At 45.1% G+C, this 144,179-nt stretch overlaps 1 protein-coding gene across 1 annotated transcript; it reads right to left on the bottom strand.

Annotated features, from left to right (window-relative positions):
• Positions 1-33,744: 33,744 nt before the first annotated feature.
• LOC146855831 (acrosin-like) lies at positions 33,745-138,674 on the bottom strand. The gene is made up of 5 exons (XM_085651178.1): positions 138,602-138,674; positions 137,397-137,592; positions 69,968-70,233; positions 48,846-48,991; positions 33,745-34,176 (listed from the first exon to the last, which is right to left on the bottom strand). The coding sequence occupies exons 1-5, from the start codon at positions 138,672-138,674 to the stop codon at positions 33,745-33,747; spliced, it is 1,113 nt and encodes a 370-aa protein (XP_085507304.1).
• Positions 138,675-144,179: the final 5,505 nt, after the last annotated feature.

Here is a 144,179-nt window from a genome sequence, read left to right as displayed (position 1 = left end):
GTGCAGACCACAGGAAAACATGACCAGTGTCACGGAGGTGACAGAACACTACCAGCAACTGACCCACAAGCAGACCACCTGGATTGCAGGCGAAGTGCTGAGGATGCCCATCCAGGAGGCCAATAGGTGCCGGCATTACGTGACAACCTAAACCAGGCACAAACCCGCTGCCAACAGGAAGGCAGCAACGGCATAGGATGTGGCAGTTCAGTGCCAGCGGAGGAGCTGAAGGAAACCCAGGCCAAAGTCATCAGTGTGGAGACGGTGCAAGGAGTAGGGAGTACGGACACAGCTCAAGAGAACCTGACACAACATCAACAGGGAGTGCAACAAACAGGGACTGGGGGACGGGGGAATGGGCACAAAGGCATACATGCACAACAAGGTGTACCACACTGCACACCCACAATCACCCAGGTCCATGGCCCAGATCCCCTTGGCACAGTGCAGCACACACACATAGCATGAACAGCACACCCACATTGATGACAACAAAGAACAAAGTCCATAGCTGGCACTGCAGAACGGAGGACACAACTGGCTCCACACATGCACAGAAACATGCCTACTACATCTGACTGAGCCGGAAACTGTGAAATGGAAATGTACGCGTACGACCTCATATCTGTCATGTAGACCAAATGTACACTGTCCCACAGAAGAATTCTGCACCCCCCCAAACAGTCACAATGTACATTGCCTACCTGCACAATGCGCCAATATATATGTCAACACAAAGTCAATACGCACCTCCCCTTCACATCGCAGAGGGGCACACAACACATTCAGCAAAGCACATAATACAACACATCAGTGATGCCTGAGAGGACCACCACACCGTTGACACCGACGCCCTACAACAACACATGGATATCCCCCTGCAACCCCCCACCAGGACCCGGGCAGCAAAGCTACTCAGAGGAGAACACCCAGCCTGCAACAGACCACACAGCAGGAAGCACACGCAAGCACAGCTGGCTCACAACACTTCACCCACCCACACATCAAAGCCCAATGCCATGTGTCTGCACGCCAAAAGGAGATAGCCCAACAGGCGTCGGTGGGGGCCGAAACCATGGACTGCGAACCAGGACTCATACGTAGGTGTCTATCACCCTTCAGGGGCCACCAACACTCCACTAAGGAGACCCACACTGCCATAGAGACACATGCAGATGCACATTCACAGTACAGAACTACAGGCAGAGGAACTCAAATAGCAGTCACACACCCATGTTGGCTCTGCATACGATGGCCCTGGACACTCCCCTTACGAATTGAGTGGGTGACGACAAAGCTACATGTCCAAGCTACAACCCGCTGCCTGCAGTGACACGTCTGTATCCGATGTACACAGTACAATGTAGTGTCGTGGGGCCCAGGGCCCTCATGCATACAACAAGACCACAGGGACACACGCCAATATCATGTCGAACTGGCTACATGCACGTGTGCCTTTACCCTTTATTGGCAGGGCCACATATACAGTGACGCCTGTGCTGGATGTGTGTGGGGTGAGTGTAAGCCAGCCCACACGGAATGCTTGGTACTGGCAACAACTTGAACATTGAACACCCGTGCAACGGAAACAGCAAACACATGCATAACAGAGTCAACTGCACAACAACATGGAGGAAGCCGGAGTAAGGACAGAGGTCACCCGAAATTCAGTCAGGAGGTTCTGTGATTTGCAGTGCACTGAGGTAGGGGCACTAGACATGAGCGCGCTCATGTGAAGGAAATTCTAGGATTGTGTCCCTTCGTGTTAGTCCTGATGCAGATGCAGTGGGGTGTATTACACCTGCATGAACTTCCTCATCAACGTCCCAGGTCTCCCACACTGTCTGAGGTGACAGTTGCATGCGCAGTCCACAGCGCAAGACCCAGTAATGGTTCCGGGTTTGTGGCTCGACTACCTCCTCCAGTCTGCATTCCTGCTTTGGGGATGTGGCCTCCTGCCCCCCCATTGTCTGTGCCATCTCCCGTCTGCACACTTGACACATCTTCCTCATCATATTCCCAGCTCTTCCCCACTGCATGAGGTGACATTGCTGCGCAACATCTCCACAGCACTAATGTCAATCAGTAACGGACAATGGCTTGCGGTGCACTGAGTCACTGGCACCTGGAGTGCTGAGCAGGGTATCAGGCCGATGATAGCATCCACGACAGGTTTGAGCAACTCCGTAAGTCTGTCAGGACCACCGTGTCGACTGTGGCAGAATGCTGTTGGAGGTGGTCCTGGCGGTGGTGGCGTGTGCCTCCTGAGGTGATGCCACATCCGGGCCAGTCAGGACTCGATTTGCTATGTGAGCCCTGCTGGGACGCTTTTGGGCCCGGAGGCTGCGTACAGCGCAGGGCCACAGAGAAATGGCATTGGTGACCCCAAGGCCAACGTTTCAGGGGCCATCCAATTTCTCAGAAGAAGGGGTCCCGGACCTGACTAGTACAAAGTTAGTGGCCCCAGATGCACAGCGGCCGGCACAGTCACCCAGTCACGGGACGGTGACTTGCGGTGCAGTCAGAAGGACCATGCGAACTGACCGGGTCACCATCAATGTCCGAGTTGTATGTTGCGGAGGGTTTCAGGGGACAGTGGAAGGTGTCCTCCAGGGTATGACACTGAAAGGTTTGATTTTATCTGGAAGCAGCAAATGGAGGAGTGGAATGCGACAGCCTCGTTGCCACCACCAATTCGGTATCAGCTACATGAGGATGAAAACTGCCCCTGGTCCATAGACTCAGACGCCACCAAAGGTAGACCAGAGAGTGTCCATTATTGTCAGGGAACAGTCTTAGTGGCACCGGGGCTGAGAGGGGATGTAGTCTGCGATGATGCTGGTACGCTGATATGAACTCAGCCAATACAAAATGAAGAGTCTGTGACCTACTGGACCGCAATGTAGGCCGGAGGCAGCGGTCAGCATGGGCCTTTCACGAGTGTTGCTGGCATAGGTTGGATGGCCCCACCATCCTGCGTAGTTCAGTTTCAGTGGCACCACGTGTTCGCTCACCTCCGTGACTTTGACCCGGCTTTCGTCCGGACTGAGCCGTATCTTCCTCTTACTCCTCTCCGTGCGACCATTGGTGTGGACTCTGCCATTCATGATTTGCACCAAGATGCTGGATGTGGGTCCTACTGGTCCGCAGGGTAGTCCTGGTCCCTCATCCACATGTCGCAGGCTGGCGTTGAACAGGGTTAGTGGCACCACGTGTCGCAGGCTGGCGTTGAACAGGGTTATTGGCACCACGTGTTGCAGGCTGGCGTTGAACAGGGTTAGTGGCACCACGTGTCGCAAATAACCCATATGGAACTATGCCTCACTGATCGCGGTGGTCTGGTGCTGTGGCCGCAGACCTGGAATTGAGGTCACTGCCATTAATGAATCTGGACACATTTTCGCACATGTGACCAACTGGGCCGAAGAATAGTCCGAAGGCGGCAGTAGAGTACGTCAACGAGAAAGGAGTAAAGCAGGCCTGTGTCATGGAGGCCGTGATAGTCTGACGAGGCTGCCAAGGTCGCGGCCCTCGGTCTTGGAGCTTGCGCCAGCACGTGGTTGGCCCACCTTGACACACACCAGTGTTGGCAGGTGATCAGTGTGGCCTGGCTGTGCAGGGGCGGGCCTGACGGGTTTGTGGTCCAGCGTGCCGGGGTCCGTCAGGCGCACGGCATCACAGGCAACTCCGCTCACGAGGACAGCCTCGGCCTCGTGGCGGGGTGAGTGGTGCCGCCCTGGCAGAGACGTTGTGCTTACCAGAAGAGGACCACGCCCAGGGATACGTGCTTTTTATTCATACCCCTACGCTGGCGTACGCTGGGCCATCCCACTCCGGTCCCCCTTGGGGGGGCATAACAGCAACATTTCCACAAGGTCCCCCACTGGCTGGGGTGAAATGTATGTGTCCACTGTCTACTAGACTCTATACACCAGAGGTGTGTGTCGCCATGGATGTGGGTGTGTTCTTCATACTGTGGTCTGTCCAGCACATCTCTGCCACTCTTGGCATTGTGTACTTTCCCAATCATGGTTCTACTGCACCCTTCACACATGCCTGGTTGCCACCTCTCCCCACATGCGGATGTTGTGTGGCCGAGGTGCCATGCCGTTGATGGCTCATGTTCACGGCTTGGCCAGGTAACCATTGTGAGTTGTTCTGTCGTGTCTGGTGGGTGGTCATGTTGTTGTGCATGTTGGTAGTGATTTTGTGACATGTGCATTGCCAGAGTTGTGAGTTGCATGGTTGTGGAGTTGAGGTGAGTTGGGTGTCCATTTGAAACTTGCCATGGGGCTGTGCATTTCCACTGTTGCCATCCTGGGTAGGCTGGTTGCTAATGGACTGTTGGAGGGTGAAGGAATCGTGCACAGTGGCTGGGTATTTGGAGGCGACATTGTTGGAGGTTCCACGGTGTTCTGTTGTTGCCTGCACATTGATGTGAGACGTGTGCTTCCTGTTGCATTGATTGTGTGCTGTGTCACCAGGGGGCACAGGTGGGACATGTGTGCTGTGGATTGCCCCCAACACGTGCGTGCATCCTGCTATGGCGTATGGTCCTTGCTTGGACTCCAGGGGATCCTGCGCATTGTGTTGGACGTATGGGGACTGGGATATCAGTCTGATGGTGAGGTCCAGGACAGGTGTGTGGGACTTGGATGTGGTTGGCTTTGAGACTCCTCCGACTCTGGCGGGTGTTGTTTGGGGGGTTTCAGGGGCCAACAGGTGCAGCCAATCCAGCAGCTTGGTGTGAGGTGGGATGTTGGTTGTCTGCTACGTTGGTGCCATAGGCCTGTTAGGCTATGATGATCAGGATGCGTAGGATGGTTGTCCCTTTCAGCCTGTAGTGGACGGTGACATTATCAGATGTTGGGGGTGTGAGACTGGTGTGTTTCCTGGGGGTCCGCTGTCTTTGTCTGCGCTGCCTCTGTGGTTGTCCGGGGGTGGGGGTTCCGGGTGTGGGGTGGGGTCCTGGGGTGGTGTTGTGGGTGTTGTGGCCCTCTTGGGTGTCCGTGCCGCATGATGAGTGGCTCCTTGACATCTATTGCACTTCCGATGTGGTCCTGGGCTGTGCACCCTTTTGTGGTGCTGGCTGCCGTCCGACTTAACACCAGGTCAGAGCAGGTGTAGATTTCCTGCTGCTAACGCGCCTTATCGCCTGTTTTGTGTTTTTATTGCGATCTGTCTGATCGTTGAGAATGGTGAGGAGTGGTGTGCTCGCGGCTTTTGGCACGGGAACGCCCACTCTGCATCTCATTAGCGATAGTTGCGGGGGTCCTCTGTGGCGATATTTTTTGCGGCTGCTATCGGGGGTAAACTGGTGCAGTGGGCTGTTAGCACCAGTTTGTGAATGGGGAGGAAAATTTATCACAACTGGCTGCGATAAAGTGCTGTCAATTCGGCGATAGCGCCTTGTGAATATGGCCCTAAATCTTGTCTGGGAGGTGGTCACACCTCCCTGTGACAGGATGCCTATTGTGCTGCCTTCCTCTGCTCGAGCTTGGATCAGCACCAGGAGGGCAGAAATGTGTCTCTGGTCGGCAGTATCCATTTGGAGCTGTTCGAGTCGAGAAGGCTTGTACCGGGAAGACCAGGGACCCACGAAGCTTGCTTCAAAGGGGTGGAATCATACCTCCGGTGTGGAGGTATGATTCCAAGGTGTTTGATACCAAACACGACATGGTTTGTTTCAGCCGTTTTCGAGATAGCATTTTATGTGAGAATATAATGCACTTCTACCTATATGTCAGGCTGCATCACCGACAACCCCGGAGAATAGTCTCCGAAGGCTGCATGGGTGGTCTGCTCATGCAGGCGCACCCTCTCACGTAAAACCCAGCACCCTGCCTTCAGGATTGTCAAGGCCTGCTACAGGGGTGACTTATAGGTTTTAAGTGTAGTGACCTATAGATATAGTAAACCTATATCTAAAGTAAGTGGTGCATGCACCATCTTACACAGACTGCAACGACAGGCTTGTAGTTCCATTTTGCATGGCCTCTCATGGGTGGCATAATACATACTTCAGCCCATGTGAGGCGTCTGGGATACCCATTCCCTGGGTACATGTGTACCATATACTAGGGACTTATAAGGGTACCCAAGTATCTAATCTGAAATGTACCTAAGTACATGACATAACATTTTTAGGGAGAAAGCAGATAGACTAGGGTCCTGATTGGCAGGATTCTAGTCAGACTAGTCAAAAACCAGCAAAACGCCAGGCAAAATGTGGGGGCAACTATGCAGTCAGATCCTACCTTCCTACAAATAGTAAGCTTCAGCACATAAGAGGTAAATTATTCTTATTGTTACAATCTAAGCCGAGTAGCACATGATTGCTATGGAACTCCTAAAAAAGTTCTCACAACAAATATAAAGGAATTTTTCTCAAAACAATCTGTTCCTACTGTAAGCTGTTAGGTACAGGACCTCCCAGAGGTCAGCATTCCATAGGTGCAAGTCTCTCTTGCAATAAGTCAGGTGGATGAGGGAAAATGCACTTGCCCTAATCTATCCCTATCTACCTGTCAAATTCTTCAAGCGACTCGAGGGACACATTGGAAAAATATGTGGGCAATATTTAATGGTGTTAAGGATAATTCAGGTCTTTCAGTCGGGCGTAGCTTAGTCAGTGAGATTCTGGGGGAGGTGACTCGCATATTTCCCAACTAAACAACAGTATGTCGAAGAGAATAGGGATGACCAAGTTTTGGGATACACTGTTCCATTGAAGAACATGTTCAATACTTATTTACATTAGGTGGGCCTTTGTGTAAGCTCCTTTATAAGAAAAAATAACAAGTTAAAAACTTTTAGTCAAACGAGGGCGGTGAGAAAAACCAACAAGGCATAGAAGACCCCAGATCCGACTCTCAAGCCAAGAGTGCATTTATTTGGGGGAGTTCACACTCCAACAACCCCTGGCACCCCGAAGCCACACCTCTGCTTTCAGTGTATTTGAGACTCACTGCAATGGAACTTATTCATGAGGATGGGAAGCTGCGAGATGCATGTGTATCATACCTCTCTATTTTTTAACTGAATGTTGAAGGCAATGTCAGAACCAATCATCCCTGCAGAAGCTGATTGGACCCATCCAGATCAAAGTAGTGTTATGCCCAATTGGTCCATAAGACTCAACCTCTGACACTTTCATCAGTTTTAAAAGGTCCTCCACGTTGCTAGAGTCCTCTGTCACCCTGTAACCTCCACTGACTGCTGCTCGCTGTATTGGTCACCACATAGTTTCCATCTGTGCCCCTTCAAGAGGTTGAAAATCTATTAAAGAGAACTATATTAAAACGAAATCAATACAAGAGTACTGAAACACAGAACTTGCATAGCTGCAGTGCAGCTCCAAGAAATAGCTTTGAAAGGCCTGTGTTCTGTCGAAGTAACGATCAAGTGAATGAACAAATGAAGTCTCGGGGTGTCAAAGCCTCAAGAGCTTCACTCCAAAGTATGCCTTCTAAACCCCTAAGGAGTGTAAAGAACACTAAAGCAGCAATTTCTATCAAAGGCACTCTATAGAGCCACTGCAGGTAGGAGATGGCCTTAGGTGGGGTGTATACTTTGTAGAAGGTAATATGGAAAGTTTGAAAGAAGATGTACTGCGTTTGTTAGGTGAGATAATACCAATTAATCCATTGTCATGCCTGCACAAGGTTCTAAGATGAAGGCTCTGGATAACCATAATAAGTTTGCTGTATCTCTTCTTCAAAAGTAGAGTCATCGAAAAAGTCAGGGGCATCCGCCAAAGAGATAGAATATTCAAATTTCTACCTTTTAGATTTAAATCTGCAGAACATTAGCTCCCCTGAAAGCCCTAATGCAGCAATACATCCACTTAAAGAAACGACTTGTGGTCTAAACATTATTTCAAAACCCTGCCAAAATAAGAAGACCGCTGAGCTATTCCCCTTATTTCTAAATAATTGAACCACTAGTAACTCCGCAGGAACTGCGGAAAGTATTGGATTTCATGAAAAGGATAGTGCAGATTAAGCCCTTGTAGGTTCTGGGAGGGTGTCCCAAAATGCTGGATTAACTTTACACTATGCAGTCTCTGATGCAGTGTCTACAGAGCCCATCTCAGCAACAGAAGGTTTAGCTGCGATAGGCAGACTGGAAGGTGCAATGGATATTGTAACACAGCAATACAAGCCTAAGGACAGAAAATTGCCCACTATGCTGAGAGGAATATTGATAGACATCAATCTGGTCAAGCAATGCCAAATAGACACCAGTAAGCAGCTCTCTGAACATATGGTGAGGATAGACAAAAAGATCTCACAGATCTTGAACAGAGTGGAAGAATTGAAAGTAACAAATTTCAAATTGCGAAGATAACCTGTCCAAAACATCTGGGTTGGTGGATCTCAATGCGTGAGAAATTATGTCACTCCAGTATAAACAGGAGGAGCTTGAAAATCATTCAAGGTGATCAGACCTGAGATTAACAGGGATCCCTGAAAACATGGACAATGCAATGGGGCATATATCTTATGTGGAGGCGCTGATTGGAAGCCATATAGTCCCAGATTTTTCACAAGATTTAACAATTATGCAGAGGTGCCTTCTAGCATTAGGCATAATGTCAAATATTCCCAAACAATGCTAATCAATTTCACTGACTTCAAGGTTAAGGAAAAGATACTGAGTGAAGTGGGTTGTGATAAGGCCTTTGAAGTTAATAACAACTATTCTTTCAGGATCTACTCTGCCATGACTATTGACTCAGCTCGCAGACAAAGGGACATTAAATTCTGCTAACAACCCTTCACGCAGCATAGGCAAAGGCTACCAGGGTCAGCCTGCCAACCTGAAATGCTATACAAAGGCCGATTTCATATATTCAGCTCTTGAAAGAAGCACAATATTTGTTGAAAAAATCAAAGAAGGATTCAAGTAATTTTAAGAATATGTTTGCCAGGCTGTGGCGAGATTTGCATTTTAAGAGTAAGGGAACAGGGAATTTTCGGGACAACAATATGTTGACAATATGAAAGCTCAGCAGGACTGCTCAGGGGTTAGAGCAGGAGAGACCCAGTAGAGCAGGCAGTTGGGGGAGGGGGGGGGGGGGGGGAGTTTATTGGAACAGGTAGGTGCAAATTAAAATATGGGAGAATACACAGGCGCAGTAGCAGGCAACCAAATGATCAATTTGTCAGAGCACTGTCATTCCCTCAATTACCAAATGGTATATGCATTGTGCACTTTACACCCTTTATGCACTTTAGGTATATTGTTTACATATACTTAGTTTGGGTAGGTAAAGGCCAAAGGTATAGTTGTCATATCTGTAATAAGGTTGGAATATAAAGTAGGCCAGCATTGCAATATTTCTATGCATTTTATGCATGTTTTGCACGAGGTTTAATGTATCTCTCCTGGTTAGTGCAGAATTGCACATATTTGCACATACTTGCAGTTTCCACATTGTTTATGAACACATTACACTTTCGCACATTGGCACTTTATATATCTTTTATTTTTTAATTGCTGCTCTAGATTAGTTTTACTTTTGTTATATACATGGTGGAGTCTCCTAGACACAAAGTATGACAGGGCTACTCTTTACATGTATGTGGTTTTCATGGAGTATAATAAACTGTATATGGTTGATTGTAGATTTGAGAAGATAAGCTGCTAGAAGATGAAGATGGATACCAACAATTTGAAGTTAGTACAGTTTAATGTAAAAGGTTTGAAAAATAGGCATATAACGAAAGCTATCAAAAAATGGATTGTAGCCCACTATCCAGATATAATTTTCATTTATATAATAATACATAAGAATATATAAATATCTAATTTTATGTATATAAATGACACTACATTTGGAGATTTTTCAATGTTACACTAATGGGCAGGTTTTCAATGTGTCCCTTCATCAGGAGGAGCTCATGGAGAGGTAGCTCTATATATTAATTAGGAAATGCAGATGAATATCTTTGCTTTCCAAACAGTTAAAGAGGGTAGATGGGCCTGGATTAAAGGCTTACGCTTCATGGTGGCTACGATATATGCCCCCATCGAGGATCACCCACAACTGCCTATTAATCTATTCTAGTCAATTAAGGTTATGCCAGGTAAGGTGACTTTAATCTCCTTCAGTGTCTGATCCTAGATTCATCATCGATTAATTGCAGACAGAAAAAAAGTAGAATGGCTAAGGCGCTATTGGACTACCAGAAGAGCTTAAACCTGGCTTAAATTTAGTGGATCCTTGAAGAAATAAATTCCCAAACCACCAAGTGTTTACTTGTGTGTCCGCAAGATATAAGTCAGCAATGAGGCTGGATTTCTTTCATATATCCCTTCACTAATCACCATTCCAATGGTTTCTCAGACCACTAAGGGGCCGACTCCGATTCCGGCCGCTAAACGTACCGACCAACACGGACCCGGAACGGAGACCCACCGACACGGACCGGCGCTGTACGACTCGTGCAGTACGATGCAACGCGTGTGAATTACAACCGACATGTACGGAATACAAGCCGTACGACCGAGCCGTATGGAAAACAGTGATTTGCCCGGAAAACGGAATGAACCCGACCGACAAGTACCTGCAATGTCCGATCCGTGCAGTACGATGCAATGTGGGCAAAACCATACCGACTCGCACAGAGCCCAAGCCGCATGACCGACACTCACAGGAAACAGGGACCTGAAGCAATAGAGATCTCCGCGACCGATGCGTATGAAACACAGAAGAAAATCAGCGTGAAAGACCCGGAGAAGCCCGCACGAGCCAACATCAGCGTCCGTCTCGGTCAGAAGAACGTCTCCTTCATGCCTAGAAAACCCAAAGGAAAAAATACAAAAAAAGGACTAAACAAGCAATGACAAAGTCAATAAATATCCCCCCAAAAACTTTGAACAAAGACACACCCACAACTGCACCTATATAAAGGACACCAATCACTACCATGATCCTTTGCAAATTGAATACAACAGCCAGCAGAGAACACCATCACACAGCAACCACAGACACACTCACAACTCACCCATCACACAACTTTCACACCATTAGCACCTCTCCAAAAGCACTCACACATACACCTAGCAAAACCGACACCCACCCACCCTTACTTGCACCCTCACACACATATCACTCACCACCACCACCCATCACCATGCCCTCAAAGAAGAAACCAAAGTTCACAGATAGTGAGTTAGAAGTGCTGGTAGATGAGATCATCAGAGTAGAGCCACATTTGTTTGGCACATTGTTCCAAAGGACCCCCATGTCACAGAAAACAAAGATGTGGGCGAGGATTGTGGAGAAGGAGAATGCACCAGCACCAACGTTGCGCACAAAGGGTGATATCCAGAACAGGTGGTATGACGTGCGCAGGAGGGTCAAGAAACTCATTGAGAAAGATCACGCCTTGAATCAGCACACTGGTGGTGGCCCTCCTGCCAAACCAGTATACTTCAGGTCCTGGGAGGAGAAAGTGCGGGACATCCTACCACCAGAGAGCATCCATGGTCTAGCAGACATACCAGAGCCTGGTGAGTACACAACCAACATACTCAATATTGTGTGGCAAGGGGACAGTGAAACCATGCACCGTTAGCAAAGCCACAGTAACCAATAGCTAATCATCCCAAGACGTGTATGCTAGTCAAACAAACACAATACCTGCCATCTCATAGTGACATGTAACTGTGTCATGACATGTTCAAACCTACCAACAAATAGAGCAAGGCAGTGGCACAAAGCTAAATAAACACTGTCAGATAGTTTGCCACCACAAACACACTACCTTACAGTGCAGCTGACTGACAGGAAGGAATAGTGGGTATGCAGGTGAAGTGAGTGTATCCAAAATCATGATGGGGTTTGTAGTAATAGATAATGCTCCCCCTCTCAATTGTCCCATCCAGACCTCTCTGAACCGTGCCCACATCGCAGGGAGTGGAAAATGACTGACAAGATGGCTGACACTGGGTCCTGCTGTGGGGAGCACAAGGCCCTGGCAGGGGTTGTGTGCAAATCAGAAGCAGGACACCACTGCCTGACATCCTGAAAGACAACTTGCACGCCCTCCAATGGAAGCACGTTTCATGGTGGGATGTCTGGCCGGGTGGGAAGAAGGTCTGACAGCTCTGACCATACCTACGAGCATGTGGAGACACACACACCCCTCAACACAAACTCCACACAACTCACCGGGTAGAATGCATTGACTCTGTAGTGAAATATCCCCCAAAGATACACCGCACCTGGTGCTGCTGTGTGAAGCACAGGGGCTCTCTTTGGACCTGTAGCCAAACAAACACCAGGACTTCACAGTCAGTCATCTTGCCATTGCTGTCACACTCCCTCACAGGGAAGCAGAGTCAAAAGGAAGGAAGTATGGGCATGCTAGGAAGGGGGTGTAGCCAAAAGCATGATGGGAGTTGCAGTCACAGATATTCCCCACCCACCCACATGGCCCAGCAAGCTCACACTGAACCATGTTCGCCCCACAGGGAGTGGGAATGGACTGACAAGATGTCTGACACTGGGCTCTGTTGTGGGGAGCACAAGGCCATGCTGGGAACTAGGCAACAAAAAACACCAGGATTGCACTGACTGACATCCTGAAAGTTAACCTGCACCCACTGCAATGGTGGCACGCTTCATGATGGGATAACTGGCCTGGGGGAGAAGGAGGTCCTGACTTGAAAACAAATAACACAGATGCCGGCCATATACACACCTTCTATGCTAAAACACATTGCACATGTGGTACCAGTTACTCACAAAGATAATGCCTGGGCAAGATGTCTGACACATGGGCCTGATAAATGATGTGGCTGAAAATCACACATATGCAGTGGCCAACCCAAACACGGTCGCACACACAGCCATTGCAACCATATGTTCAAAGTCACTGTCTGGGGATGCAGTGTCCAGGGGTGCCCCCTGGCCTGGCTGTGGAGGTGTGTCTTGCAGATGACAAGTGTTGAGAGCCATATATAGTACATTGCACAAAACACACAGGAACTCACATATACATCATTGACAGGGGACATCTGACAGTGAATGGAATGGACACACCAATATAGCCGACACCGTAGCATAATCTCATTCACACTCGGTGCTGTTGTGAGCTGCATTCCACTCCTACATCGTGCTGCAACATATGCATCCTTCACACAACACACCACTCACTGACATGGACACTGTAGACCCAAGGTCTAACCTGAACTGCATTGGAGGAGACATGCATCTCACAGCAGCCAAACCACAACACCACCACCACCGGCTCTCACTGTCAAGAGCATTGAAAAGCCAGAGTGCATCCTTGCCCAATCCATGTCACCATGGAGAACATTGAAAAGTCAAATCACATATGCACGTACAAAACTCAGCACCAGACTCATTAATGACGGTGACATCATCACTTGTATGAAATGAGATGGGAACTAGGAACACTGTAAAAAAACACTTTCTCCCAAGAGATCACAGGCATACCGGACTGTGACCATGTCGTACCAATACACCAATGTGACACACAAAGACTCGCAAAATTTGCTACCACACATGCCCCAATCTTACAACATATCCTCAGTGGAATTGCACGTATGTCCTTGTTAGAGGTCAAATGTGTACAGGGATGACACACCTGTGTCAGCAACGTGATGGCCCTTGAGTAGTAATGGCCATGTACAGCCAAATCTATACATGAGCTGGGCATGCACACACTTCGACATGCACATTGAAATGTTTCATTTTGGCTGGGCAATGTGCCACAACAATATCAATCTCTGTCCGTGACAACTTTGGACAAAGCTGTGTACAGGCACGCATCCTGACATACAGTAGAAAATGTCATTTATGTGAACCACAGCAGCAAATGAAGAGGAGTCCATGTCTCAGACTCTGGTGGACCCTGAGCTCTCTGGTGAGGATCCGTCTCTGTCCTCTTCGGATGACGACGAACAACCTGGCACCTCCGGTGTGAGTCATCATGCAGCACCAGCAGTACTAACATCTGCACCCCCTGTACCCACATCTCCAGCATCTGGCAACAGACAGGGCACCCCCGCCAACACGGACAGACCAAGGCCACAGAATACCGACAGAACAGGGACACAGGACCCCCAGGAAGTTACGGACAACACCACCAGCAACAACACCCAAGGGGGCCTAGTGTCACCTGTGCGTGCCGCCGCAAGTCCTGCCCGTGTGGATAGGGGTGCTGGGAGGGGTGGTAGGCAGAGGACGCGCCTTGCAGAGGGGTCTGGACTGCATGATGACCCCCAACTGGCACGCATCATAGATTCATTCCAGGATAGCACCGGAGGATTCGACTAGGTAGTGGGGATCCTCAAGGACATTCAACAGGAGCAGGCTGCCCATCATGCCCGCATGGAGGCAAAGTGGGATGCACTTACTGCGCACGGTCTGCCAGTGATACAGGGAGGGAGGATGACTCTGGCAGAGAGTCCTCTGCAACGCAGATGCCTGCATCTGAGTATCCCCCCCCCCCGAAGAAAAAGAGGGGTCGTCCGAAGAAATACAAGTGAGATGCAGATGTCCATGCACATCCCCCAGGGCCTCTAAACCTGTTCTGGACAATGTTCTTTGTGCACAACCCGATCACCTTGTCGGATCTAGCACAACTCGCCTACACGACATGGAGGGTTCATGTTGGTCCAATGTAGCAGATGACTGTTCTACTGTGAACTTTGGATTCAAAACCCAATGTACAGCACCCACCATCCTGTGCACTATCCTCACACATGTTTGTAAATAAACTCACCAGTACACTATACTTGCCTCTGTTGTGATTCCAACTTGTCATGTGTCATGGAGATGTTGATCTGCTAAACAACACAGTGCATGCCAAATACTACAACAATATGATCACCGTTATGTGAGTCGTGGTGATGTGACACATGTGAGGGAAACAGACCACTATGGCACCACAACACATACTCACCATGGCCATGTAACTCATCCCACACCATGATGTTGACCTGAAATACATTGGAATGCACAGACACCACACCTATCCACAGTCAGTGGTAACAAGCCCACAGGTAAGGTAAGCAAATGTCAGTCAGATGTGGGAAGACAGACAACGCACATAACAAAGCATAGCACAGGTTCATTACACATCAGCAACATGTTTATTTCACAATAGCTGCAAGGTAATTCTACGTTACAGTGGACACACGGTCACAATGTGTCGGAGAATTGAAGTCCAGGGGTGTGTGGTACATCATTTGATGGGAATTGACAACTTCCACACTGGTGTTGGATTCTGGGTGTTGGGGGTCAGTGTTGACCAAACAACAGGCAAAGTACCCTGGGAAGGACAGACACAAGATACAGTCAAAAGCACAGCAGAACAGGAGAGAAATGCAATACACATGCACAAAACATGTCAAAATAAACCTACACAGAAACAAGTTAGCAGTTCGACACTATTGTGGAGTCAAGACCACCTGAAAGGACACATCACTGCACGCATCCAGTCAAGTGACACACTCAAACAGCAACAGAGCAGCCCCAACACATTTCAGGCTAACTCAATACATTGACATAACCCTGTAAACTCACATTCAGGTGAAGAAGTTGTTAATGAGCTGTGTGCGGACGTCACCCTCATCATCATCATCACTGGCATCGTGACCCAAGCCTGGATCCTCCACAGGTGGCAGAGGTAGGTCATCGTCATCCTGCATGAGAGGTAACTTCTTCCGCACTGCCATGTTGTGTAGCATGCAGCATACAAGGATAATTTTGCACACCTTTGCAGGGTCATATGGGAGGGCCTCTCCGGTCTTGTCCAGGCAGCGGAAGCGGCTTTTCATGAGACCAAATGTCTGCTTAATCACCCTCTTGGTCCGACCATGTGCCTCATTGTAGCGCATCTCGGCTGGTGTCACAGGGTTCCTGAGGGGTGTCAGCAACCACGGCATGTTGGGGTATCCGAAGTCACCTACACACAAACAATTGAACAATTAGCTGCGTTTTGAAAGAGGGTGGAATACAACATTGCCAAACACACACAATGGTAAACAGTCAGTACACACTGACAAGCCAGGCACGCTGTTCTGGCATCTGTGACATCAGCGTTGCAATGCGACTACTCCTCATGATGTAGGCATCGTGCGCAGAAACGGGGAAACGTGCACACACATGTGTGATACACATGTCTGCAAGACATACCACCAGAGCATTGATGGAGTGGAAATGTTTCTTGTTCCGGTATGCCTGCTCATGTGCCCATGGTGGTACCAGGGCCACAAGTGTACCATCAATAGATCCGATGACGTTCGGCATCCTCCCCAGTGTATTAAAAAAAAGCATCCTTTATTTCAGTGAGTTGACCTGGGCTAGGAAACTTGATATACAGGTCAAGGAAATGCAATATCCCCTCCAAGACATCGCGTAGCACACGACTGAACATAGTTTGCGACATACCACCAGCAGTAGCCACAGTGTACTGGAAGGTACCAGTAGCAAAGAAGTGCAGGGCTGACATCACCTTCACCTCTGGGGTCAGTGCTGTAGGGTATGTCTGCCCAGGTAGCAGATGTGGCGCCAACTGCTCCGCCAAATCCTCAATCAGTGGCCTGGTGAAGCGGTACCGTCAGATACAGTCGCGTTCCTGCATGGTTTCAATGTCTGGGAACGGTCTATGGACAGCTGGTGCCCTGCAGTACAGAGATGAACAAAGGAAGATTGTCGATTCATCCACCCCTGTGGCTATGACCAAGCAAAATATCACATGATACATCATGACAATACACAATGTACTGAGGTGTGCGCTGTTGGGTATGGACACATATGTCACCTACATGCACATCACCTCACATCTCGATTCCACATGTCTACATAAGTTCCATGTAGTGCAATGGCCAATCATTGGGCTGTGTGTCACAGTACCTATGTACTGCTGTCATGTTGCAAACACACACCACAGTGACAAGTGAGGCCTGATGTCTCTCAGGCATCACAGCTCTTTGACATGCAGATACCCAGGGTCCCTGTATTGCCACATGGACACTGGCATGACATGGCGTATCATGTACATGCCACAAAACAACCGTGAGTCCCACAGGTAGTGGCCACTGTTGTCTCTGCAGGCCCTACATGGATGTCTCGTAGACACACACACAGCATTAATGTAGATGCACAAACCACATGGATGTGGAGACTGTCTCCCATTGGGCACATTTGATCAGCCACATCTGAGACACAACATGCACATAGACTGTGGGTGTACATCAGAATTGGGGCTATAGGTCTCACTGTGATGTACATACCATCACACCCAGGTCTCAGGGTGTATGTAACATGTCCTAAACATATCCAACCTGCAACTGTGTCCCTGACTCAAAATCATAATTGTACAGTTGCACATCACAGTGGTAATGTGCACAACACACAAAGGATCCTGTCCCCATGAACACGTGCACAGCCTGGGTGTGGCTACACAAAAGTGCCACACAACAAAACGAATGTTGCCCCCCCCAAAACACAGGTAATGCAGCCTTACATGCCATCGGACACAGTGTGGCACATGCTGTAGTGTGGTAGGGGTGCACCTGAGTCCCTGGCAAGTAATTGTGTTTGGAAGCCGTCAAAAAGTCACATCAATGTCAACCGACGCGGGTGACTTCTACAGGGACGCATTGCACAGTTCAGGACTGAGCCGTTCGTACCCTTAGCCATTGACTGCAATGCGAACCAAAGCGGGTGACGATCATGCGTACGCATTGCACAGTTCAGAACCGAGCCATGCGTACGCTTAGCCATTGACTGCAATGAGAGCCGATGCGGGTGACTCTCATGCATACGTGTTGTGCAGGCATGGACCGAGCCGTGCGTACGCTTAGCCATTGACTGCAATGAGAACCGATGCTGGAAACTATCATACGTACGCATTGCACAGTTCAGGACCGAGCCGTGCGTACGCTTAGCCATTGACTGCAATGAGAACCAATGCGGGTGACTATCATGCATACGAGTCGTGCAGGCATGGACCGAGACCTGCGCATGCCTTGGCCATTGAATCGTATGGCGACGGGTGCCTGTGTATTTTCAAACTACGCGTTGTACAGTCAGTTGACCGAGCCGTGCGCACCCATTGGCTCTGGACTGTCATGGAGACGGATGCGGATTCAAAACTTGTACGAGTTGTGCGCTGGAAATTCAGTTGGATGCCTACAACAATGTTGCAATTACTAGGGTTTCATGAAGGTGAATATTTGAACGATGCGGAAGACCTGTACGAGTCATAGAATGCAACCGTGTTTGACCTATCGCTTGGGACACATGGCACAGATTCTGCCTCTGCAGCACAGATATAAGGCTGGCTGGCCCCCAGGGAGCTCACTTGCCTGCACTACATGCTACTGGACCACATGTCTGCTACCACTGCTGCTGTCTCTGCATCCTCTGGCTGCTGCTATGGCACGTACTCTGGAGAGGGCCCCAGCCTTCACTGAGGAGGAGAACCAGGCCCTGCTGGATGGGCTCCTTCCACGGTACAGCAAGCTGTATGGGAAACCAGGGGAGCAGGTGAGTGTACAGTCCACTGCCTTCCTAATTGTGCATGTTGTCTGACTAGCAGTACTAGCAGTGTGTACACCAGTGGCAAGCGTACTCACTGAGTACTTTCATTCCCCAAAGTGTGTAGGTACATGTAATGAACAGGTGTTCTGCAGCTAAAGTGCATTTGTGCAAGCTTAAACTTCCCAGGCAATGTTAACATTTTAGACATGCAGGGCATTTGTCCTTTTCCATGAGTGCACTACCTGTGTACCTCATTTTCCTTTGTGATGACGACATGTATATCCAACTGTGTGCAGCACAAATATGGGGCATGTGTGTTAATGGACTTTTAACTTTGTCATCCTCACAGGTTGATGCCCACCAGAAGCAGGAGATATGGCTGACCATCGCCCGGGCAGTTCGATCAGTGGGGGTCTACAAGCGCTGGATCCGCAACTGCCAGAAGAGGTGGCAGGACCTTCAGGGCTGGACCCGGAGGATCGCAAGGGTCCAGCTGAAGCTGTCGCCTCCTTGCAGGAAGTGTGGTGTGTGCGGTCAGTGCAGGTGACTGATGATGTTCTTTGTTTCCTAATTCTATCCAGATACATCCACGGCCACAGGAGGGGACAGCTCCACGGGCCAGGAGGAGCCACAGAGCCTGACTGGGACAGAAGGCGAGGAGTCGGAGGGACCCAGTGGCACGGAGGGCGAGTGGAGCCACACCGAGGAGTCCTCAGCACCATCCACCCCAGCTGAGGGCCACGGCAGCTCAGAGGATGACTCCCTTGTGGAGGGGGCTGTCAGCAGCCACCAAACCCCAGCTAGTGAGGCTGTCCCCGCCACCACCACCGCCATCACCACCCTCCCATCGGATCCCATCCCAGAGGTCCGTGGAGGCTCCTGTGTTTGGGAGCATGTCTCCTTTGTGCCAGGCACCGCACCCACTGCCCCAGTGTCCCCTGGTGCCCCGAGTGTGGAGTCTGTAGACTTGCTTCGACAGATCCATGTAGGGCAGACATCAATGCTGAGTGTCTGCCATGCACACACCAGTCTGTTGACACAACTGGGGTCATTCATGGAGGGCATTTCATTGGGCATGTCTGCCCTACAGAGGACCAATCAGTCCTTTACCTCCTCCCTGACGGCAGCAGTGTCCCTCCTCCAACAGTCCCTCACCCCTCCTACCCCTGCCCCATCCACGATTCCTAGCACCCTACCTGTCCCAAGCACACAAAAACACCATGACACATTCACCCAAACCCACAGACACGGGCAGCACGCAAACACCCACACCAAGGTCTAGAAGTGCACACAAGCAAACTCAGATGACTGATACCACACTCACAGGGGATGGTTTGCAAACACACACACAGGCATCCACAACCACTCCGCAGTCCTCCGATACCTCTCCCTCCAAGACCCCTTCCCTTGCCTCACCTGCAACCCCATATCCACAGAAGCTTCCTCTGTGACCTTGGCCTCTTTCCCACCGATCCAGCAGATCCAGCTTACAATGGAAAGAGGTAGTCCCCACACACAGAGGGGAGTGCCCCTCACACCCGGACACCCTCCCCCAGGCGCATTCAGACTGAGGCCCCCACCCGCAAGTCCCCCCGGAGCCGGAAGAGCAAGACCCCACCCCCGCCCGCAGCTCCACGACACAGTCTCCGTCCTCCATCCCCCAGGCCACCACTCCAGAGGTTCCCCCACCACACCCTGCCCCAGGTTCCCCCACCCATAGATACACCATCCCCAAAATGCTCCGGCCCTCCCCCCCACCACTTGCTCTTCCACCCCCCGGTCAGACTGTTTGTGCCACTGATATGGGGACCGTGGCCTCCCCTCTGTTCTGCTGACCTCACCTGAACCCCATTCCGCTCCCATGGAGTTGGGCACTGCAGTGGAGTCCACGACCACCCCGTCTGACTTGGGCACTGCAGTGGGGACCCAGTCCACTCCATCTGACCTGCCCACTGCAGTTGTGCCGGCACCCACCCCATCTGACTGCACCCACTATGTCAGACACCTCCACTGCAGTTGCCAGTGACTCTCCTGCATCCACCACTCCTTCACTGCCTCCTTCTGCTGATCCCTGATCCTGTCCCTGCGGTGCCTGGCCTGCCCCCATGTATGCCCCTCCGAGTGGATGTCCCCTGTCCTCAACAGTGCAGGCAAGCAACGTGTGACATTTGTCACTCAAATCACATTGTTGACATTTGGATATGGACTGGCCATTGGCCTTTGTTTTGAAATGACATTTGCTTTTGCATTGAAATTTGGCTGAATGAAGCATTTTTATTTATCCTTGTGAATTTGATTTAGCTGTACATTATGTTGATGATGTTTACCATGACCTTGCAGTTATAATGCTGGATTTTCAATGTTGAATACTGAGGTGTTGATGTGAGGTACTCTATGTGGTTCATGAGATATGTATCCTATTCTGGTCGGTCTCCATGTCATCCTTTGCAGCTAACTGGGTGTATCATGATTAACAATTTGTGAACATCTCTGTAAGCATTTCATTTGCATGGTCACATCTGTGGCTTGCACACATGCACATATGATGTGCTTCCCATTGTCCAATTTATCTATTTCCCTAACTGTGGGCGCATCTCCACTGGACCTGCAGGAGTGGGCATCATTGGTGTAGGAGCAACCGGGTCCTCTGTGCAACTTGCTGGACATATGTATTGAGTATGTGCAGATTACTTAAAGGACAATCCCGTACCCACGCTGTTGTGACCAGAGCCTTCATTGGGTGGTAACTGATGGCTGACTGACCAAGTGTTCTTCTGACATGATTGAGACCTGCTGGGACTATGTTTGGCACAGCTGAGCTTCCACAGGAGTTGAGTCCCCTCAAGTAAGTGTGTTGTTCCGTGACATTGCCTGGGCCTATGGTGTGTGTTGTGTGAGCATGTGTGTTTGTGTCCACATCCCTTTTCCTACACAGGCAGTGTTCCCTTGATATGTTCCTGTTGTTGATGCTTGCTGAGTCGTACTGTGTTCATCCCACATCTTTGTCCTGGGCTACCAGATGTGTGGGTGCATGACACACTACTGTTAATTAGTGTTTCATCATTGGGATTTGTCAGTTCTGAGTGGTGATGATGTGGTCAGACGCAGATGGGACACAGTCAGGGGTCCCCAAGGCACTTCTTTGTTTGCAATATCATGTAGTTGTCCCTAGGTGGTAGCTTTCAGTGATTGAGACATGTGTATGTGTGTGTGACTGCTCCCACTCGTCCGGTTCAGGGCTGCAATGTTGGCAGGTGTCAGCATGTGTGCCTTGTGGTTCTTCTCAGCTTCTGCATTGTCCTGGGACTGTGGCAGGGATTCCGGAGGTTACGGGAGCTTTGACGTCATGACCATGTACCGCATACTGTGCAGTATGTCTGTCATTCACCAGGGTTGTAGACTGTCCTTGTGTGATGAGTCTGTGCACCTTAGTTCCTCCCAACATTACTGTGTTTGTCATGGGTGCATGTGCAATGTCACCTGTCCATGTGGGCTTCACAGATGCACATTTGTACAGTTCAGGGTGTGTGGTGTTGAGGGTGGACAGATGTGAATGTTTGCATGGATGGGCCCCTAGCTTCCGTTTGTCCATGGATGCCGAGCCATGCTGAGTGATTTGTGTTTGTGTAGGTGTGATGTACGTTTGTGGCACAGGACACATGTCTGGGTTTCACAGTTTTTACGACATCTACCTTTGTCATCACAGTGGATGTATCATGCATACTTGTGTTACCCCAATGTATGGTCCCTTGGGGTAGTGCTGTTGTGTGTCAGTCTCTTGCTGTGTTATTTGCTGTTCATTCCATCTTGTGTCACATGTGTCTGTTGTGCTCCCTCTCATCTCACAATGCCTGATTACCCACTAAGGGGGACCCAAGGAAGGGTTACTTTTGTATGGCACTGTGTCCACATCTGTGTCACTGTGGTTCAGCCCCCCTCATGTGTTGGGTAGTTGCCTGGGGATACTGACACACACACACATGTTGTGTCAGATGTGCAGTGTGAGGTTGCCTGTTTGTGTTTGTGCATCTGCACCAGTGCATTGGTATTGCTGTTGTGGGTCATTGTCTGGATGTTGTTTTTGTGATTTTCCCTGCTGTCCCTGTGAGTCATATCACATCATTCTGCACATTCATCCTGGTTGTTAGGTACCATTGCTGCCATGGAATGGGAGTTTGTGATCTGACACCTACAGTCTACACAGGATGTTTTGATTTGTGTGTCTATTTTCGAGATGTGTGTATGCTTTGTGATGGTCACTTCTGCTTTTGTGTCATTGTACACTGTATGCAATGTCAGCCCCCATGGGTGGTGCTTGTCTGCACATAGCCGAGAGTATGTTAGGTTTTTCATAGCACTGTTAGCCTCACCACATCTATGTGGGTATGGGACATAACCACCACTTTGCCACAAAAGCGTTTCATGTGTTGGGACCAGGAATCATACATGCTGTTTAGCATTTGCAGCTTTGACCATGATGACACTTACCTTTTGGTCACTGTGATGAGGGGGGTTTTAGACCCCATCACCACAGTGCTCAACATTTGCTGCAGTTTGGAACCCCACACTTAACTTTTGTTCTACACAGTGAGGGGGTGTTATTGCACATTGACACAGTGCTATTGTGATGCTTGCCTTGTGTAGGCCACACTCAGTTTTTGGTCACACATATGATGGTAGTTACATTGTATATTCGAAGTCATATTCACTGTTGTGGGAATTTGTCACAGACTACACACTGTTGTCATGATGTTAGGGGGGATGTATTTTGCTAACATACCTAATGTTGGTGTATGATGGATGTGTGGCGCATCACCCATCCTATGGGTGGGGGTGGCAGGAGTGCTGGGCAACATAGTCCCTATGTGTGGGGGTGGCAGGAGTGATGGGCAACAGTTCCCCTATGGGTGGGGGTGGCAGTAGTGATGGGCAGCATGAACCCCTATGGGTGGGGGTGGCAGGAGTGATGGGCAACATAAGCCCTATGGGTGGGGGTGACAGGAGTGATGGGTAACATAAGCCCTATGAGTGGGGGTGGCAGAGGGGATGGGCAACATAGGCCCTATGGGTGGGGTGGCAGGAGTGATGGGCAACAGGTCCCCTATGGGTGGGGGTGGCAGTAGTGATGGGCAACATGAACCCCTGGATGGGGTGGCAGGAGTGATGGGTAACATAAGCCCTATGAGTGGGGGTGGCAGAGGGGATGGGCAACATAGGCCCTATGGGTGGGGTGGCAGGAGTGATGGGCAATATGAACCCCTATGGGTGGGGTGGCAGGAGTGATGGGCAACATAAGCCCTATGGGTGGGGAGTGTCAGGAGTGATGGGCAACAGGTCCACTATGGGTGGGGGTGACAGTAGTGATGGCCAACATGAACCCCTATGGGTGGGGGTGGCAGGAGTGATGGGCAACATAAGGTCCATGGGTGGGGGTGGCAGTAGTGATGGGCAACAGGTCCCCTATGGGTGGGGGTGGCAGTAGTGATGGGCAGCATGAACCCCTATGGGTGGGGGTGGCATGAGTAATGGGCAACATAAGCCCTATGGGTGGGGGTGGCAGGAGTGATGGGCAACATAAGCCCTATGAGTGGCGGTGGCAGTAGTGATGGGCAACATAAGCCCTAAGAGTGGGGGTGGCAGTAGTGATGGGCAACATGAACCCCTATGGGTGGGGGTGGCAGGAGTGATGGGCAACATAAGCCCTATGGGTGGGGGTGGCAGGAGTGATGGGCAAAGGGTCCCCTATGGGTGGGGGTGGCAGTAGTGATGGGCAGCATGAACCCCTATGGTTGGGGGTGGCAGGAGTGATGGACAACAGGTCCCCTATGGGTGGGGGTGGCAGTAGTGATGGGCAGCATGAACACCTATGGGTGGGGGGTGGCAGGAGTGATGGGTAACAGGTCCCCTATGGGTGGGGGTGACAGTAGTGATGGGCAACATGAACCCCTATGGGTGGGGGTGGCAGGAGTGATGGGCAACATAAGGTCCATGGGTGGGGGTGGCAGTAGTGATGGACAACAGGTCCCCTATCGGTGGGGGTGGCAGTAGTGATGGGCAGCATGAACCCCTATGGGTGGGGGTGGCAGGAGTGATGGGCAACATAAGCCCTATGGGTGGGGGTGGCAGGGGTCATGGGCAACATAAGCCCTATGAGGGGGGGTCCGCAGTAGTGATGGGCAACGTTAGCCCTATGGGTGGGGGTGGCAGTAGTGATGGGCAACAGGTCCCCTATGGGTGGGGGTGGCAGTAGTGATGGGCCGCATGAACCCCTATGGGTGGGGGTGGCAGGAGTGATGGGCAACATAGACCCCTATGGCTGAGGGTGGCAGGAGTGATGTGCAACATAAGCCCTATGGGTGGGGGTGGCAGGAGTGATGGACAACATAAGCCCTATGAGTGGGGGTGACAGGAGTGATGGGCGACATAAGCCCTATGGGTGGGGGTGGCAGTATTGATGGGCAACAAGTCCCCTATGGGTGGGGGTGGCAGTAGTGATGGGCAGCATGAACCCCTATGGGTGGGGGTGGCAGGATTGATGAGCAACATAAGCCCTATGAGTGGGGGTGGCAGGAGTGATGGGCAACAGGTCCCCTATGGGTGGGGGTGGCAGTAGTGATGGGCAGCATGAACCCCTATGGGTGGGGTGGCAGGAGTGATGGGCAACATAAGCCCTATGAGTGGGGGTGGCAGGAGTGATGGGCAACAGGTCCCCTATGGGTGGGGGTGGCAGTGGTGATGGCCATGCAACGCCTATGGTGGCCTGTTGCTAGTGGCCAGGATATGGATGTGTGTGACATTTTGCGGGTAGGTGTCGTTTGTTTGTGTGGTGGGTGTCTGATTTACCGTCTGCGCCGTCCGTGTCTGTTCCTGATCCGGTCATAGATGTACAGTACTAGTATGACCTGCGCGATAGGATTCATGATGTGTTTGTCTTGTACACGCTGCTTGTTGCTCCGTCTCGTACCCATTGCTAGCTGGTCCGTCTCGTAGCTGTGGATTGTGTTCTGGCACGAATCGTACCTGATATGCTTCTTTTCCGGATGCTGAGACGTGCTGTATGTGGCGATCCGTCCGGCGCGTATGATTTGCGTATCGTACTTGTCCGGCCGGAAACTGCTGTGGATACTGCTTCCGGGCGACTCGGTTCGGCGTTCGGAGGTACGGCTCGTACGGAAAATGAAGCTTGAATCACAGCCTACGTGTCGGTCGGATTTGTGTCAGTTATGCGCATCGTACTTCTTCGCCAGGACGGACCCGCTCCGGGTACGAGTCGGTCGCAAGGTAAGGCTACGAACAGCTCTCAGAGAGCTGTCCGACCCGCATCGGAATCTACCCCTAAATGGTAGAAATGCATATAACGGGACACCTGAAGCACCAGTCTACCTATGGATGGCTGTTTAAAAAGTTGAATCTGGAAGAAGAACATTGAGTTTCAGAAATTGAAATAGAATTTCCTCAATTTTTTCTGCCCAAAGAGCATTCAGCAAATATTGAGATGGTAAGATGGTGTGGGGTGCATTTACGGCCATTATTAGGGCCTTTATAATGACCAAAGATATAGCAGAAAGAAGTAAATCTAAACAGATAAGAACAACTTGGAATATATCAGTTGAAACAACCCCAAGATAGTTATCTATGGCGTGAGAGTAGTACAAATCATAACATTTTCGACCGAGCGAAGCACAAGATGCTATTACAAGTAGTTCTATTGGACCAGGAAAGCCTATATGCAAAAGGTATAGCAGGTGACTGAATGTTTGGGTTGCTTTTTAACATGGCCGACACTGGATAAATCACCTAAAAATTTGATTAGGTCACTTTTCAATGCTGAAACAAATAGCCGCATAACAGATTGTGAAATCATTCAGGATTGGGTTTTCAGCATTATTAAAAAATCTATGACTTCCGACAAGAATTGGACTCCCTTACATTGCAGCCCTTTCTAGAAAGCCTTTCAATCCTTTCTAGAAAGTCTTTCAATCCCAACACTGGTTCGGAGCTCCTGGCAAGCTGTGGCAAAACCATTCACACTGGAAGAAGTTGATGTACTGTTTAAATTTATAGCGAACCGGAAATCGAGTAGAGAAGATGGGTTTCCTGCTGAGTTTAAAAAAAATCAAAAATGTTAAGCCAACATATTTTGAAATTGGGAAACCACATGATGCTGTGAGGGAGATCTCAACCATCTTTTGATATTGCCTTGGTGGTAAGCTTGCTTACAAAATATAAAAATCCTGGAACTATAAATTCTTATAGGCCAATCATTCTCTTGAATACAGATTACAAAATAATAACCAAACTGTTTGCCAATAGAATAAATCAGGTTGCGGGACAGTTAATCAATAGAGATCAAAGAGAAGGAGAGGGTAAAAAAAAAAAATCGAAAAAGCAATATATTATAATACATGAAAAAACATGTTCATATGAGTCAAGAAACATGTATCAAAGGTATCGAAGTGGAGAGTGTAATAATACAGGCATAACTTAGTTGTGCAGTTAGGCAGGGATTGAACACCTCAATGGATAGAGTGGAACATGAAACGGATTCAGATAAACAAAAAAAGTAATATGCTAGTGTAAGGGAAAACTAATTGAGAAAGCAAATAGGTAGTTGACAGGAGTTCAAAATGACTACATATTGGGTATGGTTATGGGATCTTTCTATGTATTATACGTTTTTCCTCCCCTCCTCACCATTCTCTAAAATGTATAAATATTAACGTGCCAAAATGTCCTTTTACTCTTCTCCACTTTGTCGTTTACTGTCCGACTTATTTCCTTCAACCATGTTGTCTCAACCAACTTTATTTCAAACCTTGCTCTCCCTTTCCGTCACTGTTTCCTTTCCGCTTGGACTGGCCCCTTCAACCTTATGTCCTGATCCTGGCCTGTCATCCACGCACAGGGGCACCGTCATGACGCAATACCGATGGCCCACTATTTCCTGGTTACGCCTGGGGACTCCCTCACCTCTCCGGACTCACGCCGATGAGGTACACCCTCCTACCTAGGATCCCCCCAGACTAATATCCCTGACATATTCATTATCTAGGTGAGTGCCTGATCTCCGTTTTTTTCTCCCCAACCATTCGGATTGCGCTCACTTCCTGATTACGAGTTTTCTCATTGGCATCTTCACTGCTCCTGGACGTTCTTCACAACACGCCGGCCCTCCACCTTACAGGTCCACCCTAACCAGATGCCGGGTGCTTCTGCCGGAGGCCTTCCATCTCCTCTGTGCACCACGCTCCTCTGATCTCTTGGTAAGTCGCTCTCCATAATGTCTGACTCGTCACGGACCATGCCGGCTCTGCCCTTGCAACCTCCTTCTCTCAATCAATGTTGGCCTGTTCCCTAATACCCTTTCCCCACAGCATTGTTCCAGTGCACCGCGGTTGATTGTGTCTCCCTTGTTCTCCTCACTTTTGACACTGCCCATCCTTTTCTGGGACACGTGATTGCCTCCTACCCTGGACCCCCATTCCGGTCAGGTACTTATCCTCTCCTTCTTCCACATGACCTCGTTGCTGGTCCAAAACTTTCCTTACCCTTTCCTCTCTTACTCCCTCATGTACAGCAGGGATAAAACTGTAACCTGGTGCTGAAGATAACCTGAACTAATAACAGGTTGAAACCTAGTTGACAGCCCAGCACAACTTTTGGCGCAACTCCATGGTTCACCTAAATTGTCAAACTTTCTTTAATGTTTAATGCTTAATGATTGTGAACCACAAAATCTTTTGTACATATTGACACTACTGTTTGTCCTGCTCCGCTTTCTGCTGTGTCAGTTGTCACTTGCGCCGTTCACCTTTTCCATGAGCACATATGTGCACAGGTGTTTTCGGTTTAAGCTCATACTTAATGTAAATAGGGCTGATACTGTTCTTTTTTCCAAAATTGGCTCTAATTATAGACAACTCGTTACATTATTCATACTACCCCTTCAGTCTCCCTGTCTCTTCTTTTTTGCAACAAATGTGCATGTTTTATTAACAGTCTTCCTAATTTCCTGTTGAGACATTGTTACCTGTTACATACACTGATCACCCAGGTCTCAACTGGGTATACAGAGTGTCTCCTGTTTGTTTCAAGTTTTTTAACCCCTTCAGTGCCACGCCCTTTCCCCCTCCTGTGCCGGGCGTTGTATTAGTGGGTGGGGTTCATGACGAGATAGTCTCGTCATGGGCACAGCGCAACCGTGCTCCATGACGAGACTATCTCGTCATGGGCACTGAAGAGGTTAAGACCCAAGCAGGATATTCAGCACAGAGTTTTTAACATATTTTCTTAATTTCAGGAGAGTGGAGGATATAGAATACATATCTTGAAAACAGAGATGATGATATGTTACTGCACTATAGAAACTTCAGTTCCAAAGCTGCGGTCATTGATTAACTCAAGGCAAAAGAGAATTTAGGAATAAATATACAACCGCAAATGTAGAAGATATGTTTGAGATAAATTTACTGCAAAAACCAACAAATGGAGGGGGGTTGGCCTTGCTAGATACGAAACAATGTTATTTTGTGAACTTTGTGTTTTTAACATACATCCAATACACAATATATTAGACCACAATTTTAAGAGCCAGATGCTCACGGAATATAAAATTGTAGACTTCTCTTTTTAAGTAACTTGCTGAAAAAGCTCACCATAAAAACCTGTTATGGGTGATAAAAAAAAGAGCAAATGTTTAGATATTGTTCTATTCCTTGTTTCAATGTGTCCACCTGGCTAGAAGATATTTCACTAGAGCAATAGCCACTCTTATAAAGGGAATATATTGCAAATATGGAAAGTGAATGGATACTCTAATTTGATAGACTTTCTAAATAAGGATACTTGGAAAAAATGGGCTATTTCTGGGCCACAAATTAGGATTTTTAAAGGTTCTATGTTATGGTCTTATGATCAAATTTCACACTATTTAAAGAACATAGGGCATCATTATGATGTCGGTCGTTCGGACTGCCGGCTGCTATTGCAGCAGTAACCATGCGAGTAACCCGACTGCCAAATCCCAATGAGAATGCTAGGCTGGCAGTTGGAAACTCATCAGTGCATGCTGCAGAAATTGAAAAGGGCCTCAGCACATGCCAATGCCGTACAGTCCCTCTCTGCACTGTGTGTCATGCACCATGTCATGCATGGCACATGGTGCATGGAGGAAAGTGTTTGCACTACATGTACCCCCAGAGCCACTTTTCAGTGGCCTACGATGGCAGGGGGCTCTGTTTGGCACCCATTATATCCTTTTCAGGCAACCTGTTCATGGCAGGATTCCCACCATGAAAAGTCTGTCAGAAAGGGATATTGTAATCCTGACGGCGATACCTGCCTCCGCACCGCTGCCGTTCAGGAACACCGCTGTAACTGCTGTCCCATCGGGATCTAAGATCCTGGTGGATCCAGCGATCTTGAGCCTTACAGCTTAGGGTCTGACCCACCAGTATCAGAATATAGTGGTCAGACCAAAGGGCTGTCGGCGGTCAGGAGCTCCACGACAGCCTGTTGGCGGTCTGACCATCACCGTTGTAATCAGGCCCATAGACCAGAAATTAGTAAGGGCGAGATTGGATTTGGTACAACGTCTTACAGAGACAACTATACTTAGATCAGTAAGATTCTGGAAAATGACTTAAAACAGATAGCTGTATTTCTAACAATAGCTCAGATATGTCAGGCAGCTCAGAGTCTGATCAATTTGACTTATACATGGAACATAATGTAGTGAGGTAACATAGGCCCCAGGCACAAACACTTCCATTTTGCTGGCTCACGTTTAAAATGTACATCTTTTTAAACGATTACTTTTAACACAGTTTGTTTGCATGGCCTCAGGAGATAATGTACTCAGAAATGGTTTGCTTACAGTTACATCTCTTTGTAGGCATATTATCTGGCCTTATAACATTCTTGACATGGACTTAGTACACTGCGCAAAATATCGTTGTTATTTTGTTGTCCATTCAGGGACAGCTCTGGGTGGATAGAATCAACAATGATAACAGGAGTATGACTCAAGCAGGGAACAAATGGGTCCAGTTTATTATATAAACAGTACTATATCTCTGTTTAGACAGAGGGGCATCTCGATGGATTATCGAAGGTTGCTCATGACTGAACTCTAGCCCCACTGAATTCCAACACCATCCTGAAGAGGACGGCGGCCTGTTCTACGCCAAGGCTGTCTGTCAGATGACACATGCCCGCAAGTAAATGTGGAGTTAGACCACTCTATGGTATTCTGGCAGACCAGCACACTCTATGCTTTATAGGATAGGCAGCGCCAGATGGGAGTGCAATTACATATATTCATATAAACCAATGCAAATGCACAATAGTTAAATTATTCATTCTGTTCACCATCCTTGTAATGCTGGGATGTTTTGCTCCATTCTATTAATCATTGCAGTGCACGTATTTTACACAAAAGTACAATTGCTTCAATATGTGTTTGAAATGCCAATTTACGTACTTTTTGTGTCTCCCTTTGGGCATGCGTGAGCTATTAACGAAAGGGTAAGATCTGTTTTCATGATTTGCTTGGGGTAACTAGGGTTGTCATGTTCTGAGGTTGTAGACACCATCCGGTGCCCAGTCAGTTTAGGGGCCCAGATGGCGCACTATGAGTTAGCCAGGAATTAAGTCACCATATTCTGATGGTATGAGTGGACTCAGTCCCACATAGTTTTGAAGCACATGTTGCCGAAACACACAGTCTTACTGAGAAATTAGGAATCATACGACAATAATAAACCACAACAATTTTTCTGTTCTTAAAGGAGCGAATTGTTGTAGAATGTAATTCTATACTAAGTGGTTATTGTAAAGAACACCGGTATTTTTAAATAAAATAAACCTTCCCATTTCAACAAATTGATTTAGAAGTCCACTGCAGATCGAGGACAATTTGTGCCCAAAATTGGATAGCCACTAGACAAATATATTACACAATTGTCAGACTATAAACCTGGAAGAAAATCCCAAATTAATTTTATTAAGTTACCCCTCATGTGCAGGCCTAACTAATTTTAAGTCATTGCAAAAAGTTATACAAAGCAGTGTTTTCAGCACGGTATTTCAATATTGCAAAATTGGAGAACAATTTCAGTACCCACGTTAAATTGATTAAACAAATTAAATAATGTGAAAAGCATTATGCATTAAGAACTGGATCATTAATGACGTTTGTGGCTCTTTGGGAACTTTTTGTGTAAGAATGTAGAAATTATTGAATTATAGGAGGGAGATTTTGGTAGCTTTATGGGCTCCTGCCTTTCCCCACCCACCCCATCCCCTCAACTTTATGATGTATGATATTATTACGGGTTTGTGAAATTGTGGTAAATCTGATGCTTGGAGAGAAATCTTTACGCATTTGTATTATTTGGTCGATGCTCTGTGAAATGGGGTTATTGGAGTCTTTTAGCTTATGTGTATAATTGATGTAATACTGTAATTAATGTAATGTCTGTGATTTCTCCAGATAAAAAATAAAAATGGAATCAACATACAAAATAAACGAATAGCACTTGTTACATCGCATAGAAATACCACGCATGCCATGCAAATTTTACCACGACTATACCTTTACCACACATGCCATTTCAACGCCAAGGCATGCGTGGTAAAAGTATACTCATGGTAAACGTTTGCTAGCTAAATTACTCCAACCTACCCTACCCTAATCCCTAATGTAGTTCCACTGCACGAGCCTCCCGACCCCCAGTCCTCTCCCTAAAATAACACTACACCACCCTGCACAACCCCCTGACACTACACTAATTCCCTGACCTTCCCCGACCCCCAGTCCTCTCCCTACAATAACACTACGCTAGCCTGCACAACCCCCGACACTGCACTAATTCCTAAAACACTACCCTACAGTACACAAAAACCACAACACTACCCTAAACCCTAACACGCTACCCTCAGCACGACCCTCCCCCTTCCCCTAGTCCTGTCCCTACACTCTAACACTACCCTGCACGACCACCCTACACTACCCTAAACCCTAAACACTACCCTACACTACACAAATACATTACTACCCGAAACCCTAAAATACTACCCCGCACGCCCCTCCCCCTTCCCCCAGTCTTGTCCCTACACTCTAACACTACCCTGCATGGCCCTCCCCGTACCCCTTGTCCGGTCCCTACACTCTAACACTACCTTGCACGACCCCCGACTCTACCCTTAACCCTAAAACACTACCTTACACTACAAAAACACCACAACACTACCCTAAACCCTAACACGCTACCCTCAGCACAACCCTTCCCTCAGTCCTGTCCCTACACTCTAACACTACCCTGCACGACCCCCCTACACTACCCTAAACCCTAAAACACTATCCTACACTACACAAATACAATTCTACCCTAAAATAGTACCCAACACGCCCCTCCTCCTTCCCCCAGTCCTGTCCCTACACCCTAACACTATCCTGCACGACCACCCTACACTACCCTAAACCCTAAACCACTACCCTACACTATGCAAACACCACAACACTACCCTAAAACACTACCCTACACTACACAAACACCACAACACTACCCTAAACACTAAAACACTACCCCTGCACGACCCCCAGTCCGGCCCCTACACTCTAACGCTACCCTGCATGTCCCCCTCGACACTACCCTAAACCCAAAAACACTTCCCTACACTACACAAACACAACACTACCCTAAAACACTACCCCAGAACGGCCCTCCCCTACACACAACCCTACACTACACAAACATTACTATCCTACTTCGACACAACCCTAAACCTTTAAAAAGAAACCCCCACCCCAAGCACAATCCCCCTTACCTCTCTCTCCTCGTGGTTCCTCTCTCCTGGTTCCAGCATCGACAGAGGGGCGGTGCACGTCGTTGTGAGGAAACGGAACAGCCCAGTTTTCTCACAACGATGTGGATAACCATTACATCGCATGCGTTTCAAAAGCACATGCGATATAATGGTTTGCGTTGTAATGGTAGTTGTTGTTACATCGCATGCGTTGTTGCGTGGTAACAGCCTCTTTGTAATAGCTGCTTACCAAAATAAACACCCGGTAAAACACAAGACTAAACAAATAAAACACATTTAATTGGAAATGACCTAACTTGCAATAGGTGGCAGTACTTTATGTCCCTGTTTCATCATCTCAGCAAGATTGCAAGCAGCTTTGCTCGTAAGAATTCAAGCATGCTAAATCACCCTCTCTGAGGTCTTTGCAAACGAGGTAGAGTCTTTCGGATTTTCGGAAGGCCATGTTTTTTTGTCTTTCCATATTCATAAAACCAATCATAATAATCATCAACTAAGGCTGCACTCTCTGTGCTGGATGTTGTGTAAGCGGTTGTTTCTTCCTTGTTCCACTTCTCATCAGAGGAATCATTTATATTGTTTTCATAGGATTCTGAAGATTCTGTGTCATTGCTCACTGGAGCGGCTGGAACTGATGGTGGGAAGTAGATGGTAGATCCTTGAGCAGTCTTTATGATCCAACTCCGGAAAAACTGGGTGGAGCTGTACACCCCAGGGCTCTGGGCCTGGGCACAGCCCCTCCCCCAGCTTGTGACACCCACCACATAGTAAATTGAAGAGTCTGTGTCTTTACACATGAGAGGGCCTCCACTGTCTCCCTACAAAAGTAAAAGAAACAGTTGCTAGAACAAGCTATGTAAGTCAGCAAATGTGCCTAAATCATACCCTGTTGTGTGTTTTCGTATTCCTGCATTGCAACTCACATATTGCTCTGCCACCACACCTCAACCTTAACTGCTACAGAGACCTTTACATGCACTTGTATCTTTGCATTTCCATCCTTACCCTCCTGACCTGCAGTAACTTCTGTCATACCACTGCACAGACTTACCACACAGATCTGCTAAGGCACTCCAACCCTTTATCAGAGGACATCTGCTACCTCAGCATCAGGGTGAGCAATGCAGCTGATTCCTGGCCTACAATACCCTCTCCAATTGCTGAATTTATACCCGTGCACCATTTTCACATTGTATCTCAACCCTGCCCTGAAATACCTCCGGGAGGGGGGGGGGGGCACCAGCAACCTAATGGATCCCCCAGTTGAGCACCAGTAGCCTAGAACTTTCACTTTGGAGGCTAGGACGATGTTAGACACCCTATCACTTTCCAGAAAGGCCTCTATTTCGAAGCACAAGCTACCTCATTCTAATGAAACTGTCCTATAAGGAGTCATTGTAATCATTTTCTACACTGTGCTGTCCTATGTTCAAATACTAAGCCTTAGATCTCTTTCATACGTCCCTTAAAAAGATTACAATGCATCATCTTACATATATACTTCATATACATAAAACTAAGACATCTTTATAATGAAGGCCTATCTCCATACCATTCAGGCTTCTAAGTGGGTCACCCTTCTCCTGCTCCTAGGTGAACTCCCCAGAATCGCAATAGGAACCTCCCCTTTCACTCTTTAAGTGAACTCTCTTTCTTTTGCTACTGGGTGGACTTCATAGAGTCCTGCATGGGAGGTCCACTCCTCACAACTGAGAGTATTCCAGAGAGTCCCGAATGGGTTTCCGACCTTTGGATTCTGTGTGAACTGTATAGAGCCCTCAGTGGAAGGTCGCCTCTGTGGATTCTCGCCTTTCACCTAAGTGAACTATTCACTCCTTGGTGGACCCATAGAGTTGTCAGTAAATTTCCCCCATTTGCTCAATAGAGATTATACCAGAGTTTCTCTTCCTCTTAGTTTCTCCTTCAACAGCATAGGCACCACATCTCCAGGTTGCATCCATATACCTTGCCAAAATGTCCTAATACAAAAAACAACCAGCTTATTTCATATCAACATTCTTGCATCGGCAAAATTCTTTCTTTCAGAAGTCTCATCCCTACTGAATATCTTCCCTACACTTCTTTTTCCCACCATACCTATCTCTACCCACCTTCCCCAATACCAAGTTTCTTCTGCTTACCTTATATCTGATAGAGACTTCTAGCTACAGATTCCTTACCTTAAAATTATCCCCAGATGGCAGACTGGATCTGGGTCCTTAGCACTCAAAGTCATCCGGGTGTTTGAGTAAGTCCCACAAGTATCAGAAGACTAAGAAGTTAACTTTGTCCTGTCCGTTGAATTCATCCGATGAGATGAAGGAGCATCGACATTCAAGGCCTGGCTTTATGGTTGAGCCTGCACCTGGACCGTCCCCATTCCTGCCCAAGTTTCCAGGAGCCGGAGCGCCCCCCTCCCAACTCCATGAATTTTATGAGGCCATGCACCTCATATTCACATCATCGCTGGAGTGCCATCATGGCCCATGGGCTCGGAGTGGCCCCTACTGGTCTTCTGCCGGTGAGTTTCCCTCGGAACCATTAGGGCCCCTGGATCCAAGTTGGGTACCTTGGATCTTTGGACAGATCTGGACCTGCCCTGGTTGAGCAACCTCGTTCTTCCCTAGCTCCAGCCCCACTGCCGGTACCCTTCAGCACCATGACGCCCACCGGCGGCCCCATCCCTGGATGCCGGCTCCTGAGCCGACTGGAAACTTTCCTTCATGGATGGAGCCTGTGTCCAATTCCTATAGGACAGGACTTGTAGAGGACAGGGTGGGGTCACTGGATCCTCATGAACACCAACCCCTTGATGTCACTGAGAACACATGGTGAAATGAAATGAAATGAAAAAGGCTCTTTTATAGCGCATGGCTACCCGTGAGCATCCCAGCGCTTAGGACCAACGGTGAGTTGAAGCGGAGAGCATGAGGCCTCTGCGTGGCAGATAGTTAAGTCCGAGGGAACAACCAGGTCTTTAGTCTTTTACGAAATGCGAGGAGATTGGGTTCCTGGCGAAAGGGCGGGGGCAAAGAGTTCCAGAGTCTGGAGGCGTTATAGGAGAAGAGGTGTCCGCCCGAACGGGACCTGTTGATTCTGGGAAATTCTGCCAGATTGAGGTCGTTGGAACGCAGGTTTCTGGGTGCTTTATATGGTCTAATCAGTTTGGCAAGGATAGGGGGGCCTCTGCCATGGAGGCTTTTGTGAACCATGCAGAGGGCCTTAAAATGTATCCGTTCCTTTATCGGAAGCCAGTGCAGAAGTTCAAGCGCGGGTTTAGCTGAGGAGCGATGGCTAGTGCTCGTCAACAGTCTGGCTGCAGAGTTCTGCATAACCTGAAGTCGGCGGATTACCGAGGTCGGGGCACCAAGGTAGATGGAGTTTCCATAATCAAGCCTGGATAAGATTAGGGCCTGGACTAGTATTTTTTTGGCTTTTTCCGGCAGCTGAGGGAGAATTTTACGGATGGATTTTAATAGGACGAAGCAGATGGCCGCAGTTTTCCTCGCTTGAATTTTAAACGAGAGGTCCACATCTAGCCAAATGCCCAGGCTCTTGATCTCACTTTTGGGGATGGGTCCAGGGCCCATACAAGTGGGCCATAGCGTGGAGGTGTCAAATGAGGCCTGCCTGCCTAGAAGCATAAGCTCCGTCTTTCCACAGTTCAATTTAAGGTGAGACTGATCCATCCAATTGGCTACTGACTCTAAGCAGCTACACAGGTTCGAGGGAGGTGATTCTGCTTGGTTCAGAGAGACCACCAACTGGGTGTCATCAGCGTAGCTGACTAATTCAATCCCAAAAGGGGCCACTATCTCCGCTAAGGGCGACATATACACATTAAACAGTGTGGGGCTGATGGAGGAGCCCTGCGGCACCCCACACTGTAACGGTACCGGGGAGGAACACCGATCGCCTTCAAATACCTTGACGAACCTATCCTGGAGGAAAGATTCGAGCCACATAATGGCCTTCCCCGTGACTCCGAGTTTGTTAAGGCGGGCTAGGAGGATCCAGTGATTCACCGTGTCAAAGGCAGCACTGAGGTCCAGGAGGATAATGGCCACCCTGCCACCTGCGTCCAAAATCCTCCTGGACTCCTCGACCACCTTCAGCAGGGCCGTTTAAGTCCCTTGCCCGGGGTGAAATCCAGTTTGAGAAGGTTGAAGCAGGTTGAATGTTTCTAGAAATGAGGCGAGTTGTTTGTTTACAAATTTTTCAGTTTGATCGAGCGGGGAGCCGCTTTTAATGGCATTGAGGAGGGGGGTAACAATTCCTCTGTAAGCAGAGAAAAGGAGGAGAGCTGGGGGAGCGCCTCTTGAACAGGTGTGTTAATGGGAAGGCATGAATCTATGAAGGATGTAGGGGGAAGGGTAAGAAGGATCTTTTGTATTTTGGTGTAGAAGAAATTTGACAATTTTTCACAGCGAGCTCCTGTTTCATCTGGAATAGCGGGAGGTTCGGGGACTTTTAGCAAAGTTTTAGCAATTCTGAAAATCTCTTTTAGGGCGTTAGCGGAGGCCTCAATCTTTTCTGTACAGAAGGTAGATTTTGCAGTTTTTATCGCTGATTTGTAAGCCTTGATGGAGGCTCTGTATTTGCTTTTCTTCTCAGGGGTGAAATCTTTCCGCCACTGTCTCTCCTCAGGTTTGCACTTTTGTTTGAGAGTCCTGAGCTCTGGGCTAAACCACGGAAAATTAATAGAGCCCTTTTTTTGGATTATAGACTTTCTTGGGAGTACAGTATCGAGCGACTGCTCGATCCACTGGTTAAACTCAGAGTTGGCTGAGTTTATATCCGAGTTAGCACGGGGTTCAGTTGCCCTCAGAATTTCAGACCATTCATTGAGCTTGAGCTAGGGCCAATATCTGGCTTGAGCTCTGTGGAAGGGTTTGATCGGGCCGGGGAGAGGTGCGTTCCAGGCAAAAGGTATTACCATGTGATCCGACCACGGGACCGGACTCGGGTCCTTAATAGTTAACTCTGGGATGTTTGAAAAAATTGGGTCTAGAAGGTTGCCCTTGGAGTGGGTGGGCAACTGAGACTTTAAGGTAAGTTCACAGGAGCCCAGGTCTTTAATCAGATCGGTGGCTGTGGTATCTTGCGGGTCGTTAAAATGAATGTTCATGTCCCCTAAAACAGTGAAATTGGGGGCTGAGCTAGCCAGGTCCACTACCGCTTCTACTAGACCCTCATGAAATTGTCCTAAGGGTCCAGGTGGTCGGTATATCAGAAGCCCTGAGAAGGAGGCTACTGGGGACAGGGTGATAGAGAAGTGGACGTTTTCGCAGTTTGGGAGAGGACTGCCCAATAAACGACACACTAAGTGGTCTTTGTAAAGGATGGCAATCCCACCTCCAACCTTAACTACTCTATCAATATGTTGAATTAAGTACCCAGGTGGTAAGGCCTGTACCATGTCAGTGCCCGAATTGGGTCCAATCCATGTTCTGGTGAGGAACAGTGCGTCGAGCGCCATACTGTGCAGTAAGAGGGAGATTTCAACTGCGTGCTTGGGTAAAGATCGGCAGTTTAGTAGTGCCATATTAAGTTTGAGCTCCTGTTTCCGTCTAGTTTCTTCTGGCCTAATCGTTTGGAACAGGCAGTGCTGACAAACAAATTGACTGTGCACGAAATCTAATGAGTGCCTGCAGGGCGAAGGAATATCACTTCTTAATTGAAGAAGAGAGGAACGCGAGTAGGTAAGGGGGGCATTAGTGGTATAAGGGGGGCCCTGTCGTGCGCGGACGGGCGCAGACGGGCTTACCTTTGGCGCACCCTCGGTGCGCCATCGGTGTGCCCGCCGTGCGTGCCCGCTGCGCGTCCACTGAGCCAGCAGCCTAAGTACGTGAAGTGGAGACACGGCTCCGCCCCCTATTAGCAGGAGGTGCGGCCCGGGGTCAGTCTACAGCTAACACGCCCTCCTCTCTAAAAGCTGAGCTGCGGGGACCGAGGTGGTTAGCAGTAGAGTGAAAGCAACAGGTGAAATCACACAAATTTAAAAAGCTTCAGTCGCTAAACATAAGAGTTTTAAAACAGTGCAGGTCGCGCTTTTTTTGTCAGCGCTTCTATCAGGATGACAACGCCGTGTGGCCGCGCGTGAGATCAGGCAGCCGCCTACTCACCGCAGTCCTTGGCGGTGTGAGGATATGGCAGAGGCCGCTGGACTGAACATCTCCCCAGATGCTGACTTGCTCTCTCATCCTACCGTGGCTAAGGAGGAGGGAGCTTCATATGCTATGGTGGTCAATGATTACCTCACAGACGTTCTACTGGGGGTCTGCTCCAAGCCCACCCTAGGGGCACCTGTGAATATGACTGTTGCCCGCTGCCATCGCCAAAATCCAAGGGACCCCAATTTCCTAACCCAGAACCCCAATCCGCAGAGCTTAGTGGTCCAAATCTCCACTTCCAAAGTAAATACTGGCGCATTCCCTGCCACTACACCAGACAGTGAGCCAAGAGGCTGGACACCTTGGGGATGAAGATGTTTTTTTCCGTTAGCCTGGCACTGTTGTAGGTGAACACAATGTGCCTTTTGGGCAGATTCTCCCACTTACTCTGGCACTCGGTTGCCCAGGTGCTGCTCATGGTCCTGGAGGAAGCCCAGTCCATAATCTCCCAAGCTCTCCCAAGCTTTTGCTGATGGTGGGATGTAGCTTAGTTCACCATAGGGTGTGAGCTGGATAAGACCGACTCATTAGGCAGAGAGTGATTACATAGTGGGTGCCCCAGGCTTCTCGGGCGATTCCCAGGCATTGCTCATGAACATGCCCTTTGATGGCTCCTGTCTCTTTGGAAACAAGGTGGACTCAGCACTGGAGTGCTTCAAGGACAGCAGAGCTACGGCCAGGTCCGTGGGCCTTTCTATGGTCCCTCACCAACCCCAGTCTGCCTTTCGATCCTTTTGTGGCTATGAAAGGGGCTCCCAGCTCTTTCTAAAAATGACTCACAAGCTTTCCAGCCCTGTGTAGCAAAGGACACAGTAGCCACAGGCCTCGTGGGTCGGGTAGCAAGAGGCTGGGGCCAGTTCACCACGCCCATTCGGCAGTCATAGCCTCCAAGCCTCTTATGTTTGCCCTTCGACAATTAGGGTCATCCAGTGGGAGGCAGGATATACTTTCACCTGCACCACTGGAGGTCGATAACATCTGACCGCTGGATTCTCCATATCGTCCGAAGGGGCTACTTCCTCCCCTTCATGACTACACCTCTACTCACGCCACTCACTTGCGACAGTGAGGACCACATCTCTTTGCTCTGCCAAGTGGCGGCTCTCTTGGCCAAGGGAGCCATAGAAAGGGTGCCGGTATCAGAAGTAGGTTGTGGTATTATTATTCCCACAACTTTCTGGTGCCCAAGAAGGACAGAGGCCTTTGACCTATCCTAGACCTGAGTCCTCTCAGTTTTTTCAAGAGACGGGAGAAATTCCAGAAGCACAGGCGTGCTCAAGTCCTGTCTGCTCCGGACTTGGGAGACTGGATGATAGCGTTGGACTTGCAGGACGCATACTTCCACATTCCTGTCCTGCCTGCCCACAGACATTACCTGAAGTTCACAGTAGGCTAGAAGCACTTTCAGTTTGTGGTGCTCCCTTTTGGCCTTCCCAGTACCCCTCAGGTATTCACCAAGGTGATGGCGGTGGTTGCAGCTCATCTGCGGAGACCGACGACTGGCTGTTGAAGGTGGGCAGTTGTTTCCCACCTCCAGACTATGACATACCTCCTGCACTCACCAGGGTTCTCTATCAACAAGGCGAAGTCAAAGCTGGTCCCTTCTTAGACTCTCACTTTCATCAGAGCTGTTCAGGACACAGCACAGTTTCCAGCTTATCCTCCCGAACAGCCAATCCAGGATATTAGAGTTATGATACTGTTATTCCAGCCTCTATCCTAGGTTTCGATGAGACTGACTCTGAGGCTGCTGGACCTCATGGCCTCCTGCATTCTACTTGTGACTCATATATATATATATTCACTGAAAAAACCATAGGTTTCACACATGTTATAGTTAGCGGAAATTTTACAGATAAAAAACCAATGAAATTCCCCCGTTATAGTTAGTGCAGGCAACTATAACTCACGCGACCGCAATCCTCTGCTGATGCTAAGACTGTATTTAGACACTTATTTGCCCATGTCTTCTTCCATACATTTTTAGCTATACATATATTACAAATATTTTTTTTTCATAAAGACACATATGTCATCAGCAGAAGATTGCGGTCGCGTGAGTTATAGTTGCCTGCACTAACTATAACGGGGGAATTTCATTGGTTTTTTATCTGTAAAATTTCCGCTAACTATAACATGTGTGAAACCTATGTTTTTTTCAGTGAATTTGCAAGGTTTTTTAAATGCTAATTCCTAACTATAACGTGTGTGAAACCTATGGTTTTTTCAGTGAATTTGTACGTTTTTTTAAATGCTAAGTTACTTTACGCCATTCGTGGCGTGCGCGCCCACTTAACGCAGTTCGTTCCGTGCGCGCACGGTGCGCTTCGCGCACCGTGCGCGCACAGTGAGCACGCGGTGCGCTTCGCGCACCGCGCGCCCACTTTACGCAGTTAGTGCCGTGCACGCACGGTGGGCACGCGGTGCGATGACAAAGCAAGAAAGCACGTCAACAAATCTGTTTCTGCTTTCCTCCGTGACTATGGTATGGGTGCCATTTACCACAACAACTTGCGTTATGACATGCAAGACATTTATAGAGGAGATGGTGTGCACTTCAATGATGAAGGGAACAGAGTCTTCCTCTTGAACCTTAGACTCTGCATCGGTACTTACTTGTAGGTACCACTAAAAAATCATTTCATAAACACAACGGCTCTTTTTAGAGCCCCCTAATATCTAAACACTTAAATCTGAATTTCATTTATTTTTTTATTTTTTTTTCTACCGTACGCTTACCGTAAGCTTACCGTACGCGTACCCCGTGATTTTTTTTAAAATCAATAAATGTTTTCTTTGTACTTTACAGTCCTTCTTTGACCCCCTCACAAATGTAAGGGGGTCTGTAACTCTCCTCATTGCCCCCTTTTCTTGTTTTCACTCTTTTTTTTCTGAGTGAAACACACAAAATGGCGGCCGCCGCTTCCTGGTTTCGGCCGATTCGAATGTTTACTAAGATCTAACAGCCAATCAGAATCGCGCTCGCGCACGCCACCGTACGCTTACGGTAAGCGTACGGTAAGCGTACCGTAAGCGGGCTCAGATATATATATTGATTTAAAGGCTATTTTCTCAGAATCTACTGAACAGATTTACACCAAACCTACAAAAGGCACTTCCTTGACCTAGGGACTACCTCTCTGCCAAATTTCGAGTAATTCTGTTCAGCCGTTCGGGCTGTAGCTCGTTCTAAAGGTCCTATGGAAAAATGCATGGGAAAAACGCGTTTTGGGACCCCCCTTTTATCTCAGCCCCCGCTTGACGTATCCCCCCGAGACTTTCAGGGTAGGAGCGGAGCGTAGCGCCCCACCTATTTTGAGAAATTCGCGAGGATTCATCGACCGGCGCCAAAGTTATTCAAAATAGAATGTTGCGGATTTCCTATGGAAAAGGGGTCCTAACTATAACTACCTACTGGCGACCGCCAGTAGGTAATATATATATATATATATATATATATATATATATATATATATATAGCAGAGTTTTATATAGCGCAAACTTGACCCGAATCCAATCAGGTATCAGAGCGCTTTACATAGCACCAGTTACGTTACATGAGGACACACATTCATTTTTTTGTTAGGCACGGGGAGATTAAGTGATTTGCCCAGAATCACAGGAGGTTTAGCGTCGTTACCGAACTCGAACCCAGTTCCCCTAGGTCCGAGGTCGAGCGCCCTAACCGTTAGGCCAACTCCTCTCCCCAACTCCTCTCCCCTCATGCCATTAGCATATGCAAGATCTGCAGTAGGACCTGAAGTTCCAGTGGGCACAGCATCAGGGGAATCTCTCCAACATGGTCCACATCTCGGGGGGCACTGTTCAAGATCTGCAGTGGTAGCTTATGAACAATGATTGGGTCAGCAACAGACTCCTCTCCCTTCCCCCATCAGATCTGACAGTAGTGACAGTTGCGTCACTCCTGGGATGGGACAGCCATCTGGGAGAGGTAGAAATCATTGGACTCTGGTCTCTGGTGGAATCCGGACTCATCAGAAACCTCTTGGCATTGAAAACTATGCTACCCTCCATCAAAGGAAAGCGTATGCAGGTGTTCATGGACAACAGCACCGCCATGTGGTACTGTCTCATATAGGGTGAGGTGGGATTGAGGGCTCTCTGTCAAGAGGCCATACATTTCTGTACATAGCTGGAATGTCATTGCATTTCCCTGGTGGTTCAACACCTGGCAGGTTCTTTGAACACCAAAGCGGACAAACTCAGCCAAAGATCACAAATGGCATCTCCTTACAGAGGTGGTGCAAGGTCTCTTTTCATCAGTGGGGAGAGTCCTGGTTAGACCTGTTTGCCACTGCTGAAATGCACAATGTATGTAGCTCTGCATGTTGGAGTTTCCAAGGTGACTCTCGATCGGAGATGCTTTTTGTCTTCAGTGGAGCTCCGGCCGCATGTACGCCTTTTTGCCAATACCACTCCTGCCCAGAGTCTCAAGACGATCAGCAATAAATGGTCCCAAATCATCTTTGTGTCACCTTACTGGGCTCAGAGTCTGGTATCCCAAGCTATTGAACATGTCCATCGGTCCTCCAATCAGGCTGGCACTTCTTAAGGGTCTTCTGTTGCAACAGCAATGGAGGGGTGTTCTACACCTGAACCCGTCGAAGCTCCGCCTTCATGCATCGAGATTGAGAGGCGACAGTTGACAGCTTTTAACCTTCCTCCCAAAGTCTGTAATGTTATCTTGGCAGCTCGGCAATCCTATACCAAAAATGGCATACACTTGTCGTTGGAAACAATTTGTGGCATGTTGTACAGAAAAACAGGTTGACCCCTTTATCTGCACCCCTTTCTCGGGTTATTTTGTTTATTCTTACACTGGCCCAGCAGGGCTCTGCATTGGCCACTTTGAAGGGTTATTTAACTGTTTTCTGCTGCTGCCAGATCAGCCTTCTCTCTTCAAATTAACCCATTGCTAGTAGGTTCCGTAAAGGTCTCAATCAATCAATAAGGGAAATTGTAAGCGCACTACTCACCCGTGAGGGTCTCAAGGCGCTGGGGGGTGGGGGTGGTAAGCAGCTCAGTTCAATTGAAGAGCCAGGTCTTGAGTGTCTGACTGAAGATTTTCAGGGAGGGGGAGTGTCTGATGTCGATCTCGAGCTCGTTCCAGGTCTTGGCCACGATGTAGGAGAAGGTTCTTCCACCTGTTCCTGCTCTGGGTTTCGGTGAGGGCAAGGTCGGTGGATCATAGATTTGTCATGGGTCGGTGGAAGAAGATTCTTTCCTTGAGGTATTGGGGTCCTGTGTTTTGGAGGCATTTGTAGGAGTGGGTGAGTATCTTGAAAGTAACTCTCTTCTCAAGTGGAGGTTCTGCAGGTGTTGGGTGATGTGTTCGTGTCGAGGGATGCTGAGTACGAACCTGGCTGCGGTGTTCTGTATGGTCTGGAGCTTGCAGAGCAGAGACATGTTGATCCCGGCGTAGAGGGCATTTCCGTAGTCGAGTCTGCTGGTTACGAGTGCGTGGGTGACGGTCTTTCTTGATTCAGGGTGTTTGAAGAATTTAAGGTCTTTCGGAGGATGCAGCACTTGTTTCTCCCAGCTCTCATTGGTATGTCTCAGTGGGACCTTAACTTTATTCTTACCTTTATAATGTGCACTCTCTTGGAGCTGCTTCATTCTTGCCCTGTTAGGCATCTCACCATCAAGATGGCCTTTCTTTTGGCAAATGCATCTGCCCGGAGTAAAAGTGAGGTACAGGCACTGTCTTCGCAGCCTCTCTACATCTCTTTTTTCCCAGACAAACTGGTCCTTTGGACTTGAGCATCCTTGTTGCCAAAGGTAGTCACCCCTTTCCATTAAGGCCAGTCCATCCCTTTATCTAGCTTTTATGCTCAGCCTCATCGCTCTAAGAAGAGGAGAAACTACACCAGCTGAACCTAAAAAGGTTGCTGTTGTTTTACCTTGACTGCATAAAACTGTTCTGGGTGGACGATCAACTCAATCAAAGAAAAGTAAGGCAGTGCAGAAGCAAACCATCCCCCAATGAATTGCGCTCTGTATTAAGATCTGTTATGCATTGGCCAAAAAGCAACCTGCGGAGGACTTGTATGCTCATTCCACCAGAGCAAAGGCTGCGACCACTGCACAAAGAATCCCAGTCCTGGACATCTGCTAGGCAGCGATGTGGACCTCACTGCACATGTTTATCAAGCACTACTGCCAGAACAGTCAGGTCAGTCAAGACAGGCTTTTTGCCTGTTCAGTCTTGTAGGACTTTCTGTTCTAAATCCTGTTTGCAGACCCTCCTCTCGGGAGGTATTACTTGGGTATCTATTCTAAGGTAAGGAATCTGTGGCTAAAAGTCTCTATCAGATTAATAAGTTACTTACCTTTGATAACGCCTTATCTGGTAGAGGCAGAGATGCTATCTAGCCACGGATTCCTTACCGACTCACACAAACTCCCTGTTCTGTAAACAGATTATTAGGTACAGGCTGTTCCCTTTTCAGTGCCCTAGTTTTCCTACATCAGTGGTCACTGTTTTCCGAGGCTCCAACTCTATTGCTGAAGTTTTCCAGTGGCCATAAGTCAGCTTTCTGCCCTCTACTGGGGATACGTGTGAATGACTCCCAGGAATCAAAACAATAGAGGCCTGCCATTGGAAGAGGTGTCATTTCATCCTTGTAGGATGCCACACACGGCGTGAGCCCAAAAAGCAAGCTTCAATGGGGAAGCCACCTTTGAAGGGTGGAAAATGGTAGACACTCAAACGAGAGGGGCTGCTCTTTTTTGCTTAGGTAGATGGGTTTACGTTTGGGGACAGAGAAGAGAGACCAGTCGCCCTCAGGTACACACACCTTTAGAGTGGGCTAGGAAGCTCTGCGCATAAAGAGAAGGGTTCTGCTATCTTGGGAGTGGGCAGAATAGTGGGATATTTAAATGCCACACATTGCAAGAAGTCATCATCAGGTGGGAAATGTCCTAGAAGTCCATTGGCTAGTAAGCTCTGCATCCCCAAATGGCACTTTCTGAATATAAACATGGCACTCCTGGCACCCGGGCCTCATATAACATTTGGACTGGAGAGAGGACTGTAGAAAGACTGCCCTGCTGTTCCCTGGACTTGGCAAGAGAGGCTGTACCAACAGCTGGACTGCACCCGCTAATGTTTGGGCTAGCAAAAAGAGGACTTCAAGGAACATCGGCCCCTGTGGTCAAAGTCACCCCAACCGGCCCGAGGACCAAGGACTAGCCCCAAGAAGCCCCCCCATCAACTGCACAGCATCCTACAGTATTTTCAGCATACTGTATTCCTTGCATCAAGGCCACTCCACTGAAGTCTTTATTGATTTGCCCATAGAGCCTGGAATTGGACTTGAGACTATCGTGGTGACTAGCTAACTGTCTTACAGCTTACTGGCCCCCTTGACCTCCTCCCTGCTGGAGTTGGTTCCCCAAAGCAGGTCCGAATAGCTAAACACAACTTTATAATGTTACAGTTTCCAAACGTTCCACTTTCCATTGACTGTTGGAATTCTGCATACAAAGTAGTAATTTTTGATTTACATAAAAATCTATATCTCTGTAACCCTGTGGTCAATTGTATTTGTTTTGGTATCTAAAAGTTAATAAAAAATGTTTCCTCACAAACACACAACAAGATTTTCTAACTGACTCCAGTGAGAGTACAGAACCCATAAACAGCCACCGGGAAATCCAAAGTAGCCTAGATGTAAAATGTCTTAATATACAATTTTTTCAAAATCATCTCTGAATTCTGTAATTTGGATTGCACCTTAACCTGCACCAACTCCTCTCTGGACCAACATTGAAACTCTGTCTTGACCACCTTCCTTTGCCAGCCACACTAAACCTGCTTCCTTTACCAGACAACCAAACTTTGTTTATGAGTTGGCTTCCATTAAGTAAACTATTGAACTAACCAAAACTATCAGTATCGCCAGCTCACCGCTGACCTATGCCCCTAAAAATTGAGAGTTTCTCAATGACCTTAAACGTCCCTCATTATCAAAAAGTGAGGTCTAATTGTTCAGACTTAGTATACTGCAGATCTATACGTAATTGGTTGTTTCTGGGTAACCTCATTGGAAAATCAGTTTGTTTGCACATCTCTGACTTTCTTGAAAAAACCAGCCTCCAGGCAGACTGGATTTCAAACTGCACTCAATCTATTTTAATTGCAATCTAGTATGACATCTAAAACACTGTTCACTGTAACATAGTGAACACCCTCCTCCCTATTGACCTCTTATCAGCCTTCAACTCTGTTGACTACCAACTTTTCCACTGACTAAGCGTCACAAGAATCCAGGATTCAGCCCTACATTGGATTAATTAGCAGAGACCATGGGCCGTGTAACATACATATAGTAAGCACTGGGTGAGCTATGTAAAGAGTCTCTGCAGCAATTTTTGTCTGACTCTGTTAAGAAGTTGAAGAGCAGGATAAGCACTATTCTATCACCTTAGAAGTACTAAGTGGTTGCTTGCAATGGGAACTTTGAAGTAATGTGCTGCTTTTGGCAGGAAATGTAGCAGCATTTTTTGAACCATGTAGAGTAAACAACAGAACAAAGTACAATAACATAAATAAAGCAACATAACTACACATTTAAAACATGACAAAGCACATCACAACAAAATAGTCAAAACTGAAAGCTTCCGAATAACAGCAGTGCAATATAACGTCACATTGCAATACAGCACAAAAACACAGCAGCATAGAAAAATACAACAGAAGATATCATCACAGCAACGAGATAACACACAATAAATATGCACAACTGTTCTTGTCACATGTTACCACCTCCAGAATTCTGTTTTCATAATATGGGGAAACGATGTTTAACAAAGCAATCCCCGACTTACCACTAAGGGACTGATTCTGATGCGGTTAGGAAATCTTCCCGATCTAATCGGTTTGTAAATGGTTTCCGACCAACTCAGATCGGGAGAGTCCGACCAGCTTAGTATGATGCATCCGGAAGCTTCCAGATACCATTTGGTTGGACTCCCATTGACTTCTATGGGAGCCTATGTTCCTAACCACATCGTAATCTGGCCCTTCGTCGGGAAGACACGTTCCCGATCCGATTTGGAAGGAGCAAATGCCATTAGGAGGCCTTCCTAACCGCATCGTAATCGGGCCCTAGGTGGGACTGCTTTCCTAACCGCATCGGAATCGGGCCCTAAGAAGGTGAAATAGCACCAGAGATAAAAATGCTTTGCCATGCGCCTCTGTCTAAAATTAGTGCTTGCAGGCATCGTCTGTGATATGGCTCTCAGGCATGGCGGCCTTACTTCCACTAATCTTGTCTGTGAGAAACACATACCTGGCAACTGTCCACTCCACCCTTCTCATAGCCAGCACACAGGTTGTATTTGCCAACTGCTCCACTATACCACTGAGAGCTGTTGCAGCGGCTTACTGGGATCATTTCTACTTTTGCCTCCTGCAGGATATCAGCTGCCTCATTTGCTGCAGAGAAAAATGAAATAAACACAGCCTTTAACAAATGCAACTTTAACTTGGCTCTAATTTATCTAGGCTTGATTTAGATTCGGTGGACGGGTACTCTGTCACAAAAGTGATCATTATCATGCCCGCCGTATTAAAAGGCCTTTGGATATAATGCACTTGTAGGAAGTTGGACAGGTTATCCCTCATGTTTGCAATGGAGTACTCATCTGCCAAACTCTAAACCAGGCCCACTGTGTTGTAGCTGTAGTTTTGTGGCCAGGAGATTAACTTTTCTGCTGGAGCAGAGAAAGAATGAAGATGAAAACAGCTGTCCCTTAACTCTCTAGTTAATAATGCAGCTATGTTTGTGAGTGAACAAGCAAATGAAAACAATTGCTTTGTGCACTCCACTGAGTAAATCACCTTTTAGTCACCTCCATATGTACAAAACCAATGTCCGGATATCTTAGACATAGAGCAAGACTTAAAACAATTCCTGCTTCCTAATTGTCCAGGGGTGTAGTTCTTGACTAGATGACAAAACATGGTTTTACTCCCATTGTTTTTCTGTGTATCAGGGAACAGGGAGAAGATGGCCTGGTGTGGAGCAGAAGATCAAAGCTAGTGGATATAGAGAAACCCTACAAGAAAGGTAGCTTGATACATTACTCTGTAAGACTACATGCAGAATGCCTTAGAGCTCGAATTAAGCTGCGCTAACAGCACCACTTTCCACCCACATATTTAACAACTGCATCTGCAAAAGCAGTGACTATCTAACCATCTTTATATTAAGGGGGATTTCCAATGCTTATTGGAGTCTGCTGCAATAATAATCCACATTTTTAAAGCGCGAACAATCACCCTTAAGGGTCTCTAGGCGCTGGGGGCCGTCGGGAAGATTAAGCAAGCTATTGCCCAGAGTCACATGATGCTGGGCTAATCTGCCGCCGGCGCCGGGGATCGAACCATGATCCCCAGATTCCAGAGTCAGTCGCCCTGGCCGCGGCGCAACACGAGATTGGATCTCATACCACCCACAGGCACTCTATGACAAAAAACATCTGCAGACCCTGTAACATATGCTTAGGTGCCACTATGAATCATTTGCAAAGCTGCAAAGATCCTCAATGGGACACTTAACATGGGTCGTCCTACTTTCTATCTAAAAACGGCTAAACATCCAAGGAAAAATAAGAGGAGACATTGTGGAAATAAAAATGCCAGTTCATGTTTTTTTAAGTAATTCGAGGAGCATTTCATAAATTAAATTTACAGTGGTAGATTCTCAATCCCTTTCATTGAGTGGGTTTTGAACATTTTGGCATGTCCACAGACAGACAAATGAAAAGGGAGAAATTAGCATTAATAGTGTCCTCTTCTGGATCTAATGCTAATGTATGTATTTATTGTACACTTAGCATATCTGGCCTTTGTTCCTTTATCACTACTCCAGAAAGGCCTATATAACGAATTCCTAGCAAGTTATTTAATTGAAATAAATAGGCCTTCTATGGTTCCATCAAATTTGCCTTCTGCATCAAAGAATGCTGTCTCAGTTGGGGAATGTGGTAGGGAATATAAAAGTAAAAAAACACAGAGTCACAATATTGTGATCAGAATAGAGGCCAGGTCACAGAGATATATATATATAGTCGAGTCGGATATTGAAGCAGGCAGACAGATGGCTGGGTTGGGGTTTACAAAATTTTCCCTAGCGCAAGAGGTGGATTGCTTGCGTCAGGACCGCCGAGAAACCTTGCGACCCAGGAGAGTAAATGCAAACAACGCCAAAGAAACAACAAAAGGCGCAGGCAACGACGCAAAGCAAAATACAGATGGCAAATCAAGAAAAACCAATGCCAACAGAAGATGGAACAGGAAATGAGCTCTTCAAATGCTGAAATCAGCCAAGATGGGTTACCATTGACTGTACTTAATCTTACCAACATCCCTCTTAGTCCAGCTGAATTGCGAGTTCTATCCCTGGGGCTTTCATTCAGTCCTGCCAGCAATTTCAACTACGCAAACACACGGATAGATCTCTACAAATTTACGCGCAAACTGAAACTTCAAAAATTCTTCAAATCTAATAAAGGGGCACAGAAGACCGCTCCAGTCCTTAGTACGGATGCCACACGCACATTAAATGCTGATGACTTAGAGTTGCTGCAAGACCTACATCAACTCAATGATGAAACCTCTGGTCCGGACAACATTAATGAACAGATTAATTTGAATATGTCTGGCAACACCAACTTCAAAATAAAATCTACATTTACACCTTTAATGCTTTATGACAATATTGATATATTTCATGAACTATCGGTTGCTGAATTGAAAAAACTATGTATTTCTACAACAAATGTCAAACATAAGCATTCATTGGCTAACAACTGTTATATTCAATTAGTGAAAAAGCTACAGGCCAATGAGAGTATAATTATACGCCAATCAGACAAAGGTGGAAATGTGGTTTTGTGTCCTAGGGATCTGTATTTAGAGGAAGCTTATTCTCAGCTGAATGACAACCAATGCTATAAGAGGTGTGACATTGTCACTGTGAAACAGGCACAATTTGATTATTATACACAAGTGTTAGCCTGGAGGAGTGCCGGATTGCTTAGTTTGGATGAGTTGAAATTCCTCAAAAACGAACATCCAGTCATTCCGGCACTTTACTTCATACCCAAAAGTCATAAAAATTCTGACAAACCACCTGGCAGGCCCATAATATCGGCACGCGGGGGATTGTTAGAAAACACCTCCATCTACATTGATGCTTTCCTTCAGGAACATGTGAGGGCTTTGCCCTCATATATACAAGATACAGGTGATTTCCTGAGGAAATTGGAAGGGGTTTGTTGGGATTCCTCTCATTGGTTGATCACATTGGATGTGACATCCCTCTATACTAGTATTTACCATCAAGATGGCCTAAAAGCCATCAATTATTACCTAGGAAAGAGATCCATCCATCTATTTAACCACAACAGAATGTTATCTGCCATGATTGCCACATGTCTTAACAACAATTTTTTCATGTTCTCGAACCAATTTTATCAACAGGTCAGAGGAGTCGCCATGGGGGCTTGCTTCTCCCCGAGTTATGCCTGCCTCCATATGGGCATGTGGGAGGAGCAAGTCCTCTATGGCACACATCTTTCAATCTTTACTAGACATGTTTTTCGATGGTATCGATATAGTGATGACATCTTTTTAATCTGGCAGGGCACCGAACAACAGGCCTTGGACTTCATTTCTACAATCAATGTAAAGAATCTCAATCTTCAGTTTGCAGCTAACTTAAGCCAGAAATCTGTTTTCTTTTTAGATGTAGAGACTTTTGTCTCAAATAACAGAATTGAGACCCGTCTGTTTAGAAAACCTACAGCGGGAAACACAGTCCTACATGCTGCCAGCCACCATCCGGCACATCTCATACGCAGCATCCCATATGGTGAGATGTTGCGTATTAGACGCATTTGCAGCACTGACTTTGAGTGTAACCTGGCACAGGAGGCTAGCAAAATTAGATTCTTGGCCAGAGGTTACACACACATAATGATTGACAAAGCCATCGCCAAAGCAAACAGTGTCCCTAGGGCATTGGCTCTGCAAAATGTTAATGTTAAAAATGTTAAAATGGTATTTGTAGAGCGCACGGCTACTCAAAAAGAGTGTCCCGGCGCTTTAATTTAGGAAACTACTAAATGGAAACACAGCATATTAGAAGAACAGAAAAAAGTAACAGAATCAAAAGGAAAAGCAACCATCAAGGCTGAGCCTACTGAATAAACAGCCAGGATTTAAGATCCTTTCTGAAAGCAAGTAAGCTAGTGGCTCCCCGCAATTTGAGAGGCAAAGAGTTCCACAACTGTGGCGCCAGTAGACCAAAGGAACGACCTCCCAAGCGCACTCTCCTAACTCGCGGGACGGAAGCCAAAAACAGATGTTCTGATCTTAGAGAACGCGCCGGTCGATAGAAGGCAATTCTCTTTTGGAGATACTTAGCTCCCGTCGCATGGAGAGCCTTGAAGGTCAGAGTCAGAGCCTTAAAGGCAATCCGCTTGCGGATTGGAAGCCAGTGCAGGGTCTGGAGCAATCCCGCAGCACTGACACGTCTGTTCAGGCCAAAAATCGCTCTCGCCGCAGCGTTCTGCACAATTTGAAGCCGCTGTAGCAGGTAGTCTGGCAGGCCCAGGTACAGAACGTTGGAATAATCTAACCTGGAACCTATCAGGGCCTGCACAGTCAGCTTCCTGTGTTCCTCCGATAAAAGGGGGAGAAACCTCCGTAACATCCTCAGGAGGCCGAAGCACATGCCCGACACCCCCAAGATCTGAGACTTCATAGTCAACCCATTGTCCATCTTAACCCCCAAGTTCTTAGCCAATTGGGATGAACATATAGGGGGGAACATATTGGCAGGCCACCAAGCCTGCCAGTCTGGCTCCGTGTCGCACCCAAAGAAAAGTACCTCGGACTTATCGGAATTGCACTTGAGGCTGTTCAGTTGGAACCATTGAAACACAGCCCCAAGGCAGTCCCGGATACTCTAAAATAAAACATCTATTGCCAAGCCAGCACAAAGCAGGAAGCCCACCAGAATAATCCTGACTTATAACCGTCAGCATCAGGCCCTCCGTAAAATCTTCAAGAAAAATTGGAGTCTGATACGGAACGATCCCGTTATTGGGGATTCAATGAAAGTTAGTCCTGATATCACATTCAGGAAAGCATACTCCATGAGTAATGCTTTGGTAAAAACCAGCCCAGAGCTATTGAACAATAAATCTTGGCTCAACTCCAGAAAGGGTTTCAGAAGATGCACCAGCTTGCAGGCATGGTGTGAACAGAATTGAATACAAGACCCCCTTCTGTGAAATCCCCAAACCAATCTCTCGGTTGTATACATGCAAAACTGAGTTTGCTATCTATGTGCTGGAGTGTCCATGTGGCCTGCAATATGTTGGGAGCACCAAGTTGCAGGTTCACAAACGGATACTCCAGCACATTAGGGCAATAAATGGCAACGATGCAGCCTATCCAGTTGCTCGACATTTCAAGGAATGCCACAATAACAAAAGTGAATTGCTTCAATATTTTGTTATAGACTCAGTCTTGCCTTTCAGACGTGGAGGCAATAGAGAGGCCCGTTTACGAGCCCTTGAAACGAAATACATCCTAGAACTTGACACAAAGACGCCACAGGGTCTAAATTCTAGTGAGGATTTTTTCACATGTCTTTAATCGGTTTTGATGTTTTAAACAAATGCACTGCTATTACATGTCATTTAATTGATTGGTCCAATCCTCTCTAAAGTTCGTAATTTTTTATGTTCGTTGAAATTGTTCTATGTGTTCAAGCACTTTCTGCACTTTATCAGAAACTGACTTGGGTTGGGGTGACATGCTCAATCATTGTCTATTATGTCATGTATGAGCTCTATTTCATCTTTGGCACATGTATATATTTTAACAGTTTTTTTAAATATCAACATATTAGGAGATTTATCACCAGGCACAGCCACATTGGTGGATTTGATGGCCTCTGTTGAATTGAGAAAAAAAAAATTCCCTTGTATATGCATTATGCATGTAAGTCAATTCAGTATGGTCTTGTTTGTGAGGGACTATCAATATTTGGTAATAGAACTCAACCATAGACACTGGTGCAATTCTGACCCATTAGGGTTTATTATGTTTCCAGATATTGCACGACCGACCTTTCTTTCTCGGTGTTTGGATTTTCTACATTTTTATCCAAGTTATCTCCCTTTGCGAAAAACTGTTCTCTACCTCAAAAATACAGATTATCTGCTTATTACTATTGATTTTCAATACAATTTTAACAACAACAAAAAAAAAGATTTTTTTTTTTTTGGGGGGGTATTTTAAATAATGTGCCTCTTTGTCACCCATGTTCTTTTCTCGTATTGTGAGGAAAAAAAAGTACACTTGTATTTTTTCTATGTCCTTGAGAATGACCAATCAGGTCTGTTGTTACTAAGCACCGTGCACTTTAAATATGAGCATACTACTCTCATTGCGTCATGTGAACAAGGCCTCTAGTAGGCTGAAACGCGTCATGACAGACATGCTGATCGTTTATTAAAATATTCACCTGCACCTATTTCGTGGTCTGTAATCGTCTGTTCCGGTCCTCGTTCTATCCTTGAGGAATTTTGGGACCTTAGTGGCGAAGTTTGTTGAGATATATATATATATATATATATATATATATATATATATATATATATATATATATATATTCACTGAAAAAACCATAGGTTTCACACATGTTATAGTTAGCGGAAATTTTACTGATAAAAAACCAGTGAAATTCCCCCGTTATAGTTAGCGCAGGCAACTATAACTCACGCGACTGCAATCCTCTGCTGATGCTAATACTGTATTTAGACACTTATTTGCCCATGTCTTCTTCCATACATTTTTAGCTATACATATATTACAAATATTTTTTTTTCATAAAGACACATATGTCATCAGCAGAAGATTGCAGTTGCGTGAGTTATAGTTGCCTGCGCTAACTATAACGGGGGAATTTCACTGGTTTTTTATCAGTAAAATTTCCGCTAACTATAACATGTGTGAAACCTATGGTTTTTTCAGTGAATTTGCAAGGTTTTTTAAATGCTAATTCCTAACTATAACGTGTGTGAAACCTATGGTTTTTTCAGTGAATTAGTACGGTTTTTTAAATGCTAAGTTTTTTTCCCTTATAATAAGCCCTGTACATTTGGTGGCCTTCGGCCACCAAAAGCACAGGGGGTGGGGTAAGTGTGGATAGTGTTTTTTGCCCTTAACATAAGCCCTGTACATTTGGTGGCCTTCGGCCACCAAAAGCACAGGGGGTGGGGTATGTGTGGATAGTGTTTTTTTTATTTTTATTTTTTTACCGTACGCTTACGGTAAGCGTACGGTAAGCGTACCCCGCGAAATTGCCGAAAAAAAAATAAAACCGTTTTTGCACTTGGGGGATGTTTGGGGACTCCCTCAACATGACTATGTGGGAGGGAGTTGTCAAAACAGCCCCTTTACATGTTTTTGGGCTTGATATTTTAAAAATCACTCTCAGTGCGAGAGACAAAATGGCGGCCGCCGCTTCCTGGTTTCGGCCGATTCGAATGTTTACTAAGATCTAAGAGCCAATCAGAATCGCGCTCGCGCACGCCACCGTACGCTTACCGTAAGCGTACGGTAAGCGTACCGTAAGCTGGCTCAGATATATATATTGATTTAAAGGCTATTTTCTCAGAATCTACTGAACAGATTTACACCAAACCTACAAAAGGCACTTCCTTGACCTAGGGACTACCTCTCTGCCAAATTTTGAGTAATTCTGTTCAGCCGTTCGGGCTGTAGCTCGTTCTAAAGGTCCTATGGAAAAATGCATGGGAAAAACGCGTTTTGGGACCCCCCTTTTATCTCAGCCCCTGCTTGACGGATCCCCCCGAGACTTTCAGGGTAGGAGCGGAGCGTAGCGCCCCACCTATTTTGAAAAATTTGCGAGGATTCGTCGACCGGCGCCAAAGTTATTCAAAATAGAATGTTGAGGTTTTCCTATGGAAACGTGGTCCTAACTATAACTACCTACTGGCTATCGCCAGTAGGTAATATATATATATATATATATATATATATATATATATATATATATATATATATATATATATATATATATATATATATATATGTATATATATTATCAAGGTACATCGATGTGGAGTTAATTATTGGTACTCTAAAAAAACATACTTTTAGGAATTTTGTCCCTTGATAGTCTGGTTAAAATATTGTGACGCTTGGATATTCTGTCTTCGATATTCCCGACTCACACCTCAATTTGCTTCATTATCTTTGTTTGTCCTAGCTTCTCACAATTTCTTTTGATTCCAAACAAGCTTGTTACTTCAAGTTCCTCATCCTCACTCTGAGATATTATTGCATGAGGTGTGAGTCTTGAGGCTATGTGGCCTTCGGGCTTCAATCAAATTCCGTTTTTCAATGAAATAAAGTGGTGTGAAGACTCATATTTCTCCAAAAGATTGATTCTAAACTCAATCTTGATAAGGGCTTATGTGTGCATGGCTTATCTCTCACACAGTGTTCTCTTCATGTAGGACAATTCTATTTAGAAGTCTACTGCCAATACAAATCTTTTCTGAAGTTGCTACCTAAACATTGTAACACAGTCCCTTGACTCCCTTGCTGGTCTGGGGAATGTTTCTAGCATGAAGTAGGCTGATGCCGGCACCAGTGACCAGTAGGTTATTCCATTGTACATTTGCTGGGGCTAACTACCAGCAGGCATTACAGTAGAATCCATCACAGCAAATAGAGCATTACTGACAACCCCGATACATTGTTTTCTGGAACCTCAAGACGTTTATCAGGACAAATTCAGGGGTTATAATTCCAGTGTTGATTTACAACTTACTGTAACTGCAGGCCCATACATAGGACCTTATTTACGGTGCACAGACAGAATATCGAGTTTAAAATATCGCCAAACACAAATATCAAGTTTTAAATATCGTGATACAGAAATATGGACAGGAAGACCATTGTGGTAAGAATATCGACTTGCAGGTAAGAAATATCTTTTTTGTAAATATCAAAGTTGTTAATATCGTTTGCAGAAATATAGGGGCCGATTCCGATTTCGGCCGGAAGGGCTCCGAACGATGGTCAGAGCCCTTCCGACCGAATCGGAACGTGTCGGCCGGATTCCTTTCCGACCGAGCCAAACCCCTCAGTACTCTTTACGACCGAGGGAGTACGATGGCAGTTTTTCACTGCCTTTTCGTGCCAGAAAAAAGGCAGTCAGAAACTGTCTGTGGGGGCCCCCAGTAGGGCCCCATGGGTGCGAGGCTGCCGAATGGCAGCCTGGGGGCATCTATGGTGCCCATCTGTGGATCCCTGCACCCGGTGGCAGGCACCTTGGGGTGCCAGCCACAGGGTGCAGGGATGAACTGCACCCCTGCTTTTCACAATGCAAGCATGCATTCTGCTCGGATGAAAGTAAGAGAGAGCAATCTTTTCTGGGAATGAAAAACCAATTGCAACGAAGGATAAGGGTAGGGATCCCACAGCGGCAGCAAGTTTATCCGGGTCCCTTCCTTTCCTCCTAAAGAGAGAAGAAAGAGATAGATAGTTATCAGATACAGGTGTGAATAGCTGGGGACGACAAACAACACGAACAACACCGGAACCCAAAGCCAAGAACACAGGCCAACTGGGAAGAGGCAGAGGAAGAGGAAGGGGCGCCAACGCAAGAGGAGAAAACATGACTAACAAAGGAAATGGAAGAGGTGGAAACAAAGAGCACATGGGAACCTCATCAAGTCGCTCAAAAGAAGCCCTGTAATGGATGATACACAGGTAAATCAGACTATTATCAACCTCACCAATAGACGCTTGAATGATCTGGAGAAGAGGACTCTATATCTAGGATTGTCCTTTTGTCCAACAACTTCACTTGACTATGTAAATACACGCATTGACATTTTTAAATTCTGTCGTAAACTTAAATTACAGTAGTGGCATCTACTCTAGTCCGACAACAGAGCGATGGCCAGCAATATCCAAGGAGTGGCCACTGGTGAAGAACTCAATATTAATGATATTGACATTTTAACAACCATGCATGATCTAGGGGGTGGTAGTGTGAGCAATTATAGTAATGTATGCGAAATTCTGGATGATCTTGAGATCACTTGCGATAAAGCTGCAAACTCCAAATTTAAACCACACTCTACTTTCCTCCCGGCCATGCCACATGATAATATTGATACGTTTCAAGATATGGTAACAAGCCAATTACTAAGATTCCGACAACGCAAGTGGTTCAGAAGGGGGGAACCCAAAACATATAATCTCAGTATAGCACAGAAAAATATTATAAAAGACCTGGCTACTGATGACACAATTGTGATCAGACCTGCCGACAAGGGCGGACACGTTGTGATTTGGAGTAAAACCATGTATGATACAGAAGCAATGCGCCAACTAAGTGACCCTTGATTTTATACAAAAAGCAACAGAGATGAATAGACTAACAGCATCACAAACATATGGAGATTACTTACAGATTGGAGGGACCAGGGATTATTAATCTGGGAGGAATACTGCTTTTTTAAACGGGATTTCCCCAAATTACCAGTCCTTTATCTTCACAAAAATGCCCTCAATCCCCCAGGGAGACCTATAGTTTCTTCTAGGGACAGTGTACTGGAGAATGTCTCCAGATATGTTGATCATTTTCTCATAGACAAGGTTTCAACCTTACCCTCACACATTAGAGACACAAAAGACTTCCTCACGAAAATCAAAACTATCCAATGGCAACCAGAATTTCTACTGGTAACCATGGACGTCAATTTGCTATATACTATAATTGACCATGAGTAAGGGATAAAAGTCTGTGAGAAATACCTAAACCAACGACCGATACAGTTTTAGAACATACCAAAATGCTCAGTGATATCACCAATAATTATTTTCTATTTAATGGCGACATCTATAGACAGACCCTTGGTACTGCCATGGGGACTTGTTTTGCCCCCAGTTTTGCCAATCTTTTTCTGGGGGCATAGGAGGAAGATATCACTACTGATCCCAATTTGACCGAAGATTTAGAACAGGTCATCGTATGGCTACGTTTCATCGATGACCTGTTCATGATTTGGAGAGGCAGAGGTCATGGATTTTATTAACAAACTGAACTGCAACAACAGAAATCTCACCCTTACCAGCAGTATTAGCAACAATTCTGTAGAATTTCTAGACACTAAGGTGATCATCAGAGAGAACAAAATACACACTGAACTCTACAGGAAATCCACTGCTGGCAACAGTTTGCTGTACGCCATGAGTAGTCATCCAGAAAATTTAAAATGGAGTATCCCCTACGGGGAACTCCTCAGAGCGAAGCGTAACTGCAGCTCTGAGGAGTCGTTTTTGGCTGAACAATCCATCATGCTTAGGAGGTTCTCAGAAAGAGGATATCCGGGGTGGGTACTACAAAAGGCTGTTGATAAGGTTAAACTGAAGGAGAGAGAGACACTACTACATGACACTCCCCAAACAGTTGATGAAGAAACTGGGACGGCCAGAGTCATTTTGACATTCGACAATGACTCTAAGGAAGTTCAAAAGATCCTTACAAAAAACTGGGAAATTCTGTCCAAAGATCCCATGGTAGGCAAATCTATCCCTACTAGGCCAAGAATAACCTACCGTAGAGGTCGTAATCTTAGGGGTGCACTAATGCGCAGTGATGTCACCAACCAACCGCAATACAATAAAATGAATCTCAAAGGTTTTTACCCATGCAGCCACTTCAAAGAGTGCAAAAACAGCACTATGGTAAAAGAATATGACAATTCCTATGGAGGATTCACGGTACCTATAAATCAATTTATTACCTGCAGTTACTCTTTTGTGGTGTATGTGCTGGTCTGCCCTTGTAACTTACATTATGTAGGTAGCACGAAGCACATGGCCAAAAAGAGGATTATGGAACATATGTGGGCAATTACTAATAAAGATCAGCACTATCCGATTGCCCGACATTTTGAAACACATCACTATTTTGGCAATTCTAAACTCAAATATTTTGCTATTGAACAAATACATGCCAACATCCGGGGTGTTAACAGGTTACTCCAGTTACACAAACGAGAGTCCAAGCACATCATTGATTTAGGAACCCAGTACTTGATGAGGAGATGACAGTACATCTACATAGTAATTGATCACTTGTGCCATGATGTATACTACTATTTGCTGTTCCTGTGTTATCCGGACCTTACCTGTATTGTTACTTTTCCTGAGCTATTTACACCTTTATCTGATAACTATCTTTCTCTTTCTTTTCTCTTTAGGAGGAAAGGAAGGGACCCGAATAACCTTGCTGTCCGCTGTGGGATTCCTACCCTTATCCTTCGGTTGCAATCGGTTTTTCATTCCCAGATAAGATTGCTCTCTCTTTCAAAATGCAGTCTTCAGTTCGATACGTAATTTACCACTCCAATATGGCCGCTATACTTTGTGCTTGTGAATTCCCATGGCGATAGTCCTATCTCAATTTTTATGTATCTGCTTTAAAATTACACTGTGTGGTGGAATTACTTTGGTGTGATCAAGGCAGCAGGACTGCCGAAATGCGTCACAATATGGATTTATGAAGCAATAAATCTACTGTGGTATCGCAACCTGCCTGGCTGGTTTTCTGAGCGCGTGTATAACTGTTTTCATACTGGGATCGATATGCTGGTTTCTCCACCAGCATTGCATGCCACCTCCCATGGGTCCTTGCTTCCCGGAAGGAGCGCTTCTGCACTTGGATATATATATATATCAATATATATATATATATATATATATATATATATGTTACATTTTACATATGTATGTTTAAACATTTTTTAAATTACATTTATTTTATTATATTTGTTAAATCTAAATATTTTGTTTTAAGTTAATTCCATTATTTAATATATTTAGCATTATTTTTCATTTAAATAAAAACATCAATAGTTTGTACATCTATATTTTTTACATCGATTTTTATGTTTTGATACTTTTGTACTTACAATTTTAAATATAGGATGTCGATATTTTTGTTTCGGTATTTTTGTACTTACAATTTTAAATATAGGATGTCGATATTTTTGACATCGTTATCTTTGCATCGATATTTGTGTATGGGGATATTTTGGACATCGATATTCTATCAGTGAACCCTTATTTACAGATGAGTGGTAACGGAAAACGCTATTGATTTATGACAGAAGTGATAAATCCCCTGTTGGATAATTCTAAGTCAGTGGAAAATGTAGATTTTCAATAGCCTTGGTGGTCAGAAAATCTGGATTTTATTAAAGGCACGGAGGCTAATATTATTGCAGTCTCCTTTAATGCCACTACAATCAGCAGCCCTTTAAGAAAACAAGAACATGGAACACAACACAGTTCCAACACTATGAAACAGCAGAACCCCCAATACTCATCCTTCTTTTTGCATTCTGCATTAACTATCTAAAATACCAGTCCATTTTCCATCAAAAAACAAAACAGTGAGTCCACAGTAAAAACTCCAACTCCAGAAAACTCATGAAATTCTCCAGGGCAAATATTGTGCTTCTTCAACAATAGCAGCAACCTCTGTAGCTCCTCCTCTTCTGTACTGCTATGCTTGAGCTCTAACATAAACAACACTATTACATTTGGGCTGGGATCCCAGGAGGGATAATATTAGCCTCTGTGTTTTTAATAAAATCCAGATTTTCTGACCACCAGGGCTGGTGAAAATCTACATTTTATGGCAAGACCTGAGGGTAACATTATTGCAATTTTAAAGCTAGCTAAACAAACAAGTAGCCACAGTTTCCACAGGTGTAAAAAGAAATTTCAGAAAAACTGCATCATTCGACCAATCCGCACACTATAAAATATCTTGTAATGCCGCTCCAGGCACAAAGGCTTTCGATACAGATGCACCTCTCACATAATGTGCCCTAAACATGCTTACATCCACATCAGAAGTCCTCCACACCCTTTTTCACCCAACGAGCAAGAGTAGGTGAAGACACTGCTTTAAATGGATTTTTAAATGAAATAAACAGCTGCTTCTCAGAACCACCTCTTAAAAGAGCCGCCCTCTTCTCATACTCCTTTACCCCACGCACCACACACAAATTCACAGGCTTGTTAAAAAATGGATAAAATATAGAATAAGAATTAGTCTTAGTCCTCTTGCTTAAATAAAAAAAACTCCCTCTCGCTAAAAAATTCTACTTGTCATATCCAAAGCCCTTACGTCTGAAACTCTTCTAAAAGAAACCAAACACAACAAAACAGTCAACTTCTGCGACAACACTTTCAAACGTAGAGTGCCATAATCCAGTGAACCTTCTTAATATTGTAAAACCCTAGACACATCCCAAACTAAATTGTACCTAGCCACGGGGGGTTTGGAAATCCTTATACTTCTCAACAATCTCCTTACTAACACATCCTGACCAATCGTATACCCATTATGCAAGACATACCCTGCTGCAATAGCCGACCTATACACATTAATTCTGTATGACAAATCCTTTTCAAAGAATTCTGTCAAATATTTCACTATCTCTACTACGTGTACTGAAATGGGATCAGATTCCCTCTCCATGCACCAGCAAACCCATTGCTGCCATGTCAATATATTCATTTTTCTAGTTCCCAGAGCCCTGAGTCCTTAATAAGATTCAAAGCTTCCGTTGAAAGTCCAGGCACCTCCCATTCACATGTGAAATTTTCTATGCCACTAGACTCAACTGACCTGTAGTCACGAACTGGTGTCTCTCTCCCAATGGACTCAAAAGAATGTCCTGAAAACACTGGAAGCAAAATCGGTAGCTCTACAGACAACTGTGACCTCCATAGAGGTGTCCCTAACACTAAAGTCTCTTTCTGTTTGCCTAACAAACCTGTCACCCAAATAATCATTGAAAAAGGAGGAAAAGCATAAAGACTAAGACCCCGCCAAATCGGATGAAATGCATCCAACAACGCTGACGCGGGATCAGGACGCTAACTGATACATTTCGGTAGCTGAGCATTCAACCTGTTCGCAAATAAAACTTCCTGGCATGGCCCTCTGAGTAACATTAACCTCGGAAACAGCTGCCTGACCAGAATCCAATTACTGGAATCCCTGTAATGTCTTGAACACCAGTCTACCTCCACATTGCTCAACCCTGGAATATCCTCCACTTGTACTACAATCTTCTGATGAAGGCAATAATCCCAGAAACCGTTTGCCAGGTCTGCAAGATCCTTTGACCACGGGTCCCCCAACTGATTCACATACCTTATCGCAGAGTCATTGTCCATTTTCAACAAGACCGAGCATATTGCATAGTTCTTTGTGAAACTCTTTATCGAGAAGGACCCTGCCAACAAATCAAGACAATTTATATGAAGCCTGCTCTCCTCTTCTGACCAAACTCCACCTGTTGTGACCGAACCACAGCGTATCCCCAATCTTTTAGACTTGCATCTTATTCTATAACTATCGCGAGGCACTCCCCAAAAATAGCTCTTCCATTCTATGCCTCCATATTCCTTAACCACCAATCCAGTTCCTCTTTTCCCTCTGTGTGTACAATCTCCTCTGAATAGTTCAGACCACTTCTTAAACGCTTGGCTTTTAATTTCTGGTGGGCTCAATAGTTCAAACGTCCAGAGAAAATAGCTTGCATTGTTTAGGATAGCATATCTATAAGCCTTGCTCACATCCCTAAAGAAATCCTCTCGAAAACCAATACCTTTGGGATCTCTTTCCTTAGTCTGACTACTGTCTGTTCACCACAAATCCTAGCTTCTTTCTCTTACAATTCCTCAACTTCCATGCTTACCAAGGCCAAAAGATCTACATTGAACCTTATCATCCCTGTAAAGTGACTCTGAGCAGGTTTTTTAAAAAAAATCTATGTGATAACCTAGACCAGTTTGCAAAACCCATGGATGCCTTATTACCCAAATTCAATTTCCATAAAATTGAGCAAGTCTGCTGCCCATCTTTAGAGGGGTAACAGCAGGATATTGCCTTACCTGAACCTCTGGAACGTCAATCTCCACATCCTCCTCTGCCCCTACCTCATTGTCATTGGGGATAGAAACCACCTGACTGAAATGAGGTCTAGTAAGAGCTGGGTCTAATAGAAGCCCTTTTAATACCCAGTCCTCTGCCGGGGACCCGACCTCTTGTTCTCCCGGCCACTCCAAAAACAAGTTTGTCAAAAACTTTTTTAATCTCCCCTGGGGATCTCTGCAATCAACTGAATGTCCCCACATATTTGGACATCTCTTTAATGAAATCTTCCCCGAATAGCAACCCATTTGCTGTCTGACCTGCCTTGTTATTTGCTAGTTCCACCAATTTGGGGTCAATTTTAAGTAAACTATTCTTTCTGCACTCATCATATAACACAGTGTTTGCATTCCCTAACATTATTGTCTTAGCTCTTCCAAATTCAGAGCTTTGTTTGCAAATTAAGCCTCCTCAGCCATATCAAATATCTTCATGATCAGGCCAGTCAGGTCCAACAAACAATCCTGGCACATTTTGAGACCCTTATCAAGTCCCCTTCTGGGGTCCGGACCCTATTTGCGTATGAAGGCTATAATCTTCGCAGCAAGCCCAGGAGTCGCCATATTCTTAGTGGCCAGAGTAGGTTTCGGGCACTCAGACCTCAAATTAAGCCTAACATCCTTGGGTATCTGTCTCTTTAACCGAGTCTCCACAAACTCTGCCATGTGAGCCGCCGGTGACCATTCTGAAGATAAAGGATGATTTAATAGCATTGAGTCAAACATGCATTCACCCAGAGGATGTGTAAACACCTGAAGATCCATTCCTTTCTCTGCCATCTCAGCCGCAGATTTCAAAACACTTCCTCTGTACTTCCTCAAAGTCGAAATCAGAGGAGCAACTTATTCCACCTCTGCACTGCCAGAGAACTCATCACACTGTGGAATGTTTACGAACCTCAGTAGGCCTTATTACTGAGGTCTCTGGACCCCTCACATGGTCCCCTTGTGTGCCCTCGACACCGTCATGATTTGTGCATCCACAAATCCTTTTGTCTGCGATTGCCGCTCTATTTTTCTTCACCTGAGTCCACACCTCAACCAGATGCATGCTCTTACTGCTAACTTTGCCACTTTTGTTATCTGCCGGCCCTTCCCCAGCTGCATAAAATCTCTCATCCTGAACGACAAGCCCTTTGCTCTGTATTACATCATTGAACGTTTTCTCCATTTTATTATCTAAATCCATAAGAAACTTAGTCAACACTCCCATCATTCTCTCCTCCAAAGTACTCTCCATGCTACCCAAAGTACTTGGCTCACTCATCTTTAAACCAGTAAATACTTTGAAATGTCCAAACAAATGCAAGCTCTCTAGTTCTCAACCTGACCCAACTGCTCTGATAACTCAATCCTGTTAGCTGTTCACAAATGTAAACCATTGAAACGATCCTCCAAAGCCCAACCTGTCAACTAATCAATCACATCGGAAATGCGCAATACTTCCCAATCCTTTAAAATGCCTGCTACGTTGTGTAACAAAAAAAGAGTAGTCCTTCCTCGATTGTTCTGGATATGTTAAATCCAACCACACTCAAACTGGACTGATGTCGTAGGCAGAGCGAAGCCCCTACGCATGTGACCAGAGATCCTCTTGCGGATCAAGACAACATTGTCTGCCACAAACCAATTGCCAGTGAAACTCAAGCAACCCTGTTCAAGAGATGAACGCGGCTCACCATGTGCACCAAGCTCACTTAATGATGGCCGCCCTTGTGAGCTGCAACGTGACCATCCAAGCATCGCACAAAGCAGAATGAAGTGCCAACCGACAAGCTGATTCAAAACCCGTACGGGTTAAGATATATTTAAATAAATAAAATCTTTCTTATGACTGTACCTCATGCTGAACGTTGTACCATGCCTGAATTATAAACAGAAAACAGCCTATAAATGATAAACGCATACAACGTACATTCTTCTAGAAATGCCAAACTTAACCAACCAAAAAAATACGACTTTGGAATTACGATCTCAAATCCACGCTCATCGCCTACATGTATGAAATAAATATAACACACACAACACACATTTGGGACTCATAGCTGCCAAACAAGTACTTATCTGAATGCAGCAGCAAAAAAGAAGAATGAGGATTGGGGGTTCTACTGTTTTATCGTGTTGGAACTGTGTTGTGTTCCATGTTCTTGCGTTCTTAAAGGGCTGCTGTTTGTAGTGGCATTAAAGGAGACTGCAATAATGTTAGTATCTGGTCTTGCCATAAAATCCACTGGCAGAATTGCATTTGCCATAGAGCTAATATGGCAGAAGTAATACTTACAGAGTATTCTCAACTGGTGTTGAATCCTCCAGTGGAGGTTTTACCACTACCTCCACAAATTGTAGCATTTCCCACTATTACCAAACCCTAGATCATCCCTTAGGGCCTCAATTAAAGTTTGGTAGAGACATCAACTGTAAAATGGCAGAGCCACCGCTGGACAAATCTGCATTTGTCTTGCATTATTTAGAGAAAGAGAAACTGTTGTATTTCCAACAGCAGGACTCAGCTGGCTGCGCTGTCAAATACTGTTTCCCTAGTGGACCAGGCACCAGTAGACTGCCTTTTCCCAGTGGTAGTCACTCTTCCCAATTTAGAGCAGGAAGACTTTTAGTGATCTTGGCATGAAAAAAAAAATGCAGAGCAGACCAAACAAGCATGGTGCCCACTAGGCATTAATTTGTCCTTTCAGTGCATCCTTCACACCGGAAAATGCACTAAAGGTACAAAGATCCTTGACAAGTAGGTGGGGATCTCTAAATATGCCGGGCAGTGGTCTGCCAGGTATGCAGAAGTTAGGGTCTCATCTGGCCATCTGCCAAATAATATATGACCCCTTTAGTCTGTTTAGTAAACTGCTTTGTGGTAAGCTGTGGATAAAAAGTTGAGAGTTAGACAAATACCATTTACTCTCTTATGATTACATTCACTACATCCTTTAGAGAGGTAGTCCAAACTAACTCACTGGTTTATCACTGGGTAATTTTAGGGTGGCATGGAAACTTAATGAGAAATCTACACTCATTCCCCTCGACGTTTCTAAATATTTTGTTTGTGAACCAGGTTTATGACATTTGAAGTGGCCTTACAACAGCAGACAGAACTTATATGTAAAATACTAACTGGTCATTTTCCCCGGATATAAAACATAGAGGGGCCGATTCTGATCCGGGTCGGAAGGGCACCGAACGCAATCCGGCCGGAAAAACTACGAGCCGTACACGTGTTTTCCGGCCGACTAGTACAGCTCTACGAGCGAGCAAGTACGATGCGAGCTACATGAAATTAAACCGACCGAGTCGTTTCCGGGTCCGAACCGCTCCGTACTTCTCGGTTGTAAGCTAACCGTGGCGTGCAATGGATCCGATTCACGACGAGCCAGTACGATGCACGTGTCAGACAGCCTGTGCGAGCTGGAGTGTCCGGCTTGCAAATCATCCGGGTGGTTGCCTTTGGGGGTCCGCGTCGGACCCCATGTCACCCGCAGCCCTACGACACGGACACACGGGGAGACCCATGGGTCTCCCCAACACAGGCATGTACGGTGCGGATGCCACCGACGCGTACCCACTGTAGGGGGCGCACTTATCCGCGACGTACCCATTCAGTCAATGGGAGCCCATGTACGCGTCGTACGACCGGCTCCCATTGACTTCTATAGGAGTCCGACCGAACCGAGTCCAGCAGCATACGGCCGCATCGTACTTGCTCGGTCGGACTGCAGGACTCCGGCTCGGTCGGAAAACACACCGGATCCGGCTCGGTCGAAGTGCTTTCCGACCCGGATCGGAATCAGCACCAGAATGGGATATGGGGGTAAACAGATTTTTGACCATTTGACACAGAGCTTAATCTGGACAAAATATGGATCTGTTTATTATGTGTTTGATTTTCACATTCACACTACTTTATCATTTCTGAGTGAGGGGAAAGTTACCAAGTTTGTACATTTGTAATAATAATAAATTGTTGTTTATAGCAGTTAGTTTTAGGGGGTAGCCGCCACCCTCTGGGCACTTTGATGGACATTTCAAAGAATACTGTTTTAAAAATATTTTACTTAGTGACCAGCTACAACACATTCTGCATGAACTAAACAGGCAACATATTTTAACTCAGCCCCTCAAGTTAGACAAATTAGACAAAGCTTCAAAGTTATAAATTGCCATCAAGTGTCACCAGAGGCTGTACTGTTCAACTACATATGTTCTGGTGCATGTGATTATGGCTCTCTAAAGCAAAAGACCAGTTCATAATGCAGAGCTTTGTTAAATCAAAATATGTATTTTGGGTACTACGAACATCTGGGGTACTAGAGCCTAATGTGTAAAAGCTCTACCTTGTCCATGAGAAATGGTAGCATCATGAGGTGACAGACTTCATGGCCATAATTATAAAAGGTTCTTCTTGACGTGAACCCAATGGCCCTCATTATAAGTGGCCTCTTCATTTTGATGGAGTTGGTAACAACTGATATCGGCACCATTGAGATTATGAAATCCATGAGGATACTGCGGATGTATTTAGCCTCACCCTGAGACATCTCTGTGTGAAACTCCAGTGAAATATTAATAATTACCAGGAAGACCGAACCCACATTTACTGATTCTCCGGTTGTTTTTCATTTCTCAGGAAACCTCAGTGCCCCACCTTTAATCCCATTACCTCCACCCTCTCAGAGTTACAGGTAATACTGGTATTGGTAACTTAGGATGGGGTGGGGGAGCAGACTTATCAGGGCCAAATCTGGGCCACGTATGTTGAGGGTCACTCTGAGCAACCCATTGTGATCATGAAGCATGTCTAGCCTTTCAATACAATCTTCCCGATTAAATATCAACTTTCTCGAACCATTGCAAGAGATTAAAAAATGTTGCACTCACAATCCCATAGCTCAGATTCTTTATAACTATAAGCAGAATTCTGAACAATATTTTGCCTTGCATTTGGGTTTATATTGCTTGCAAGTCAAAAAGGGACTAGAGTTTCTAACTTGCTACCTGAATTTTGATTGGTTAGAATATGTGTGTACATTTGCTAGGAGTCACGCTTTTGAATTGCATGGTTTGCATGGTTAGGAAACATTTACATTGCTCACTGCATTAAAACAGGACACATAGTTGCCAATCCTGAGATCTCTGACTCCTCTATGGCACTATTAGACATGCCATGATTGACTTCTTTGTCCACTCTGAATTGTGAGCTAAAAGAAGACTACAAACCACCAACTCAATGCACTGGGTGTCTGGTGCCCAGTGGCCTGGCTGAGAGACCAATGTCTATGATTGTGTGGTCTACTGTGCATGTAGTACAAGCAGAGTGCTCACATCCTTCCTCCATGACTCCCCAGCCACTGACATGGCATGGTAACATCCTGGGGACATCCATGTTGCTGTCCGGAAAGCAGGCAGGCTGTGTGTAATCATTGAAAGTAATGGGTTTATCCATCTCAATGAGGGCAACGTCATTCTTCTCCGTCTCAGGGTCATACTGCTCGTGCATGTAGAGCTTTTTAAACTTGCGAACTTGAGTCTCCGGTCCAAGCTCAGAGAGCTGATTGGCCCCCGCCACCACTCTCCAGGTGTGAACACTCCTAAAGAGAGAAAGAAACACAAGTCATAGTCTTAGAAACCAAGACCCAAAGATAAAGCAGTTACTTAGAAAAGTTTAATGTCCAATAGCAGATCACATAAAGAGGAGTCATGTACCAAACGAGAAACTCAAGAAGTGTCGATTGAAAACACAGATGAAAGTCACAGGAACTCAGGACTTGTACTTAACACAGACCATGGAAAAGGTCACCCACCCTAGAGGTGGCTTAACACTAAGAAATCAACCAGCCATATTATCACGAGCCTCAAAAGAGGCTTCAGGTAATACATTGGTCAGGCACACAGCAAATGTAGGCCCACAGGTAACTCGAACTTCAAAACTGTCTTGGATGTAAATATAGATCATAGCTTTAAGAACTCTACGCACATTGGTAAATCACAGCTTCAGACTGTGCATAATCCTTACCTACTATTTTACTTCCTTCTTTTCCGTTGTAATATTCACAGACAGGGGCAATTCCCAGCAAGATATAATGAATCACAAGCAGAATTAGGTTTGCCTGAGATTTCTTTTTAGGTCTGGGCTCTGACAGAGCAGCTATTAAACAGACCTATTGTTTTATTAAAAAAAATTGCAGTGGACTTTGGGTGTGCCTCCTTCAAACATTGGCTTTTTTCATCCTGCTCCTTTCAGCTTTTGGCTTAAGGCTTTGTGCATAGCCTCGGGGAGTAGTGCTCTCTCACCCTAAGGCTTTTGAATGTTTAGGTGTACCCTTCTGCCAAAAAAGTGAGTGTGTCCATAGCAAACTATGAGGGGCTATTTTACAGTGAGATGTACTGTTGGTACATCACACTATTTGTCACACTGAATTCCTTAGACCTGATTTAGAGTTTGACGGACAGTTTACTCTATCACACATGTGACGGATATCCCGTCTGCCTTATTACAAGTCCATAATATTCTATGGCACTTGAAATACAGAGGAGGGGATATCCATCAGGTTTGTGATGGAGTACCCATCTGCAAAACTCTAAATCAGGCACTGTATTCCTCACTTTCGTTCTCCATCAGATTCATTTAGTTTTTTTTTATTATTTTGCAGTGCAGCAGACTGTCAGTGCTCAAGACAGAACCTGACCCTGTCATGGCCACTCTACCATTTTTCTTTTTGATATATCTATCAGGAATTCTGACCCCCAAATGGCCACCCCGGTCTCCCAAGACTTTGGTGGTATTTTGTGATCAGCCATTATGGCAAAAAGAAAAGTCAAAACATCACTCTCTCTTCCCTGAGTGTTGCTTCTCCTGCCCACACCTCCCTCTCAATCCATCCTGCTTCCCACCTCTTCCTTTCCCCTCTGAGTTGCTTCTATGTTTAAGTCTTCCTCACATGTTTCGTACCTTTCTCCTGTTCCTCCCTCTTTCCCATTTCTCTTATTCTGCTCTATACTGAAGGGCCCCTTGACTTCATTACTGTTTATTTTAACTTTTTATTTGGGATGAAGGTCCGTCTGTAAGAGTCCCTTAATCATAGTTCTTCATTCCCATCTGCGTTGTAGGAAAAAATACTATAATGAAGGCTTCCTTGACATCTGACATGTATAAATATAAACTGGACTGTAAAAAACGTAAGTAAACCTTCAATTTAGGACAGTTTTTGTTTCTTATATTAATCTAGCTCTAATGTGGTAACTCTGGTACTCAAGAGTGATCTGGGTGCTTTCCCAATGCTTAAATCTATTGACTTTAAAACCTGCAGTTAGATGTACTTTACCTTGCTTTGCTTCCCTCTACCCATAGTCACAACATTTCTCGGAGCAATCACCATGCAACAGCTGGGTGCGGAATCTTTAAGATAACTTCACCCCCAATCCTACTTGTTTCTTGGGGCCTCAACCTCAAGTTTTGGATTACATACATAGATGAAACAAAAATTATAGGTTCTATGGGGGGTTTGCCTTTCAGGATATGCAGTGCTATCCTAAGGACTTTAGGGGATTGGGCATGACATTTTATTACTAATTTTCAGCCAATTCAATAAGCCCAACAATGCTAAAGAGTGTTGAATTATGTAACTTTCATTTTAGAAATGGGGGTCTCTGGTTTGCAGTGGCTTGCACCTTGTCCAAGTACGGACCCTTCCTTTTAGTCAGGGTAAGGAGATTACACAGCTACGCTAACCCCTGCTCATCCCCATGGTAGCTTGGCAAGAGAAGTCAGGCTTATATCAGAGACAATGTATGAAGCATTTGTAAATAAACACACAGCAACACAGTGAAGACACCTCAAATGGACACCACAGCAGTTTAGAAAAATAACTAATCTTTATATAAATATAGCATGACCAAAACAACAAAAATCCAACATACATAAGCAGTGATATCACTTTTTAAAGGTTTAAAATATGGATGCATCACTTTTAGCACAAAGTACTTGCGATGCATCAAATTCAAAGACGAAAACAGGTGCAGGGGAGTGAGGCACCAGAAAGGCAAAGAGTGCACACTCTCAGGGAGGGTGACACTTCAGTACCTTACTCGAAGGGAGGGTAATGCGTCGGTGCACTGCTCTTAGGGGAGGTGATGCGTCAGTTTCTTACTGCTAGGCAGGGGAGGTGATGCGTCCGTTTCTTACAGTGAAGGGAGGTGATGCATTGGTTTCTTACTGTGAGGGGAGGTGATGAGTTGTTTTGCCAGATTCATGGCCTCAGTTCCTTACTGAAGCCCAGCGTCAATGCAGACTTGGTGCATCGGTGGGTTGCATGGAAAATCCACACATGCTGAGATTGATGCAGGGGCAGCAAAACAGGCTGATTTTTGCAGCCATGAACAGGTGATGCATCAAATTTTCATCCGCACAGCAGGGCCTGTGTCAGAGTTGGAGTGTGTGCCTCGGATGTTTAAGACATGGCTCCTGGGATTCGGACTGGGGCAATTCTTTGGCTGCGCCGCAGCAATGGGTTGGTTTTTCAACTCCACGGCAGGCTTGCGGCAGAAACAACTGAGGCGCCGAAGACCAGTGCATGGATTTTCTTCCATTCTTGCAGCAGATGCTACCTCCAAGGGCCCAGAACTGGAATTGACACTTCTTACCAGCAGAAGAGTTCAGGGGCTGCAGGTGAAGTTTTTGATAACTCAGAGACTTCTTACCAGGAATCAAGCACACACAAGCCCTTGGAGAATCTTGGGAAGCAGGATGATGAAAACAAAGTCCAGTTCTTTCACTCTCCAAGACAGAAGCAGCAAGCAGTAGGCCAGCACAGCACAGCAACCAGCAGAGTAGCAGTTCGCCTCCTACAGCTTCTCAGTTCTTCTTCTTGGCAGAATCTCCTCTTAGTCCAGAAGTGTTCTAAAACTATGGAGTCACAGCTCCAGTACTTATACCAGTTTCTGCCTTTGAAGTAGGCATACATCCAAGGAAAGTCTTTGTAGTGCACAAGACCCTGCCTTTCCCTGGCCTGGTTCCAGAAACCCTACAGGGGGATGGAGACAGATTTGGGTGAGGTCAGACGCAGTCCTATTCAGGTGTCAGTGACAATTCCTTCCACCACTCTAACTCAGGAAGACCGATCAGCCGTATGATGGGCAAACAGGATATGCAAGGCAAACCTCAGCTACATTTGTGTTATTGTCTAGAGTGAATGCACAAACAGCCCAACTGTCAGTCTAAACCAGATGTGGATTCCACAGGCAGGGAGAGACACAGGATGGTAAGCAAGAAAATGCCCACTTTCTAAAAGTGGCATTTTCAAATGCACAGTTTAAAAATCACCTTCACAGAAAGATATTCTTATACATTCTGAGTTCAGGGAACCCAAACTCCAAATCTCTATCTCTTCCCAACTGAAAGTTACACTTGTAAGGTGTTACAAGCCAGCTCAAATGAAAACCTACGGGAGAGACAGTCCTTGCAATAGTGAAAAACTAAATTGCCAGTATTTCACTATTAGGACATGTAAAACCAAACAGCACATGTCCTACCTTTCACATACACTGCACCCTGCCCATGGGCTACCTTGGGCCTACCTTAGAGGTGTCTGATATGTAGAAAGAGGGAAGGTTTGAGCCTAGCAAGTGGATGCACTTACAGGGTCGACATGGCAGTTTAAAACTGCACTCACAGATACTGCACTGGCAAGCCTGAGACATCTTTGCGGGGCTACTCATGTGGGTGGCACAATCAGTGCTACAGGCCCATGAGTAGAATTTGAATTACAGGCCCTAGGCACACACAGTGCACTTTACTAGGTGCTTACCAGTAAATCAAATATGTCAATCATAGATAACTAATCATAATCACAAATTACACAGAGAGCACTTGCACTGCAGCACTGATCAGCAGCATTAAAGTGCCCAGAGATAAAAACCAGCAACACAAAGTTCAGCATTGAGTCAAAAAAAGGCAGGAGGCAGAAGCAAAAAGCCAGTGGAAACCACACCAAGAATGCCAGGTCTATCATGAATTATGTAACTTTCAGAAGTCAGGACAAGCAAAAACAGCTGACAGCTCAAACTACTGGGCCTGTGTCGGCCAGATAATAACAAAAGTAAAACCTGGACAAGTACTGATAACGACACTTCAGTTTGCACCTGAATCTAGATTTTGTTTTGTCTTGCACAATGTTTTATATGGAATGTTTTGTAACCTGGTGGATGTTTAGTTGATTTGCCCATAGCATTAAAATAAAAGATATTCACATTGCGCTTGAAACTGTAGCTTGTTGAATAGTTAAAGTCACAACAGTGCACATGAAACCACTGCTGTGATGATTTTCACCATTCCATAACTGAAACCAGAACAGTTACTATTTCATTATTTTCCCCTACCTTGTCCCTCCTCTCTTCCATAAATAAGAGAAAAGGTGGAGGAGATTTAAAAAGGTTAGTAAAACTGGTCAGCTCCACTTGGTTCTTTCCTAGTTTCCCAAAATCCTCTAAAACTGAAATCCAGTCTATAATTCTTAATCAACCTATCATTCACACAACACTTAACCATTTTTAACATGTCATCCTTTTGATATGCATATTAATAGGCCTGATGTAATCCTGAATGGTAATTACACATTATGATATGTGCACTCCAACCATCCTCATCCAGTTCCACCATAGGAGTTGACATCCTGCTGAGAAAATCCGCTGTCACACTATAAGACCAAGGAACATATTTTGTATCATAAATAAAGTCCTGGTGGATAACCTGGTAATCCTGGTAGACACCCTTGTCAAACCTATAGCTGTGAGTAATTTCTAATGGTAATGGTTATTGTACATTAACACAAAGAATAGAATAGAAGATTTGAAACCTTTAGCTGGGCCCATTTTTGCCATATGCCAAAATGTGTTGTATTATACGATTTTTTATTCAAATTTCCAGCAGAACCATAGGAGTCACAGACATTGCTGGCGCTATTGGACTCCAGGTCAACTTGAGGTCTGATCTCCAACATCTACAAGGCCTTTATGGGGGATTGCCATGTTGATTTGACTGAGACTCGAAACAGTTGGTCCAAGATCATACCAGAGTCACTATCAGAAGGGGCCTGGAAAATAGCATATGCAAAGGTTCAAGAAGTAGTTAGCAATGTGTGGTTCAAGTTCAGGCAGTTTTATTACTTGCATCACACCTATATGACTCCACAGCGATTACACTGAATTAACCTAACACGGTCGGAGGCGTGTCCTAGTTGTGGGACTGCCCCAGCATCAGTTCCACATATGACATGGAATTGCAATAATCTACATGGATTTAGGGAACGATAGTTTTGACACTACGAGCGACAGTATAGGTGCACATGGAGATATCGGTCAACCACTACTTACTGGGGTTGCTCTTTAACACCAGGCGGGGGACCAAAATGTGCCGCTGATTCATGCTCCTGGGGCTGATCTGGCAATATGACGGGTGGTTATTCATTGACTGCAGAACAGTGCCCCGACGGCAGATAAGTGGATGTCTACATCATCCAATGGGACACTGCAAAAGAGAGACAGCAGGGTACGTGCGCACAGACGTGAATGCCGACAGTAACTTAGAACTGTGGGGCTCCATGCTGGAGGACTTGTCGAATTTGAACTGGACAGAGGAAGGCTCCACTGGCACCAACCAGGTGGGGGGATAGGTACCTCCCTAGAAATTGACCGGACTGGTACTTTAGTGACTGTGACTGAGAATATTTGAGTGTCTCTAAAGTTGGAGGTCTGGTGAGATGGAGGTATTGTGTACAGGAGAGAGCACTTGGGTCCTGCTCCTTGCGTCCTCTGGCCAGCCCCAGTATTTTCATTTGTCCCCTTTTTCTGGAGTTCTTGCTTCCTTCTCCCACCCCACTCTACTGGAGGAAAGGGGGATGCGCGACCTCACCCCCTGAAGATATGCCATGTTAACAGACTGCTGCCGCTATTTTAGTCATATATTATTTTATTAGTTATCAAGTTGTGCTTTGTATTAATAAACATGCAATCGGATATGTACTGCCGTCATCCGCTTATTTGATATGTAAAACAGGATGTAGTCATTGATACATAGTGATGTATGTATTTTCTCCTTAAGCTATGATTCTGTACCAATTACAAATAAAAACATGTTAAACAATAGACTCTAACATTTGATATGTAATAGAATTTAGAATGTAATTAGATGATAAAATTACAGGGAGGAGAATTTTGGGGGTCTTTCGTAGGGTGGAGCTTAAAGAAATACATGGTTGCTTCCTTGTTTATGTTGTTAGCTTTTACTTCAAATAAAATGCACTGTGTTTACCTAAAGCTGAAATTCGTGGTCCCTTTCCATACTACACTATTGACGACAAGTTGGAGAACATTTTGATATTCTCAATGAACATTTGAACTGCTAAGTTTTCTTTAACAACGAGTGATTCACACTAAGGGGTCTATTATGATGTAGAGCGGATCGCCACTGCCCGCATGGCGGTGGCGATCCGCCCTACATCATAGCCCGCCCGCCACCCATTTCCCCCCGCCATATTAGTATGGCATTGGGGGGACCCCGGATGGTCTGCCAGATTTCCGCCGGTCGACCAGTCGACCGGACGGAAAAGGGGCTGGATATGTTAGCGGTGTATGCTAGACACCGCCATCCATATTAGCATGGGCAGCGGTGCAGGGCTTTCCATGGCGGAGACCCCGCCATGGAAAGCCATGCGGATTCTGCTTACGGGGGCCTGTTGCGGGCCCCCAGGGTATTGGGGGGTAGGGAGTGCACATGGGGGGTAACTATGGTACCCCCCTACATTGTCACAGACAAGGTGGCAGTCACCTTGTGCATGACAATGCACAATGTGCATTCCCAGCCTTGTGGCAGGCGTTGCTGTCAGCACCGCCAGCCACAATGCTGGGAATAGGATGCCACCGCCACGGTGGCGGTGGCATCCTAATTGCCGGTGCGGGACTGCCGCACCACTGGCGGCCGGTCCCAGCACCGCTAGGGTGGCGGGCGGACTAATGTCCACCCGACATCCTAATAGGTCCCTAAGTCTTTCTTGGAACATCATCATTACACTTGTCTGAAAAAGGCGCGAATTGTGAGAAGCATTGATCTCTCAGTAAAGGGCAAGTACTTTTACATTTTTATATTAACAACAAGTGGATTACACGCTACCTGAAAATGAAATACCAGCATTTGTAAAGCGCACAGCTACCTCCGGAGTGGTGACCCGGTGCTGGGGGCCCTCGGGAAGATTAAGCGAGCTATTGCCCAGAGTCACATGGTGCTGGGCTAACCTGCCACCGGCTCCAGGGATTGAACCGTGAACCCCGTGGTCCGGAGTCAGGCATTCTGGCCGCTGCGCCACACCTCTTACCTGCCTGTTTTCCACATTCATCAATTCATTAATACAAAAATGGCACCGATGACTGGATTGTGTGAGATAAAAATGATTTAATTATTAAATGTTGCCGGTGTTAAGGAGGTTCACTACATGCACCTTCTCTTAGGCCTTATGATTCATATGGAAAAATGTTGTGGCTGTGGATGCTAGTGCCTTCGGTTTGGCTGCCGAGTTCAGTCAAGTGGTAAAAGGTAAAGAATGTGTTTGTGCCTTTTCTAGCTACATATATTTTTGTGTTTATTGAACGACCTCTAAATTCAAGAACATCATTGAAATAAAAAAGCATAATTATGTTAAAGTCTCCAAAAGCTTTAGGGTTAATATCAGATTTTATCAAATGTTCATTTATTACAGATTTTAAGGTATGATCTGATAAAATAGTTACAGGTGACCCTGAATTTGCCATTAGATGCAGTTTGATTCCCCCAATATGGACTGTACCTAAACGACCTTTAATGTGCCTGTTCTGGTATCCACAGTAATTAACATTTTTAGAAACATTTCTTCATCTATGGCATCCACAGTACTAATTTAATTACAAGACTTGAGGCTATCATTATGCAAACACCTTTTAATTGCCACTATTGCAGCACCTTTAAATAACTTGTATCCACAACAATAATACAATCCAGAACTGAAATATTAACAATCCATAAATAACACTCAGATAGAATGTTCCTCCTCTTTTAAAGGCTGCTCCTGTTCGGATGACTACTTTTATTACTGGCTTGAGTTATTATTGAATGAATAGAATGTTAGTAGCCTGATTTAATTTAGAAACTTTAGACAATTATCTATTGAAGCAGCACGAGTGGTGTGTGTTTAAGGGTGTGTGATCTTTTGATAGAATCTGTAGGATTTAATTGGACCAGACATAGTACATTATATTTGAGGAATGTTTAAGCAATTTAACGTCTGTAGGGAGGCTCAAACATTGATCAGCAAATTGGTTATATCGATTGCAGATCCCAAAATATTTTGAATGCGGGACGCATTTATACGGCAGAAGTAGGGAGCCGCTAATCAGCCGTATTTGTCTTTGATGTTAGAGAAAGGCCGCGTTGAAGCCGCGTGCATGTGTAATTGTCTCTGTAACTGTACGCTTGGATAGAGAATTGTATGTGAGGTGGCACGCGGTTACTGGCTGGGTTATTGAGGTGTTGTGCATAAGCATTTGCCCAACACTCATCGTGATTATTGGAGTGCACGTGTCACAGGCCTCGAGCTCCAGAACGTAGACGGGAGCTCCTTACATTAGATTAAGAAGTCATAGGCACACGAGTTTTGCGTGTTTTAAGTGGACATTTTGAATTGGGGGGGAAATATTAGCAGTAAACGGAAATCACATTAGCAGAACAGCACAGCCTGACTTGTTGACTAGCAACCCTCACCAGCTGAGTGGAGTGTGGTGATCAGAAGGAGAAAACAAGCTTTTAGTGGAAAAGGGCATCGGCATAGTAGTATTGGGCAGGATTTATCAGAAAGCAGGATGAGTGAGAATAGTATTTCGAAGTTAATGTAGAAACAGGTTAGAGCTTCTGTTAAAGACGTAGTGGACACAGGCATGGTAAAGAAAATAAAGAATCTAGGTTCTGCAGAGTAGTACTGGTCATTAACTGATGAGGAGGTAGGTAAGAGACAGAAACAGGGGAAAGGCGTCGGAAATTAAACATATGAAGAAAAGACCAATGAGCAAAACAAAGAAAGATGGATTGAACTCCATTACAAAGGTTGCTGTCTGTGGCATTCTAAGCAAAGGTGTCTCTAGAGGCATGCAAGATAAGTCATATGACACATTTATTTATGTTGATGGAGACATCATGCAAGGGATGGATAAGATGTATGATGAATACATTTTTGATTTGTAACAGGATGACAATTTCAATGATGATTTAAAAGGTGATTTGGGTTCATCTTCAAAGGTGGTAATTAAAAACCCAAATGTTTTGTCCCTGTGATAGTTGCCATCCTAGAAGTGCTGACTGGTAGCCCTTAGAGCATGTTGGCAAGTTCATTAAAGAATGGGTAATTAAACCTGTGGAGAAGGAATGATCTAGGGCAGTGATTAAGTGTAAGGTGTGTATTACTCCTAATTTAGATCCAGATATGTTTACATTTTTTTAATTAAGTTGGGAAGAGATCTTCATAAAGTGATCTTTGAAACAATGTCAAGATAGGCTAGTAGGTGTTCTAGGCCCTTTAGCAAAGATAATGGATGTAGCAGAGGAGGCAGGTGAGCCTGTTGATGTTGAAATATTGAGAGGATTGAGCCACAGAACAATAGTTCGGTAATGCAAATGCTGGGCTAATGGCGAAGTGCAGAAAGCCCATACTAATGAAAATATTCCTAAATTAGTGATATGGAAAATAAGGAAGCAAGTGAGGAGGCTAAAGGGTTGCTCTTTGGTGAGGGTGTAGAAATCAGGTTAGGAGAGTACATAGCTACTTTTACAGTGTTGAATTCGGCACAAACAAACATGAGAAAAGTGGTCCTGATTTTGGGAGGGCCAGCAGACGAGGACCTTATGCTGGTTGTAGACTTCAAAGGTCCCAATATAATTGCAACTACAGAGGTGTTGAATGGCTCGACAGGTTTCTTCCCACAAAAAGCAAAAAGAAAGGTCATAGAGAACCAGAAACCATGGAAGAGGTCAAGCATCTTCGGGGCTCTGTGGTGAGTACAGAAATGTCTATTGGTTAAAAGTAGGGGGACATTTTAGGTTGTTTGTAGACATATGGAAGCAGGAGATTCCTTGGTTTAAAAAACTATCCAAGAGCTCAAGATAGAGTTTGTGGAAATTCCGGAAAAGGTAAAAGAGCCGAGAGGATTGAGCTTGACACAAGAACAAAAGCTAGTGGTTGATGGAGAAATAGAGGCAATGTTACAGAAGGGTGCAATACGACCAGTAGAGGAACATGTGAAAGGTATTGTGAGCACATTATCGTTAGTAGAGAAAAAATACACGGGATGGACACCAGTAATATACGTAGGGTTTCTGAATCAATTTTTGGTCTATTGGCATTTCGAGATCAAGGGAATACATCTTTTCAGAGATACGATATTGGAAAGAGATTGCTTAGTGAAGGTAAATCTGAGGTATACTAATTTTACAGTTCTGATGGAGGAAAAATCCAAAGATTCTTACAATTCAGGTGGAGTAGTCAGTTATACTTCGTTTTCAGGGTTCTGTTTGGTCTGTCTTTGGTGCCATGGTGCTTTACAGAGGTGATAATGGCTGTGGTAGCTCATTTGAGAGAGAGAGGGATTTGTTTGATGGTTTATTCAGACGACATACTGATAATGTTGCAGGATATGGAGGGCTTGGTAGTTCAATTGAAGGTAGAGAAGAATCTCTTGGAGAACTTGGGATTTCTGATAAACCAGCAGAAGTCCATTATAACTCCACCTCAGAGGTTGGAGTTCTTAGGATTCCAAATAGATATGATTGTTGTTATTGTCGGAGAAGAAAACAAAGATGATTAACAAGGAGGTTATGCTTGTGTTGAGGAAGCAGAGCTTAACACTGAGAGATTTGGCAAGGATGGTAGGATTGTTTTCATCATTAATCCAGGCAATATTTCCAGGACCCTTGCACTATGGAGCTTTGCAGAGGGTGAAAGCAGAGGCATTGAGGTAAGGTGTATGGTATGGCGACAAGGTTGAACTGAACCAGGAGGTAAAGGAGGAGTTATGCTGTGTGGAGCAATCTCGAGGCATGGAGTGGCCAGGCAGTTTTTGGTTGTTTACTAGATTTTGTACTAGAAATAGATGCCCGTATGACAGGTGGGGGAGCTCAGCTGGATTAGCAGGAGACAGGCAGAACATGGTCAGGTTTGGAGAGGAGTCAACATATAAAGTGTTTGGAATTCCAGATCAGTGTTACAAGGGCAGGCAGTCTTGATGAGAATGGACAAAGTGTCGGTGGTGTCATGCATAATTCACTTTGGGTGGAGCAGATCCTGGAATCTGTCAGATATTGCGAAGGATTTCTGATTTTTTTTGTTTTGAGCACAGCATAAATTTGAAAGCAGACTATTTACCTGGGGATATGAATTCAATTGCAGATTGGAATTCCAGATATCTGACAGATTACAGCGATTGGAAAGTGGACCAAGAATGTTTCGACAGAATAGTTCTGATTTGGGGTCCTTTGGAGGTTGGTCTATTTGCATGCAGGTTGATATTTCAAATAAACAAGTATTGCAGTTGGTTGCCAGATCCAGGTGCAGCTATGGTAGATGCTTTTAACAGGAGTGGTCAGAAATAAGAGTGTATGCATTTCTACCATTTGTAATGATTCAGAGGGTACTTCTGAAAGTGAGGAGAGATCTATTGGTGTTGCTAACTCCTTTTTGGGTACCTCAAGCATGGTTTTCAGCAGTTATGGCATTGTCATGCAAGATACCATTATTGATTCAGGCAGAAGAAGGTTTGCTGAAAAATGCAGAAGGAGAAGTTATAGATCAGCGGTATCAGCAAGTCATGTTCCTGTTAGTGGTAAGTCAGTAGGAAGTAATGTTTTGGTTTGTTGGGTCATGAAGAGTATGAGACTTCAGAGACCCCCAAAAGCAATATATGATGTCTTGTGGGATGTGAATTTGGTGTTGTGGTTATTGCAATCTTGGTCAGTGTTGGACCTGATAGTCATCAGGTAGAGTTTCCCTAAACCTTTTGCTTTTTCCACCTGGGTTTTGATGGTTCTCTTGCATGTCCTCCAGGCCCTGGGCACTATCCAACTTGAAATCCAGTGTAAGAGTGCGAGCACCCTTCCTACCCACGTTGGGATGTGGCTTTGACTCAATGTTCTGAAACATAAACCGGTCAGTCTTTGCCTACCGGTGTGTGCACACTGGCATCTATCATGAGTAAACTCATGAGCAGCCTGCCATAGCAGGCCACTGTAGGTGGGCACCCACACTGAGGTTGCCCATCCTTGCATATGCCACCTGCCATCGCAGGCCGGTGCATGTGCACTGACATCCGTCTAGATAAACCCATGTCCCGTCTGCCATGAAGACCCGGGCGGGTGCACTTGTACCCCTGATACTGGGGACTATGTGTCCACCCTGCCAACTCAGGTCTGTGTGCGCACTAGCTCACATATGCCCAGGCTATGAGGAACGACTGTGTATGTTTTCACTATCTATGAGGCTTGATCTTCCCAGAGGTTAATATTGAGAAGTAGCTAAAATTGCTTTGGGCTGCAATAGTGTATTGCAGTGGAGCAGCCTTGTGATGTTTCCTAACAATGGACCCTTTTCCGGTGGCAAGGGTTTTTTAGCATAACTCGCTTAGAAATGCCACATTTAGAATATGGGCATTTCTGTGCTCTAAGAGACTTGGGTGTCACAGTGCCTGGCTCCGGTAGACACCAGAGGTTAAGGATGCACAGCTGCACATTCATTTCACCATTAACCATAGGCATAACACTAGAACAACAAGACCATTGCCATTTGAGGGCTGGATGGGATAGAATGGAGAGAGACGTTTTGACACTTATCCTCTCGGGCCAGATCATGGCCCATCTGCATTCCATGGCCCCATGGCAGACAGTCCTCCATTTTAGGGGAGGCATCGGTGGTTCAAAGGGAACTCCTTATACTGCCCCTAACTTCAAAGACACTCAACAGTACAACTACTGGTGCCATACTTCAGCAAGGAGTGAGATACGCTTGTTGGGATGGGAGACCAGAGAAGCCGGACTGATTGGTACACATTGAGGATTACTGCCGGTGAAGGAGAGTGCGTGCCTTTTCTGAATATTGGCTTGCCTGGACCAAAGACTTGCTGAAGTGTGGCACCCTGAAGTGTGCTCTCCAAGGGCCCACTGTCGGGCATTCTGTTCTCCTGGAGATCTCAGGGACATCAAAAAGATCTCCCGCAAGAGACTTGTACCATCTACCTGTGACATCTGGAGAGCCGTGCCCTCTCAAGTGCCTACATCGGCTACAGAATTCCATTGAGCGAGGGATTAAGACTTGTGTCTGGAGACTGGATTGTCCAGTGTGGAGCCCCAGAAATCTTGTCCACATCTAAGGTGCGTGGTGCCTGTACCGCAGGGACCCTGACACTCATAAGCGCCTAGTTAGTGGTCAGCTGATTCACTGGTTACAGAACCCACGTGGCCTGTTTCATCGATCGTGCTGCATCTCTCTCGTGTGACAAGCTGACTGCATGCCATTGTGTGTGGTGTCCGATTCGCAGGGTGCGACTCTCATAGGTGGGGGTGTACCAGTGGTAGTGCCTCATTCAACCTTATGTGGCTCTGCTGAACTTCGACCTGTGTGTGTGACCGGGCTGATCTGGTGTAACCTGTGCACTGGATGTTGTGCCTCATTTCCAGGGAGGTACAGAATTTGCAACTCTTCATTGTGTGTGACCGGAATTGCCTTGTGTATTCATTTCAACGTGCACTGGTCATTGTACCTAATTACCAGGGAGATACAAAATTTGCAACTTTTCGGGTAGGAGACCTGAAGTGTCTGGTGCAACTTATACCAATACGCACCAAACACAGTACCTGGATTGCCTGGGCACGACCCTGATTATTGTGTATCGCTCAGGGTGCCTCCTCCTACCGAGAGGCTCCCCTGTGTTACTCTCCATTTTGGTTGCTCCATTTTGACCCTTATCACGGTGGGCCAACTAACCTCTCCACACCTGGCCCCTCCCGAAGACATCTTGGCACCAGGTAGTAGCGAGAGAGATTGACTGGGTTGAAAGAATGCTTCGGAGACAGTTTGAAAGTGGGTCAAGAGACTGTGTGACACCATTGTGTTTTGAGACCTGTGGGTGAACTTCCTGAGTGGCTGCTAAACTCTTCTTGTTTACGTCTATAGCCTAATTAAAACTTGCTACATATCCTCACCTGCTTCTCAAGGACCTACTAATTGTGACTTTGGCCGCGTGCGGTCTAGTATCCAGGAGGTGGGGCTGATTATCTTACATCCAGGACTAAAGGACAATCAGGGTGAACCTGAGGGTGGGTGGAGGCTGGGACACTTTGTCCGCAGGGTGTTGTCCATTGACCAGTAGCACCCCATTAGGGTGTTGAATGCGTATGTGTGTAAGAGTGTTGTGTACTAACTTCGCTGATACCTGCTGCTGTGTCTAGTGGTGCAGAGTGAGTGCGTGTGAGTGGCAGTGAGAGTGATAGTCTGCAGACCACCTGTAATTCACAGCACTGGCTTTATATGTTGATTTCATGCCAATAGCACAATACCTTTGACATTGGGTGTAGGAAAGTAGGATTTGCTTCTTATGGTTACCCCCACTTTTTGCTTGATGTTACACTGTTTTTGACTAGTCTGACTGGGATCCTGCTAATCAGGACCCCAGTCTATCTGATGTCTCCCCAAAATATAATGACATGTACTTAGGTACACTCCAGATTGGATACTCGGGTGCCCTTGTAAGTCCCTAGTATATGGTACACATGTACCCAGGGCATAGGTACCCCAGAGGCCTCCCATGGGCTGAAGCACATATTATGCCACCCATGAGAGGCCATGCAAAATGGAACTACAGGTCTGCAATTGCAACCTGTGTAAGATGGTACATACACCACTTTAGATATAGGTCTACTATATCAATAGGTCACAATACTTAAGACCTATATGTCACCCCTATAGCAGGCCTTTAATAATCCTGAAGGCAGGGTGCTGGGTTTTATGTGAGAGGGTGCCCCGGCATGAGCAGAGCACCCCTGCAGCCTTTGGAGACCATTCTCCCGGGTTGTCGGTGACGCAGCCAGACATATAGGTAGAGGTGCATTTTATACTCGCGTAAAATGCTATCTCGAAAACGGCTGCAACAAACAATGTCGTGTTTGGTATCAAACAGCTTGGAATCATACCTCCACACCAATAACCGGTGTGGGAGGTATGATTCCACCCTTCAGAAATAAGCTTTGTGGGGTCCCTGGTCTTCCCCTTACCAGCCTTCTCAACCTGGACAGCATAAAATGGTTGCTGCCGACCAGAGACACATTTCTGCCCTCCTGCTGCCAAGCCAAGCTCAAGCAGAGGAAGGCAGCACAATAGGCATCCTGTCACAGGGAGGTGTGACCACCTCCCAGACAGGATTTAGTGTATTAGGGCTGGGTGGGTGCACTTCCAAAGTGCCTGAAAGTCTGCACGAGGGGCACATTTGGTGTCCTTGTGCACAGTCCAGCTCAAAACAGTTCTGGGAGCCATTGGCTCCTGCTCTGGCATGAAACTGGACAAAAGACTTGGGAGTAACCTCCCCACTGTCCTGACCTTCCCCTGGGAGGGTCCCCCGAACCTGTCCAACCCTCTCCCGTAGCTACAAAAGGACTTACCTGGCTGTAGGACCCGAGATTCAACGTGGACAAGGTTCTGAACAAGAAACCACTGTCCTTCGATCGTCTGGACACTCTGGACTTCGACTGAGGCCCGACTTCGTCTCCCTCCCTGTCCAAAGCATTGTCGGTGCCTGTGCACCATACAGGCTCTATGCAGTACCTGTGGAGCATCAAGGACAACTGAAGTATCTCCCTTGGAGTGAAGGAGTCACTCACCTGCAATTTCAGGCACCATAATGCAACTGACTGGTCTGCTGATCCTGAGCTCATACGGACTCTGAAGGGTCCAGCAACACAGGAGGTAGGTTCCTATGTTCCTTGATGTCAGGCTGCCCGGTCAGCCAAGTTTGAGGCCAGTATCCCTCGTGGGGACCACATAACCTGAGCCCCTGTGCACCGCATACATTTGCAAGTGCATATGCTTGTTGGTGTTCCCAAACTTCGTCCATTGGGCTGTTGATAGCCCCAACTTCTGCACACATTTTGTACAAAGGACTTTGGCCTCCTCACGCTCTGTGGCCTGCAAGCTGTTGTTTTGTAAAACTGCTAGAGGTACCCTCGCAAATCCTGTGCCTTCAACCTGTGGGTCCATTTGAAGGAAAATCCTGATTTCCTTGAGCTACCCTGCTTGCTCCAGGCCTGCCCTGACTCCCCTTGCTGTGGTGAGTTCCCTGGCCTTTGCTGGGCCAGACCGTAACCTTCTTTGACCTTCTTCGTGGGTTGCCATTCCCAAGGCTTTTTGGTGCTCCCGCCAGACTCCAACCCCTCAGCACTCGACATCCTTTGTGGGACAGCTCGTATCTGGCTCCTGGTAATCCTCAAGTCTCCTGGTCCCTGCAGCTGTAGAGTCAAGGTCTCCTTCTTCACACCTGAGGCACCCAACATCGGTGGGCATTCGTCTACCGAGCCCCTGGTCACTCCTGCGTGACCCAGACTCTGTCCCCTCTGCTTCTAGGTTCCTTCCATCAAGAATCCAACTGCGGATTGCACCGGGCACTTTTATTCTTTTTAGCAGTGGCACTTATTTGAAGAATTCCATTGAGAACAACGGCGGTTTCCGACACCACTTCAGCCCCATGCACCTGACTTCCCTGGAATAGGTAACTCTGGTACTTTGGTATCCGTGGGTGGGGTGGCTCCCCAACCTTCTATGTTCCAAAGGGTTTCATCGTAATCCACTGATAAGGGTCCTTAAACTTTAAAATTGCAACCTTAACTTTAGCTGATAATAAAGAAGGTTCTATTCCCTGAGCAATGTCAATAACTTCTCCCAGTGTGGGATTTCTACATGGTAGCAATCTCTCTTGGACCTTCTTTGAGTAGCAGTGGAATACAAACTGATCTCTGATATATAAAATACATGGTTACCTCCTTGTTTCTGTTGTGAGCTTTCACTTTAAATAAACACGCACTGTGTTTAACTAAAGCTGGAATTTGTGGTGTTATTGCGTACACCAATGCTTTGGCCTAAGAATGAACTTTCTTCCCCACATGTATTTATGGAAATATTCTAGTGCCCATACACACTCCACAGTCTAACACTCTATCAGAGAGTTGCTCTCCTTTGATGGAGAAAAATAATGTGACACCTGGGCAATCACAACCTCTTTAACATTTACATAAGGGTGAGATAGTACTTATCCCAAATCTTTACCACTTGTGTCACTGGTGTCAAAGAGGCCTGAACCAGGGTCATAGCCTGCCGAATTCCGAGCTTTACCAATGGCCTCCTTAATCTTTTTTTTTAAAACTTGACAATCAGCAGAACAATCAAATTTGGATTTATTTTTAAGTAAGGTCCACATGTGGAAAGTCTTCTCAAGAGATTTTTATGAATTTTTATGGATTTTTCAGTAAAGGTAAACCTAAGCCATTCTAAGGAAAGACCTGAGAACACCTTTCGATTGGGACACAGGTGCATTCCTAACTGCCTATACTAATTTTTCTTTAGGTTTAATGCTGTCGGTGCTAATCTCTTGACCTAGGAAAATGACTGTTCGTCCTGAGAACTTACACTTGTTGATATTTGCAGATAAACTCTTCTCCAAAATTCCCATCACTTCAGTCAAATGTGCATCATGCTCTCGTTTGTCTTTACCAATCACTAAGATGTCATCTTTGTAGTCCCCTACCCAGGGCACATCACCAAATAATTCCATCATCAACCTCTGAAGAACAGTTGTAGCTGCAGACCAAATGGCGGAACTCATAACATGCAAATGGCGTAAGGGATGCGGTCAGATATTGACTCCCCAGGTGCAAAGAGATTTGTGATATCCCAAGGCCGAATGAAACATGGAAAACCAATTATCATTTCTAATAAGGGATAGCATCTCATGATAAAGGGAAATGTTTATTACTATGTCACTGTTGTGACATCTACGATAGACTCACAATGAGACCTTTTTATCGGTGTGGTGTGCCACTACCAACTGATAAATCTACTTAACTGACTCAGCAAGTTCAACAATCTTAGTTCATTCCTCTGGTCAGCTGTAACACTAAAGGGTATATTTCTAACCTTGTGGATCTTGGACTTTTCACCCAATTGTAGGACGATTTTATGTGTAAAACCCCTGGACTTTCCAATCTTACTTTCAGAGACTCTGGTAGAATTCTGCATGGCCCAACACTTTGTATCATCACTATTGCAACCAACCAGGACCTGCTCGGCACTGTTAGGAGTAAGTATAATGAGTAAATCCCACTAGATGTTTCCATCCAAAGAGAAATGAAGCATCCATAGTTGTATGCAATTTCCACAATACGTTTCTTCTTTTAAAACCTAAACCGTCATTGCTGTTTCCTGTATGACTTTCAGGACTGATATTAGAAGGTTTTAAATGACGCCCAGTTTTATGAGCAAACTCATTCTCCAAACTTTTCTTGGCAATACCATTAAATGGTAACCTAGAGTCTGTTGTCTCTTGTAGTAGTACACCACCAAAGGTTAACTAGCACAAAGGTTTATTACGATTATTTCCCTTAATGTTCAAATCAACTTCTCTCTTGTGTAATGTATACTTGTCCTTGACTCCTTCATCGCTGGCTGGAGAACTATCCTCATTTTCGGCTCTAAATCTGTTTTCTAGTCGTATTCCCTCACACTGTAGCAGTGTGCCATAATACTCCATACTCCAGACATGTAGCACTTGGGGCATGACACCTAGGAACATTTTCAGAATTCTGCATGCTACCACACCTGCAACAAGTCAAACCAGGCTTCTTTGTCTGTAACTGTGGTTTCTTGTTCTTTTCCATTTCTTTGCCACATCTTCCTGCGGACATTTTATCCACAGTGTCATCAATACATCTACTGCTTTTATGTATGGAAGCTTTGCCACACCCTTTCTGATAACTCAGCCTTTAGCACCAAAGTCATATTTGCCTTTAAAGTAGAGTTCCGACCCTTTACACTCAGTTTCTCTTGTGTACACAGTTTTTGTGTGCATGATCACTTAATCACAAATTAAATCATCATGTAGCGTACCAAATTTGAAATTCTCTGAAAGATTCTTCAAATCAGAAATATAATCGTCAACTGACTCATCAGTTCTGTTTACATTTGAAAAATAATTGTAACCTGTAACACCAATGCACACTGAAGAAGAAAAATGTTCATCCTAACTGTTGATGAAATAGGCAAAACCTTAAGTGTCACTGAGACCACTATTTTTTTGCTGCAACTCCTTAGACATTCTTGGATAGAGCTGTGTGATAATAGCTGTGTTGTTCCTCTCAGGTGACAAACCTCACCCTCACCCTCAATTGCACTGCTGTAATTTATTAAATATTCTTTTCATTGAGCCCAGAAAACGCCAGGCTGAGGGTACAGAAAAATGTTTTATGGACAGATTCAAATTACTGATGTGGTGGTTATGACTCCCACTGCTTACTTTATAAAGAAAATAAAGGAATCGCCACAGTCACAGTTAAAGACTATAGGGCCAGATGTAGCTTAATTCAATTTTGCGAGTCCTTAATAGCGATTTTTACTGAATCGCTATTAAGGACTCGCATAATTGAATGTAGGTAGGAATCGCAAAAATATTTGCGATTCCATATTATTCCTTAATTGCGAATCGCAAATTGAGATTCGCAATCAAGGAATCCCATCCTATTCATTCCTATGGGCCAAGAGGCCCATAGGAATAAATAGGATTTGCGCCCACAATTTGAGAGTCACCAAGAGGCACTCGCAGATTGCGGGCGCAATTTCAAGGGTGCAAGGGTTCCAAAAGGACACCCTGTTGCACCCCTGAAATGTGCATGTGTGCACATGTGGCGCACATACATGCCCTAAAGGCATGTATTTGTGCCACATGGCACTTTGTAAAAAGCCAAAAAGTGCTTTTTGAAATGAAATTGCAAAATACCACCAACTTGAAGTTGGTGGTATTTTGCGATTCCTTAAGGCAAAATCGTAATTTGTGATGCCTACCAGCATAGCATTTAGGGAATCGCAAATTGCGATTCTCTAAATGCTTGCGCAAAATAAGGAATCGCAATTTTGCGATTCCTTATTTCGCGAGTAGGTTTAAACTTACCTACATTGCAAGCAGCCAAATAACGATCGCAAACGCTGAAATTCGCAGAATTTCAGCGTTTGCTCTCGCTATTTGGCTTCCTACATCTGGCCCATAGTGTGGTTTATAAGGAAGAGCAAAAATGGGGTTTATATTCTATGTAAATGTTCTCTCCAGATAAATGAAACCACATTTTCCTTTACCTACAATTAAGAAACGTGAAAACACCTGCCCCATCCCACCTTTAATCTGCTCATTTCAACAACTGAAGAGCTTGTTGCTACTCCAGGCAGCCTACTTGACATGAGCATTGTAGTGTGATCACTGTGCTGCTTGATATTTCTTTTTGAGTACTCGCATCTGTGTGGGTGTGCTTGATGACGTGCCCTGTGCTCCATAGTTTCTTGAAAATCACGTAAGCCTGTCTGTGTGTGTTTAAATTTCATAAAAAATATAAGGTTTGTTAATTATTTGTTGGGTAGGGTTGGGTTTGTTGGGTCTCCTCTCCTCCCCAAACGCCTCCCAGTAGCCCCTGGAGGATTATTTGCTGATATGGCTGGGGCACGACCTTGTGGCCCCCCTTGCAATGAGCTCACATAGATTCTACCCCCTTTTGATAATGCAACACCCAGCCTCAACATGCGTTTGCTATCATGTCACAGGCACTTAAAGTACTTATGCTAAACGTTACAGGGTTTAACAACCCTATCAAGAATTGTGCCATCCTCTCTTATTTCAAGCACTCCGGAGCACCCATCTGCCTACTCTGGTAAACCCATCTCCTTTCAGGAGAGACACATTGGCTTTGATCCAAAGCGTTCCCTCAACAGCTGTTCTCCTCACTCACAACCAAAACCGCAGGGGTTGCCATCCTCATCTCCTCCACCGTCTCCGGGAAGCTGGGCCCGAAACAAGCGAAAATTAAAGGACGACTCTTAGCATACTCCTTCACGATGGGATCACACACCCTTACAATAGGCTCACTCTATGCCCCAAACGAAGGACAGGGGGAGTTCATCAATAAAGCAGTGAAGGAGGTCTCTGGATCCACCGATAAGTTGCTGCTGTTGGGCGGAGACTTAAACCTGGCCTTTGATAACACCCTGGACAGATCGGACCAGAGGCAGTGCCAAACAGGAGCTCTTTCAGCTGAGGGGCTCCAGACATTGCATGGAGCGGTCTATTGGATATCTGGCAAGCCACTCACCCACAGACAGGGAATACACCTTTTAATCACACTCGCATAAAACGTTTGCAAGCATAGACTACTTTTTGGACACGCAGACAATATTATCACACACCCAGCAAATAGATCTTTGGCAGACTTATGCTGAACCGCCTCCAAGACTGGATCGAAGAATGCGCGATCATGAGCCCCTACCAAGCAGGGTTCAGAAGAGGCACTTCTACTATTGACCAAATCTTCCGCCTGAATATGCTGTATTGGAAGACTGTCTTGATTGAGGGCGGCAGCCTGTACACGGTTTTCGTGGACTTGCGAGCCGCCTTCGATCTAGTGCCCAGGGACAAACTATGGGCAGTCCTAGCCGACCTTGAGGTTCCTGCTGATATTCTATCAATTTTGAAAAGACTACACCAGGGAAATTTTGCTAGGGTGAGATGTGGAAAAGGAGGCACCCTATCGGAAGCCTTCCCCGTTGACAGGGGGGTGAGGCAGGGGTGTGTGCTTGCCCCGACCCTTTTCTGCCTCTTTGTCAACGGGGTTATTAACCACCTTAATGAGCTCAGCTGCATCGATGCACCCAGGTTGGATGGCAGCAGGGTTCCGGCAATTATGTTTGCAGATGACACCCTGCTGCTTTCCAAATCCCCTATGGGCTTACAACGGGTGCTCGATGGATTTGCGAACTTCTGCACGAGGCGCGGATTGGAGATTAATGCGGCGAAAACCAAGTACATGATCTTCAATCCACCATCCTCAACACGCGTGAATCCCACTATAGAGTCCTCCAGATTGGAGAGGGTCTATACGTTTGAATATCTGGGGCTAATAATTAACCAGTCCATGACGTGGGATTCACACAGAACCAAGGCCAATCTGAAATTGACTCAGCTGACGGGCGGTATTGCTAGGATGACAAAAGGATCGACTTATAAGCCATTTGGCCCCCGACTCCAAATCTATAAAATCCAGGCAAGAGGGGCAGTGACCTACGGAGGCGAAATTTGGGGCCATACTGCCGACCAGAAGTTGCAGGTCACGGAAAACAATTTCCTAAGGCAATTGGCAGCACTACCGATTAGTACCCCTCTTCTCCCACTGAGATTAGACCTAGGGCTAAGACCGATTTCAGAGGAGTTGGGTCTCAATCCTATAATTTTTTGGTGCAAAATATGGAGCTCGCCGGAATTATCCAATTATAGAGCTGAGCTCATAGAGATCTTACGCCTCTCCAAAATAGCACAAATTCCTTGGCTAAGATATATCAAGGAAACATGCGAGTTACTAGGAAGACCGGAACTCTGGTCCGATCCAGGAAACGCATGTGGCAGGATCTCCCGCAAATCCATTTCCAACGCATACTATGAGCAAAAACTTTGCGCTGCAACTGAGAGCGTGCGGGATGCGTCTCAAACCAAATACTTCCTGGGCTTCAAAGACTCCTACCATCTAGAGCTTGTACTTGATGATATAGGCCCCTCTTTAACAAGGAAGTTATACATGCAATGGCGCTACAGTACTCTCCCCCTTAGGGCGTATGCTGTCCACTGGACACATTCCCCACCCACAGCCCAATGCCCCGCTTGTGCGCACCCTCGAGAGACTGATTTGCATATAGTATTCTTTTGCCCAGCTTACCATAGAGCAAGGAATTATTGGCTTTGTCCACTCCTAAAAAATCTTGGCTTCAGACAGCACCTGCCAGCATTCAGAATACTAAAAACAGACCTATCTGCCCCAATTGTATTTGCTGTTGCAACATTTTTAACAACAATGTGGATTAGCCGTAATCGATGGCTTAAGCCAATACAGTCGAACGAACATCTTTGATGATCTTAGTTCAAATGTTTTATGATTGATCGTAACCGAAGTATGTCTGCGAATTTTACACTGTATTATATTTATTTGTATATATGTTGCATCCTTTTATGGTCCAAGTGACCGAAATAAAGATGATGATGATGATGATTAAAGATTACATAGAGGTAATGACTCACCAGATATTTCAGTGGCTACCCTCTGGGATGCTCAGAAAGCGGTTGTCAGAGCGGACCTCATAGCTATAGCCACCTCTGACAATAAGACTCGTAGAGAAAAACGTGACTTACTGACAAAGCAGGTATAGGAATTAGAATGCATACACCAGAGGACCTGCACCCCATGGGCCTTGCATCAGCTGGTGGCCGTGCGAGCACAGCTTAAAGGACTGGATATAGACAGAGCTGAGTATGCAGCACTCAGACTTTGCCACACCTTTTACACCGGGGGAGACAGATAGGTGTGGGAGGTTGTTGGCTAATAGACTGCAGATACAGAGACAGGCAACAGGGATCACCTAGATCCTCACCAAATCTGGAGGTGAGGCAAACACAGATCAGCAGATCATGGAAACGTTCACCAATATTATGAGGGACTCTATGGAGCTCAAGACCTCTAGTCAGATGGCCCACCCAAAACCTCCAAAGAGTGACCACAACCAGAATTACACCACACCAGGCAGAAACTCTGGAGTCCCCCATCCAAAAAGAGGAAGTAATCACCACTATTTCAAAACTGAAATTACTGAAATCCCCAGGCCCTGATGGGTTAACAGTCCTTTTTAACAAAACCTTTTGTAATCTACTGGCCCCCGTTCTTGTGAGATTGCACAACACTATAGTGGACTCTACAATGCTCCCATCTACGGTGTTGGCGGTGTCAGTGGTGGTGATAACTAAGCCTGGTAAGGACGGAGGCCAATGCGCTTCGTACAGGCCAATTTCCCTCCGTATTTGCAAACATCGGAGCAACATTAGGTGTAAACGAGTCACTACTAAACTAAGTGAACATTTCCTGTCTGCCAACCATACCACTAATGACCTACACTGGACGATAATTGAAGAGATCACAACTCGCAGAAACACTCAAAAAATCCTTTTCGCGAAGGAACAAAGATGGGTGTACCGTCTGGACACCAACCTCATGGGTCTCAATGATAATATACCCTGGGTCAACATACTTTAAGCATGTTCTCATGATTGCATTGCCTACATGGTATCTATAGCCCACTTAGGCCTTTTTACCAATTCGGCTGGACCTTATATGGTCACTGTTTTGTGGTTCCACAACATATCTACCAAGTACATAGTCCTTTTATGTGCCTATCTGTGTTGGACCCCTTCACCCGACCAGCTAAGCGTAACAATTTGGGGTTCCCTACATTACATGCAGCGTTTCCTGCACACTTTGTCTCCCGCATTGGCATTGGCATTTCTCTCTCATTAGAGCACTTAGCTCATGTTCCACTGCTTCCCCGTCTGTTTACTCTGCATCTAGCTCCCATCCACTCAGGCACACGTTCCCAGTGATGCCTGCGTGTAAAACGTTTGTTCTCTAAGCACCGCATAAAGTTTTCATTGATGATTTTGTCAAAGGAAACAGCGGCCGAGCCTCCCTGGCTAACTTTTTCTTTCCACACATCCTATTGGCTGGGGCCCAGGTAATCACCGCACAGCCTTGGATGTTTTGCCCTATCACTGATGGGCTTACTTTTCTTCTCCGACCCATTGAGGTTTCCTTTTTTTGCTTATATGTGCCTCGCTTCAGGTCTCCTCACTTCCTGGACCCGGTGGCTTGAGGCATTGCAGGTTCCTAACGGGTGCCGAGCAGCGAGGGCGTAAGTGAACCTCCCGCCCCCCGTCTCCTTATTGTATTGTTTTCAGTTCTTTACGGTCAGTGTGCGTGTTACCCAGCCGCTCGTGGCCGTTTCTCCTTTCTTTTCCTCTCCAGGGTGTGCCATATTGCTCGCACCCTCACCCCGGGATCCCTGAGGCGACGAACGGTCTTGCCTCACAGTAAGAATCTTTCTCCACCCTCTTGCATTTCTACTTCCCAGGAATGATACACGGGCCACGTTCATTAACTTCCCGCCCCTCATTTGTTTTAGATTCTCACGTAGCATCTAGACTCCACGTTCATTTCGATATACAGTACTAGTCACGCTATTCAGGCGAAGTCCTGTTTTACTTCCCTGACACTAGTATCTGGCTAATTCTAGGTGCACGGACAGCACAACTATTTGCACCTGAGGTACTTATTATTGGCACAGCCCCATCCATGCACTATGTTTGAGCCTGTAGCTGTGGCGCTTTATAATGAAATGACCACGCACATTTACAATTCTTTTATGTTTTGTCTTGTGTTTGTATGTCTTTTTTCATTATAGAGTAAACTCGTTTCTCTCCACCACTATATCACTTGGCGGATTTTGAACTGTGTTTATATATTTTTTCACACAGCAGCCCACGGTAGGGTGAACCTTAGTGCGTTCATACCACCGGGGCTCCCACACTTCCACTCTGTTCCTGATGAAAGCCTGTCGAACACACATAAAGGCAGAAACATGTTGACCGCCATGGAGTGAACCCGGTCTGTTATTTTTTGACCCTCACTCCTTTTTAATTTTTAATTTTTTCCAATTAGCAAAACTATTAAATTATTTTTTTGACTCAATTGGGAATTTTAAATTCACTGTCACCTCACAAAATCCCGCTCCGCAGTAACCTGGCGTTGCAGCACACTGGGATGGCATTCGGCCATACCCAGTGGAGCCCGATGATGAAGCATGTCACCAACCAGGTTGGTGAGTGAGGGCTTTCATACATAACTTGTATTACCTCCTTAGGTCTGTGTTCCTCCCTATAAAATATTGGGCAGGTTCTGATTCTGGAGACCCGTGCCTTTTGGATGGTAAGTGCCTTGTTGACACTACACTGACTTTGTTGGCTTGTAACCTTTCCCTTGAGGGGACTAGTCGTGTTATTACCCTTCCTCTTCTGTTGTTGATTTGCAATTTCCCTCCTCAACATGGACCCCCCAGATTAATAGACTCTGATCAGGTGGGATTTATCCCCATCTGTCAATATACCGACAACACTAAGAGATCTGTTCCATATCATTGATAAGGCAGACCTTTTTGACACTGAACGTATGCTCCTGTCCATCAATGCAGAGAAAGTGTTTGATAGAGTACATTGGCCTTACCTACAAGAAACCCTGTAGCACTTTGGACTCCCGCACAGATCCATAAACTGGGTCATTAGCGGTTACACCAAGCCGACAGCTATGGTGCGGATCAACGGTTATTCATCTACTCCCTTTTCCATCCAAAGGGCTACTGGGCAGGGCTGCCCTCTCTATCCCCCTTACTTTTCGCCCTTTATATGGACCCAATGGCCCAAAGGATCTGCAATAACCCTTCTATCACAGGAATACACTTTGAGGGGGAGCGACACACGCTTAGCCTTTATGCGGATGACATGATAGCAACGCTAGAGAACCCCGAGTTTCCCTTCCAGCCTTCCTGGCAGAACTAGAGCAGTTTTATTTAGCACGGGATTTAAGATAAATGTCCACAAATCTTTAGCTCTTACCTTGACCCTTAAAGACCCCCTATTAACAGAATTGCAACAAGCCTATCTCATTCAGTGGGCGCCTGCTGCAATACCATATCTTGGGATACAACTCACCGCGTCCATGCAGGGCACTATATCATTAAACTATGCTAAATTACTCAACCAAATACAGGCAGATCTCCACCACTGGTGGCTACACACACTGTCCTGGCTGGGCTGGAAAGCACCAATAAAGATGACTGTTCTGCCTAAAATACTGTTTATCTTCCAGACACTCCTATTAGAACCTTCATCTAATATCCTTCACTTCCTGCGTAGTGAGGTAGAACGATTCATATGGGATGGTAAGAGACCCAGACTACGTCAGGAACTATGCGACAGACCCCCCGGGGGGGGGGGGAGTCCCAAATTTAAGGAATTACTACTGGGCAGCTCAAATCAAAACATTTGTGGAATGGTCCAGCTCGGAATCAGAGAAGCACTGGCTTTTTATGTATAGGGCAGTCTCAGGGCAGTCGTTGTGGAAAATCCCTTTCCTTCCCAGACCAGCACCGCCTCATAGACTCTACCTCTCATCTGTCACCTGGACCCCCCTGGTAGCATGGGACAAGGTGGCAGAGATAGAGCATTAACAACCTTTTCCTCACTAACACCCATAGTAGGAAACCCCAACTTCACACCCGGTTTGTGTACAGAAGCCTTTGCCCACTGGACCCATGAGGGTCGTAGATCTATTGGGCATTTCTTTGTTGAGCATGGCTCCCTGTCTTTTGAAGACCTCAGGTCTGAGCAAGAGCTCCCTGAAACAGAGCTATATCGGTATCAACAAATACGGCACTGGGTGATGCACCCAGGGGTTCAACCGCAGGCCCAGCGTAATTTAACCGCATTCGAAAAGTGGCTACTAGCCAAATCTTCGGATGCTCGCCTCATATCTGAAACAAATACCGTTCTAAGATTCCCCCCGGCAGACGCCAAATCCCCAGGCCAGAGGAGGTGGGAGGGGGGACTGGGTAGGACACTTACACAACGCAAATGGGAGTACATATACTCTAGTGAGGACAGGGTTTTGCCTACACACATTGCTATGTTAGCATAAGCGTTTTAGAAGTTAAACGCCATCTTGTCATAAATGATCATTCTGCTGTGTTACAGAATCTACAAGAGGCTTGAGGCAGTCTTGCAAAGGAACACTTGCCCTCCACAACTGATGATGCGCTTCAGATTCTGGTAGTTGGCTGGCTACCTCGGGTTGGTGACCTGGTCCGTGAGAAGGTGGAGAACAAGAAGGAGTTCGGCCCCTCTTATAGTGCACCTGTTCCAGTGCTTGGCATGCAGGGTACAAGAACAGTAATTTTACCTCCACTTCCTGGTCGCAAGGATAACAGGTACATCTCCATTGACAATGTCAAACTACAACGAGTGGCCGATTCTTCTTAGTATGACTCCAGCGGTCTCTTGTCAAGCAATGCTGAGAAATTCTGTTTTGGCACCGGCAAATACGAACATGCCTGACATTGCTATTGAGATGCATACAGTTACTAATCCTTTATAGACTCTACCGGCTGGTGGGCCCCATAAAGATACTGAGTATACCTATTGCACAGATGTGTCGTTGCCTGGTGTACAATCAAGTGCAGTTGACCAGTCACGTTTTTCATTTGACACTAACTCTACAACATCGAATGCCACATCGAAAATTTCTGTTTGGTTTAAAAGACATTTTTTAATTCCCCCTTGGACTTACATTTGGCTGGTGCTCATATCTATCTTTTTGTTTATGTCGATTGGATTTGTGGTTGTATTTTTTCATCTAGTGAACGGACATTATCTTACCGAAAGATCTGCAATTAGATTAATTGATGGAACTTTGGCACCCCACTCCTCATCACACATCATGAAGAGGGACCAGTCTTTTGTTAATATTACTGCCTGGCCTGTGTTTAATGGGATTGTATAGGATGCTGTAAAATTTCAAATTCATGGACCTACAGAGGTGAATAATGTTACCAATGTACTTCGTGGTTCTATGGGGGATGTTGTGAAACAAAATGTATGCTCGATGATTGGGATGTCCAAGCCGTAGAGGCTCTTTTTTCTGATTTGAAATATTATGCTGCTTTTGATGCTGAAGATTTGTATTTAGACTCAGCGAATTATGGAGAGTTATTTTGCTACCAACACTATGGCAATCATTTCCGCAAATACATTTAGAAATGGTGTCAATTATACACCATGGGAACATTGTCCAGCTCCCACTGAAGGCAGTTCCAAAACTCTATTGAAAAGATTCACATATTTTACAGATTTCAGTATATCTAATCCTGAAGCCTTTTATTTTAAAATATCTGCTAAATCCACTTCCAAAGTTAGACTTACACACACTAAATTACTGTATTCGAAGTCCTTTATGGATGAATTAGCTATAGGTGTCTCTGAGTTGTGGAAAAATACCATTGATCTTAAATCTGTTTGGGGTTCTAAAGCCTGGCAAGTTCAGTGCACGGAAGCTTTGCATCGTGCCTGCCTTATCCCGAACTACATTTTGTTTTTGAATTCTAATGTCTTTCAAACCACTTGCTTTGGATTGGCAACTGCTAAAAAACTGAAGGCCCCTACCTAAATTAGGCGCTTATTCGACCTGGGCCAGTCACACAGATCTATCCCTTGATGAATTACAGTCACAAATTACTAATACATCCTTCAATATTTCCAACATTGATCCCCAAGGATGGTTATTATGGCAAAAAACTTCAGATTCCTGTCAACATCGTTTTCTGGGTCTGCATTCAGGCTATACACAAGTTAGGATATACCCCCGGTTTGAATCCTCTCGTTCCGTTACTACCTATTCAGTAGGAAAATTTTGTCAAAACTGGCTTAAAAAGTCCACCTTGGCGTCAGTTAAACTTCATTTGTCCCAACTGACTGATGATGTTGATTTGAATGACTTTGTTAAAGGCCCTGTGGGAGGCAGGTCCAGAAGATGGGTATATGCTATTTACAACGAAGTTTGGAAATTATCTCAAATTGAAGCTGCTTCTAGATTGAGAGCTATTGATCAAGCAAATTTGGAAAAAGTGCTTGCAGTCATTGATAATAGCATTAACACTCTTTCTTCCAGAATTTACACATTAGATAATATTGTTTCATCTGTTGTAGACATGTACAAGATGACATGTCTGTTTTATTCCATGGTCAGAATCAATTGCGTTCTATAATGCAGTTTGCATGGACTTTACAAACATTGAAGGCTGGGAAAGTTCCCTGAGACTACATGAATACATCATCTTTATTCCTGCCGTTTAATCTGACTGATAAACAACAGTTCATGTCCATGAAGGATGCAACATATTCACTATTTTTATTTTTTTTATTTTTTATCAATAGGCTAGGATGACGTGGGCTCTTCCCTCGGATTCTCTCGATGCCATCAGCCCGAAACCCAGAGGGGTGTGTTTTCAGACCAAAAAGCACTTCCCATCGATTGATTTGGGGAGGTTAGGTATCACTCCAGATTGTTCAAAAGACCTTGTGGACCCTCTCAATGCTCATAAACCATGGGCATTTCCACTTTGGTCCTGGGAGTGTCCAGTTGGCATAATCATAGGACCATAAATAAAAAAAATAAACAAAATGTAAAAAAAATCATCTCCACCGCAACAGCAAGTCCCAGTATGCGATCTTTTTCCTGCTACATACTCTGGCCATGTCCATTTTAGATGTTTCATATAAGGAAGTCAACCAGTCCGAGTAAGTTGGGGGGGGGGGGGGGGCAGAATCTACCCAATGTTTACAAATGTGTCTTCTTGCCAGTAGAATTGAAGAGAATAGAAGGAGTCTGGCTGGACCTAGTATCTGGGTATGTAAACCAAAAATGATTAATTTTAGGTCGATTGTAATTGCCACTCCCAATATACTCTTCAATGTTTTTTGTACTTCTTCCCAGAATGTTTGGATGGAGGGGCAGTCTCTAAACATATGAAGGTCCGAGACCTCAACCAATCCGCATTTTTTACAACTGACTTGTGTACTTTTACTAATTCTTGATAATCTAAGAGGGGATAGGTATGCACAATGAGCCATAAATAAGTGGATCCTCCTCAACCATGCTGGTTTAACTATGTTGAAGAGAATTTTAAAAGATTCCTGCCATAAATGATCACACTGTTCATTAGGCAACGATCCACCCCACAGCTCATCAGCCAACTTAAATTCTCCATCGACCTCCTGTTCTATGGCCCAATACCAGTAGGAAACTTCCTTTTTACCTGCTGGCTATTCCACAAGCTGTTGCTCCAAACTAGTTCCTCCGCCTACGTATTTTTCTTTTTTGAGCTGGGATTGCACCCAACTATGTAACTGGATGTATTTGAATCTTGAAAGGTCACTACCCACTATCTTTTCTAGATCTTCCCATAGGATAAGTGTTTCATTGCTGACTAAATCTCCCCATACTTTAATTCCAGCATCTCTAATTGGAATAGTCAGCCTATCACGAAGGCATTCTGGGGAGCCTGGAGAATCCCAGAGTGGTGCCAGTTTGGAGAAGTAACTAAGACCTGTTGCCTTCCTTAATGATACCCATATCCTGGCAAACCCCCTGCAGGACCTTAAGTTTGATTTTCTTAAAGAAGTTTTGATCGCCAAATTTGTACATAAACCCTTCCGCTGGCAGCCCCACCCCTTTCAGCATGGCCAGAAACATAGCTCCACTCCCTTTGTCACTTGGCGTTTTCAATAACATATGAGAGTGAGTAAGTTGGTATGCCCAAGCATAGAATTGTAAATCAGGTAACACCAACCCCCCTTTTTCCCTCCTTCGTCTTAGTTTCTTCCATGCGATTCTGGTAGACCTATATGCCCAGATAAAGGAATTGATTTCTTGTTGGAATTTTCCTATAGTGTCTTTATCGAAATGGAGAGGGATTGTGTTGAAAAGGAAAGTGGCCTTGGGCAGTATAGACACTTTGACTAAGTTGACTCTCCCCAGAATGGACAAGGGGAGATGTACCCATGACATCATTTGTTTGTGACAATCCCGAAGGATTCGTGATAGATTGGTACCTGTCAGTTTTTTAATGTCCTGGGTAATTGTGACCCCAAGGTAACGCATGCTGCAGCTTGTCTGATATGCAGGATTCAGGATATTCCAAGTCATGATTTCTGTCTTGCCAGCATTTATCTCGTAGCCAGAAGCCCTACCGAATTCCTCCGCCAGTTCTGTCTAGGTCTGCTGACAGAATCAAAATATCATCTGCATACAGGGCCACCCTTCTCTCCCAATCCCCGTATCTGAAGGATTCAATATTATGGTTGTCCCTTAATTTCTGTGCAAATGGTTCGAACAGCAGGGGGGAGAGAGGGCAACCCTGTTGAGTTCCTCTAGTTATACCGAATGACTTTGTGAGACAGCCATTCACCAGGAGCTTAGCCGATGGGGATTTATAGATCAACTGTATAGCCCGGCAGAATGTTGCGCCCAGGTTGAATTTCTCCATGACTTCCGATAGGTAAATCTTGTGTAATGGGCTGCCCGAAATCCAATTGTTGCTTGGAGCTGATAGGTATTAGAGCGATATTCTCCAGCCAAGATTTTGACTTGGATTTATCGTCTGTGGAGGTCTCTTTATATATCTCCTGGAAATATTCCAGGAAGGCCTCTCCTATACCTGCATCTGAATAGATGGGGGGTTCTCCATTACCCACTGAGATCTCCTTAATATGGTTCTGGAGCTGGTCTGCCTTGATTTTCCAAGCTAGTAATTTTCCAGCTCCTTCCCCATATCTGACGTCATCAGCAGAGGATTGCGGTTGCGTGAGTTATAGTTGCCTGCACTAACTATAACGGGGGAATTTCATTGGTTTTTCACGAGGGAAATGTCCAGCTAACTATAACATGTGTGAAACCTATGGTTTTTTAAGTGAATTTGCAAGGTTTTTTAAATGCTAATTCCTAACTATAACGTGGGTGAAACCTATGGTTTTTTAAGTGAATTTGTAATTTTTTTAAAATGCTAAGTTATGGTGTTATTAATATTTTTTATTTTTCAGGTTTTTCACCGTGCGCGCACCGTGCACGCGCAGTGCGCTTCACGCACCGTGCGCGTGCTGTGGACGCACGGTGTGCTTCGCGCACCAAGCACCCACGATGCGTTGTGCGTGCCCGCGATTTTTCGAAAAAAAAAAAAAAAAAAATTTTCCACCTTTGGTTTTCACTGCCTCAGACTGCGAGAGACAAAATGGCGGCCGACACTTCCTGATTTCGACCGATTCGAATGTTTACTGACATCTAACAACCAATCAGAATTGCGCTCGCGCACGTCACCGTGCGCGCACGGTGCGAGGCTATAGATATGTATGTACTTTTAACTGCAATTTTCTCAGGAACTAATGAACAGATTGACTCCAGATATGCAAAAGGCACATCCCTGAACTGAGGACTACCTCTTTGCCAAATTTAAAGTAATTCTGTTCAGCCGTTTGGGCTGTACCTTGGACTAAAGGTCCCTACGGAAAATTGCATGGGAAAAACGCGTTTTGGGACCCCCCTTTTTTCTCAGCCCCCGCTTGACGAATCCCCCCGAGACTTTCTGGGTAGGAGCAGAGCGGAGCGCCCCACCTATTTTGAAAATGTTGCGAGGATTCATCAATCGGCACCAAAGTTATTCCAAATAGAATGTTGCGGATCTCCTATGGAAACACGGAAACTATAACTATCTACTGGTGACCGCCAGTAGATAACATATATATATATATATATATATATATGTCCAAACAAAGCCCTAAAGCAGATTCCGAGGGCACACAACAGCTCACCAGTCCTCCGACATTTCTCCTCACAACTTGCCCCCCGATCCTCGTGAAAACAACTTGCCGACGCGTTTCGAAGCCATGACGCTTCTTCTTCTGGGCAGGGAAAAGCACACAGCAATTCGCACTTCTAGCTTTCAAACAACTTTATTTGCTACGTCGTCCTCTAGTGGACAGTCCCCAGCGCTCTTTAGGTTCGAGGCAGTCTGGGAAACGTAGTCCAGTAAGTCTGGATTGCATGATTGTGTCGAAGAGAGGTTGTCCCTGAGTGGGTGAGTTGCTGCATGTCGGTGAATCCAATAATACTCCTTAAGTAGGAACAAGGTATGGGGGGGCAGGTTTATTTCGTGGGCTCGCTGTGCTGCATAATGGGCAAAAGTTGGTTTCTACCCGCAGCCTCACCGCAGTCTCACCTTGACATAGTGTGATGGTGCTCCTCATCGTGGTTAGGGACCACGCAAATTGATGTCCAAACAAAGCCCTAAAGCAGATTCCGAGGGCACACAACAGCTCACCAGTCCTCCGACATTTCTCCTCACAACTTGCCCCCCGATCCTCGTGAAAACAACTTGCCGACGCGTTTCGAAGCCATGACGCTTCTTCTTCTGGGCAGGGAAAAGCACACAGCAATTCGCACTTCTAGCTTCCAAACAACTTTATTTGCTACGTCGTCCTCTAGTGGACAGTCCCCAGCGCTCTTTAGGTTCGAGGCAGTCTGGGAAACGTAGTCCAGTAAGTCTGGATTGCATGATTGTGTCGAAGAGAGGTTGTCCCTGAGTGGGTGAGTTGCTGCATGTCGGTGAATCCAGTAATACTCCTTAAGTAGGAACAAGGTATGGGGGGGCAGGTTTATTTCGTGGGCTCGCTGTGCTGCATAATGGGCAAAAGTTGGTTTCTACCCGCAGCCTCACCGCAGTCTCACCTTGACATAGTGTGATGGTGCTCCTCATCGTGGTTAGGGACCACGCAAATTGATGTCCAAACAAAGCCCTAAAGCAGATTCCGAGGGAACACAACAGCTCACCAGTCCTCCGACATTTCTCCTCACAACTTGCCCCCCGATCCTCGTGAAAACAACTTGCCGACGCGTTTCGAAGCCATGACGCTTCTTCTTCTGGGCAGGGAAAAGCACACAGCAATTCGCACTTCTAGCTTTCAAACAACTTTATTTGCTACGTCGTCCTCTAGTGGACAGTCCCCAGCGCTCTTTAGGTTCGAGGCAGTCTGGGAAACGTAGTCCAGTAAGTCTGGATTGCATGATTGTGTCGAAGAGAGGTTGTCCCTGAGTGGGTGAGTTGCTGCATGTCGGTGAATCCAATAATACTCCTTAAGTAGGAACAAGGTATGGGGGGGCAGGTTTATTTCGTGGGCTCGCTGTGCTGCATAATGGGCAAAAGTTGGTTTCTACCCGCAGCCTCACCGCAGTCTCACCTTGACATAGTGTGATGGTGCTCCTCATCGTGGTTAGGGACCACACAAATTGATGTCCAAACAAAGCCCTAAAGCAGATTCCGAGGGCACACAACAGCTCACCAGTCCTCCGACATTTCTCCTCACAACTTGCCCCCCGATCCTCGTGAAAACAACTTGCCGACGCGTTTCGAAGCCATGACGCTTCTTCTTCTGGGCAGGGAAAAGCACACAGCAATTCGCACTTCTAGCTTTCAAACAACTTTATTTGCTACGTCGTCCTCTAGTGGACAGTCCCCAGCGCTCTTTAGGTTCGAGGCAGTCTGGGAAACGTAGTCCAGTAAGTCTGGATTGCATGATTGTGTCGAAGAGAGGTTGTCCCTGAGTGGGTGAGTTGCTGCATGTCGGTGAATCCAATAATACTCCTTAAGTAGGAACAAGGTATGGGGGGGCAGGTTTATTTCGTGGGCTCGCTGTGCTGCATAATGGGCAAAAGTTGGTTTCTACCCGCAGCCTCACCGCAGTCTCACCTTGACATAGTGTGATGGTGCTCCTCATCGTGGTTAGGGACCACGCAAATTGATGTCCAAACAAAGCCCTAAAGCAGATTCCGAGGGCACACAACAGCTCACCAGTCCTCCGACATTTCTCCTCACAACTTGCCCCCCGATCCTCGTGAAAACAACTTGCCGACGCGTTTCGAAGCCATGACGCTTCTTCTTCTGGGCAGGGAAAAGCACACAGCAATTCGCACTTCTAGCTTCCAAACAACTTTATTTGCTACGTCGTCCTCTAGTGGACAGTCCCCAGCGCTCTTTAGGTTCGAGGCAGTCTGGGAAACGTAGTCCAGTAAGTCTGGATTGCATGATTGTGTCGAAGAGAGGTTGTCCCTGAGTGGGTGAGTTGCTGCATGTCGGTGAATCCAATAATACTCCTTAAGTAGGAACAAGGTATGGGGGGGCAGGTTTATTTCGTGGGCTCGCTGTGCTGCATAATGGGCAAAAGTTGGTTTCTACCCGCAGCCTCACCGCAGTCTCACCTTGACATAGTGTGATGGTGCTCCTCATCGTGGTTAGGGACCACGCAAATTGATGTCCAAACAAAGCCCTAAAGCAGATTCCGAGGGAACACAACAGCTCACCAGTCCTCCGACATTTCTCCTCACAACTTGCCCCCCGATCCTCGTGAAAACAACTTGCCGACGCGTTTCGAAGCCATGACGCTTCTTCTTCTGGGCAGGGAAAAGCACACAGCAATTCGCACTTCTAGCTTTCAAACAACTTTATTTGCTACGTCGCCCTCTAGTGAACAGTCCCCAGCGCTCTTTAGGTTCGAGGCAGTCTGGGAAACGTAGTCCAGTAAGTCTGGATTGCATGATTGTGTCGAAGAGAGGTTGTCCCTGAGTGGGTGAGTTGCTGCATGTCGGTGAATCCAATAATACTCCTTAAGTAGGAACAAGGTATGGGGGGCAGGTTTATTTCGTGGGGTCGCTGTGCTGCATAATGGGCAAAAGTTGGTTTCTACCCGCAGCCTCACCGCAGTCTCACCTTGACATAGTGTGATGGTGCTCCTCATCGTGGTTAGGGACCACACAAATTGATGTCCAAACAAAGCCCTAAAGCAGATTCCGAGGGCACACAACAGCTCACCAGTCCTCCGACATTTCTCCTCACAACTTGCCCCCCGATCCTCGTGAAAACAACTTGCCGACGCGTTTCGAAGCCATGACGCTTCTTCTTCTGGGCAGGGAAAAGCACACAGCAATTCGCACTTCTAGCTTTCAAACAACTTTATTTGCTACGTCGTCCTCTAGTGGACAGTCCCCAGCGCTCTTTAGGTTCGAGGCAGTCTGGGAAACGTAGTCCAGTAAATCTGGATTGCATGATTGTGTCGAAGAGAGGTTGTCCCTGAGTGGGTGAGTTGCTGCATGTCGGTGAATCCAATAATACTCCTTAAGTAGGAACAAGGTATGGGGGGGCAGGTTTATTTCGTGGGCTCGCTGTGCTGCATAATGGGCAAAAGTTGGTTTCTACCCGCAGCCTCACCGCAGTCTCACCTTGACATAGTGTGATGGTGCTCCTCATCGTGGTTAGGGACCACGCAAATTGATGTCCAAACAAAGCCCTAAAGCAGATTCCGAGGGCACACAACAGCTCACCAGTCCTCCGACATTTCTCCTCACAACTTGCCCCCCGATCCTCGTGAAAACAACTTGCCGACGCGTTTCGAAGCCATGACGCTTCTTCTTCTGGGCAGGGAAAAGCACACAGCAATTCGCACTTCTAGCTTTCAAACAACTTTATTTGCTACGTCGTCCTCTAGTGGACAGTCCCCAGCGCTCTTTAGGTTCGAGGCAGTCTGGGAAACGTAGTCCAGTAAGTCTGGATTGCATGATTGTGTCGAAGAGAGGTTGTCCCTGAGTGGGTGAGTTGCTGCATGTCGGTGAATCCAATAATACTCCTTAAGTAGGAACAAGGTATGGGGGGGCAGGTTAATTTCGTGGGCTCGCTGTGCTGCATAATGGGCAAAAGTTGGTTTCTACCCGCAGCCTCACCGCAGTCTCACCTTGACATAGTGTGATGGTGCTCCTCATCGTGGTTAGGGACCACGCAAATTGATGTCCAAACAAAGCCCTAAAGCAGATTCCGAGGGCACACAACAGCTCACCAGTCCTCCGACATTTCTCCTCACAACTTGCCCCCCGATCCTCGTGAAAACAACTTGCCGACGCGTTTCGAAGCCATGACGCTTCTTCTTCTGGGCAGGGAAAAGCACACAGCAATTCGCACTTCTAGCTTTCAAACAACTTTATTTGCTACGTCGTCCTCTAGTGGACAGTCCCCAGCGCTCTTTAGGTTCGAGGCAGTCTGGGAAACGTAGTCCAGTAAGTCTGGATTGCATGATTGTGTCGAAGAGAGGTTGTCCCTGAGTGGGTGAGTTGCTGCATGTCGGTGAATCCAATAATACTCCTTAAGTAGGAACAAGGTATGGGGGGGCAGGTTTATTTCGTGGGCTCGCTGTGCTGCATAATGGGCAAAAGTTGGTTTCTACCCGCAGCCTCACCGCAGTCTCACCTTGACATAGTGTGATGGTGCTCCTCATCGTGGTTAGGGACCACGCAAATTGATGTCCAAACAAAGCCCTAAAGCAGATTCCGAGGGCACACAACAGCTCACCAGTCCTCCGACATTTCTCCTCACAACTTGCCCCCCGATCCTCGTGAAAACAACTTGCCGACGCGTTTCGAAGCCATGACGCTTCTTCTTCAGGGCAGGGAAAAGCACACAGCAATTCGCACTTCTAGCTTTCAAACAACTTTATTTGCTACGTCGTCCTCTAGTGGACAGTCCCCAGCGCTCTTTAGGTTCGAGGCAGTCTGGGAAACGTAGTCCAGTAAGTCTGGATTGCATGATTGTGTCGAAGAGAGGTTGTCCCTGAGTGGGTGAGTTACTGCATGTCGGTGAATCCAATAATACTCCTTAAGTAGGAACAAGGTATGGGGGGGCAGGTTTATTTCGTGGGCTCGCTGTGCTGCATAATGGGCAAAAGTTGGTTTCTACCCGCAGCCTCACCGCAGTCTCACCTTGACATAGTGTGATGGTGCTCCTCATCGTGGTTAGGGACCACGCAAATTGATGTCCAAACAAAGCCCTAAAGCAGATTCCGAGGGCACACAACAGCTCACCAGTCCTCCGACATTTCTCCTCACAACTTGCCCCCCGATCCTCGTGAAAACAACTTGCCGACGCGTTTCGAACCATGACGCTTCTTCTTCTGGGCAGGGAAAAGCACACAGCAATTCGCACTTCTAGCTTTCAAACAACTTTATTTGCTACGTCGTCCTCTAGTGGACAGTCCCCAGCGCTCTTTAGGTTCGAGGCAGTCTGGGAAACGTAGTCCAGTAAGTCTGGATTGCATGATTGTGTCGAAGAGAGGTTGTCCCTGAGTGGGTGAGTTGCTGCATGTCGGTGAATCCAATAATACTCCTTAAGTAGGAACAAGGTATGGGGGGGGCAGGTTTATTTCGTGGGCTCGCTGTGCTGCATAATGGGCAAAAGTTGGTTTCTACCCGCAGCTTCACCGCAGTCTCACCTTGACATAGTGTGATGGTGCTCCTCATCGTGGTTAGGGACCACGCAAATTGATGTCCAAACAAAGCCCTAAAGCAGATTCCGAGGGCACACAACAGCTCACCAGTCCTCCGACATTTCTCCTCACAACTTGCCCCCCGATCCTCGTGAAAACAACTTGCCGACGCGTTTCGAAGCCATGACGCTTCTTCTTCTGGGCAGGGAAAAGCACACAGCAATTCGCACTTCTAGCTTTCAAACAACTTTATTTGCTACGTCGTCCTCTAGTGGACAGTCCCCAGCGCTCTTTAGGTTCGAGGCAGTCTGGGAAACGTAGTCCAGTAAATCTGGATTGCATGATTGTGTCGAAGAGAGGTTGTCCCTGAGTGGGTGAGTTGCTGCATGTCGGTGAATCCAATAATACTCCTTAAGTAGGAACAAGGTATGGGGGGGCAGGTTTTTTTTGTGGGCTCGCTGTGCTGCATAATGGGCAAAAGTTGGTTTCTACCCGCAGCCTCACCGCAGTCTCACCTTGACATAGTGTGAGGCTGCGGGTAGAAACGCTGGGGACTGTCCACTAGAGGACGACGTAGCAAATAAAGTTGTTTGAAAGCTAGAAGTGCGAATTGCTGTGTGCTTTTCCCTGCCCAGAAGAAGAAGCGTCATGGCTTCGAAACGCGTCGGCAAGTTGTTTTCACGAGGATCGGGGGGCAAGTTGTGAGGAGAAATGTCGGAGGACTGGTGAGCTGTTGTGTGCCCTCGGAATCTGCTTTGGGGCTTTGTTTGGACATATATATATATATATGTATCGCTGCTGCAAAGTACATAAAGTACAGCACTCGCGGGAAACTGATTACCCGGTTTTATTGGGTTATGTACACAAGAAGATGCGTTTCGGCGACTGCCTTTGTCAATTTCACACAGCAGCCCGAGACAACATTATTTAAATTCGTGTCAAAGTATTCATTGGTTGTTTGGATCGAGGTTACACAACATAGATGAAGGACATAGCGAATGGACGTGGAAAACATTTCGGCCATCTTTAAACATGCATTAGAGATCATTATGCAGGTTTTATGTCATTAAATGCATTTCATCAACTGTGTATATGTACAAATATAGACAAATAAACAGAAAATTAATTGAATGATTAATGAGAATCATGCCCTGTATGGGCTACCACTATCAAATAGTCCTTTGTTCTAGTTTGACATCAAAAAACAAAGACAATATAAATGTTTTTTGTCACAATTCTGGCCTAAATGGGCTAACCACTGTCTCATTCCTATACAACAGTTTTAACCTCCTAAAGCATATAGTCAATTGGAAAATGCTCTTCCTAACTCAACCTCATGAGCTAAGAGGAAAACCAGAAAAAAGAACCCCCCAAGAAAAAGAAAGGGGTTATTTTGTGTGACCAAATAATCATGATGCGGGGAAGCTATTACAAAAATAATCGAAAATATCAATCAAGGGGTTTATGGCCACCACACACTGATTTACAACAAAATAGTGAATGAAAAAGATAAAGATAAGATATTGTTTTTATCCAATGCGGAGGCTGTTTGAAGGTTGGAGGTTAAATAGCTTCGATACCCATACTAGTACATCATGTCAGAGATAATGATAATTGCAGAATCCTCTACTAGGTATCATAGTTATTTACAATTGTTTGCATTTATTTACAAATGTACAGCCAATTCCTCACCGCTGTTGAGGCCCTGAGGAATTTTAGTTTGTATATCAATTATAGCCGGGACTCAAGTCTGCGGAGTTTGAGTAATCTGTCCCCTCCTCGGATACTCGCAGGTACATGATCTAGGCAGAAATAGCGTAACAGATGCCTGTTACTACTGTGATGACTTTCAAAATGACGGGCCACTGGATAGTTAGCATCCTTTGTGGTGATGGCTCGCAGGTGTTCCAAGATCCTTATCTTGGTAGGATGTATGGTGCTGCCGATGTACCTAAGTCCACACGGACAGATTAAACAGTACACTGTGTGTGATGTATTACAATTCATAAACTTTTCAATTTTCGTAGGGGTCTTTAAACCTGGCACATCATACGATAGGACCTTGTTGCTATTTTTACATGCCTTGCATTTCCTGCATGGATAAAAGCCTTTTACTAGACCCAACCGTGAGTCCCTTTTCCGTGAAGAGTAGTGACTATGGACCAGATGATCTTGTAAAGATCTGGCCTTTCTAAATGACAGTTGAGGTGCTTTTGCCAGTTCTTCTCCTATGACTGGATCAGATCTGAGGATATGCCAATTTTTCCTCAATATTTGTCTGAGGTCATTATGATTACTGGAATAGTTAGTAATCAATCTGCAATCCGTATTCTGGGACAATGTGGCTAGCTCTTTTTCCTCTGTTTAGTTCTAGATAGTCCACTTATTAATTCCGTTCTGTCCTTAGTGCCTACCTTACGTCTAGCATTTTGTAAGGTGACTTCTGAGTATCCTCGTATGTGGAATCTGGCTGCACTTTCAACTGCTGCTACTTGTAAGTCGCATTCTCAGGTGCACTTCCTCTTGATTCTCAGCAGCTTACCAAACGGAATACTATGAATTAGTTTATCCATATGGCAGCTGCTGGAATGTAAGACGGAATTCCCCGCCGTCGGTTTTCTACGGAGAACTGTACATAATCTCCCTTCAGAAACAAAAACCTTTAAATCCAAAAAGTTTACGGAGGTTTTACTTATTTCACCGCTAAACTTAAGGTTAAGATCATTATTGTTCAGAATCTTAACATAATCATTGGCTGACTCTTCAGTACCATTAAAAATGATGAATAAGTCATCCATATAACGGTTCCAACTGATCAATTTGTTGGTCCATATTTCATTGGCATCTGACCAGGCCACCTGCTTCTCCCACCAGCCTACAAAAGGATTTGCAGAGCTGGGGGCGAAGCAGGTGCCCATGGCCATGCCTTGTATTTGTCTGAACAATTGCTTCTGAAAAAGGAAGATGTTGTTGGTTAGACAATACTCTACAAATTCCAAAATCAGACAGTTATGATCCCTGTATTTCAAAGAACATCCTTTCAGAAAGTATTCGAGAGCTTTAAGGCCCTTATCATGTTGGATACTAGTGTACAGACTTGAGATGTCTAAGGTGATCATAACGAAGTCTGATTCCCAAGTTATGCCCTCAATTCATTTAAAAAAGTCTTTAGTGTCCTGGATGTAGGAGGTCAGTTCAATCACAAAATTAAACAAATAGAAATCAATATATGTGGACATATTTTCAGTTATTGCTCCCTTTGAGGACACAATGGGGCACCCTGGAAGATTTAAGCTGTCCTTGTGAAGCTTAAGGAGATGATAAAAAGTCAGAATGACTAAATGTTTACAATTCAGGAATGTATATTCATTACTGTCCAACATACCTTTGTGTTTCCATTTTCTTATCAGCTGTTAGTAGATTTCAATACTCGTAGAGTATTCTTTCATGGAAATGCGTCTGTAATTAGCAGGGTCGTTGAGTTGTTTCAATGTCTCCTTACAGTAGTACTCGGAGGTAAGCAAGACGACATTCCCGCCTTTATCTGAGGGTTTACAGACAATTGTGTGATCTCCTTGTAAATTCTGGATGGCCTTCCTTTTTTGCTGCGTTAGATTATTGACATCTTTATGGTCTTCTCTTGATCGAAGTTTCATCAGACCTTTAGTCACCTGGTCCGTGAACAGATCAATGGCGTCGTGTGGCATCTGGGGGATGAATTTGGAGGCTGGTGTAAAAGGACTCCTGGGGCTTTCTTGAGATGAAAACCCAACATCCGTGCCATGTGCAATAATCCGATTCATATTTGCAACCTGTGTTTACGTCATGCCCTCCATTTGTAACTCTTCCAGGATTGTCACTGTATCAAGATCATGGCTGGTAAGGAGGTCCATTCTTGTACTTGGAAGGACTGTCATGCTGATAGCATTTCTGGGGCCTTGTAACTTAAAGAATTTCCGTAATTTGATCTTCCTGGCAAATTTAAAGAGATCAATTTTTGTTTGAGTGTATTCCAGTTTTTTTTATTTATTTATTTTTAGTTTTTTTGATGGACAGAAAGATAGGCCAGGTTGCAGAACTGACCTCTCATCATCCGTGAGAATTCTTGACGTACGATTCACGATAGTCAAGTTGTCAGCATCATTTATTGACGCTTCGCTCCCCTTTTGCGCCTTGTTACTCTTGGCGATGCGATGCTGGCATTTGTGCCAGCCTCCTCTCCTCGTCCTCCTCTTCGTGTGTTTCTTTTTGTCGATTCTGGGGGCTTGCCTCTGCCACCTCTCCCCAGTGTCTGTCTGATTAGAAGAAACTCCTCGTGAAAAGGGGCTGGTTGTTCACTGCTTGCTCGTTGCACTGCCCTACGGTCGGCAGGCTGCTCAGAGTCTGTCACATCTGATTCAGATGTTACTACCTGCTCCACTACTTTTTGATTTCTGTTGTCGTGCAGCAGTCGTCGTGGTGCTTACATTTTTTGGGCAAATGTTAGAACTCGCCCTAGTTCGTAATCCTGGGCGTCTCTTTCAAATTTGTCTTGTTTGCGTTGTCTGATTCTCTGTTCATATTTAGTGAGGCTTTTTCTCATGGCCTCAGTTAGTTCCTCAACTTTGTTTTTGTCAGTATGTGTAGCCAATTCACCTTCAAGAATGCCAATTTCCTCCAGGGCTCGTGCACGGTCTCCATGCGAATTTAACTAAAATTCGCAGCATGCCTTGGGAGGAGTGGGCTGTGTGTTCTGCCCATTCTTCAAGCAGCCTAGGGTCTGGATTCGCATAGGCTGGGACCGTATATATCCTCAGCCCTCGTGGTATTCTCTGTACATCGATGTATTGCTGGAGGGATGTGGCTTCCCACCATTTGCGTGTTCTCTTTCATATATCTTTCCAACTTCTGGAATTTTATTTTCAAATCATCCCCTCCTTGTATGGTGGCTCCGCTATCATTCCTTTGTGTGCCTCCTTTTCTTTTGAAGATGTCTTGCGGCGCGCCGTGTCACTGACCATGATAAAGAGCACTCTGATCTGCTTATTATTTGTGTCAACGTTTCCCTCGTTCTGCCGTTGCGATTGAAAGCGCTTTGCGCGTTATAATTAAAGCTGGTTATGCCGTTGTAATGCCTCTCACCTCTGGGTTTATGTGGTGCCTCTACTTGTGTATACGCGATAGTTGATTTTCGCGTGTCTCTGTTTGCACTCTTATGACGGCGCCGGTTACCGCTGACATCTGTAAAAAACGTCCATGTCGGCTTCTGGTGTTCCGATCTTCGTTTTTGCTCCGGCGTGCAAAACTACAACATAAGGCGTGAGGCTCGCAACCAAAGGGATTTGAATGCAAGTCTGGATGGCTACGGCGGTGCAGGGATAAAGACGAACTAGTACTAGGTTTCCACCGAAGTCACTGCACTCTCGAACGGGTGCTTTCCGAGTGTAGGTGGGAACACGCGATATCTTGCTGCTGCAAAGTACATAAAGTATAGCACTTGTGGGAAATTGATTACCCGGTTTTATTGGGTTATGTACACAAAAAGACGCGTTTCGGCGACTGCCTTTGTCAATTTCACACGGCAGCCCAAGACAACATTATTTAAATCAGTGTCAAAGCATTCATTGGTTGTTTGGATCGAGATTACACAACATAGATGAAGGACATAGCGACTGGACGTGGAAAACATTTCGGCCATCTTTAAACATGCATTAGAGATCATTATGCAGGTTTTATGTGATTAAATGCATTTCATCAACTGTGTATATGTACAAATATATAAAAATAATCAGAAAATTAATTGAATGATTAATGAGAATTATGCCCTGTATGGGCTACCACTATCAAATAGTCCTTTGTTCTAGTTTGACATCAAAAAACAATGACAATATAAATGTTTTTTGTCACAATTCTGCCCTATATATATATATATATATTTTTTATCTCTCGCTTCTCTCCCTTCTTTCTCTTCCTCTTCCTCCTTTTTTGTTTTTTTTCTTCACAAACCGTAGGTAGTAACCAGAGGTAGTGACCCTCGCCTCGACCTTCAAAACATAACTTAATAATTAGTTTGCTTACAGGGGCCCTTTGCCGATGCTATTCAGTAATTCGTCTGCCTCCTGAATGGACCTGATGTTATGCATTTTGTTATTATGCATTACCCTCAAAAAGGCAGGGAATTTAAGTTGCACCGTAGCGCCGATCTTCTTAAAATTGTCCATTCTTCTCCTGAGCTCCCATTGTCTTTCTAATGTGTCTCTTGAGAGGTCTGAACGAACTTCAAAGGTGAAATCCTTGCTTTTTACTGTTTTAATTTTTAATGCCAGGTTCAATTGTTTTTCTTTCACGGCATAAGTTAGAAAGTTAATGAGAATTTTCCTCGGCTTAGTCCTATTTGGATTTAACTGGAAAGGTTCAGTGTCTGTCTGATTAGAAGAAACTCCTCGTGAAAAGGGGCTGGTTGTTCACTGCTTGCTCGTTGCACTGCCCTACGGTCGGCAGGCTGCTCAGAGTCTGTCACATCTGATTCAGATGTTACTACCTGCTCCACTACTTTTTGATTTCTGTTGTCGTGCAGCAGTCGTCGTGGTGCTTACATTTTTTGGGCAAATGTTAGAACTCGCCCTAGTTCGTAATCCTGGGCGTCTCTTTCAAATTTGTCTTGTTTGCGTTGTCTGATTCTCTGTTCATATTTAGTGAGGCTTTTTCTCATGGCCTCAGTTAGTTCCTCAACTTTTTTTTTGTCAGTATGTGTAGCCAATTCACCTTCAAGAATGCCAATTTCCTCCAGGGCTCGTGCACGGTCTCCATGCGAATTTAACTAAAATTCGCAGCATGCCTTGGGAGGAGTGGGCTGTGTGTTCTGCCCATTCTTCAAGCAGCCTAGGGTCTGGATTCGCATAGGCTGGGACCGTATATATCCTCAGCCCTCGTGGTATTCTCTGTACATCGATGTATTGCTGGAGGGATGTGGCTTCCCTCCATTTGCGTGTTCTCTTTCATATATCTTTCCAACTTCTGGAATTTTATTTTCAAATCATCCCCTCCTTGTGTGGTGGCTCCGCTATCATTCCTTTGTGTGCCTCCTTTTCTTTTGAAGATGTCTCGCGGCGCGCCGTGTCACTGACCATGATAAAGAGCACTCTGATCTGCTTATTATTTGTGTCAACGTTTCCCTCGTTCTGCCGTTGCGATTGAAAGCGCTTTGCGCGTTATAATTAAAGCTGGTTATGCCGTTGTAATGCCTCTCACCTCTGGGTTTATGTGGTGCCTCTACTTGTGTATACGCGATAGTTGATTTTCGCGTGTCTCTGTTTGCACTCTTATGACGGCGCCGGTTACCGCTGACATCTGCAAAAAACGTCCATGTCGGCTTCTGGTGTTCCGATCTTCGTTTTTGCTCCGGCGTGCAAAACTACAACATAAGGCGTGAGGCTCGCAACCAAAGGGATTTGAATGCAAGTCTGGATGGCTACGGCGGTGCAGGGATAAAGACGAACTAGTACTAGGTTTCCACCGAAGTCACTGCACTCTCGAACGGGTGCTTTCCGAGTGTAGGTGGGAACACGCGATATCTTGCTGCTGCAAAGTACATAAAGTATAGCACTTGTGGGAAATTGATTACCCGGTTTTATTGGGTTATGTACACAAAAAGACGCGTTTCGGCGACTGCCTTTGTCAATTTCACACGGCAGCCCAAGACAACATTATTTAAATCAGTGTCAAAGCATTCATTGGTTGTTTGGATCGAGATTACACAACATAGATGAAGGACATAGCGACTGGACGTGGAAAACATTTCGGCCATCTTTAAACATGCATTAGAGATCATTATGCAGGTTTTATGTGATTAAATGCATTTCATCAACTGTGTATATGTACAAATATATAAAAATAATCAGAAAATTAATTGAATGATTAATGAGAATTATGCCCTGTATGGGCTACCACTATCAAATAGTCCTTTGTTCTAGTTTGACATCAAAAAACAATGACAATATAAATGTTTTTTGTCACAATTCTGCCCTATATATATATATATATATTTTTTATCTCTCGCTTCTCTCCCTTCTTTCTCTTCCTCTTCCTCCTTTTTTGTTTTTTTTCTTCACAAACCGTAGGTAGTAACCAGAGGTAGTGACCCTCGCCTCGACCTTCAAAACATAACTTAATAATTAGTTTGCTTACGGGGGCCCTTTGCCGATGCAATTCAGTAATTCGTCTGCCTCCTGAATGGACCTGATGTTATGCATTTTGTTATTATGCATTACCCTCAAAAAGGCAGGGAATTTAAGTTGCACCGTAGCGCCGATCTTCTTAAAATTGTCCATTCTTCTCCTGAGCTCCCACTGTCTTTCTAATGTGTCTCTTGAGAGGTCTGAACGAACTTCAAAGGTGAAATCCTTGCTTTTAACTGTTTTAATTTTTAATGCCAGGTTCAATTGTTTTTCTTTCACGGCATAAGTTAGAAAGTTAATGAGAATTTTCCTCGGCTTAGTCCTATTTGGATTTAACTGGAAAGGTTCCCTATGGATTCTCTGTATATCTTTTGTCAAGGACTCTGCTGAATCATCGAGTGGGAGGGCTTCCTTTAACAGGTTTACCATGAAATTTCTTAAGTCGGAGCCCTCTTTCCCTTCTGGGATATTCAAAATGTGAAGGTTATTCCTACAGGAATTATTTTCCAACGTTTCCATTCTTTAGTGCAGCACGGCCTCGCCCTTTTGTGGCTCTTGGATTTTTGCCTCTGCCGTCCCTAAGTTGGACTTTAACTCCTCCACTGAATGCTCAAGGGATTCTGTTCTAGTGTTTAGGAGATCCACTTTCCTTTCTAATATCTCACATGAGCTCCTGATCTCCCCTTGATTGGCAGCTGATACGGCAAAACCTTGCTTAATATCTTCCTTTAAAGATGCAAATAGGGCTTCCATTGAGAATGGAAATGAAGAAGAAGGGGGCCCGATCTGCTCTAAATTGCCCAAGCCTAATCCTGTATCCAACCCAGCTCCGTCCAAATTCTGACCAGCAGTAGCAGTATTGGCAGCATCAGTTTCAACAACGGGGGCAGCAACAGTTTTGGTAGTTGTGTCCGAGTCGGTGACGGGGACAGTAGCCGTCATGGGTAGCTCAGAGTCCACCCCTAATAAACCTGTAGATTGCATCTCAGCCTGTTCTACCCCCTGTTTTGTGATGAGTATGACCTCTGGTTGCACCCTAAAAAAAGACCTTAATGAGGGGGTGACCTTCATTATATTGGATACAGCCTTACTCTTCTCTCTTTTTATACTCCTGCCTTTAACTTGGTAATTCTGAAAGGCTGAGTTATCACAGGACAGGTTGGTAATCTTAGATATGCCAGGGATAGTTGTAATGGTTTTAACTCCCTCCCCCGCTGACTGGTCACCCCTCACTTCTCCCTTTTCCTTGGATTGTCCTTTTTCCCTTCCAAACACACTTTTTCCAACTGTCTTACCTTGCCTCTCTTTTGATTTGGCAGTAATGTTACCTCGTTTTCCTGGAAGCCTCCCACCGTCTTTGTCGTCTTGGACGTCTTGGCTATGTAAGGGGGATTGAGAGCGCTGATCCGTCTGTGCGTCTAGCTTTACAAATGAAGGGGTTTCCTCCAAACAGTGGGAAGCGGTGATAGTAACTGTGTGGGAGACTGTGGGGGAGGCTGGGGCTGTCGAAATATTCCCAGCACACTCTGTTTTCTCCGCTTCCACTCTCGCCGCTCCCAAAAAACACTCAATGCTGGTGCAGCCGCTGTTCACCCAGAGAAGGCCGCGGCCCTCCGCTCTACGCCGTGCCTCAACTCCAGGGCGGTAGCGCACCAACGTGAGAGGCAGGGCGGGTGGGGGACGCCAAGGCTCCAGGTCATCCGTCTCCGCTATGGGTGCCGGAATCGGTGACTTTTCCTCCGTACGCAAAAACGGGAAGAACGGGGGATCGGAGAGCTAGCTGGGTGAGTGGTATTCTAGCTAAAGCCACGCAGTAGAAGGAGAGAGGTACAGACGCGCGCGTCTGCTCATCCGGCAGGCGCCATGTTCTCTCCCACACAGAGTGCGACATATTCACTATTGCATATTGAAAAGTTGGAACCTTTACCATTATCTGTGGCCAAATCGAACTCAGCTGTGTGGCTTATCCATGGGTTAATCACACTACCTTTTCCATTGTTTAAGTTCAGTTCATGTATGAAACACTATGCCTTAGGCAGATATGAACCACTGGGTACCGCTTTTCTCCATGAAGTTTGGTCGCTCCCATTCACATACAGGTGCCTGAGAGAGGGTAAACAGGTTTATTTAAAAGGAGAGGAGTGCACTTCCACACCTGATCACTCAGTAGTTTGCAGGTACATACAATTGCATGGCGCTTTCAACGTTCACGCACCAAATTTAGCTTGCATTTTAAAGGGAAATCCTGTTCCAGCGATTACGCCAACTTTCACGTAATAACGGTAGCTATTTGCTTTTAAATAATGAGGCATGTTGCGGGATGCTAGCAGGGATTCCGTACATTGTAACTGTCTCCCAATGAGTAGTCTGTTGTAAGAATGTGCTTTTCCCACCCCCGCATGGGAGACTCGACATATCCATCTGGCCTTCCATGCCAACCTTGAAAGCAGAGTTCAACAAGATGAGCAGAATAAGGTCTCTTTTGTCCCAAAAAGAGGTCGCCCTTACTTCCTCTCATGAAACATTTGTCCTTCACGTAACTAACACCCGCACCGAGGTGCATGCGCTTTTGAATACTGATCTCCCACTTCATTTCGGTGCTCTGATTCACACTATATTCAATGCCTCGTCAACAACTGGTCTGGTGCATTTTTTCAAAGTTGTGGGCTCTGGCCTTGTGACCTCGTTCCAAACAATATTTGCTGAGATACCGTCATTTTTTCATTCTATTTTTTCCAGCGTCTTCGGCAGGCTTCCATTAATCCTCGCCTTGGCTGCTCGTGTGCTCCTCTTGATTTGTTCGCTCCGCAATGGCTGCACAATCTGTATCACACGACAGCCTGCCCCTGCTGTACCAGCTTTGTAACTGGATGCTTGAATACTATGGAACGCTACCCCTGGCCACGCATGGAATCCTGGGAAATAGGGATATATGTGCAGCGGCCCATGACTTCCTGGTGCGAAGTTATCTCGAAGAACACACCAAGTTTGCCTTTGATGTTGCAAGAGGCTCCGGCTATCGAAGAACATGTATGTTCATTTACTTTATTGGACTGGATGGCTGAATCCTTTACTGAAGATTACAATAACTTCCTCTTGGAGGCTGTTGCAACATACTGTGCCTATACGTTGATGGATTAAATTGGCAGTCGTCCATCTTCCGCACGTACTAACTCAATTTTTTTTTTTTGCTCCAGAATGGGCTTTATACCGCCTCTGCTTGATCTTTTTGTTTTTTAATTATTTTCCCACCACACAATTTCGAACTTTTCACTATCAATTATCCGACTTGGCAAAATATGAACTTGGCTCTGACCCACTCGAACTTGAACTCTGCGTTCCTACATTGCTTACCTATTTCCTGTTCGTGGTCAGATCAAAGGAAGAGTGTAGTGAGGACAGGGTTTTGCCTACGCACATTGCTATGTTAGCATAAGCATTTTAGAAGTTAAACGCCATCTTGTCACTTTGCTGCTTTTGCACACGACACCACAGGTAGCTGTTATTATAAGTAAAACTGCTTGCTTGCTTTTTCTTCACATGAGAACGGTCGGTTTTTCACATCCCTAGACTTACACCGCGACCTTAGTCTGAACACTGTGCGCAGCAGCCGTCAAGGTCAAATAACAATGTATGCTGTTGAATTCAGGTTGATCGTCCCACGCTCTAGACACAACAAGCACACAGCTGCAAATATCTGAAACTCGGGTGCCTTTAATATTGCATTGCATGAATGATGCTGGCACTTTGGAGAAAACCTCTCCAGAGACAGAGAGCAGTGCTGATCCTGTGATGTGATTCACCTAAGCTGATCATGGAGGTATGGAGTTCCCCATTCAAACCTAGAGACCTATTATTATTATAAAACTAGCTTATAGCCAGGGGAGGGTGGCACACAAGGTGCCATAGGACCAGTTTCTACTATCATTATAATATGATTTCTCCCTTTGTGTTTTATGGAATTGTAGCAATGCTGATGGTTTTATTTCTAATCATTTGTTTGCTTATGTTAGCCAAAATACTGCATCTTAGAGCACGTAGTTAATAATAAACATTTCAAACTTTTCCGTGTCTCTGATTACTCACATTGTGGACTGATATGAGAATAAAAATGAAAAGGTGTTCTTGATTCCCACCATTCCTGAGAGTAACCTAAGTCGCTTGTTCTGGGTTGGCTAATCATTGGTAGCTTCGCTGTAGTACGGATAACGAATGAGACACTGATACAGCTCCCTCGATTTCCAGCTTATACTCTGCTAGGTTTACCCAATGCTGTTATGTTCCCTCTTAAATCTCGCAGAGGAGGCAAAATAGGTCTGGCACTAGGAGCAGCCCTCCAAAACATCCTGACGCTCTGGGGGTCTGCCCGCCACCCCATACACCTAGGGTGGCTTCATCGTATATGGCATATCCTAGGCATGGAGCATATTTCTCTTTCCTTAACACAACAGAAGACCTCCGTAGTATCTTATAGCTATCACTGATGTACAGTATGAATCAGTGATAGCTCTCTAGGTTATCAGAATGTTGGGACTGTTGCTTGGTTGTACCGGGTTATAGAATGTTAGTGCTTAAAGTTAGACAGTTACTCTGAGCCTGGATGCTATCATGATGGCAGCTACACAGCTGAGGCTGCAGTGTTGTTAATCTGTAACTTGATTCAATAAAACCATCCTGCTCTTCAAATCCACTACAGCCTCCTACATCATTTCATTGGCGACGATCTCTTTTCTCAGCGCGAGGGCTCTGCGCGTGCATTTCACGTTAACGCTCGTGAGCCTGTGAGCGCGTGACGACACTCGTGCTCTCCTTGTGCGAGCCTATGAGCGAGAGCGAGCCTATAAGCAAGAAGCACACGTCTTCATCTAGCTAATGCCACATTTCATTGAAACTTTGCCGTTCTCTGCACGCCCATTCTGACGTGACACATCGGGCGGACGGCCAGTCCTGCGCTACGTATCAGTGTTGCTCGGTCTCCTAGCAACCGTCCCACAACGCTGACGTGGATGGCTTTCTCGGCTAGCTCTCTGCTGGATATTGCCGTTGCTCTGTTCCTTAGCAACCGCTCATCTTCGCTGATGCGCACAGCCTGTTCATTTACAGCCTTTCAATTCATTACTTCAGTTGAATCTTACTACGCGCAGTCTTCAATGTTTTGGTGTGCAGCTCTACTTCACGTCGCTGACACACACAGCTTGTTTACTACAATTTCATTGTAGTGTGCAGTCATTAATGTTCTGGTGTGCAGCTTTATTCTGCGTCGCTGACACACACAGCTTGTTTGCTACATTCTTGTTGACACGCTCAGCATTTATTACTTTCGCTGACTCGCACAGCTTGTGTTTTCTTATTGAAAAATGTTGCATGACTTTTATCCTTTCTGATACTATTCTGGTTCAAAGAGCCCACAGCTTCTGTGTGGAGCTTTTCTGGTTACACAAAATATCATTTTTTTTTATTATTCACAATTATTTTATAGTAAGTAACCTAAATTTGACATTATGCAAAACGTTCCAGCTCCACCTTTTTTTCTCATGAATCCAGGAGAGCCACAAATCCCTTGGAAAAAGTGTAAAAATGTCTTCTTCAATTATTCAAGGGTATGTGGAACATCTTTGAGGGCTGAACGCAAGACGGCTTTGTTACTTCATTGTCTTGGTTCAGAAGGCCAAGAAGTCTTCGAACATCTTCCGAACTTACCTGATGATTTCAGTAATAATTTAAATGAGTACAAAATTCGCATAAAAAAATTAGACTTACATTATTTACCAAAAATTTCAAGAGTTTTAGAAAGATATCAATTTGGGAAACGTTTACAGAAACCTGGTGAGTCTGTTGAACAATATGTCTCTGTTTTAAGGAAACTGGCATCCACTTGTTCATTTGATTCATCTACTGAGGAAAGACTTCGTGATCAATTTATGTTAGGATGTTCAATAGAGAAAGCCAGGGAAAGCTTCTGCAAAAAGATGATCCCTCTCTTTCTGAAGTAGTCACTATTGCTAAGAATTTTGAACACAGCAAAGCTTGTGTTGAAGAAATTTAAAACAGTGACACCAGTTTAAAGGAAGAAACAACTCATAGTGTTTCTGTTAACAAAAAGAATGTCAATACTTACATCTTTAAATCTGTACAGAAAGATTCTAGTAATTTTCAATGCTCTCAATGGAAAGACAATAGTATGCCTTCTACTTCCAACACAGGAAAATGTTTTAGGTGTGGTGAAGTTGGACATTATGCTAATTCTAAAGATTGTGTTGGGTGGAAATCCACTTGTAAGAAATGTGGGAGGAAAGGTCATCTTACTAACTCTTGTCGTAGTTCAAATGTATCTCATCTTAAGAAAAGAGTTCAAGAAGTCACTTGTGATTTTGTTGATGATTCATCTGTTGATGAAATCATTATGCAAATTCAGGATGGTACGAGTGGTCCATGGGAATCTGTTGAAATAGATGGCTCTTCTGTTTCCATGTTATTTGACTCTGGGGCGAAGATAACTTTAATCCCAAATACTTTCTTTAAAAAATACTTAGCACATAAGATTAAGTTGTTAAGACCTGATATTTCTCCCAATGGGTATGGTGGACAACCCATCAAATTAGTTGGATATTTCAATGGATCAATTCATTTTAAAAATAGATACACTGCAGGGAAAATCTATGTGTCTGTAAGGGGTGATTTACTCATTAGTTAGATACATCAAAAATAATTAGGTGTTTACTTAGATCCAAATGCTAATCCTTCAGTAAGATTAAAAGAAAACTTTGAAGTCAATAGTGTTGATTCAAATAAGCCGAAATTTGAGGAAGAGTTTCCTGAAGTTTTTGATAAACGGCTGGGTTGTATAAAGAAGTATATTCACAAGATCAAAATCAGAGATGATGCTAAACCTGTTATAAGCAAGGTTAGAAATGTACCTTTAATTGTTAAAGAAAAAATTAAGGTTGAGTTAGATAAGTTAAAAGAAAATGGCATCATAGAAGAGGTTGAGGCTACCCAATGGTTTGCTCCAGTTGTTATGGTGACCAAACCCAATGGTGAGGTCCGTCTTTGTGGAGACTTGCGTGAGTTAAACAAAAATGTTGTGGTGGATCATTATCCTCTTCCGAATATTAATGAAATGTTGACCATGTTATAAGGGGCTAAGTATTTTACGACAGTGGATCTCACCTCAGCATATCACCAAGTTAGGCTTCATCATGAATCTCAAGAATTGACAGCATTCATCACTCCGTTTGGCACCTTTAAGTATGTACGCATGCCATTTGAACTGATATCAGCTGCAGCTGTCTTTCAGTGTGTTATGGAGAAAATATTGGATGGCTTATTGGGCATTAAAATTGATAAAGATGATGTCCTCATTTTTGGAGAAGAAGTTAATGTACATAAAAAAAGGGTGCGTGAGGTCTTGCAAAGATTCAAAGAAAATTGTATTACATTAAAAGCCAGCAAGTGTAAGTTTAATCTGATGGAAATTGACTATTTAGGTCAAGATAACTCAGAATGGAATTGAACCCAAAAAATATCTTGTTGAAACTATGAACAACTTAGTTAGTCGTCATCAAAAGAATAAGTTGTTAAGTTCCTAGGAATGACGGAATATTATAAAAAATTCATTCCTAATTTTTCTGAAAAAACAAAAAATTTAAGGTCTCTTCTCAAAAAGGGTGTTTCCTTTGCTTGGAGTGATGAATGTGAATTGGAGTTTTGCAAGGTAAAGGATTTGTTAAGGAATTCTTCCAGTCTTCAAAGTTTTGAACCGGGACATGAGTCCATTATTATGTCTGATGCAAGCTCAAAAGGACTTGGTGCAGTGTTCTACAAAGACATAATGGCATAGAAAGAACAATATTATTTATATCAAGAGCTCTGAGAGGTGCAGAACTGAACTATTTGGTTATAGAAAAGGAAGCTTTGGCTGTTTCATGGTCTATACAAAAGCTTAAAAAAATTCATATGGGGTAGTGAATTTTTGGTAAAGACATATCACAAACCCCTCAAAGACATTTTTGAAAATAAAGGGTTGGATGCTGTCCCTGCCAGGATCAGACGCTGGGCCATAGGCTTACAAGAATTCCATTTCAATGTGGAGTATATTCCTGGTTCAAGAAATTGGGTTGCAGATTGCTGTTTACGACTAGTTAACTCAGCAGACTCTTGTGAGAACAGTTTAGATGAAGATGAAAATTTAGATGTGTGTGAGATTAGAGAAGGTATTCTTAAAGAAGATGGATGGTAGACAGAGGTTAACAAAGATACTGTACTTCCGGCTGTTCTTGAAATAATAACAAAGTCTTGGTCTTTTTTAGATAAGAATGATGAAGAATTACAAGCTGTTTGGAAAGTTAAAGATGAACTATCTTATCAAGCTGGTCTTATATTCAGAGGCTCTAGATTTATTCCTCCTCTGTCTTTGAGGGAGGGTTTGATTTCTCTGGCTCATGAAAGTCATCCAGGGATCTCAAAAACCAAAGAGAGGTTAAGGGTGATGTATTGGTGGCCGGGAATGGACATTCAGGTGGAGCGTGTTGTGCGTGAGTGTGGTGAGTGTTGCAATGCTGATAAGACTTACAAATGCAGAATGCAACCCATGGTAATAAGAGATATTCCAAAAGAACCTTGGAATGAAGTCTCTTTTGATATTTTGGGACCCATTCGTCTTGGAAGTGTTGATAAATATGTTTTAGTTCTCTAAGACATGTTTTCCAGGTGGCCAGAAGTTGCTATTATGAATACTGTTGAGTCTCGGGATGTTATCACGTTTTTGGAATCTGTTTTTGAGAGGGAAGGATTTCCAAAATCCTTACTATCTGACAATGGAGTACAGTTGGTGTCTCGCGAGATGGAAGCATTCTTAAAAGTGAGAGGAATTAGACATAAAAAATCCTCTCTATATCCTCCTGAGACCAACGGTATGGTAGAAAGATTTAACTATCTTATCAAGCTGGTCTTATATTCAGAGGCTCTAGATTTATTCCTCCTCTGTCTTTGAGGGAGGGTTTGATTTCTCTGGCTCATGAAAGTCATCCAGGGATCTCAAAAACCAAAGAGAGGTTAAGGATGATGTATTGGTGGCCGGGAATGGACATTCAGGTGGAGCGTGTTGTGCGTGAGTGTGGTGAGTGTTGCAATGCTGATAAGACTTACAAATGCAGAATGCAACCCATGGTAATAAGAGATATTCCAAAAGAACCTTGGAATGAAGTCTCTTTTGATATTTTGAGACCCATTCGTCTTGGAAGTGTTGATAAATATGTTTTAGTTCTCTAAGACATGTTTTCCAGGTGGCCAGAAGTTGCTATTATGAATACTGTTGAGTCTCGGGATGTTATCACGTTTTTGGAATCTGTTTTTGAGAGGGAAGGATTTCCAAAATCCTTACTATCTGACAATGGAGTACAGTTGGTGTCTCGCGAGATGGAAGCATTCTTAAAAGTGAGAGGAATTAGACATAAAAAATCCTCTCTATATCCTCCTGAGACCAACGGTATGGTAGAAAGATTTAACAAGGTGTTGAAAGAGACTAGCCTGCGTGCTGTTTCTAATAATCTATGTTGGAAACGTGAGATTCTTAACAAAGTAAAGAATTACAGGATAACTCGACATTCCATAACAGGTTTTTCTCCTTTTGAACTATTCAGGAGGAGGAAAGCTAATACCTTGGTGTGTCCTTCCTGGGTTAATGATTTAACTGACAATGATTTGTCTCTGAGTCAAAAGGAAGAGTTAAAAGAGGTGAAAGAGCATAAACTAGCTGTTAAGAGGAAAATGTTGTTTGACACACGGAAAGCTACAAACAAAACTTATGTTCAAGTTGGTGATTTAGTCAAAATAAAGAATCCTCGTAGTAGTCTCTGTACCTCTGGATCTAAATTTTCATCCCCTTTGAGAGTTGTGAGACTTTTTGGAAATTCCATCAAAACAGAGGATCACTGCATCTGGAATTTGAATCGTGTTGTAAAAATTGCTAAGAAAGATTTTGTTGATACTAAACTTGATGTAAATATTCCTGATGAAAAAGGCTCTCTGGTCCACAATTCTGATGTGAGAAAGCTGTTCAGAATTTCCAAGAGACCCTTGTATTTAAAGGAATATGTATAACTCTTTGTACTCACATTTTCCTTATGTTGTTTTTGGGAAAGAGGGAAGGTGTGTTGTATCTTATAGCTATCACTGATGCACAGTATGAATCAGTGATAGCTCTCTAGGTTATCAGAATGTTGGGATTGTTGCTTGGTTGTCCCGGGTTATAGAATGTTAGTGCTCAAAGTTAGACAGTTACTCTGAGCCTGGATGCTATTGTGATGGCAGCTACACAGCTGAGGCTGGAGCGTTGTTAATCTGTAACTTGATTCAATAAAACCACCCTGCTCTTCAAATCTACTACAGCCTCCTACATCATTTCAACCTCCTTTTCTGATCTTTGGAAAACATTTCTATCTCTGCTTTTTTCTGAATTTCGAGAGCTCATATGTCCCAAGTATCCACGTCTCCTACAACTCACTGATCGCCCTACAGAGGCACCCTGAGAGAGCGAGAGCCCAATGATAAGTTGGTGCGCAGGGAGGGAAGGGAGAGGAGGGCAAGAGGGAAGGGAGAGGGGCAGGGGCAAAGGGTGACCATTGGGGGGTTTGGGGGAGTTGCGGGGGTTTCACATTGAATGACATAATCTCCCCTACGCAGTAGGGGATTTGAGATGTATTTTATGTTATTTTCATGTTATAAAATTAATAAAGAAATGTAAACCATAAAAATATAAGGTTCACAAAAATATCCTTCACAGAAAAGAGTATGTCTAACAGTCACAGTTTAGCAGGGTTATCTGTTTTGTACCCAACTTACTGGTTTAGATCCTCAGCTGTTCGGACACCTCATCATCAGATCTGTAGCAAATTCTCATCACAGTACTGGAAAAAAAGTCTGTGTCTAAAAGGGCACATTAGCTGGCCACTTTCCTCATCAGCTTCTCACTCTAACTTGCTCTCATCTACATTTTAGGAGGAATCCTCATACCTCCTACCAGAGCATGGTAGATATTTAATGGTAAAGCACACTAGCATAATGAATATAAAGGGATACAAATGTACTTTCTATGGTATATCAAATAAAAACATAGTATAACATTCAACTATATTACTATTGGGGACCCCGGAGACTTAAAATTGTGTTGAACTGTGTTATTTTGTTGCACTGTTTCCCTGTGACCAGAGGAGAAGTACTGCTTCACAATTTTTGAGCAAATATATTTTTTGTGTGTTGTTTGCTCTCCACACAGCTCTACCCTAGAGTAATATAAGAAGTCTCAATACCCAGAACTAGGGTGGTTGCCCACTGTGAAGAATGTTAGTTATAACTACAAAGGAAAATATTTACTTCATTAAAATGACAGTAAACTGCTGCAGTGCTGCTGCAGTGTAGCAAGAAAATACTATGCCCACACTGAACCTAGCAGAAGATAGTGCAGGTTGTGTAAAACACCCACACATAAACACAATTGACAAGAGAAGATAATTTCATATCAAATCATGAAAAAACTGAAAGAAATGAAGGCTTATTAATGTGGGTATTCGGGTTGTCTGTCTACCTGATGGGTATCCCTGTGAAAGAAAATAATAGCAGGTATACCATTCCTTTCTCTCTAACATGAAGAAAAATATATATTCGTCACGAAATATTTGCCAGAACTATGTGAGATTTTGGAAGGGTATCAAGCAATTTGGGCCTGATTCATAATTTGGTGGGTGGCCCAACCTGCACCATGGCGACGGGGTAAATAACTCCTTCTCCCTTACGGAGGTGCCACCCGCCAAATATAGAAATGTCTACTGGCCCTAACATTAACCAGAACCATGGTCAATGCAAAATGATGGAGCTGTATGGCAAACATATGAAAAAAACTGTAATTTTCAGAAATAAAATCCCAAAGCTGGATGTACTTTTTGAAAATAAAGAAAAATACACCTCTCACTATGGGAGTTTTCTTCCATAGAAAGGGTGTCATTGAGGACTTTTCCATACCACTTGCCGCCAGGTTTTTCCTAGCGGTTCAATGTCATTGAAAATTGGCTGTATGTTCACCCATCTATATTAGGAGGGTGGACATACAGCCATACCTCTAACAACCATTACTCCATAGGACCATCGGAGGGGTTTCATCACAGAAGAAATGGCAAAGTCTCTGACGTGGTCACACCCACTTTTAATGTTGGTGGAGAGGGAACTCAGTCGCCGTTGCAATAGAGTTCCCTCTTCACCAACATATAACTCAGGCCCTTTGTTATAGTTCTTAAAGCTGGTTTAGAAATCCCAGGTCTTAAACAAGTTAGTGTATTTTGCTCATCAAATGCTTTTCTTCCTGGGCTTCACTTTGCAATGTAACTTTGTACCTAAATAAGTGGATCACAAAATGCCATTTCACATGAGGTCGCAAACACTCATTCTTTTTTAATGTGTATGAGGAAGCAGGCATTTTATACCATCCTGCAAATGGTTGCCAATGCAAGGCTGCAACCTGTGAGTGACAGTAGAACAACATCCCTGCTTTTGCATTCCCTGCATGCCAACATTTTTGAAAGAGCAGCTCCTCCCTTAAATAGACAGGGCTGCTTTTAAAAATATAAATGTTGGCTTTTAAGGAATTATTTGGGTGCAGCAAGCAGTGGCACCCCCATTATATCCCCGAGGCCAACAACCACTATTCACTTCGTTACACTTTGCCAATCAGATATCATCCCACGTTGAGAGCCACTGTCTGTTTTATGGTTTCCAACCACAATTCTAATGCAAACCCTTTATACAGATATTTGCAAACTGCAGAGAGAATGGAGAAACCGGATTCACATCCCCTTTTCTTTGCAATTCATAGTGAGTCACCAAGAGCACTTTGAAAATCAGAAAGATATTATCTAATAGCTAAGTGGATTTAGTACATTGTGACACACTCGTTTGTGGTTGCAAAGCCTCCATATTTGGGAACGGCAGACTTCTCAAACATAAAAGAATCACAGGATTTACGACTTCAAAGAATTGTTTTGTACATCAGGCCCTATATTTTTTCACAATGTTCTCAAATAATATGTGATCCTGTCTCCATATTTGAAGTGTGTTATTCGTCCTCTAAAAATAATTCTAGTCTTCCATTTTGTATTTCTGTTGCAATTAACATTCTCAAATAATATCTAATCCTCTCTCTACATTCTAAGTTTGTTATTCATCCTTCCATTTATAATTTTGTCCTTCCATTTTGAATTTCAGTTGTAATCTAATTGCCTGATGCACACTTCTCATTCATAAACCAGGGATGTACAATTTGCACATTGACTGATTTGCAAGTCAGAATGCAGTCTATTTATGGATAATCATAATCTGAAATTGTTCTTTGCAGGAGGTTGAAAACGAGCTGCCTAAGGAATATTAATAAGACATTTTAAAATTTGCCACCCCTTATTATTGGCTGCACATATAGTGACAGTGGCCTGCAGGGGACAGTCACACCTCTGCCTCTGCATTTGCATTCTTAAACGAAAGTTGTTTCAGGCAGCCCAAGTTCATATGGGACTATTGCCACTTTAAAAAAATGTTTCCTTTGGGAAAGACATCAGTGTATCTTTGAGGCCACCAACCCATTTGTTAAATGGGAAGTAGTCCCAGGGAACAGTTTTGGTTTTGCAGATTAGATACCATCTCTGTAGGAATCTGACTCTGTAAATACCATACCAAAGTGAGGTATAATGTGCTCTGAGTCCAGTGGAAAGCCAAAGGTAGGCAGAGGTAAAGTTAGATAGCACCTCACTCTCTATTTGTGGTAGTGTGGTCGAGCAGTAAGGCAGTATCAGAGTATAGTGTTAAGCAGTTGTTCTACACACTCAGTCAGCAAATCAATTCACACAGTCAAAGACTGAACTTCAGACCAATTGTTTTTGTATAAAAATATTATTTTAGTTATTTTATTTTTTAAAACCAAGCAAGCCTTGCACAGGTAAGCAATAAATACTTTACAGTAGTGATGCAGTTTGTAAACAGTTCGAATTGTAATTGTATATGCACTTTGTTTTGACTTACAGTATGGCTGCAGAGAAATGCAATACTTTGTAAATACAGTACATAGTCTTGAATGGGCTTTTCAGTAAAATACCAGGTAGCTTACTTTTTAGATTACTTTTCTTACTCAGAGTAGTATACCTGGATACTACTCTGGGACATTTCCTATGAACAGGTAAGTAAAATCAATTTGGTTAAATAGTACAATTTTAAAGAATTTCTTTAGGTTTTCAAACTCCACACTTAGACACTTTTCCAAGAAAAACAGTCAATGTTATCCTATAGAGAAAAATTGTGTTACCGGTTTTGAGGTAAGTATTTGGTAGTGGGAGTTGAGGTTTTGGGGGTAGACTCAGAGGTCCACCAGGGTCAGGGATGCACTCTTGTTACACCCTCAGCGGCACTAGGGCAGCTGGGTGCAGAGTGCAGAGGCCCAATGTTATCCAAAGGGGGATAGGGGGACTCCGGTTGGTGGATGCTGACAATCAGGCCACCTGGATGTGGGAGCAAAGCTCAGGGCAATTGGGGAAACAATGTAGCACCAAAGGGACACCCTGAGCGGCACTAGGGCAGCCGGGTGCAGAGTGCTGTTTTGACGGTGGGCACCCTGTTGTTTGCAATGGGGAACCTGCGGTTTGCAAAGGCACTGCAGGCTTTGGGACGAAGGTCTTCTGGGTGCGACCACTACTTCGAGAGGTAAGTTGGAAAGCTAGGGGTTGGTTAGGCACTGTCGGTTTGGCCACCCAAGGCCGTGGGCCATCGGGTGCAGGGATGCCTTTTGGGGTCGGATCTTCTTCCCAGCTCCTGGTCGCGGTTGGGGGAACCTTCCAGATTTAGGCTGCAGGCGTCAGCTGGAGGCTTGAGGTAGGTCAGGGGTCGCCGGATCTCAGGTTAGAATCGCCGGGGGGACCTTCTTGTGGTGTTCACCTACTCGAGCTCGGGCCTTGGACGGCGGGTGCAGTGTGGGCCCGATCCGCGGTGTTCGGCCAGAACCAGTGGTTGCAGATGAACAAATCCGGTGTTCACGGGAGACACAGTCTTTCAGATTGAAAGCAGGCAGGTCCTCTGGGGTTTTCGAGGTTGCTGGCTGCAGGACACACCAGGATTTTGCAGGAGCAGGTTCGAGATGGAGACAGGCCGGTAGGGCTGGGGCAAAGTCAGTGGGCATCTTCCTCTTGCTAGCTTCTGCACGGCTGTTCGGTCCTTTCTCTTCTTCTCTTGTAGTTTCTTCTTGTCTTGTAGTTTCTTCTTGTGTCGTAGTTTCTTCTTGTCTGAGGAAGCAAGGTTCAGGGGTGCCCCTAAATACTAGATTTAGGGGTGTTACAGGTAGGTCAAAGGTAGGGACCAATGGGTCCCTTCCCTGGGGTGGGTACCCCCTATTATGCCACCTTCCAGTGGGAGGGGGCATGAGCCTATCCCTGGTTGGCTGAGCCCCCCATATGCAAGATGGCAGGGGCTGAGAGTTGTGCTTCACCTCGCCTCCCCCACCTGAGGGGTGGAGTTGGCAGAGGTGGGCACACCTCTCTTCCTCACTTGTTTTTACTGCCGGTTCTCCCGGGAGTGGGGGTCACAACCAGTGGAAACCAGTTGCTGAAAGCAGCAAATGGCTTGGGGAAGCTCACAAGGCAGCAAGCCTTTGAAGCTTCCCCTTTGTGAACCCTGCTCATCCTAGGGGAGGAGGCTTGGCACCTCATCCCAGGATGTGCATTGTTTCAGGCCCCAGAGAGCAGCAGGCTCTCGACCCAGGGGTCCAGAAACATGTCTGGTTGTGGCAGCTAAAAAACAGCCACTCAGCCTGGACACTAGTGGTGGGTTCATTTTCAGGGGGCATCTCTTAGATGCCTTCTGTGTGCTTGTTTCATTCAATTCCACACTGGCATCAGTGTGGGTTTAATGTGCTGAGAAGTTTGATACCAAACGTCTCAGTTTTCAGTGCAGCCATTATGGTGCTGTGGAGTTCATAATGACAAACTCCCAGCACCATATACTCTTAATGGCAGCACTGCACTTACAATGTCTAAGAATGGACTTAGACACTGTAGGTGTACAGGGCTTATGCACCTGTACCCTCACCACTGGTATAGTGCACCCAGCTAGAGGGGTGACTGATCTATGCCAGGGCAGTGGGTTGTAGGCATGGCACACAGGGATGTGTGCCATGTCGACTCTTCACTTTGTTCTGCGCCAAAACATGCAGCCTGCAAGGGTAGTGTGGGAGTGTAATGGTACAGGACCTCGAAGGGTGGCACAATAAGTGCTGCAGCCCTTAGAAGCCTTCTCTGCTCACAGTGCCCTGGGTACCTGTGGTACCATTTACCAGGGGCTGTCCTGTACCCAGATATGCCAATTGGGTCTAGGCTTAAATGCAGTTTTAGGGAAAGAACATAGGCCCTGGGTACCTGATTAGCAGGAGCCCAGGGCACACTCAGTCAAAGCACATCAGCAATTCAACAAAAAGTGGGGGCAACCTTGCAGAAAGAGGGCACTTTCTCACAATCTCCTTTGAGGTGTATCTGATAAATGGTTTGTGATCACATTTGCAGTCACAAACCACTGATGCATCCCTTTCTGAATCGCAAATAAGATGGGATGGCCCTTTTCAAACTGCTTCCTATTGTTGATTCAGAAAGGGTTGCAAATGCCCTTTCACAAGTCAAAAACGTGTTTCACTTTTCCAACTCTTACACGGGCTTTTGTAAATAGTAAAACAGTATTTTGTGGTTGCAATCCCCATGATTAGCAAGTTGCAGGTTTTGCCCTAAATATTCCAATGCTCCTGAATTCACACAGTAACGCAAACTTGTCCATTCCTTAGATATTTTCAATATTTGATAACAATAAATAAATTAAGTCTTGCTATCAAATTCCAGAATAGACAAAGTATTTTACAGTATGGAGAAAACTGTAAAGGGAGTGGATAGAATTCTCAGAGTTGGACACCAAATCGGCACTAATTGTGGCTATCTTAGAGCCAAGCCAATTAAATATGAGTGGTCAGCATACACTGCCCTTGGTTTTGTATTTGCAGATTCAGCCATTCTTTCTCCATCTGTCTCGATAAGGAGCCCCCAAGGATCATACTCAACTGTTACCCCTCTCACTGATCAGTGTCATTTCTACTGACTTTCGCTCAAATATGTAATGGCAGTGGCACCACGTAATTTTACAAAAGTATTAAAGCTGCAATTTGTAACAAACAAGAATTTGTCTAAATTGTTCGTCTTTGAGACAGTGAACGCATACAAAGTTTCATCTTTTCCTGAATGTTTTACACTCTGTACTGACTTTCGCAGTACAAGATGCGCCTGATATTTCAATGGTGCCTTTATTTTAGTGTTTGAAAGTATTATGGCAAAGGGTGAATAGTTCTACTGAGTTATCTTAGAAATTATCCCCACTGATTAAATAGCAACAGCTAAACATGATATACCAGTTGGAGCTTTAATATATGTGAGGTACATAAATACTATTTCTATCTTGCTTTTAATATGGTATTAATTGTTTCATAACTCTAACAAAACAATTAAACAAGCATTGGAAATGCCAATAGGATTGCTTGAAAGTAATGTATGCTAATGTCAAGCATTACAAGTAGGTAGCATGGGGATGTATACGGATATGTGTGGAAGTAATAAACTGTAGAATAATATAGGTGTAGATTAAAAGGTCAGGTGACAGTTTCATTGTCAAGCCAGACCGAAAAATCCATATAGGGTAATGACTGCCCTCCTCCCATCTGTGCTGCTGTAAGGGTTAAAATATACATTACCTAGGGCTTGATAACAATGGCGGACGGACCTCTGTCCTCCCGCCATCATCTCAGGGATGGGGACCCCCTGCCTATAAGGCGGCAGTCCCACATATGCTATTACAAAGCGGCCGTCACCACAGCGGCCGCAAAAGGCATTTTTTCCATTGCGGAGGGTGCTGCTGGCTGCAGCACCCGCCACAATGGAAAAAAGACAAGTTTGGCTTTTCCCTGCACTACATGGCAGACAACACGCGGTGCCTGCCACATGTGCAGGCAAATGTAGGGGGGCACCCCAAATGCAAAAACCAACTGCCCCTGCATAAGAGGGAGGGGACAACGGATACGTGGCCGTCGGTGTTTCCGACCGCAATGGTACCGCCCGCCATCATAATATGGCTGGTGGAAAATGGCCTCACGATGGCAGTGAACCCGCCACCGATTGCCTGTCAGTTGCGGGTTCACCGCCATCACAATGACCCCCCTTAATTATCCAAGACACTTTAATGGCATTACAATGTCATGCACGTGGCCCTGAAAGTTCAAGTTCACTCAGCTGGATAAATAAACAAAATGGTCAAAGCCGTGTGGAGGATAAGCACTTTGTTGTAGAAGCATACATGTTCTCCTGTCTCATAACATGTGGGAGGAGACAAAGCCCCTCTCCTGGTGATTCTCACATAATTGTCCAGTTACAAATGTGCTGTCAAGTCAGACCATAAAAACCTGCATACGTAGCACAGCTATTTCTCCAAAGCAAGTGCTACCAGGTCTTAAATGAAATCATGTTCATATTTCTCACCAGAACCATTCTAAAATGAGCAACTGAGCATTCTCCCTGACAGCCCCAAGTCCCAAAATAACTCTCATGACCCCTGAGACGACTACACAGCCTCATTAGTTCCAGAAACTACTGTAACTCAACTACTAGACTTCCACTTTAGCTTTGCTGAATTTACCATCTAGCTGTAGGTGAAATTCAAGACAGAGCCAGCCTACGTCACTGAATCAGTGAGGACAGTCACCCAAAGCATACATTTCCTATTTAAAAAAAATATGTTTCCTCCTTTTTCCCAGGCAACCTGGTCCAGTGTCTAGCCCGCGGGATGCCTCCTTCGCTCAGAGGTAGGTCAGGGATGACACTGGCTCCTCACTACATTTCCTGTAACTGACAGGTAGCTGCATCTCAACTCCCCCATACCTGCTCGCATCTCCGGAAGCAGCCAGCTGCATCTATCAATTCGGTCAGAACTATTTTCAGGGACACTTGACATGTAGGCACTAATAAATAAAATTGAAGGCTGTCCAATCCCCGTGTCCAACTCCCTAACTACGTGTGCATCATTAAAGAATCTCAACATTTGTTTATACCGGATATCGCGGATTATGAGCTAGAAACATTCTGGCATTATTAGTACCACTTTGGACAAAGGCAGTGTCCTTACAGGTTGGGATGTCTGCATTGTACAGAAGACTTTTTGGAATGATACCTCCAGCAAAGTGCAGTCACACCCACAGACCAATGACATCTAGATTTCTTTCTACAGCTCTCTAACCTACATAGCAAGCACTGTTAGGAAACAATTTTCAAACATGAGATCAGCATATGATAAAATTATTTGTGACATTATTAGTTATATAATTCTACAGATTACCAAAGCTTTAAAGGATGCAGTCATACCTTTCCTCTCCTTTGAAGCAGTGTGAGGCAGTCAACACCCACCCGGTACTGAAGATCGTCCCCCCACACAGGTGGCCAAAGTATCCTCCAGCGGGCTGCTGAATGCTCACCAACCAGGGCCAGGTCCCTGGCTTGGCATCAGTGCCCCCGACGATGCGGGATCCTCGCTCTCCTACCATGGGCCGGGTGCCGCAGACTGCACAGGTTGAAAGAGGTAGAATCAGAGCTCTTCAGGTGGGGCACAGTGACACAGTGACAGTCAGAGACATCAGCCAAGCATTCATCATCACTTGACTCTCAAACTATCATACTGTTGTGCACAAGAAAAGCATGCCTTTAGATACAATTTTATAACTCCAGCATGGGTTAAAGAAAAAGCTCTTGGGCAGCAGCATAGGAGGTACCACTCATCAAAATACTTACTCTTTGGGTTATAATGGAGATAAGTTACAATCTTCCACTGCTGATTGTATGTGCAGTTCTATTCCTACCTTTACATTTTTTCTTGAAAGGTTTTGGAAGACTTTCTTATCCTTTGATCAATTTATTGTGGGGATAAGGATATCATTTTTAAAAGGGGTTAATTGAACATTTAAAACGAATTTGCTACAGATGGGGGTAGTTGCCGTGATATGTGTCATTTTGGAAAGTCAATTAGTGGAATTCTTGATAGTTTCAGAAGTCGTCGCAAAGCCTCCTTAGTTGTTGGGATCTGGGAAATTAAAAGTGTAGGATCCGTGATATTTCACTAGGTTTTGTTTTCTCCTTTTTCGAGAAAGTGTCTTCATCACTATATCAAAGGGCAGGTAAAAACAGTCTGTTTTGAGACATTTCAGCCAGTCGGGTGAGATATAGACTAGTCTGAATAGAAATTGGTAGTGATCCTGAGAACTAGATTACTCTGAAAGGCTAGGACTGCAGCAGTGAAAGTAACAAGCCAGGCATGCCTGACATCTGTTTGAATGTGCCCCACCCCAATCACATACTCATATGCCTTAATCTGATAGAAACTCAGTTAAATTTCAGACGGGCAGTTCATCTTTTAACACAACCAATCAGAATTTGTTACCATAATCCTTGGGTTCTAACCACACCTCTTCTTAGATATGCCAGTCTTGCTGCCTCTGAGAGCAGCACCGATGGTGGAAAGGGGATAAATACAAGACACTCAGAAATGAGGAATGAAAAAAGTAATTGATACACACATTGCTTGTTGGTGCTTGAGCAGCCGAGGATCCATAGCAGGGAGAGAGAAGAAAGGAGGAAGGCACGACGCATCTCAGATCCAGGGCACACGAAGAGTATCTTGTAGGCCTCACTCGGGACAGCATCCCGGTGGGTGGCTCAACCAATGAGCAGGCATTGTGATGTGTCTTGGAATAGTGGCATCATGGAGTCATTTAGAGCACAATGGCAGAAACTCTAAAATAGAACAGTGAGTGCATAGACCTGAGATACAGAAGCAGTGCTAAGCTTACAGTGGTCAGAACTGGGTGATACCTAACCTAACCTAAAATATGTCCCTTATACGCAAACAGCACGGTCAAAGATAGGGGTAGGCAATCCAGTATATTCGAAGTGAGAGTCAGGTCAGAGCCAAGTCAGCAGCCTGACTTGACCCAACAGACTAAAGCATGTTTTGAGCTATTATATGTTGTTTGTCATTTTCTCTTCCTTTTTAATGGTCTTTTATTTAAATTCTAAGACCAAAATGCATGCAATTAATGCAATAGCTATCCAGGTCTCAGGAAATTAAACGGCGAAATCTGCCAAAAAATGAAAATCTCAGCCACAAAACGAAGGTAGATCAGGATATCTCTACATATGTTCACTAGCAGCTCAATAAACTATTCAGTCAACATCCATATTATCCATATTATAATAAAAGTGATGAATTAAAATAAAATGCAAACAGAAATTATGGAAGAATTTAGTAATTGACAAATCTCTGAATTCCTTTGCAGTATCTGCAATTAAGAAATGTCAGAAGCTCACTACAGAACCTTCTGACCACACTACATTTCTTTGGAAGGGCCCTTGAGGTCAGTTAGAGCCAGGGATGAATTGGCCTATAGGGCAAACAGGTAGTGCCCAGTGGGCCGGACTGACAGATCAGTTTATGGGCTGCTTTTATGGCCAGATGACCCATTATTTGCTGTTGATTCCTTTGATATTACTACAAACCTTGCCTGCAGCAAACACAAATGCATTCAGTCTCGAATACTTTGAATGATACTCATACAGTATGTCTTTGCAAGTTCAAAACTGGCCTGCTTTACAAATGTGGGCCACTTTGTTAGCCACTTTTATTTTGGTGCCCAGGCTATTTTTTTGTCCTAGGTAGGGTTGCAATGAACGAGTTAATTTATTCAAAAGACTTTTACTGGTTCCTATCTGAACAGCTTTATTCACATCATAGTATGACTATGCAAACTTATTTTCAAATGGTGGGTCTGTACTATATTCAACATATTTGTGGAACATACAAGAGTCAAAACATAAAGTATCCCTGGAGCTGATGTACCAAAGGGTTTTACGGCAGGCAAGATCTTTTTGTCCTTGGGGACTTTATTATTCATCTTGAGGCCCAGGAGGACCGTGATACTGCGTCCTTACTGCAAAGCATGGCTTCTTTTGGCCTGTCTCAGAAGGTGGACAACCCCATGCATCTGGCGGGTCACACCCTTGGCGGTCATTTTACCAACAATTCCTGTCTAGACGACGTGAACACTCTTGCTCTTCCCTGGTCTAATCATAGGGCTGTGTTTTTTTTAGATTCACTGTAAACACTCAGTCGCCTCGGCCCCGGCCTCCATTGTTCTTGACAATGTGGAAACTGCAGTTGAGAATTACACCCATTAGGTAGAATATGCCGTACTGACTGTAGCACCCGAAAAAAAAGGTTAAAATCAGGAGACATCGCACTACTGCCTCCGGTTCTCCTCGGAATTAAGGGTTAAAGAAAGATCTTGGCATTCTAGTTATTGTAATGGTAAAAAGGCCAAATGCAGCCTCTACTTGTCCAAATATAAATCCATGATTTGCAAAACGAAAACTCTTCTCTTCGCCAACAAAACTGATCTGGCAGCGAATTCCTCCAAGGAACTATTTTCTACAGTAAGAAAGCTCACATCGGTCTCTCCACCCCGGCCTACTGTCCACAACCCAGCTTTCTGTACCTCTGTGGTCAAGCCTCCCGGCTGAAAGTAGAGAATGTTTTCAACACCTTTTCATCTATCCCAAGCACCTTGGGATTAGATACCCCCCCACCAACCCCACAAAAGGCATTTAACTTGAACACTGAATTTAGACGTTTTGTGTTCCCTACTCATATGGAAGTAATTCAGCTTCTTCAGCTGCCAGGTCAGGTTCACCTGAGGATCCCTGTCCACCTGGAGCGGCCATTTTAGCAGATGATGTTATCGGCCTCAAGTTGGCTGACATTTTCAAGCTTATGTGTACCACAGGGTCGTTCCCTTCCGCTTGGAAGAAAGACGTTGTACTGCCATTGATCAAGAAACCCTTGCACAATCCCAATGATCCAAATAGCTAACAGCCTATCTCTTGCCTTCCTCTCCCTGCAATTGTTTTTTAAATGGCCTTAAACATACAACTGGGAGAGTACATCAACATTAACAATCTCCTTGAAGCCACACAAGTTGGCTTCCGTGCTATGCTCAGAACGGAAGCTGCACTTATCAAGGCCACTGAGGAGATCAGGCAGTCTCTGGACATGGGTGGCCAGGCCATTCTGATCCTGCTCGACCTATTAGCAGCCTTCAATACAGTGAACCATGGGCTGCTGATGCAGCGCTTGAGTGGCATCGGGGTGACTGGATCTGCCTGGAAGCTATTGAATTTGTTTCTATCTGGAGGTCTATTAATCAGACTGGAGGGAATTTCCTCCCCCACCTTCTCCCTACCTTGTGGAGTACCCCAAGAGTCATTGATCAGCCCACTTCTGTTCAATATCTGTCATCCCTCTTGCTGAACTCATCAGATTACAGCTTTCAAATAACATTGTACACTGACGAGACCGAAATAGTTGCCATACTTGCATCAGTGGCAAAGCAGTCACTGAAAAATTATGTGACTACATGAGAGCAGAAGGTAACTGGATGGCAAAACATTTCCTTAAATTGAACTCTTCCAAAAGGGAGGTGATGGTGTTCGGAGCCCAGCCATCATTCTGGATGTCCAATTGGTGGCCTGTCGAGCTTGGCCCTTCCCCGACTCCTGTTAGGTGCGTTAGGAACTTAGGAGTTCTACTGAACAACAAACTTTGTTACACTGACCAAGCAAATGCAGTTACATCAGCTGCCTTTTTTCGCTCTAAAAATTATTTAAAATATTCTAAATTTTTACCTGTTGATCTCCAAAAAGCAGTGGTCGCCTCCTTAGTAATTTCAAAAATTGAATACTGAAATGGGCTTTATCCTAATTCCCACGATCAGGTCGTGAACAAACTGCAAAAGCTACAGAAGAGAGAGCACGTCTGGTTTGTAAAATCCCTAAAGGCCAATCAGTGTCCCATTTCATCACCAAGCTCCATTGGCTGACTGTGCAAAAGAGAATAGTATTCTAAACCTTTTGTACTGTATACAAGGCTTTGCATCGAACTGGTCCTGACTTTGTGAAATAATGCTATACCTGGTACTCACCTTTCCACTCCCTCAGATCTGCATCAGCCAAACTTGTCCTAGTCCCTATATTTAAACTCGCCAACTGGGGAGGCAGACGTTTTGTGCTAGGAGCCTCTAAGGCTTGGAACAATCTTCCTTGGCACATTAAAACCCAACCTAGTCTTCTGGCCTTTAGTAAGGCCCTAAAAACTTGGCTTTTTGTCTCCCTTTAATCTATCCGATCTATTCATTCTTCTCACTCAGCCAGTGCCAAGACGCCCTTGGGGGCATGCGAGAGCTCTACAAAAATATTTAACACAACGTACCATTCTGTGTCTATGGGGAAATATGTTGGTACATCGGGGAATATGTCCCATAAAGTTCAAGGTTGACTTCACCCCTCTCATTAAACTTATTCGCTTTGTTTATAAGCTTCTAAGCTTGAAAGTGACCCTTCTCACAGTGGCCAATTTATTCATTTTGGTAATGCATTCTTCTCTTCTATCAGTTTCTGAAGTCTTGCAATTTTTCATGGTGAATCTGTTCCCTGCAGATGTAACTTTCTTAATTCAAAATGTTTTTCTTTGGATGACTTGATCCTCATTTTCTACTCTGAGCTATTTAAAAATTATCAGAGAAACTATGAAGCAGATGACTTTTAGGATTATTATAGGAATTTTCACAATTCAGAAGTGGCCTATCCATCAGCCCATTAGCTGTCTATGATCCCGTACCCGCTACGAGCGAGAATTCCAAGATAGCCGCCATTGCTCACCCACATAACGGTGAAAGTGACGTTCCAGTACTCCAGACCCGTGTGATAAATACATCATCCGGCGACCCTATGAATGGCGGATAGGATGGTACACAGGAGAGAGAGGAGCCTTGCAAGAAGGAGAGAGAAGATGTCGTGGAAGAAGGCAGGGGCGCAACTAGACCCAAACTTCGGGGGAGGGGCCAACTCTCCCAGCCAATGCTGGCCCTAGCACTCGTTGCACACAGTGCAACAGTCCTTTTTGATGCCCTCTCCCCCATTTACTCCTTGTCCATGAATTCTCTCACTACCACTCACCAACAATGCACCTCATCTCTCTATAGCACCTTTATGACAAACATTTCATTTTTTATAGCGCTACTCATAGTTTATTCACACTCAGTTCTGGGATCGGCATGGTACACGTTCTTTGTAGCAGGCACATACCCTCTGTGCTGTGTGGGTGGGAGGAGTGCCCATGTGAGGGCATGGTGAACGATGCAACAGTGTGAGAGCAGGGTAAGAGAAGTGACTGCAGGGTAAGTGAGGTGACCATATGAATTTAGGTACAGATGTAAGTGCAGAGTGGGACAAATTAAAGCATTGCTAGTGATTGGCTTGTTTGAGTGATATTGTAGATTGAGCAGTGAGGGGAACAGGTGAGTGAAGTGTCACCTGAGTGCATGGTGAGTAGTGTGCTGGTGTGACTGCAAGGTAAGGTACAGGGTGAACAGCACAAGTGCATTATGAGTGTAGAGTGATCACTGTGAGTGCAGGATGAGCGGGTGAATGGTGTGAGTGTATGGTGATCAGTGTGAGTGCAATGTGATTGCTGTGAGTGCAGGGTGAGCGTGAAAGTGAGGGCGAGAATGAGGAGTGTGTTGTCTGAATGCAGGGTGCATTCCCAGACACTTAAAGTAACTCAGCTATTGACGGCGGCATAGGGTTTCAGATATAAGTTAAACTATTGCTATTATGGCATTAATCAGTGATGAGGGTCGAGGAAATAATGTGCTAATCCTGCAAACAACTTCCAGTCTTATGATTAGGGTTGCCAGCTCATTATTTTGATGTCCCAGAGAGTACAAAAATAAGCAGTCACCTAAAGCCGTATTTTCAGCACTTATCTGTGCATACTTTGAACAGCATATATAAACAGTAAGCACTTTTAATTGTGTTCTAGGGCTGCCTGAATGATCCATGACTGAAAATTAAAGGGAACAAAGACAGAAAAGTCACATTACAAATGAATACCACCTTTTTTATTTAAAGCCCTATTTAGTCAAGACGAGGCCTTTCCAGGCTCTTTAAACAACACATGGCTGGCATTTTTCTTTTAGCAACACTACTTTATATTCCTTTTCATTAAATGAATTCTCACACTACGGCAAAGGGATAGGCAGAGTG

The sequence above is a fragment of the Triturus cristatus genome, chromosome 4_1 (genome assembly GCF_964204655.1).
Source record: "Triturus cristatus chromosome 4_1, aTriCri1.1, whole genome shotgun sequence".
Classification (NCBI taxonomy): domain Eukaryota; kingdom Metazoa; phylum Chordata; class Amphibia; order Caudata; family Salamandridae; genus Triturus; species Triturus cristatus.
The sequence above is the reverse complement of the archived record's forward strand: the minus strand, read 5'-3'. Positions and strand labels throughout refer to the sequence as shown.

Coding starts and splice junctions, on each gene's coding strand:
- LOC146855831 (XM_085651178.1), bottom strand. CDS start 138,674: ATGCGTCGTGCCTTCCTCCTTTCTTCTCTCTCCCTGCTATGGATCCTC. Junction 137,593..138,601: donor CTCAAGCACCAACAAGCAAT/GTGTGTATCAAT, acceptor CAACCTGTGCAG/TCTGCGGCACCCGGCCCATG. Junction 70,234..137,396: donor TGCTTCAAAGGAGAGGAAAG/GTATGACTGCAT, acceptor TTCTCTCTTTAG/GAGTGTTCACACCTGGAGAG.